Here is a 144,179-nt window from a genome sequence, read left to right as displayed (position 1 = left end):
GGGCTGACAGCCAGGATAAGTGGTGAGTGCCAGATTGCAATGCTTTTCCCTCAGGCAACAACCAGTCAACCCAGAGTAAAACGGGTGAGAAAGTTGGGGCTGGGCTGAGGATGATTGCGGTTTTGGGTTGTTTATATTTTGACTCATAGAATAAGCTAGAATCTCTAAAAAGGAATAAGGACATGTTATCAAGCAGGAGAGTCTGCAGCTTGTAGGGTATGCCCAGGAAAACCCTATTCCAGGTCACCCAAGGGATGTGGTAAGGAATAATATGGGAGAGGATGGGGGAGGAAATAGCTTGGAGGATCCTGTGTGTCTTTCAGATAGGGAATGCCACCAGGTGATGGCCAGAGAAGCTTGGACTTGCTCCTGCTTCCCAGACCTGCTGCTCTATCTGCTCCAGCAGTTTCCAAGCACTGCCAGTGCCACATTGGTTTTCAGAGCTGCCTTGGTGGTAGGTGAATCCGTCTCTTAAGAATATTTGCTATCAGCTACAATGTGATGTGCTGCCAATACCTTTTCTTTAGCAATTCCTCCAGGAGTCGGCAAATGGCAAATTTTCAATCATTTCTATTATGGCAACACCTGAAGAGAAATTCACAGAAGAAAAATGAGGTATTTTCTGTGCTGATCACTTGCTTCCTGCCAAATTTCAAAGCTGCCAGATTTTTATTCTCAGCATGAAAACAATTACCGAAAGAATGAGGGTGACACAATTAACAAACATGAAACAATTAATAAACATGAAACAATTAATGAAGCTGTTAGAACTTCTCAAAAGAGGTATCAGGAATCTTTCACTATGTGAAGTGCCAGTGAAAGGCATCACAGTGCATTGTCTAGCTCTATAAAACGGCAGGTGTATTCAGCCCATGTGGATTACACAGACTTACAGAAGGTGAAAAAGGAAATTCAACCCTAGATAAACAAAATAAAGATGCAAATCTCTCAAAACCAAACTAACTTTTGTGAGAAAAACCACCTATCACAACAGTAATCTCAGTCTTCCTCTCCTCCCCCTGTCCCAGGGAGGTGTCTGTGGAAAGACCTGGGGAGCTGCTCTATTTCTGTGACACCCTCTTTCCTACAGATAAAGCTCACGGGAGCTGACAATGCATCAGAATTTTATTTGCAATTTTCCATTGCATCACACCAGGCAACTACAAACACAATACCCAATGTTAGCTGAGGTGGCGTGACATGGGTTTTGTTCTAACTCAAAAGTGTGTCTAAACCTGTTCCATCAACACTTTTTGTCGGGTATGAGACATGCAATGATTAATGGAGAGAGACTTCACCAAGCAAAGCAGGGCCATTCCACGCCCTCATCCACGTGTTACCAATTCCCACCTATAGAAAACATGTCTGGGCAAGACTCCACTGTATTTGCTAGGTGAGATGTTTTCTCAGGAAAATAATGAGATTATTCATCCAGAGATTAGGGAGCTTGATTTAACCTTCCCTTTGAAGGAGCAGACTCCTTAATGACACAGTGCTCTCCTGGCAATACCACACAGCTGTATTTCCCATGTTGGACTTAGACATTACTCGGGCATGTGGTTTGTGCTAACTGTGTCATAACTCCTAAGAACTGTGTAAATTGGAGTCCTGGGATTTTTTTAATTTTATTTTTTCCTTAAATTGAATAATTAGGCATAATCACTGCTGCAGATGCTTCTTACCAGGGAATAAGCCATATGCTGTGGAAATGCTTCAGTATTACAGTTGCTTTTTATTGGTCTATTTGTTTCACTCTTTCAGTTTTACTGAAGTAGTTCAAGCATTTTCATATGGACAAAGGTTTTAGGATTTGATGGCTAGTTCACTGAAGCTGCTATCGCACGTTTATAAATTCTGGTTTAGACATTTGTAAACATTTATTTCCTGGATGCCATCAGTTATCTCAGCCCAAACTCTAGCAGGGAGATATTTTTATAATGAGAATATAGCTATTTTCACTATATGTTTTTATTATGACAATTCTCCATGTGCCCTTGCCCAACTTCTCACTTGGGGGCACTTTCACAAGCATTTTTGTGTAAGTGGTTGAAGTCCAAGCACAAAAAGCAGGGCAGTATGCTTTTAGTTGGAATTTTACAGAAACAAGCACATATTTGTTAGGTATTTTTGCCCGTTAATTGTCTATAATTTGTAATTTTGTTTAGCTTTGTGTTTTTTTGAGAATTGTGACTAGAGAACAGCAAATAAATAAAATGTACTGTGGTTTGAAGCAGATTGACTGCCAACTAGATTTTTTAAAAAAGCTGTAATAAATCAGTGAGTCATCTGACATTCACAGAAAAAATGTGGGATGTGCAGTAGGAAGGGAAACTATAGAATGGAAAGGGTTGCTGCCCTATTCTCCTGCTGTGCCTGTGTTACTGACTGCTGGACAGTGGATCTTAACCAGCATGGCCATATCAGAAAGAACTTGCCTCACAAGCACTTCACAGGAACAAGGGCAAGAGTTGAGTTCATACCTTGCATCAAGGGAATTGCCAGAAAGAAAAGGGCAAGAAAGAAAAAAAATACAATTTATATCTGGATATTTTTAAGCATGGGATAGGTTGATAGAGAGCAGAAAACCTTTCAGAAAGCCAAATGAAAGTCATTAGTGTCTGAGACTATGGGGAGATTGTAGGGCAGGAAGAAAAAATGTATTTTGTATTAATTACACTGTAGAGTTTTTCCCTTGGGTTCTCTCCCAGTTGGAGTATTAATGCTTTGTAGTTAATTAGCTCTTCCTTCCTTCAAAATGATTTTATGGTATTAATTAGTATAGTATTGTGAACCAATTAATCCTGCCAATTGGCTTGAGGTATTGCACAAATGGTTAAAAACAAACAGCTAAACTAAAAACACAGACATTATTAATCAAAGTTTTTTAAACTTGAATTGAACTGCTCAGCCCTATAACACAGAGATTCCAGGATCTCTGCATGTAGGAAATTTTAGGCAGACACACTAAAGGCCCTATAGAAATGCAGGTTCCAATTCTGAGATGCCGTCCCAGGTAAAACCATAAGTCCTAACCCAAGATGGCTTTTCAACTCATACTTGTGTACATGTGAAGGTGTGAACAGTCTAACGGAAATTTTAAAATTTTCAAAGAATTAAGTGGTGCATTAAAACCCCAGTGGAGCTGGTCCCCATAGTCAAGATTCATTTCAGGGAGAGATTCACAGGGGTGTGGAGCTGCAGCATGAAGACCAGTTACAGCAGCAGTTGCCAAAATACTTTGACATTTTTGAAGCCAAGCTGCAGATGTCATTATAAATCTCTTTAGAGAAGATGTGAGAGATAGTCAAGGAGGAGGAAGGGTTGCTTTTGAGACGAGCAGTAATTTAATGTCTTGTAAAGGGTCATCAGTGAAATACAGTGAGTACTGAGACTGAGTTTAGACAGCACTTGTTCTGAGCTATACTCATATAGCTCATATATATATATATATATATATGGATATGTGTATTATATATATAATATATAATATATAATATATAATATATAATATATAATATATAATATATAATATATTATATATTATATATTATATATTATATATTATATATTATATATTATATATTATATATAACATATTATATATTATATATTCTACACACACACACACACACACATATATATGTATATATATATATATATATATGTGTGTGTGTATAACACATTGGCACCTCTCATGAGCTGCTATTTTATTTCCCAGAATTCCACATTTCTTTAAAAGAAATTGAGAAAGGAAAAAAAGTGGATATAAATAAAAATGCATACAGGCAGGGTGGAGATCAGAGCAGAGCCTGCACAGAGCTTGGAACTCAGCCACAGGGAGGTCAGAGGAGTTAAATCATCATGAATATCAACATTTTAACTGCTGGTTTGCTTGTGTAGGGGCTGGATGCATGGACTGGGAACACCCTGCAATCACACCCTCGGCTGATGAGGGACAAAAGATCTCCGGTAGCTTTTGACCAGGCACACACAGTGGCAAAGCTCTCCTTTTTGTAACAAAATCCAAGAGAGAGGGGTAGCTGGAGCCATGGCATCAGCACATTTTCATCACACAAAAGAGGTGGCACAGGGTCACAAATCTACCCTCTCACTGCAGTTTGTCATCTCGTAGAAATGTGCTTTGGGGTTTTTTTCCTTCCTGTAAAGATGCGACCATTCCTTCAAGACCTACCAAAGTTCCCAGATCAGATGGATTTGATATATGATGCAGAAGCATAATTCTCCCTTCCTAAGTCTTCCTTCCTCCCAGGTGAGCATAAGCCAGGAAAAATTGTGGGAGTTATTTGGATGGGTCAGTTCCAAGTGGAATTTTATTTGGAAGAAAAGCATGACTCTCACAGAATACCAGCAGCATTATTTCTTGTATTATTAGACAATAAACGATAATGCATTGCATCCCATCTTTAACAGAGAAGCTTCACGGTCATATCATAAACAGGAACATTAGGAGTTTTATCATCTTGTTCCAGGTAATCATCTTGTTCCATATAATTATTTAGCTTTTGCTTCTTGGATTAAGCAATCTTTGAAAATCTGCTCATATTTAATTAGGCACATTCCCTACTGACTGCCACAGGCATCTCCTGTGCAGGTGTAGTCTTGAAGCTGTAAATTCATTTTCAAGAGTGATTCCAGGAAGGAAATGCTCAGGGTGGAATCTGCAGCAAAAACCTTCTTCAGCATTCGAACTTACCATGTAAGAGAAGAAGACAACCTGCTCTGAGGCTCACTTCTGAGCAAGAAACAAACTGAGCAATGAGACTTGGTCAGGGGTAGGTTTTCTTATTATTGTTTTGTGCTCAATGCTTGGAAACCTTACTCTTAGCTTCCTTGAAGTTACCTGGAGTTTAGATGTACTCAGAATCATGCAAAAGTAGGTTCTAATTAACTGATCCAAAGGCAGGACATCGAATGACTGGGATGGGCTTTGTGTTCCCACTGACTGAGGGATAAATATTGTGATTGTGCATGCACATTCCTACCCTGCCCTCAACCTGTGATGATAAGCTCCATGTGATCCCAAGCTTTAATGCCAATGAAAAGTACTAAAGCTGACAGCAGCATATGGCCACTCCCAGCACTTCAGTCTGCTTCATACTGACTGGGGATTTCTCTTTAGGCCAAAAATAATGGCAGCTCTGATTGTTGTGGAAAGAAGCTGGGAAAATAAATAAAGGGAAAGAAAAAAATGGGGCTTCAATATATTCCACAGTAAACCAATCAGTGTCTGAGCACCTCTGTCACACTACACGGCACAATCAAAACAGGTTGACTGTGCCGTAGCCTCGTGACTAGCAACAGCAAAGAATGAAAGTTTCTATCCTTCTTTCCTTTGCAAACCACAACTGTGTCGACCTGTCTGGGACACAACGATTGTACAAGCTTAGAACATCTCTACTAAAAGGTATGTGCTGAGATCTACTAGCTTTGAGGGTCCAGCAGCCTCCTGCATTCAGTGAAATGAGGGACTGGAGAGAAAAAAGGAATAAAGATACTCTATTGAGGCTGGACCCCTTGAGGAAGTTCTGATGGCAATGGTAGTGTCCTCACATGGAACACCATCTTGAGGAATTTCCAATTTGTTGCCCCAATACAACTGCACATATTCTAGAGCACCCATACCAACATTTTAGGAAGAGGAAAGTTCAGTGTTTAACTCTCCTGCCTGATCTTGAGATGATGTCTGACTCAGAGAAAGTAATAACCATCTGCTGAGAAATAGAAATCATTTTTAAAAAGGAAAGGTTGGGACTTTCAAAAGAGCGGATGGGGTGTTTGCATCAGACCAGAAACTTCAGAGAAACAAAACAAACAAAAAAAAATCCGCTTTTTTAATGCTCAGTGTATCTGTTAATTTTTTTAAAATAGCTCTCTCTAGTCTGGTCTCAGAGTTTCACATGATGTTTGGGAAATCAGTTTCTGGCTTCTCTCTCCTGGTGCAGCTTCTATAGGAGCACAAATTTCCCCTGACATTGGCCCATCAGTTTCCCTTTACAGTGTTACACAATGTGCTTTGGGTAGTGGCAAATTCAGCTCTAATCTTTTCATCTCCAGAAGCAGCTGATTTTCTTTAGGTGCTGTGAGAAGAGACTTTAGGGAGCCTCTGGAAGGGACAGACTGGTAAGTCCAATTCTGCACTGCGTTCACAATTAGAACAAATAGCCTGAGGTAAAGGGAATCCTCCTCTGCTTCAGAAGATTTATTCCCCTGGCTCCAGGCCATAGTAATAAAGAAGTCCTTTGAAATTATTCCCCAGTCCATGATAACCTTTGTAAATCCCACATCAGGAGAGGATTTGGCAGAGTTATAGCTGCTGGTGTTGCCATTATTTTTTCTTTGTCCATCATCCAAAGCATATATGTGTTGCAGAAGACAGTGAGTTTTTTCTTGAGTGCCTGTGCCTGGACAGGGAAAAGCTAAGGGTCTCGGTCTCCTCTATACTCTCTTTTCTCCATGATGCTGTGCTGGGCTCTGGTAAGGGTAAAAGCCAGCCTTCATGTGATAGTATCATAATTATTATTAGTCTTGGATAATATCCCGATGTGACATCAAACTCACTAGAACATATAATAAGTGATTATGAGGATTAAAATGATCTTAAGCTTTTGCTTGCTGTCAACATGTATTGCCTACCTTATAGCACCTGAAACTGAGGAGTCTCTGTCAGTCAGAGCCCATTTTTCATTTTCACTGAAGGAATTTCACAGAGGCAAGTCCATCAGTTTTAGAATAGGTGCTCTTGGTTTGATGAGTAAAAAAAAAAGACTGAGAATCAAGCTCCTACTATTAATATTTTAACCTTCTGCTTGGCTGCCCACCATCATTCCTTATCCCTGCTGTAAAGACACGGATGCTGGTGTGATTTCTGGATATATTTAAACAGGACCGTACAGAAGAGATTTTTTTGGGGGGAATTGATAGCTCTGTGCCTGCAGTCAGTGCTACTGAGGGCTCATCATACCCTACTCTGCTTTTTCCATGTGTGGTCTTTGATGGGCACCCGAGAGTCTCCAAGCACTTCCAAAGCCTCAAAGTGGCCTGGTGTGATGGGCCAGCATCCCAGTTCACAGGGAATTACATATTCACTCTGCCAATCTTTAAGCTTCTGACTTGGCACATAGGAGCCTTAGGCTCCTTATAGAGTCAGGTAAGTCCCCTGCCACCTAAATTAGGTATTCTGAATTATCACAAGAGATTAAAAACCTGACTTTCAAGCATGGCTTCTAATTTGGGAATATGTCACTCCTGGTTGCTCTGGGAGCACCTTGACCTTGATTAACACATGGCAAAAACTGCAGGTCCCACTGACTTCTCATTGAGCTAGAGGCATTAAAGGCCAGAATTCCAACTGGACAAGCAAAACCAAACACAACAAAAATCAGAAGCCAGTTTTGAAAACAAGCCTTATATCTCTCTGCCAAAGGAGGACTGGAATAACTTTTAGGGGATTGCTTCCCTACATTTTGAGTCCAAACACAATACCTTAACTACAGTACTATCCTTTACTCTTAATTATAGAAGTTACAGAAAAATCTAGAAGCTACAGGTCAAGCCAAAGGGTTTCTTTTGGGTTTTTAAAGGAAAATAATTTATGCGAAGGTACTGGCTCTTTAAAGAGGGGAAAAATAATTTATTGGGAGGTGGAGACTATGTTTTACTCATGATCTGCTTTGTTTACTCAGAACACAAGGAAAACAGGGCTCAGAGAATAAAATGCCACATAACTGCAGTCATCAATAGTACCGGACCCATAGGCCATGGGTCTGAGCCCATAGGCTCAGAAATAAGCCCTAACTAAGATGCAGATGAAGCACCATAAAAAGTGAGAAACAAAAGGCTATGTAATATGCTCAGACAAAGTTAAGAGAAATGGTCCTTCTTTGTTGTTGTTCTACTCTCTCTGTGTTACTTTATTCTCAGACTATGCTACGTAAAACAAAAACAAAACCAGTGGGGAAATCTGAAGTTACAGCCAGAATTACTCAACAGTGTAGAAACAAAAGTCTTTTGAAAAGACTTCTACAAATCCTCAGTAAGTCCCTATATCTTAGGCAATCCGCAGTTGACTGACTGAATGATAAAAATGCAAACTTTCATATTTGGGGTCAAAGATAAAGAAGTCTCCCAATGAGCCTCAAGTTTTCTTGTGAATCAGGTCCAATTTTCTTAATCTGTGCTTCCTGACCAAGCAGAAAATTACAGAGATTTCATACAAATCTATGAACAGAAGATTTCACAAGCCCCAAATCAGCAGGTTTCTTCTCTCTATTTTTAAGGGTATCTGTCTCGAAAGAAATACTTTTAAACAGAGTTGTTCTTTCTCTCTCTCTCTTGCCCTCTCTATGGTGTTGAAAGTCATCCTAAGTAGACTAAACCTCTAAAAAATATTGCCTTTGCTTTCCTTTCACCTTATATCATCTGGATTGCCAGTTCTAGGTCTTCACTATTTTTGCATGAGCATCTGCTGGCATCCTGTAAGGATGTGTGTCGTAAGTCTCAGGAGCTGGTTGAAATCACCAGGAGGTGGTAAAGTGAAGGGAAAGACACTTAGTGCTGGATAGTTTTGGAACAGAGATTTCCTTCTTCCAGCACATTAATTAATTTAAAATCCAAACATCCAAGTGCTTTCTGGGAGAATATATGGATGGAAACACAGAGCTATCACTTCCTGACTCCTTGTAAGCTACCACTGGTGAGTGAATGATGTCATGTCATCAAAGGATGCAGGGTAAACCCAGACACCTTCTTTATACTCGGGCTACATCCAGGCCTGGATTAGGGCAAAATGTTAGAAAGCACATTTTGGGCATACACAAATCAGAAATCTAACTTTTAAAGTTTAGTTTTTGTTTCTATGTGGCAGGTCATTTTCAGCTGTTATTCCATGAGCAACACAGTAACCTGTCTTGCATGCTCACCTTTAAGCATATTTGGACTTTCTGAAGAAAGCTGTGCTGCTTGTGTCTGTCAACACTTGTTGTTGGCACAACTTTTTAATTAAAAACTGACAAGACCAAGAAGACTGACTGTGCAGTTGTCAGTGATTGATTTACAAGAAGTTTCTTGAAAGATCCCTTTATGAGCAGAGGTTCTTTGTTATTCAAACCAAAGAGGAGCATGCAGGCCATGGACATGTTCTTGGAATCTGAGAAGGCTTTTGTCATGACTGAGTGAGAGCATTCATTTGAAGTTCTTAGGAAATTTGGCACGAGAGGTCCCATTTAAAATCAATCCATTTTCTCAGCCTTGGGGGCACAAAGTGAGACATAGAGGAGAAATCTGACATCATCCAGTTGTCTGACAAATCAGATGACTGGTAGAGTTGTTATTCTAACAAAACATTGGGATGGGCAAATGATTCACCACACTATCCAGGGAATGATCTGTGTGGACTCTCTGGAATGTGAAGTCAGCCAGTGTCATATTTAAAAGACTAATATGTTGCTCACCTCTATCAGTAGCTGCTTATATTTGTCTTAATTTCTTAGGTTGCATTCTGCAACGGTGCTAAGGAGTAAAGCTTAATTGTGTAATGATGTCTTTGAAATCAATTTGTATTAAAATGAAAACCAGTAGAATAGCAAGCAGATGTAGCATGCGAGGTTTCCAAGACGGTTACTGTCAGGAGCAACTTAGCAAAAGAAAGGAAATCTTAATGGTCTTGCAGAATTTTGGTACTTAAAACCACATTCTGCATATCTCTGCTTCCTGCAACTCTTGCTGCAGCTTGAGGGCTCACATACAGGCCATGGTCCCTGCCAACTCATGCCATGCAGCTCTGTGCTGTGTGTTGGCAAGCTGAGCTTAGTGCTGGGACTTGCCAAGGTTCCCAGGCTAGGCTTAGATTAGGAGCCAGAAGGTTCAGGGTCAGCACCTCATATGAGGCTAGTTTTGGGGTCTATGAAGACCCCAGGCTGGAACATTATGCGTGAACTTGCTATTACTCAAAATTTTAAAGAGGAGTAGATACCTGCACTGTGTGCTTTTTCTGAGAGAGAAATTTTCACTGGCACTCATACAGACCTTGTAGTCTCTCCCAGAAGAAGCCCCAGACACCTTTAGAGAACATTTTCAAGACAAATAGGGAATAAGAAACACACCACACTGGCTCCCCTACCAAGGCAAAGCTGGAGAGTTCCAGGTGAATTAATTAGCAAAGGACTAGCTGGACCACCTTATTGCAAGTATTGCAGGCAGAGGCTCTGAATGTTTCATGGTGGTTGTGTATTTGCAAAGTGCCCAAGGCTGCAGCACAGGCACTGAAGACAACCGAACAAACAGCATAAACCCCTCTGCAAGCTCCTTTGATCTTGTGTATGAATTAGGATTCAGTCAGGAGATTTATGAGAGCAGCCAGTGCTGCACAAACCAGCAAGGCTGAAAATTGCACAAGAACCCAGCACAGAGAGGAATACTGAAGAACCCACTGGGCCACTGTTGTGACAAAGTCCTTTCTCTTGCACAGGACTCTTACAAAGCTCCTTCCGATCCCCGAGGCTGTAATACCCTCCTGTGCAAGCAGAACTGGGGGTACAGTGGGATTGCCAACCTCCCAACTGATGTACTCTATTTATATGTGACATCACAGCCCCCCACCAGCCCCCAGCTAATTTCCCCCTGTCTTGCCATGCTTCAGAGCATCTCATGATTGCTACATGAAGACTGACAGCAAGCAAAAGCAATTTGGATTACACTCTGCTGCCTCACCTAGACTCCAGAGCATGAACTGAAATGGGCCAGTGTTGAGGGAGCAGTTTTGTTTCATTTAGCATGGGGACTGATTTTAAGAAAGTATAACTTGAAACCCTTTCCTCTTTTCTAAAATCTGTTTTAGGCTTTCTGATTCCACAACTCCCCTGGAGCAGTAAGTTGTGCACATAGAGAGAATGACCAACATGTACTTCAAAAAGAAAAAGGAGCAAGAGAGGGATCTGTTCCAGCAACTTCTGGACCTAATCCAAGAGAAGGCCCTAAAGCATTTCCTGAAGAATCCTCAGACGACTGAAATGGAGCTCATTGCCCTGGAAACAGCCCTGACACAGGCATTGCAGGGAGGAATATCATGAACTTCCTTTGTGATTGGCTCTAATGACTACACCCCGGAGAACTGCACTCTGGAGAAGATACACATTCGGGGGTGATTTGGAGGGCCACCCCACAGCAAGCAGTGTGCAATCCCAACACCAGAAGATGGATGAGTACAAAGGCATTACTTATACTGATCATTCTTAACTGTGGTGTGTGCTTTGCAGATCTATAGCACTTTTCCAGTGGAGGTCCTGATTTGTATCCAATTACCTTCCAATCTCCTTGCTTTGTTGCTTACCTGCCTCATTACCGAAAGGTCAGTTCATGAGGGGCTTGCTATTCAGGAAACAGTGTGATCCCTCTGGTTTTGCATTTATTTTCTGTTATTGCTTATCACAAAATAAACTTATTCTAATGCCACCCAGCTGCCAATTTCATTGGAGTACCACCTATTGAAAGCACAATATCCTTCCATGCTGTTAACTCCAAGTGTGAGTAAATGCAACGATATATTCTTGGTTACAGGACATTCCTTCCCCCCAACTATTTTCTGGTCTCTAAATGGGAGCATAATGCCTCCCTGATCCTGTGTCCCTGACCACAAGAGGCAGCCTGCCAGTGTATCCTCTTTGGCTTACACATGTCCAGAGGATCTCTTGACCTCCTGATCCCCATAGTCCTTCAGCATTTTTCTCATACACTCACAAATGTGCAAAAGCCATCAGACACTTAGCATGAAAAACTGACAATGCTAAGAACCATCAGCTTTTACACAGGGATAGCTACTGAGTTCAGCTATTCTGGAGAATATTCACAGAACTCTGCATACCCGTAGTTCAGAATTAGACCACTGTTTTCTTCTGTACAATTAACATGATGAAAGGTTTTAGAAAGCAGAAAAACATCAGGCAAGGTGTTTTTTCCTATTATGGTATGAAGCTCTGAACTGACATATGTCACAATCCACTCAGAGTAACCATTCTCGCTGGTGATGTCCTTGCATGAAGGGCATGAAAGGAATTTCGGTTTGCATAAATTATCTCTGCACCAAAGCAGGAACCTGTGACTTGGGTAATGTGATTTAATTTTGTGGTCATCTTATTTTTTATGCTATTGTAAGTAATCAAAGCATTAATGTGTCAGCTGGTGCAGATACCTGAGAAAGCCCATTTGTCAGAAGGGATCTTTTCTAAACTGAAATGCAGTGCAACTAATAAACCCCTTTGCATTGCTGTGTCCTATTAAGTGATACAGCAGCATGACAAAAATCACAAATGCCTGTGGCACAGCATCCTCCACAGCTGAACAGTCATTGCAAAACTGGATCTGGAGAGAAGCTCTGTGTGTGAACCTGATACTGATGTAGATAGGAGTGGAACCTCTGGCAACAGAGGTTGGTGGTCCCAGGATGGCATCTGCTTCCTGATGCACCCACCACTGCACCCAAAGTGCTGCTGCACTGGTCAGAGCTGTGACAGATTAATGTTCTGCTGAAGTACTCACTCAGTTTCCTCATCATCATCAATACCCAAGAAGAAGCAGGGATGTTGATTTCCAAGCACTCTGTACTTTGTGGTGGCCATCCCAAGGTGTACTGCCAGAGAAACCGCCAGGTGCAAAATGAATGGGCACAGAAGGGGCAGAGCATCACAAGAGGGGCTGTCTTCCCAAAATACCACACCATCCCATCAGACAAGGTCATAGCTACATCAACACAGCAGTCAACAAGGAGGGTACCACAAACCAGCATGGCTTGGTGTATTTAAATGCCACACAGTTTGATGATGTTTTGGCAAACAAAGCAACAAAGGACAATATCTATGTGTGAACTCACAGCTGTCATAGAAAATAATACAATGTTAGTTCTGCAGAGGGGATCTCTCTGCTTTATGTGCTTCCAGAGGGGATTCTGAGCCAGTCAGCAGCTCTCCTGCAAATCCTCCTCCCATCAGAAAGAGCTGTGTGAATGCAGAGGCAACATGCATTAGAACACAGCCCATGGAGACAGCTCAGAAGCCATTTGGCTGAGGTCCAGCCTCAAGTCAGCTGAACATCTGCGGGGATGCTGGGCTCCTCACTGCAGGCATTGTCTCTGGGCTGACAGCAGCACAGCTGTGAGAAAGCACACTGAGGAGCCTTGGCAGAACCCTTCACTCAGTGCAAAATATTGGTGTAACATGCTACATTTGGAGTAACTATAGGAGCTATGATTAAAACCCTATAAATGTGATGTTCTCCCAGTGCCTGAGGCTTACAGAGCCATCAGCTTATCAGATATGAATGCAAGAGACCGGATCACACTCAAGAAAGTTTTCATGTTTTCCCAGTATAGGCTGCCTTAAAAAAAAAAAAAAAAAATAAAAACAGAGAAAGAAATTGAAAAGGAAATTCCTGAATAAAGGCAAGAAATTCATACCATATATGGCTAGGAATATTTGAGGAAGATGTCCTGATTATAGAAAAAAAAAAAAAAAGTAGAATATTATAGCTAAACAGAAGATTATTGCCAATTTGTTCTGACAAACAATTTTGGCATGTCTTGTCTGATGGTGTCCAGTACTTCTCAGGCACTAAAAAGAACTGATGTAGAGACAATTAAAATAAATGGAATCTGTTTTGTGACCCCATTGGGAACTGGAATTTAAGTGCCAGAAAGCTATCAGCATTTTATGCTTATTTACTTCCTAGGGGTCTTTCTGTCTCTTAGATTTGAAGATCATACCCCTTGGCTGGATCACAGAACTGCAGAAAGGCAGGCAGGGAAATATTTATAAATATGTAGTGAGGGAAATTGATAGATCCAGTAAACTAAAAGCATGACAAGCATGCACATGAATAAAGATGATAAAATTACTGTATGGGCAGAATTAGAGCTGTTGTAGGATGTTTTTTCTGTAGTTGACCTCTAAAATACAAGGGATGACAATCTTGCCCTACTAAAACCAGTGGGATTTGTGCCATTGACTTCAAGACAGCTAGGATTTTACTCCATTTAATGAGCTATGGAAACTAAGCCAAAAGAATCCCAAGTGTTCCTTGAACTCTGATGAATTGGAAACCCAGTTTCAAACAGCACAGCCCATGTTCAGCTCTGTAAGTAACAGATGGAAAGCAGCGGCTGTCGTCTTCAGAAATACATCTGCAGCGGAGCTAGTCCCACAGACAATTTTGTGAAAAAAGAAAACCAAAGCCCCCAAAAATCTGTTTTTCATGTTGCTCTATCTACTGCAGCTGTGTTCCAGTCAGTGTGCCTCTCCAGTCCAGGATTTTTCCTCCTTTCTTTTGAAGGAAAGCATTTGGTGCATGAAAAGCTATTGCTAAAATTTTGCCTGTTAATGTCCCAAACTAAACAGGTAGATTATTATTAACAAAATGGAAAATATTCATTATGACTCTATTTAGAAGATAACCAGGTTCATTATCACTTTATGGCATATGGTAATTATTTATGGCATATAGAAAATTTTCCCATATCCAAGTCCCTGTTCAACAGAAGAAAGATTCCTCTGTTGGTGATTTGGTAACACAGAAGAACTTGGGGTTTAAAGATCACATTTACAATAGGCCATGTGTGGCTTTATCTGCCAGGGTAGTAGCTCATTGTACATGACGAAAGGGCTGCATTGCCTCATTGGCAATATACAATAAATTATTGACAGAAAGAGCATGTGCCCAGTGGCTGCAAATTCCTTTCTAGAGGGATCCTGGAAGGACCTTAGTTTCTAGAGGCAAATCCCCAAGTGCAATAGCGAATAGGCTGTTTTCACTGTCCTCTCCCTGTCCTATCATGAATGTGTCCTCTCATGGCCACATTTGTTGGATATTGATCTCAGTGGACTTAGAACTCAAAGAGCTGAGAGTGGCACGGTGACACTCTGTCATGGGGAAAGGAGAAAAATATGCTGCAATCAGAAACTAATATTGGATTTGGGGGCTTGCCTTGCTCTGTTTCCTCCCCCTGCCTCCTGTACAAGAGAGTTTTTATGTCTCCCCTGAGCATAAAAATTAGCAGCATGGAGAATATCTGCCTCAGAGCATCCGATGTGTGGAAAAATAAGCCAGAGCTGGCCCTGAGGGTAGTTGAGGTGATGTGAGGTGGCTGCCCACTGCACAGACTTGTCCCTCTTTCTAAGTGACTAACTGCAGAACTGACAGCACAAGGAACAGTCTGAAATCAGGGATGCATCCTGGATGCATTTCCTGATTGAGAATGTTGATAAATGCAGGCAGCCAGGGAGGAGAAGACTTGCAGAAGGCTCTTCACCTGGTTTGCTGAGTGAAGTTAGAAAACCTTGTTATAGTCAGGCCTCAACAGCAACATCCTGAAAACACTGAACAATAACATCTCCATTATATACACAATATATTCTAAGATAGCTATCCACACACTATTGGCCATTAGGAGCATGAGATTATGAATATCCTTTCCTACATGTACAAGATCAGAAACAGCAACTTCCACCTAAATGCCAGTCCAGTAGGTTTTTAGCAGCTGGATGTTTCTGTTTAGCCTTTTTCTGTATTTTATTAAAATCACTGTGGTAAAAGAGCTCAGTAAAATTTATATTCTGTACTATACAGCTTGAAAAATATTTTGCAAGCAGGAAAATACAAGTGAGATTTTAATGGAAGCAAAAAGCTGTATCCTGGATACAGTATGGTCCATTTACCTGTATCAAGGAGAAATGTCACACTGCAATGTGTGTGTGTGTGTGTTACCATGAGATAACACATGTCATCTGGGAATTAGGAAACATTTCACCTTGCTTGAGCCTTCAGCAGATCGGCAGGAATTATCTCATGGTAATAAGTAACCCAAAATGTCTAATTCTTGCAAGAAAATGGCAAGGAGAAAACAAACAATTACTTCTTTGTTATGAAAGATCATGTTCCTTCCCACTGACAAAAAAACTTAGTGATTGAAGATGCCTTGGAAATCTGAACTATCTATACGCATCTACCTAATGAACATATGGGTCTGTAGTTTATTATGCATATAGGTATAATATATGTAGGGATAGACACCATTTTCAGATGTACATAGACATTTGAAAAAGACCTTTATGCCTATACTTAATAAATTGTTCACATATGTTTAACTTTATACCTGTTTAACCTGATGATACTCTTTAATTGGAACTTGGACTTGCTTTGAACATGTGGCACTAGTACACCTTTCTAAATGATCTAAATGCTAATGCTACAGGATGAAAATGGAGCTTTTAATACAAGGATTTATGTACAGCTTCATAAATCAGTTTTAGAAACATCTAACTATATTCAATTTCAAAAATAACTGTGTGCATATCTAGAAGTATTATTTTTATAGCAATTAGTTTTCAATAGACTTTTAGAAAGAAGCAGCTGCAGTCCAGAGAAGAATACCTTTTGTCCCTAAAATTCATTGTTTTATAGGTATTGAAGCTTCACTTAATTAGAGTTAACTGCAAGATTATGACACATTATAAAGCACTTCTCTGCATACTTAACTTTTGAGATTACTGCAGATTTACACGCCTGAAATCTGCCACAGACAGGCAGGCACATGGCTGTTTCTTTATTTTCATCATCTCTGGGCAAAATTCTACCACTCTCAGCCTTGGGTTCTTTAGGAATTTGCCAGAACTCACCCCCTCAAAAACCTCAAAAAAAAAAAAGAAAAATAAGAAAATAAAAAGGTAAGGGAGGAAGTTAATATTTGACTTTAGGATTAGAAGGGGTTTATGTTAATTATTGATATGTCTCCTATAATGTATATGACATGTCCCTGGAGACTGATGAGATAGCTACAGAATATTAGTGACCTTTCCCTAGACTAACGTTAAGCAAAATATTAACAACAAAGATTGCATTCCTTTAGCCTTATTGTTGGGAAGAGATCAAAGAACAAAATTTGTAGCTCCATAAACACGGGCCTCAAGACAATATTCCTCATACCAAGGTGAGGGAGTCAGCCCTGTTCATTCATTTGCAGAATCTACTGTTCAGTGCTCATTATTATTTGATACATGACCAATACCAACATATTGCAGCCAATGGCTCATTCATGAACTGTGCATTAGGACAACTGCTTAGACCAGCTGCCTGAAGCTTGGCCTGGTTTGCTAGATGGCACTGTTCCTGACCCCTGTCTGTGCAGCTCTCTAACCCATAGGAGGATTTCAGCATGGTTAATTCATGCAGTATATGAACTAGGTGAACACTTCCACAAATATTTGCAAAACTTTCTTGCTACCTAGATATGATTGCAAGGGAAATTCTGTTTATCAGCATTGTCAGAAGAAGCAAAACTGCATTTTTATTTAATTTGGAGGACCCAAAAATGTGAGAAAAGGGAGAGAAGCATGAGTTAACTTGTAAAAAATATGGCTCCACAAAAAGAAATTAGCCAGGGTAACAGACTACATGTGAGATTAATTTTTGGGGACCTCTCCCTACTGTAGACTTTCTGGGTAGACTAATTTATTCTTTCCATGCTTCTGTTGCCATTAGTATGAAGGGCATAAGATTACCAAAGAATCCCAAGATAGATGGGTAAAAGTGAATTTCGTAGTTATACTAAACAAGTCTGAAGGGAGGAAGACTGGTAAGATCTGTGAAATAGAAATGAAGATAGGAAGAGTAATAATTTGCTTTTTTCCCCTCTCCCAAAAGCAACAGCTCTCTCCTTTCCTCTGAGAAGAAGCAGTCCCAACCTTCTCTCCTGCATCTCACAGGCTGCTGGGAATAGAGGGGAAGAAGATTGACATAGTAGTACAGACGTGCTGCAGGAAAACCAAGAGCAAGGGTGAAGAGAAGGATGGGATGGGATGGGATGGGATGGGATGGGATGGGATGGGATGGGATGGGATGGGATGGGATGGGATGGGATGGGATGGGATGGGATGGGACGGGACGGGACGGGATGGGGAAGGCTTGGAGAGCTACTGCTAGGTGGTGGTGCTAGCAGCTGTGCCATCAGGAGGTAGGGCTCAGGTACTCAGGCTAGGACAGCCCATGCTGGCTGTACCATTCCCGAAGACTGCTACCCTCCCAGGGATGCCAGCTGCTGAGAGCCTGCTCCAAAGCTTCCCAATTGCAGGGGATATGAGGACTGTAATGAGAAAGATGCTCAGGTGCCATGATAAAACAAGTTTTGTAATTAACAGAGATAGAAATATCACAGAAACATAGAATGGTTTGGGTTGGAAGGGACCTCAAAGATCATGTCATTCCAACCCCTCTACAGTGGGCAGGGAAACTTTCCACTAGACCAGGTTGCCCAGGGTCCCATCAAACCTGACCTTGCCAGTACCCCATGACCCTCACAGTCAAGAATTTCTTCCTAATATCTCACCTAAACCTACTCTCTATCAGTTTGAAGCCATGGCCCCTTGTCCTATCACTACACACCCTTGTAAAAAGTCCTTCTTCAACTTTCTTACAGGCCCCTTTATGTACTGGAAGGTGCTCTAAGGTGTCCTTCTCTTCTCCAAGCTGAACAACCTCAATTCCCAGCCTTTTTGTCTTGTCAAGGAATTCCCATTTCCATTGGTGGCATAGATTTAAATCTGTCTTAAGTGTCCCAGTCTGTATATTTCTGTAGTCATTCGTTGGTGGTTTTCTTATTGCTGTCACAATAAATTACTCTACAGTGAGTATGTGATTGTTAAATATTATTTAATTTTGTTGGATCATCTTCCCTAAACGGAACAATATTTTATTAGTTCTGTCTCTTGATATTCCATTCTCACCCTGCTATTTACTATGCTCATTTATTGATTAATTTGAATTTTAGTCTGCTCTGTCATTTGTCCTCCACATTTCAGCATGCTATGTACTGGTAATAATAATAACCAAGATCCATATTCTGAGCTTATTAATGGAAGAATAAATTTGAAACTTCTGTGTAGGCTTCACCAGAGGTCTAGAGAGCTTACAAGCACCATGATCTTTACACTGAAATTGCACATATATGCATTGTTTTTGGCGCAGATCATATTGTAACATCAAGGCTTTTGTATGAAGCCTTAAATTCATTAACCTCGTGATTTCTCTCAGAGTGCTAAAACAAATGAGTCTTACAAAGAGTGAGTAGCACTTGTAATTAGTAACACAATTACAACAAGAGTAGAATCTATCACCATGCACTATTTTAATATAATTACTAAGCATTAGCATTTGCTTTGGCCCACAAGATGAGTCACTGTCTGCATGAATGATGATGGGGACCAGCTTGTCTGCTGGTATATACCGGGATAGCCCCAGCAGGGTCACCAGAGAGGAGCTGTCTTACAGCCCTGGGGATTATGGCTCTGATAGCTCCACCACGAGCCTCACTGAGAGTCAGATCCAGTCTCTAGCACATTTTCTATAGGAGGTAAATAAAATTAATAACTAACTAGGAATGAAAATGAGGGAAAGAAAAAATACTTGTGCAAATGTGTGGTTCCCTCTCAGTGATTCAAGTTTACTGCACATGCTACATCGAAACAAATCTTTGCAATTACGTTTTTCTTGGGGGAAGGGAGGTGTTTTGTTTTTTTTTCTGAACTCCTACACCCTGGTTAAAAGCTTAAAGCAGGCTGAGTTGTGCAAGGCTGCATTGAGACTGATTAGACAGGAAAGCGCGCTGTGACACTCCCATCCGTGTGAAAGAAGAATGAAGCAGCTCCTGAAGTCCGTCCTTGCCGGAGCTTGATCTTTCTCCCACTTGTTCATGTCAGCAGTCCTGACACAAGAGCAGGAGGTGCATCCAGTTCTTACTCAGCAACAACTGCTATGGAAATCAGAGGGAAAGGTGTGGGCCCAGCTGTTTTTTATCCATCAGGATTTGAACTACTGCGAGTTCTTTTCTAGTAAAAGCTCAATAAAAAGCTGAGCAGAAGACCTTAAGATTTGTTCCAGTGGGTTTTTATACACTTCTTCAGGGTAAATAGTGGGAATACAGGAGCAGTGCCAAAAGTAAGGCTTGAGACACAAATCTAAACTAAAGAATTTATATACATACATACACACACACACACACACACACACACACACATATATATTTAGTTTTGCAATGGAAATAAACTTTGTCGTTGTCAAAGACAGACTTGCAAACCATACTGGAAAGTGTTCTTTGATCCCAGTGAGGTCTTCTGTCTAATACTTCATTGCATACACATCAGACCCGCACAAAAAATGAAACTGTTCTAAGCAAACCATTAGCTTACTGAACTTGTTGCCAGATATTTTACTTAGATTTTTAGTAGTCCTTAAAGATGCTGGACTTCAGTGTTTCAGCTAAATGTCCTTAATTCATTTTACATCACTATCAACAACACCGAGTTATGAATATCCCAGAATAAAGTCTGGCATTTTCTTCCATCCCTGTAAGCACTGGCACCATCACAGAGCATTTTTGCTAACTTTAAACTAAGCTGATGAGTTACAGAGGGGAACAACTTTCCGTGTAGCACCAGAGGGGCAGATAGGAATGACTGGCCATGGTTAATTCCTGACAGATTTGAACAGTGACCTAGATATCAGAAGCAGCCCAGCACCTAACAACATGAAATAGAAACAAAATCCATAACCTTTATTAAAAATAGTGTTGCATTTCATCCCACTGCAGAGATGTCATTATCATGCTGTGGGCAAAGATGAAAATAGGATGCCTGATACTATGCATTTATATAATGCATAATAATGCTTAGCAGACATAGAGCACTGTTCATTCTCAAAACACAATAATTTAAACCTCAATAAAACTGTGAAGTAGAGCAGTGTGTTGCTTCTTTTTTACTTTTTTAATCATTATTTTCCCCCTAAAACCTATTGAATAAGTGCATCATATCAAGGAACATCATATCTATGGCTAAATTCTGATCAAATTACTTTGGTGAAACTACTAATTATCTTTGAAGCCAATGGAAAACTTCCAGCAATATAACCAAAATCAGAATCTGGATCCTATTTGTACATGCCATAAAGCTGAATTGTTATTGGATAGCTGGGTACATCTAAAAATAACCCCTTTGGTTTATTTTTATCTCATTTTGGAAATCAGGTTCACATTGTTTCATACTTCTCCGGCTAACCTAAAAATTAGAATCTGACAACGTGCTTATTTTCTTGTTTGCCATGTTCTCCTATCTGTTTCCAGACATCCTCCTTTCCCAGCTGGAAAGCAAGATGATGTGGTTTTTCAAGGGAATGGTTCTGGTGGCAGACTAAGGCCCTGTATAGCCAGTTATCCCACCTGAGAGGTGGCCATGTAATTCAGAGTAAGGTTCCCCTCCCTCTCCCTGCACCTGACTTCGGGGTGCTGCTTTTGTGCAGAGATTGATTCAATTAAAAGTGAACCCCTATCATTCTCATCTGGTTGTTTTACTTCCTTCTTGGGATCTTTAAAGAAGACTTCTAGAATCTGTCCTCTTTTAAATCCATGGCTGAAGCTATTGCAGTCAAAGTTACTGCCAGCTCTGTCTCAGCAGCTGTTACAGGAGGCCCAGATGGCCTTCCTATGCTCTTGATAACCTTGGAGAAGGTGAGATAGATCTCAGCTTAACCTTCAGTCTACTGTAAGACATGGTCAGGACAACTCATGGCAGTCAGCAGCTGTTGGCCATTTTGTTCCATATGCAAATTCTGGGAGGGATAAAATTTACTTTCTCTTGTGGAAGCAATGAATTCATTTGAACAGGCCATTGTGGTTGAACTGTTAAAAAGTTCAGGAATGCCTGTGTCAGTTCTTTCCTTCCAACATTTTATTCTATCCTGTCATTTTGTCAGTTAAGGCTATTCTGCCAGTTCAGTGCAGTCAGCAGAAAACAAAACAAGGCAACTGCTTTTTTTGGGGGGGTGGAGGAGGGGCTAGGGGAAAAAAGTACCACACAACCCAAATCATTTTAAGCCTCTAAAGTGGTAGAGTGACTCAATAAAAAATGAAACCTAGTACACTCAACAAACCTTATTTTAACCAAATAAGGTATTACAAAAATAAGTTAAAAAATACACAGAGACACATATGCAGACACGCTAAATGCTGTATCAGGGGTTTAGCTCAAATATTTCTCTTCTTGGTCACCTTAAAATGGGCAGAGGAAAGACTTCAGACTGACCCCATGCTCCCTGGGGAATACATAGAGTCTTTGCCACAGAGACCTTCCTTTTACAGAATCATTGGATCAACTCATAACAAATCCTGCAGTTGTCCCTGGATCAAAAGCTGTTCTTCCTTAGATCAGAATATGCAATACTGCTGCAGGATAACTCTGCACCTTTCTGCATCAAGGAGTTCTTGCTGTGCTACTGTAGAATACATCTTTGGAAAAATTAGATCCTGACAGGGATAGCAGCTCCATTTAGTACAGAGTTTCTGTTTCCACAGAAACCACACCATTGAAGTCTACAGAGGGCAGATGTGGAGTGAGAACATCTGTGACCACTTAGGTTAATTGCCTTTCCCAACTCTTCCCCCACTTCTGGTCTCTGGTGGCCCTCTGAAGATCAATGGCAGATCACCAGGCGTCTTGTTGCAGGCTTTCTGCCATCCTGCCCCATCTCCTGGGGTTATCTAAAGCTGGGTTTAAAACTGCATCCAGAGGGTCCCTGAGGACTACTTCTAGTGAGTCTGCTGTCTCCTTTGTCCCTGGTTTTCTCTCTTCTCCTGGACAGACCATTTAGACCCTCTTCTCCTCAGACCTACAGCTTACCAACAGTTTAGGAAGCTTCCCAGCTCAAATGTAGAGATGCATTGTTTTATTTGATAGCTCAGATACAACTATGATAGGAATTATGAAGATTTAAATAGTTCTTTTACTCTTTAACATGCTTTCATAACAAATAAATATTTTCAGATAAAAGGAATGCCAAGATATTGCATATTCATTACAGATACTTCCAACATACTACATGGTTTTCATTATTACTCTCTGATAGTCTTTTCTAAGAATGCTAATGTTTCCCAAAAATGCAAAAAAGATGTTGTCAGTGCTGATGTATGAAAATTATTCAAGCTTTACCTCCTCTGCCAAGATACTAATCAAAATTCAAGCTACAAAAAAAAAGGAAAGAAAAAATATGAAACTTTTTTAAAAGTAAGTTTGAAACCACTACTAAAAGCCACAACAGACAAAAAATGCTGCAGCAAAAGAAAACAAGGGGTGAAACTCACAGAGTTGTCATTGCCCCAGGTTTCATTGTGGTCCTACCTCAATGCTATGGTGACTTGCTGGTTTCCTTTTGAAACTCTTCAGATGTGGGAAGAAGTTGGCTGTATGGCTGAAGAGACTGGGGGCATCAAAAGAAAGGTGAGATATCAAAGCCGAAGGAAACAATCAGAACTAGCTATTTTTAGCTATGGTTATTAAGAGACAGGACAGAGATCTTGAACATAGTGGGATCTTCTGGTTTTTTAGGCCATCAGAGACATACTCAGGGACAGAGCAATTGCCTTTACAAGCTTCTTCAGACCACCAGCAACCCACATGTTTAAGAGGTAATTCTCTCTTCTCTGGAGTAGATTTTCTGATACCATTTTAGAGGCTTCGGGGATGTGCAAGAAATTTCTGCAACAACAATGCTGTGCTGTGATTTTATTATCCTTCTCCCAGACGTCCAGGCTAATCAGTGTCAAATGCTGCTTTTATTTACTGCTTTAATATAAAGTTCTTACATGCTTATTCTTAGGGAAGTTCTTTGTAATGGCATTGAAACAATAAAAAACTTCAGTCGCCCAGAAAAATGAAGATACAACGTTAACTACTAAATTTAAGTACAACTGACCTTGAGACAAATTCTGATCTGTAAAATATATTTAACATTTTGGGGAGGTTTTTTGCACATACATGATAAGAGTATTCCCAAAAGGTATGGCTTGCTATTAAGAAAAAAAAAAAAACCCTCGTTTGTTTGCAGGTTTAAAGTATTAGGACAAATGATAAGTTATTTAACTTTCCACTAAGATTGTACTTCCTAATGATTCTTACAGCAAAATCAGAATCTTGACTGTAACTATTAACATATTTACAAAATCTACATATATTCAGAGAACATGTAATTTTTTTCCAGTGTCCCTTATGAAAGTAAACAATCCATGGAGCCCTGTACCTGTAGTTTGTAATGACCTCAGGATTCCTTAATGCTATTGCATCCTTACTACATGCAGATAGAGGTACTTTACTCTTTCATATTTGCAAGGTCTTTAATTTAGTTTTCCACACTACAGTAGATGTCCTGGTGCAATGAAAGGCAATAAAGAACATGATTTTGCTCTGTTATATTCACATCTCAGTGGTCACCTGTTCCCATGTTATTTCTGAACCTCTCACCCTTCTGTTGTTGAGAACTGAATTTGAAAATTGTGAGAAAAGGTTTCATTCAAGCCAATGCCTGAAATCATTACTACAGTAGTGGATGGGATTTGGGTCCAGGTAAGGTGGTGGAATATCCATGTTTTCAGTGCCAAAATTGAAGTCACTCACTAAATATACATCATTCCTGCTGGGCACCTAGAGGACTTAATGCTACTTGAAGCAGAAATAACTTTTGGCATATTTTAGTTGCAGGTCTCAGACAGTTTGAAGCTTTCTCCTTCCGGGCTATTTTTGCACTCAGCCTAGTGCCTTTCTCCTGCTTTGTCTCTTTAGAGAGTGATTGAGTTATGGCAGGACCATCTCTGTGGTCACCGTCTCTTCAGTCATTGTCCCTGCATTTTCCCATCTGGGGGAAACATGAAGCCTGCAGTAATAACACAATAAAATTAAACAGTGCTATTAAATGAATGACTGACCTTGATAACATGAAAGAAGATGACAACAGTAACAACCATGGGCAGAACAACTGCAAAGCAGATCTTCAGATAGCAAGAATTACTACATTATTACACTTTTAATTTCTGATGAAGTTTTCCTATGAAATACTGACCAAAGCTTATTCAAATTGTAAGGCAGGAAGTCTCTCTAAGCTTTGCCTTAGTTAGCGGTGCCATTAAACACATTTACAAGACATTGGAGCTTACACTTCTTTCTTCCCTGACCGCAGGTGCATACCCAAATCCATACCAGGATGGGTTTGCATCAGTGGGAGTTTTGACCAAGTAAGGATTGCAAAGTCAGGCCCCACACAGAGCCCTAGACATAGTCTTGTTCGTACTTGGGATAAAAGTGAGTGCATTTTGATGAGCTAAGCAACTAAACTGGGTTAATATCCAGTTTGTCAACAAACTTGTTTGGGCATGCTGGCTAGACCATGGCTGCTTACCTCGAATAAACCCGATCTTGGATTATTTTGTTCCCAGTAAAATGAAGGACCCTAAAATTTCCTTTGTAGTTGGTAGTTCCAGCTATGTGAGGAGACAGCTAGGAATTCACAGAAGCCCTTGCCAGGGTTTGGGAGGCTTTGGTCCGAGGATGAGCTGGGAACATCTATAATTTCCAGACTGACAAATCATGCATGCTCAGAGCAACACAATGCTGAATGTGCAAAGAGCGAGTCCAGTTACACTGCTCCTACAACAAGGGGATGATTTCTGCCTGTACCTGCATCAGCTGTTATCCCAAATATGTGGAAATCTCCACTGTGGACTGACCAATGCTGAGGAGCTGGGGGTACCTCTTGAATGACACCATAATATAGCCAGAATTAAACATACACTACTAGTGTGTTGACCTATACATAGAGATGCATATATATGTGTTATAAATAAGTAATGTATAACAGTCAGTGCCCTTTCACGAGCACATAAGAGCTTCCTGAAGATACATACACAACTCATGAAGTGCCTTCCCAAGTGTTTTCCAAAGGAAGCTTTTCCAGAACAAGGATTGTGTTTACAGAATTTATGAAGATGTTTATAGCCTCGGCTACACAAATTTGTCAAAATATTGCAATGGAACTTCAGGCCCACTATTTTGCTTCTGGTGCAGGGGAAGTTGGGGGATTTCTTGCTTTTTTTTTTTTTTTGCAGATTGTTTTTAGAATTTGGTGGAGGATTTGGCTGATTTTCTGGCAAAAGCTGCTGTTGTGTAAACATTTGTAACTTCTCAAAGACAAAAATGCGTGTATGGTTCTAGTTTTAAGCACATGAGGTCATTGGTTAAGTGTTCAAGGACTGTGAGCTGGTCAGACATGAGCGGAGGGATGCACTGCACGGTCTTGTTGATCCCATTTCAGCTTCAAGTGGGTAAAGAAGGCTGGCGGGCTGGCTGAGGTGCACAAATAAACGGTTTGATTTACACAGACGCTCTGACGCTGACACAGGGTTTTACAAGCCTCTAGAGAAAGCATGAATTGCGGACTTGAAGCTGTGCTAGAGGCAGAAGGGCTGCCCCACTGCCCTTCCTCATACTGCTGGTTACCAGAGACAAAGGAGAGCCAAGGAGGGACAGCTGCTGGCAACGCATTAGCCAATATCAGCGGCCCCAGCACCCGAAGGTCTCTGTCCCACAGTCCACAGGCAGGGTGTTTGGAGCTCCCCAGGCCACAGACTCGGCGAGCCGCGCTGGCTCTCTCTCGGGGGCCCCTCCATCCTGCCAGGCTGAGGGACACGCCCGGTCCCCCGGCGGGCCCTGGCTCCGGAGCACTGGCGACACGCCCTCCCTTGGCGGAGCATCACACCTCTCCCGCAGAAGCACAGGCCTTACCGAGTTGGAAGGGACCCACAAGGACCATCGAGGCCCACTCCTGGGTCTGCACACGGCAGTCCTAAGAACCACACCATGTGCCTAAAAGTGCTGTCCTAAAGCTTTTTAACGCTCTCAGGCTGGTGCTGTGACCACTTCGCTGGGGAACCCGTTCCAGTGCCCAACCGTTTCCTGATATCCAACCTAAACCTCCCCTGACTGAGCTCCAGGCCATTCTCTCGGGTCCTGTCACTGGTCGCCACAGAGAAGAGATTAGTCCTGCCTCTTGTTGACTATGAGATCCCACTTCACTTCAGCCCAGGGCGCGCTCCCGCCCGGCCCCCACCCAGGCTGGGCTCGTGACGGATCCGCGGCCACCCCAGCGCTGGCGCCACAGCAGCGCCCGCCCGCGCTTGCCGCGCCCGCCCGTACCGCCCGGCACTTCCTGCGGCGGGGCCGGCGGGGCGGGGGCGGGCAGGGGGAGGAGGCGGAGGAGGGGAGAAGCGGGGACGGGAGCGAGGCGGAGTTGGTACCGCCGCCGGATGCTGCAAGGAGGCGCCGCGGCCCCCCTGCGCTGCTGGTCGCTCACCTGAGCGGGCGGGAGGGCGGGGAAGGAGGAGGAGCCGTCGGCCGAGCTGCGCGGAGCCTGGCGGCTGCGAGGCGGGTGGAGGGGCAGCCAGGCGGTCGGGCGAGGTGATGGCGCCGGGTGCGTAGCGGGCAGGAGGCCCCGCGTCCCGCCGTGTGCGCCCGGCTGCCGGCGGGGGTGGCCGGCGGGCTTTGCCGAGGCCTAGGAGCGGCCTCTCCCCTCGGAGCGCCGGGCGCGGCTCTGCCGCGGCCCGCACGATGTCCACCCGCACGCCGCTGCCCACCGTCAATGAGCGGGACACGGAGAACGTGAGTGTCGCGCCGGGACCCCTCTCCCTCCCTGGCTTCCTTCGCCTCTCCCCGGTACGCGGTGGTGGCCCGGCCCTTCGTGCCGCCCAGGCCGAGTGCCCCAGGGGCGGGCGGGCCGCGGCCGTGCCGAGCGCCGGGCCAGCACCGCCGCCTGCCCGCGCCCCAGGTTCCTCCATGCGGCGCTGCCGGGGCGGGTCCGGCCCGCCGCGCTCCACGTCGCCCCAGCCCGCCCGCGGCGCTGGGCCTCCCGCGGGGAACCCTCCAGCAGCCCTTCCAGCCCTGTTGGGCCGGGCCGGGCCGGGCTGCGCTGCCCTTATATGTCCTCGGCTGTCGGCGCACACGGGCTGCTGGCCGCGGGCCCCCGCTGGCGAGAGGCCTGTAGCCCCTGCGGGCGGCAGCCGGGGTGCCCCGCCTTAGGGCGGCCCCCACACACGGCACCTCCGCGCCTGCCTTGGGATTGCCACTTGTGGGCTGTGTGACGGCCTGGCACTTGGCCTTGCCTTTTCTTTTGGGGTTCAGCGGTACTTGCTCTTTGTTCGGTTTGCACCTCCAAGACGGTCCCTGGTGTTGTTGTATCCCTTCCTCTGCTTTGCTTTGTGTTGCCTCTGAGGGGGGGCTGTGGTCGTGTCCTTGGTTCTTCCCGAGTTCATTGTATCTTCCTTTGTGCTCAGTTTAAATATTTTTGCGGGGTCTCTGCTCCGCCCGGACTCTATGGAGTGGTGTTCTCTGCTGTAGTGGTCTTTCATAGAAAATAATCAGAATTGGCTATGATGGACGGTGTACCTGAGGAATGCTGGACCACGGTCCTGGTCTGGTCCTGTCCGTCAGTGGTGACTACATAGGTGGTAGTGTGGCAGTTGTGAAATTTTCCTCTTGGGTGAGGGGACGGGTGTTGAAAGCACTATTGTTTGAAGTATGTCTACTTAATTGCTTTTGGGGGGGGGTGGCAGAAAGGAGGGGGAAAAGGAGTCATAGGAAATATAACATATGCAGTCATACCCACCTTCTATTTGTGTGAAAGGTGATTGGTAAGAAACGAAGGAAGATGGCCTAGTGGGCTGAAATGGGTTGAAGAAGGTGTTTGTTTGTAGTGCATCAATCTATTCTATAGATATTCTGGCTAGTAGTGGGAGCTCCTAAGGTTTCTTACTGTACAAGCCCAAGCAGTAGTACCTCCTGAATAGGTTACTGACCGATATGAAATGAAAAGTGAATGTAAGAAGATGATTTGGAAAAGAAAGGTAACAGAAAGAGATAATATAGCTAGAGAAGTGAAACCCAAGTGTAGTGAATTATTATAATGAGCTTTTAGTATCAGTCACTCTGTGGAAGTTTAATTGATAGAGCAATATCAGACTTACTATTAGTAAAGCAAATAGATGTGTTTGCTCTCTCCTTACTCTTCATGGACTGATGGGTTCTGTGTTATTCTAAGAACAAAAGCAAGTCCTTGGGATAAAAATTTTGATTTAATTAAATGATAAAGTCCAGGTTTGCATGATACATGTTACCCATGAGTCTCTATTTCAAATGTATATAGGAATATAGATGACAGGAAAGGATAAGAAGTATTTATGCATATATCCAGTAATACAGTCCATAAGACTTGCAAGATTTACACAAGGCAAATGGAAATATTTTCAAATATCATCATCTTTTATGGAATGAAAACTTGAAAGTGTTGGTCATTAATTTAGACAATGTTATGCTACTCATGAGTGCTCAGTTTTGAAACCTAAGGAATACTACGTGTTAGGTTTTTATTGTAATTTCAGAGAGTACATTGGGCATCTGAAACACCTAGGTTTGTACCGAGTATCAGAATACTTAAAGTTGCACATTTGCTTCTGCAAACCTTGGTGTAAGTATGAAACCTTATACTAATGAGTATAATCTTCTAGCCAGATAAACGCCAAAGATCTGTGCAGTTGAAAGCTCCCTGGTCTGCACAGAGTTACTCCAGTGCTGTCATTAGTGGGTGTCCCTAGGATTTTGGAGCAGAGACCTTGAGCTCTGCCTGTTGGACAGCCAGTGGTGTCTCTTACATCAGACCTTTGGCTAAAGTGGCAAATGGAGGATGGAGGAGGAGTAGGTGGTCCATTGCTGACTTCCTGATCAGCAACATTCCTTGATTTAAAATGGATTCTGTGAGGGTGAGGTGAGACTCCTAAATTACTTTTAATGTGCTTCCTTCTGCTAATAAACTCTAATGGACTGGGGAACTGTTTATGCTGGTGGCTCATGATGGACAAAGTCAAGCTAGTAAGCTCTGAGTAACTGAGGTGGTGAGAAGTAGTAACTAAAAGGAGAAGTAATTGGGAAGAGGAATTTAGGAGCTGGTAAAACGTCCATCTTTGTAGTGCATATTTCTAGTTCTCTGGTATGTATATTAGCAAAGCTCTCCTGAGCAGCTCATGGTGATCTTCAGGAGAGGCTCTTTTCTTCCACATGGTGCTCGTGGCCATCTCGCAGTGTTGCTCCATTGTGTGACTCCCTAGGGGCAGACTGGAGCTCTGTGTCTGGAGAGAGCTGATTGATGCTTCTGAGTCCAACCCTATGTGTGTGTCCAGCTGTGCTCTGCACATGGGGTGAGGTTGTTGCATGAAATCATGGGGAGCTACCCTGCCACCACCACCCCCTTTCTCTTGGCAGCTGCTTTAGGTACTTTGAAAGAGAAAACAAATAAAATTTTAATGTGTGCTTTTCTCAGTGCGTGAGCAAGCATTTGTGTTATCATTTGAAAAAAGAAATTATAATACTGGGTATAGCACCTATACATTCCTTGAGGAATTACAGGAGTTCCTGGTAGGATGGGTGAAAAACTTGCTTGTTTCCATAACGCTTTTTGCCTCTTGTCCCACAGTGCCCTTTGAAAATATTTTAGAAGGGATAAGATCAGGCAGCATATTACTTTATCAAGTTTTATCAGAAAGCTGGAGTGAAAAGAACAGGAACCAGCAGCAAGGGACCAGCAACAGGTGGAGGGAGCCAGGGCCTGGGAAGCATCAGTGTGTATGTAACTGATAGGTCTGCCCTGTGGAGCTCTACACTCCTTTTCTTTGCCTTTTTTGCTATTCCTGACATCTCCCAGTGCTATGCTTAGTTTCCCTAGCATATGTCTGTAAATACTTTTCACTGGAATTGTTATTTCTCATGAAAGCTGTGTTTAAGGAAGCAAAGTAGATGATGATTATCAAACACTTATTCTTACTAACAGTTTATTTGGAATCTTAGGGAAATTATTGGGTGGAGGAAGTACTGTATTTTCATATGTATTACTGGATTTATTTTTTCAAGTGAGGGGTAAGAGCAGTATGCAAAATAATAATTTTCTCTATGATTTGATTTTGTACATGTAACTATTTACAGCCGCCTCTTGATACAATTTTTGTAGACTGTGACAGGTAGTGTATCACTGCATCCAAACAATTGCACTTGGAGTTAGTTTGGGTGAACTGAGATTCCCATCTCTGCTGTTGATGGAAAAAGAGAGGGACAGGAATCAAAAGTTTTGAGCTAGAGTATCTCTTCTGTTTTCATTGTTGGTATTAATTGAGGAGTTGGTATTAATTGAGGAAAGAGGGGCTGTTATGTTTTTCCCTTTGTAATATGTTGCCTTGTATTGTGTCATTTAATTGAGGAGCAGTTTTCCTGAATCAAGGCAAAAGAGAAGAAATACATAGGTAATATGTTCTCTTAGATGTTTTTGGAGAGCTCTGTTTAAGAAAGGAGATTGAACAGTTGGCTCTATACTACTTGCTGTATAGTACTTTAGGTTAATAAGAATGAGAATGCTGAAAGTAGTTTGCTTTTTCTGACATATGGACCTCGTAGTCTGACAAGAATACTTTTTTTTTCCTTGTATAGTTAAGTGTAAACTTTTGAAGGTATTACTAGTATGTATGAAGGTATTACTGTTTACTTGTGCTGTGGTTTCACCTCTCTAGCTAAGTTTTAAGGTATTATTTTGTTTTGGTTTTTTTCGAATACCTCAAAGTTGTTTAATTCTGCTGGAGCAATCTGGCATGTTTACAGTGGAAGAAGAAATGAATAAGTTCAGGACTGCTGGATGATAACTCTGGCCAGAGTCATGGTGCAATGTGGGAATTGTGGTTTGTTTTACCTAGGCAGTGCTGTGTGAGAATGATTGAGATGTCATGGCAGGGGAAATTTTAAGAAGGATAAACCAGTGACATATGACCATGTGATTTGCTTCATTATCATACAAATAATTATAACTTTGACACATTCACACCCATTTGTGGGTTAGCTACCAGACAGTGACATCTCAGATGCGAGCTCAAGGGGTGTGGTTAAGGATGCCCTTCCGACAAGGGAGCCTACGAGACAGCTGCATTTTAAAGAGGAAAGAAGTTGAAGAGGGCAAGAGATAAGAGGGTAGAATGAAATAGTCAAGTTGGGATGATAATGATTATACAATGTTTAATTTCTTTCTGATTTTTTTTTTTCCTTTCTGGATTTGCTTTTGCACAATAAGAACGCATGGTTTTGATTTGGACAGAGGGGGCGTGGGAGAAAGTATTTGACAAGAATTCTTTCCTCCAGTGCCTTAAGCATAAGAGTGGCCTAATTTCCAAGCCTTTTGGGTTCAAGAGTACAGCTGTATCTTTCTTATCCACAAGAGATGGATTTGAGCAAAGTGAAGAATGCCTGAGTTTTTTCCTTGAGAGTTTATTTTCCTTGATCATAAATACACCATTAGATTCTATGTTTGTTGAAACGGTAAGAAGAGAGTATGTCTTCCTAATCTTGTTTTGAAGGTTCTTGTGTTTTCTCTATGCAGATGTTCTCTTGTTGTTGTTATTTTGCTTCACATAAGGGCTGAGCTCTTATGTTGTGGGGGGAAAACGTGCTGAGCTAGAGCACTATGCATGGAGAGAGCAAGGTTCATTTGAAGTTAACCTTCTGTGTGGATCAGAGAGAATAATGAGACAGGCAATACACATGGTTACTTTCTTTATGTAAAGAGGAAAATTTTGGTACAAAGCACTGAAAATGTTCATGATTCAGTGTTCTTTCTAAGCATCGTGAATGAGTATACAGTGTTGAGGTTCAGAAAGAGTTAATGCAGTTTGCTTGTAGTACTTGTTTCATTTCATACTTCATGGGGTTTTGAGGTTCATAGGTAAACATAAAGTTGGATTGTTTGTGGTTGATGTTCTGAAAACTGTACTTACATGGTCAGTGCACTTAAACACTGAGCTAGAACAAGGAGAATATGTTCTAGGAAAACTGACCAGTGGGGTCTTTTCCATTGTATATTTCTGATCCTATGGACTCACTGTTTATATTAAGAGAGATTTAAATGGTTTTTTTATCTCTGCATTTTAAATGTTTCAATCATCATTAAAGATAGGAAATTTTTTCCCCATGATACCTGATTACATTTGCAAACTAATGTTTCTGCTATAAGCGTGTTAAGTTTCTACCATCACAATTGCCGTTGCTCAGCAGAGGAATCTCCTGCCAGCTTTTAATTGTTATCAGTAGTTTAAATACAGAAAAAATAGTCACTAAATTTTTAAGTGCAAATACTGTGATTTCTCTAAAATTACATTCTCAATCAGTGATTCGTAGTTGTACTTGTAGAGTTTTTCTTGTTCTCAGAATTTAGATAGACCTGACTGTACAATCTTACTGATGCTTGAGAGAACTTTAAACAGTGTTCCAGTACAGCAGATTCATTAAGAAACTATCCGGTAAGGAGATGATTTTACGGTTAATGTGGAGCTAAAAAACTATAGTGTGTCTGAAGCCCTAAGACAGGTTTCTTACAGATTGGCCTACTCATGGCTTGAGAGTTGGAGCAAACTTTTAATATATTGCAATATCAGAGAGAAAGCATTTTATCACTTCTTTTCAGATTTTATCTTTTAGTAACTTCAGCCTGTCCTTTAATTTTAAAATACATGTTTACAGTCTATGCTGGCCTCCAGGTTAAACATACTACTTATAAGCTGCTGCCGACAGTGACAAGTTTCAAATTCAGCTTATTTATGTTGTGGTCATGACACCATCTATTTTTTTGTTGTTGTTGGAAACACAATGATTGCTTTTTGTGGTTGGGTTTGTTGTTGTGTTTTTTTTAATCTTTCTGGAATTTCAGAATAGGCAAAAAATTGTTGTTAGGATTTCACAATTTTTTTCTGGCTCTTGGTTCTTGAATGTTTACTCTGCTCTAGACAGTGGTAAATTAGGAAGAAATGTTTTCCTCAGTTGACTGTTTGTGAAAACAGCCATGAAAACAGGAAAGTTTCATCAAAATATTCACATTGTACAGTGCAATGAATATAATGCATCTCCATCTGAGTTTTAATAAGAAGCTCTTTCTCCACATCAGCTAGCAAACGTGGTTAATTGTTAGCATTTCTCAACTTCCTTCACATTGTCAATTAGCTTTTCTTTGGTGTGTTCTCCATGCTTAGTGCTAAACTGAGCTTTAAATTGGGCCAGTTGTATTTCGCTAAGAATGAATCATCTTTGTTTTTCTGTGAATAACTTAGTAAAATAGCAAAATCAAAGGCTTGTTGAGGTCTCACGGTCAGTTTGAGACTTCATAGCTGTATGTGATGATTCAGCTTAGATTGTTCTGGTGAGCATCCTAGTGAATCTAAGGTTAAAAATTCCAAGATGATAAGATGGCCCTTGTTTTTAAAGTACATTTCCCTGTGACTGTTTCAACTTTTATTTCCTAAGTAGTGACCAATCATGCTGTAGCTATTGTAGGAAAATAGTTGAAGCCAAGAGCATTTGAAACCACACTCTGTGCTTGTCATAATCCTGCTTCTTTTTGATCTGGGACGGCAGTTGAAAAAAAAGTTTGGTTGGTTGGTTTTGGTGGTGGGGTTTGGTTTGTTGGGGTTTCTTTTGTTTTTTTTTAACATAAGCATTTTTTTCAGGGATTTCTTTTTTTGTATGCTTTCAAAGAAAACAGCAACTTCTGCTGAGAGACATATATTCACAGCTGTAGGAGGGTGCTTGCACAGTTAAATTCAGCTGGGCTGCAGTTAACCTTAAAAGTAATGAGCCAGACATACTCACGGAACACTTCCACAGCTTAGTGTCTAATGACTGATCAATAGTTGTATTTATGTGAAACCCAAAAGCACAGGTTTTTTTGGCATCTCTGTCAAGTGAAAAATCATTATGTTATGCTACAATTCTCCATCGTATCAGGACAGCTGATAAACAGTCACTTCACATTGTTTAAATCCTTGTGGAAAGCAGGCTGTCTTGCTGGAGTGAATGTGTTTGTGGGTTTTCAAGCTCTCCTGTTTCGCTGTTGCATATGGTTTCAGGAAAAAGTAATTTTCCTTTTTTTATCTTGCTGTTCCTATGCTTGTGGGACACCTTAGATATAGGCTGTGATGTCAGAATGAGAAGTGGTCTGCACTCCACTTGTTTGGTTGGCATGAATGTACCATACCATTAAGATGACTTTTGTAGAGAACCCTTCATGGCTGTTCAAGATTTAAGTGTTCAGTACCAATGGCTTCCGTCCATTTGTGTGTAAACTATTTCAGTTAGCAATATTTTATAAAAGTGTATGCTCGTTACAGAGATCTAAATATAAATACAGCAACACAATGTGTTGTGAAGATAAGGGTTCTTTTTCTTCACATTTGCCTTCTTCAGAAAGAGGACTCTTACAGTAAGCTTTAGCCAAAGTAATTGTTTATATGTCCAAGATGTATACCCAACCTAAAAGAGCATTGAATGGCCACACACTGATATGTGTATCACAGCCATAATGATTTCTGAAGTGAGGGTTGTTGCACATAATGGAGTTTTACTGAGGTCACAATGAATCGGGTTTGTGACTTCAGAACAGCTTCTGCCTTTTTTCACTGTGGCCCTCCTGGTGTGCTAGGAAGAGGCAGAATAATTATCTTGGTTTTTGTTTAAACACCTCTAGAATTCACAAAAGTAGCAGAATTTTAATCAAAGTAGAGAATGATGTCTGAACTTAATGTGTTTCAAGTGATCAATCATAAGGAGTTTTGTCCAGCTGAATTGCAGAATGGTATTTTAAACATGTACAGTTTTGATATGTTGACTAATAAGACAGAACTTTACTTCACCTCTGATGAAAGCACTTGTGTAAAACATTAGTGTTCATGTAGCTGAACATACAGAGTTGCTGGATAGCCCATGGCAGTCTTGCAAAAGCAGATAATGATAATATTACTGGTGACAAAGTCTAATTGCTTTTGTATTATAAAGTAAAGTAGTGCATGATAACTTTTAAAATCTTAAGCAGGCACAGAATTAGGCAAGGTTGTTAGAGAGAAGTGATATCTTTCATTAGACAGATGTGGTTTAAGAAAATAGATAAGGTTTGGATAGTAGCAGAGCTTGCTGGAAAGGCTCTTGCCTAAGGTGAGACTTGTGGTAAAACCTGTAGTGCCTCTGCTGTGCTTCTGTAGGAGGCCCACACCTCACTCATTGTGCAGTAAAACACACACCTCCTTGTAAGCAGAGGCTCAGCCTTAGTCACTGGGGAAGAGTACTATTTTAATCGCTCCTGGAAGGTTTCCTCCTGGAGTCCTCCCTTCCCCACTGTTGGTTCTTATCTTTTTCAGCTTAACTCAATGCTCAAGAAGAAAGTAATAGAAAAATAAAGTAAAACATCTTTTACTTGTCTTCAAGCAGCCCTTTTTTTTTCAGAAGGGAGAAGGCCATTTTTTTTTAATCTTAAGGTGGTCACATAAATAATTTCTCTTATTTAGTCCCTCAAAAATGTGACCAATTTAATTTTAAACCTGGTGCTAATCTATAACTTGCCATCACATCAGCTTTATCCTTACATATCCAAAATTTGTCTTTGCAAGATTCGAATTGACTTTGTTGATTAATTTGCTGGCCATTAAATCCCTGCAATTTACTATAATCTCACATTCTGGCTCCCCCCACCCCCCCTTGTTTTCTCCCCCATTTTGCTTACTAATGTGCTTTGTGCTGGAACTTGGCATACTCATTGCCAGCTTCCTTATGCTTCTCACTCTTTCTGGGACCTTTTCCAATTTTGCTCATTTAATGACATAAGCAAACCCAATACAAAGCTTTATAAAAGCCATGTAGTTGTAGCGCCTGTTTATCCTTCAAGTAATACCCTTCTGTAGGAATCCCAAGGAGCATTTTAATGTGGGAATAATTTGAATTGTAAAGCTAATGGGAGTGAGAACATTTTTTGCTGTTGGTGGACTGGGAAGACCTGTTTCTGTGTTGGGGGCTCTTTCAAATATTAGCAAAAATTATTATTACAACTTGAAATATTCATCAGTTAGACCATATTTTCCTCATTCCACCTTTCCTTCCCTCCACCCTGGTAAAGTTACTGGGCTGGGCTTTCTTCTCTCAAGTAACAGCAGAGAGTAACCAAAGCTTCATAGTGATTACTTACACAGGACATACAATTTTATCATGTTTTCCTAGAGATTCTCTCCCTACACTCAGATACGTGAGGAATTTTTAATGGGCGAGCGTTGAGGAGCTGGAGAAGGGGAGGGTAGGGTGTACTGCAGGCTGTGTAGCAGCAGTGTAAATTACTTGTGCTTAAACAGTAAATATCTGAAATTCCTTTTGAGAGTGCATGCTTGGCTTCAATCATATGTAAGTATCTTTCTACTTAGATGTTTGTCTTCACTTAAAATAAGTAGAGGCATAGCTCAGAAATTCAGAGAATCTTATGTGTTAAGAGGAGTCTTGTTTTTGCCATGGAAATTACCTTAGTCTATAAAATGCTACATTGAGCTGTTAGAGAGGATATGGCTGTTTTCCACAAATGGATTACATGTGTAATGTATTTACTTGTATATTGTTCCAGATAATATTATTGATTCGAGGTAATATAATTCTTTAAAGCATTTGGGGTTTTATTTAGTAATTTTTTTCCAACAGTAATCTGATTTTCTTCCCCCTGCCATTGTAGTCGGGACAGTCTACTGGTGGTTAAAAAAAATCAAAGAATGTCTTTACTTGTTGGAGGACTAAAATAGTATTTTTTCCTCAAGATCAGACTCCCAAAGGAATAGCATTTTTAATCATTCAATGCAATGAAATGGATACAGAAAATATTAATAATACTGTTCTGAGTAGTCTTTAGCAGACATATGTATGTGTAATAGCTTTTCAAACTTGTTTTTCTTCATTTGATATTAAATGAAAAAGAGTGGCTGCTTTTTAGACTTCTTTCTTACAGTGATAATCACAAGATGCACATGAACAAAGAAAATTTATGAGAGCCTTTTACAGTGTAACTCTTGCTCCATCTACTGCAGAGTCCAGTGAAATCTTATCCTCAAACCTGGTATGAGAAATGAGGGTTGAGCTAATATAGATGCTAGAATTAGTCAGTGGAAGACATTATTATTACCAGAGAATGTATGCCTCCAGCAGTGTTTGTAGTCAGGCTAAGGGAAATCTAATCCCGCAGCCTATGCAAAGTAGACTGATAAAATTGCATTTAAAGGTCCTTTTTAGGAAAGATATTCTTGCTCATCCAGTGATTGAAGTATGCTGAGGTATAGCACTCATATAAAAGTCAAGTTCAATGTTTCTGAAATAGTACAAGATAACATTATTATTGCTGCTGCTATTATTACTGTTGTTATTATTAGTTTTTTGTGTGACCTTTTGCAAAACTTTGTATTTTGGTATTGTGTACAAACCTTTTCTTTGTTACTCATTAAATTAATTTCCTAGTGGTGTGTAACATTAAGTTTCAATAGAATTATTTTCAAGTGAGAGGCGTCAAGCCTTCTGGAGTGGTGTAGAACAGACAAAGTGGACTCCTGTATCCATCTGTTTGTTTTCATTACATTCAGGAAATAATTTCTAACCTGAAGAAGCTGAATTAAATACAGCACTTGAGTATTGGATTGGAATTACAATCAAGTGAAGTGTTAATGGTGCATCAGCCATTTTCCTAATATTGTCTTGATTTAATTGAAGATTAAACTCAGCAAGTGACGGACAGAGGAAAAGAAGAAAGCAGACTGAGGACTGTCAAGTTTATGGCCTGGGGTTATACACACACACACATATATGTATTGGAATTAAGTATACCTCCAGATGTCTTCCTGCCATTTCTCCAAAACTACCTGATTTCAGGTCACCTGTTGGGTCATAGGATGGCAGTTGAAAATTAGCAGATTCTTTAACTGTTGAAAAGAGAAAAATACTATCTTAACACAATAGTTGTCATCCCCAGAGGTTGGGAGCATTCTAGTTAGTTTGGTAAATTTAAAGAAAAAAATAAAGTTCCTAGCGAGCCTGTGATAATTCAGGGATTGCAGTGCTGCATAAAGGGATATGTGATCATCTTTTCTCCCATGGTGTGGCTTTCCTCATCTTCTAAGAGGCGAGGAGCATTCTGGCACTGTGGGTGGGAAAAGGACCTTTGGCACATTGGTGGTGGAAGAGAGAACAAAACATTGCTGGTGGCTCATCCTAAGATCTGAAAAAATTCAGTTGTGTCCATTGGAAATCTGCTTAGAGATGATTTTCCTTTAAGGTTTGGGGTCAAATTCCCAGTTTCCAGTAGGGAGGTTTGTATAATCCCTGTCACCTGTGACATCGCCCTCAGGTCCCCCTGACTTCCTCTTCTTTTATGACTTTCCCTTCCTTGGGACTGAATCAAATTAGTTCCTGTTTTAATATGAGACAGCATCTGATTTGGTAAGGCACTTCAGCTGGGAATTTCTAGGCATGCTGCTCTTGTATTCAAACTGGTTTGGTGTCCAACTCAGGACAGAATTGAGAGCTGCCCCTACTAATGGTGGGCTTGAAGGCTGCTGTTGCTGCTACTGGTAATTTGATGTCTCACCATTTAGATGAAGGAGTCTGAAAGGCTCAATTTTTACAGCCTGCAGGCTGGGCTCCTGTGTAAAGACAATAGCTGGGGATCTGGGGTTCCTCACCCACAAATTGTCAAGGACTCTAGAGAAGGTCATACATCTTTTTTCTTACTGTTGGATTGGCTGCTTATTTTAATGACTGTATTCATTTTGAATACATACTAGATTTGTTCAAACCTCTAATCACAGATTGTCTGGCTTGTTTTATTAAGATTTACCTATATATGTGTGTACGTTATTTCTTCCACATTTTCCTAACTTTTTATTTTAGTGGTCTGGGTAAATGCAGTATCTGCTGGTTTTAGTATTTTCTTTGCATCTTGTGATGTTTTTTTCTTTTACTTCCTTAGCCAAATTATGTTACATGGTCTATTAAATTTGTTTTGTTCATTCCTTTTCTTGTGCTTGGTTTTTGCATCTCAGTTACACTCATGTGTGGTTTCTGTCCATGGTTTGAATTCAGCACATTGACATCTGTGTGCTGTATGTGTGTGCTTATCAGTATTCATTATCTACTGTATCACTGCGTCTTTCAGTGTAAAACAGCTAAAGAAATGTGTTCTTTTTTCCTAGTTCTATTACATCCTTTGCAAAGTCTTTGAGTAATATTGCTGCTGTTTGCTTTTTTTCCATATATCAATTTAGCTTCCTAGTTGCATGCATTTCTGGAATGCTACATTGCAGTTTGTGATCATGAATAATTGAAGCCCAAAGGTTAAAACAGAGTGGTTGCACGAGTTTAGGAACAAGGGGCGCTGTGGATATTGTCATCTGAGCTCTGTGAGAAACACACTCTTTGATCATAAGATAGGTCCAAGGGCCAGATGCTGTTTGGACAGCTTAAAGTTAAGCATAAATCTGTGCAAGGCTGTAAATAGATTTGCTAAGTTGAAATGTGGTATAGCATTATCCAGATAAAGGTAAATAATTACTACCACTCAACTGAGGCCATTTTATTTGATCTGTTAATTAACACTTAAGTTAAAAACAAAGTAGAGAGCACTCAGCAGAAGACACTCTTCATTTTGCTGTTTGAGTTCGCCATGTCTCAGCCAGTTGACTTGGATACATTGTCTTAATCTTGCTCTGCTGTAAAACATAGTTGGTCTTCTGAAAGCATAAGCTAAGTTTAGTGGTGTCCTTATAACTTTATCTGCATCTCCCACCATCAGGTCATGCTCTGCTAGCCTGTTCTCAAGACACAAAACTCTTGTAACTGAATGCTTCTTGAGTGCAGGCTTGCTGTCCATGCCAGCTAAGGTGCTTCCTTCTCTTAGGAAGGTGCTCTGGTTTTCCTGTGAGAAAGTATGTGTTACTCCTCAGAGTCAACCTTGTGTTTATGAAAAAAAAAAAAGTCTGCAGAATGCTGGGTCTGATGAGATTCTGGCTTAAATATGAAAACTATATGTTTGTGATAGATGAGGTCCATTAGACCCTCTGCAGCTCAGTCTTCTGAGGCAAGACTTGTTACTGACACCAGAAGTCCTTGGCTGCAGGGTGGTGCACCAGCACATATTATCAAGCCTTGGAGATGGAGAAACTAAACTGGTCTGCTCTAGTGCAAGAAACCATGAAAGTGCTCTTCAGGTCAGGAAGGATTCCCTGCCCTCCCTTGAAGGCTCTGTGGAAGGGCTTGAGATAAGCCTTGTTAATCTGCTGTAGATCCATGCTTTCTATTCCCTGCTTCTGTCTAGGCAACAAGTTGATTTTGAGAATTACTTATATTTACATTTATTTTGAATGTATGGTATCATATGAAGGGAATTGTTAAGATCCCTAAAAGGACAATGTCAAGAGAAAATGGGAAAATCATGCTGAACATTGGGTAATGGCATTTGATACAGAGCTTGATGTGATCCTCAAACATTCCACGTAGAAGCCCCCATTGCCAGCTCCATGCTGCTAGCAGCCCTGCTCCTAAAACTTGGAGGCTACGGTATTATACGAGTCACAGGCCTCGTAAACCCAACATCAAACAATCTCCACTACCCTTCATTACTTTAGCCCTAGGAGGAGCACAAATGACCAGCGCTATCTGCCTATGCCAAATCGTCCTGCATTGCCTGAGACAGTTTCTTTTCTAGGACATGTGTGCATCAATTAGTATGTACTGCTATCAGGTTAGATATTTTAATTGGGCATCTCTTCACTTTTGAGAAGCTGGCTTTACTTCAGAAAGTTAATAGGACCATGAGGTAAGATAGTCTTCAAAATGAGATGGTGATCTCTCTTGATGAATTCGTCATTGGATCTACTGGATGAATCCAGTAATGGGTATATGAAGACTTGAGAAATAGTGTCCAGCTTGCTGGAGGAGGAACTTTTTTGTGTAGCAAAATGTTGGGATGCTGCTTTGCCACTCATGTCATCCCTAAAGGGGAGCTTCTTGAGCTCACATTGTGTGCTTTTCTGAGGGTAAACAACAGGAGTAAGCAAGCCTTGTTTTTGTTTGTTTGAGGCTTTTTGTGTTTTGGGGGATTTTTGTTGTGTTGGTTTTGGCTCTTTTCTGAGTCCTTGTGTGTTTTTACTTTGTTGTGGAATTGGAATAAGTATCTCCTAGCTAAAGTTTCACTACTGGTGTCAATTTGCCTTTGGATTATCAAGAAAAGTAGTGTGATCAATTTTCTTTTCCATGTTCCTGTCCTGATAGCACAGTTCCACAACAGTTTAACATAGAGCTGATGTGATCCTGTCTTCCCAGTGCTGGGTGGTGCCTTTTGTCCTTGTGCCTGTGCTGCTGCTGGGGGGGGGGGGGGGGGGGGGAGGGCTGGCTGTGCTCAGCTGGAGGTGACCCTGGCAACAGAATTGCAAGGGTTTCTCTGTCTCCGCTGCCTGTTCTGTCCACGTGTCCTGCTGCCCTGGCAGTAGTGAGGTTGTTGGTGTGTGTGTGGGCATGGGAGCAGTGTTGGATCAGCTTCAGTAGCCATTGTGCCACATGGGGATTCATCCAGAGTTGTTGTAGGTATGCAGTGGATAAGGAAAAAATGCCCATTTCATAAACTTTGAGAGGAAGAATGAGTTGCAATTCAGAGCTTGGTCCCAATTAGCTGTTGTATCCTTTCCTTCTGTAGGAAAACCTTAGCTGACCCAGAAGAGCGCTTGTTTGATCCTGAGTGTCAGACATGCTTCACACTCTAATCTGGTCGCTGTTTTGTGAGTAAACCTTGCCTCCTGCTGCTGTTTTCCTCGACTGGAGGCAAGCCTCAGGTTTCAGGATTGCAGTCTCTAGACTGTAGAAACAGCTCTTTCCTCTCAGTTTTGAAGGTGGATATTAAAGCATTTTTTACTTCTTGAGCCCTGCAAATGTTTGAGGAGCTCCATGAGCTTGACGTGATCCTGAACTGTAGGTTGTTTCATATCTCCCTTCTTTTGCCTTTCATCAGGCCGATTGAAAAGTGACCTGGCTGCATCATTTCTAAGTGCAATGAAAACTTCTGCCAGTTTCCTTTGCCGGAAGTTTCGCTCTCTGGGTGTGTTCCTGTTCTTGTTTGGTTGGTTCAATTAACAACCAACATTTGGATTTAGTTTTCTTTTTGTTTCACAGGGGATTTTTCAGTAAACTGTGGGTGCTGTGGCATTCAGAATCAGTAGTGCCCTGCAGCTGCCTGTGCCTCCAAGTGCTGGCAGGATGTCCTGGGAGAGATGGGAATGCTCACTGGGAACTCTCTGTTGGCAGGTTTGAAGATCTCATGAAATAAGTCAAAAAAGACTGGCGTGGTAAACTGTTCACCTCCTGAGGAAAGAGTAATGGCTGGCAAGAAATGTTGAAAGAACTCTTGTCTGTGAAGGGCTGTGTTTAGATGTGTCCAGGAGGATGCAGGAATAGTTTCGTTCCTTCCTTCCTGTAAGTGCTTTCCTTCAAAAAAACAGTTTTGTGTTAGGTTTCATGGGTGAGGGACATTTAACATTTTATTTTGACAAGATAGGAAACATTTTACTCTTTTGCTTGATAGGGCACATAGTGATTTTTAGTACTGTACCAAATAACAAAAATGAGTAAACAGGAGGATTTTACAAAAACTTTATCCTTTTCCTCCCCCTCATGTTGGTTCCACCTGTGGTTTACTGCAGCAGCTTTTAGCTGGCTTCTCTCAGTTTTCATGGGGCTACAGGGAGGGTTTCATTTTGTCCTAGCAATTAATGGAGATGATATGGTCTGGCTGTCCTGAATTAGCCCTGGAAAATCTTGTTTATGTGTTTGGGATGAGTCAGGAAGGAAAGTGCCAGGTTGAAATAACTGTGCCAATTCTGAGTGAAATAGAACAAAGGCAGGAAGGTCCTGTTCTGCTGCACCTGCATGCCTGGCCAGGCTGAGGGCTTCAGGCCTAGGGAGTGAAGGAAACATGTAAGCTGAGTTCAGGTTACAAGACCTGATTTCATGCTATGGAGGTATTTGTTTTTCTGAAATGCTTTGGCTGTCATCTTGGGGATGGACCAGCACATTTCTAAGGTTTTTATCTATCAAATAAAAAGGATCTGTAAATTCATGTGATAATGAACTTCACCTTTCCATATGATGTTACTGCAGTGTTTTTTAAAAAAAAGTAATGAGCATACTGTATCATGCACAAGATTAATACAGGTTGGTGTAACCACATGAAAATGAGAATTATTCCAAAGATCCTTTAGTATGAACTTCTGAAACTCCTATTAGCTGTATCTCGTTCTGCACTGGTAGATCATGGTATGTTTTCTTTCCTGGATTCCTTCAAGTATGGAACTGTAAACATTGCATCCTTTGTAGCTTGAGGTGAAAAAACCAATTCTGTCTCAAAGTTGGCAAACTTATTTCTGTATGTCTCACATAGATTCGCATATGTTGAGCACTTAAAAGACAAACAACAAAACCCAAAAAAAAACCACCAACAAAACTTCCATGGGGTTTAGTTACCATAGTAACAAGCATAGATTAAGATTTACTCAATGCTCAGCATAAATTTACCTGTCACCTGTGCACATGTCTGCTGTTGGGAAGGGAACACTATTTGTCTATTGGCTTTGGGGGATTTTATTTCACCTTGTAGTAGAAATGTTTTCCTGTTACCATTGGAGTTGTTTTTGTGAGGTACACAATAGTACAACTGGGAAGAAAAAGGAAGAGATACGAAAATAAAATGAGAAAGTTATTTTGTTTATTTTGTCTCTTGGTGCTGTATAGTTGGAGTTATTAAAGTTTTATAAAATGCTTTTCAGAATTGCAGCATCAATTAATGAAATGTTTGTGTATGCTTGACTCAGGCCAGCTTTCAACAAGTTTTTTTATCTTATAGCTGATAGGCTCAAGAATATCATGCCTGGCATTTTTATGTATTTATATAAGTGAGCTAAAGAGACGAATGTTCCTGCACATGTTTGATTGTTTTCTTTTCGCACTTTTGAAAAGTGTGCAGGAGCAGGCACAGGAGATGGGTGCATTTTACATTTTATCACAGTTTTGTCTGATTCTTTTGTCTGCCATACTGAACTTGGTATCTGATATACAAACTGTAACTACTTCTTTCCTCACTCTGCCATTGTTGCTTTGGTTTTTCTGAGCTTAGTCCTGCATATTATCCTCCTCTTTCAGTGGGGAACATTGGTTGCTTTGCATTTTGGTGATTTTTTTAATAGGAAAGTTTTTATCATGCATTCACAATCTAGTATGCATTTAATTGCTGTTAAGCAACTTTAAAAATCATGTGTACATACATTCAATCTTTTAAATTGGCCCTTCCAAAACACTTCTTCACATGTCTGAGAAGAAAAATTAGATAGTGCTCTATTAGAGCAGAGGTGCTTTAGGAATTGTAGTATGATGTGATAGATATGTGTGGCAGGAGCAAGGTGTGGTTTTGTGCAGATGTGAGGCTTACCTGGAAGAGGAGGGAATCCCCATCTTCTTCTGCCCCTAACTGGGGAATCAGGTACTATAATTGTGTGCAGTTTGTATCATACCTGTACCACCTGCAAGCTCTTGACACATGATGCAGAACAAGCTCATCCGAGCATCTCTGATGGTTTCTACTTCGAGATTCACCAAGAGCTTTCAAAAAATTGGACTCTTTCAGTTCAGTTTGATGCTTCAGCAAAAATCTTTCTTGAGGTGTCTTGCTATAAGCTCCTAGGTCCTAATGACTAGTGACAGAAGGCAACATGACAGCAGCTGGACATCCAGGACAGTATTTCAAACCTTTGTTCCCTTTCCTTTCCTGGCACTGTATTTTAAGAAACATTTAATTTTAATGTGTTTATTTCTGGAGACTTTATTTAATACTGACTGAAACTGAATATATCAGGAGTCCTGTTATGTTGTACTAGTAAAGGAATGTTTCCCCCTACAATATACATATATTAAGAGAAAAACTGTTGCAGATCAGAGCTATTTAGAAGACTATCTTCTCAACCCTTCAGATACCCTTTGTCTGGGCTAGCTATTCGGAAAAATATTTGCATATTTGAAAAATATGACAGCTGTTATAAATGCTCATGTGTATGGCACATACTTGGAAACGGTAGGAGTTATGAATATAAAAATTGGCTGTGAGATACTCATGTCCAGGACAGGATAGAAAATATTGAGTGAGAAAATGTGATAATTTGACATTTGTATGTAGAACTGTATGTGAGACTTTGCTTGTGTGGGCTGGGTCTACCAAGGAATTTGCCTTGTGATAAATCAAGATGGGGAAAATTCAGGACTAAGAGGCTTGTTTAATCAAGTGAGGTGTGTTTGTAGGCAGATTGATGTGTGGAAATTACCCTCTTACTATGAAGGACTATAGAGGCCTTCAGTGTTGTTTGATTGAGAAAGACTTTGTGAATTGGTGACTGGAATGGTTTGGGGGAATTTTTAAGACCAAGCTGTAGGAGCACTTAATATAGGTGATGTTGTAAGTTTGATTACAGTGTATAATCCCTGAGAGTACCACTCCAGTGGCTAGTAAGTGGCTAAAGGATGCTGAATAATATGTATAGTGAAACCCACACATTGTACCTACTTGGTAGGGTTAGTTCTTCTGCACTTTTTTAAAGATGATGTGGCCATCGGGTCATCTTGCTTTGGCAAAGTTACCTTGGGTAAACAAAGAAAATTATAACTTTGAGAAGCAATGGGTCAGATTAACTCTCTTGTGGTCTTACTGCCCTTGGCTTTCTGTAACAACCCTGGTGGAATATGTGAGAAGCAGACCTAGTATGGAGCAATAAGTGTTAATTGAGCTCTCTTCAGTTGCAATTTAAAATTGAATGTTAGAAATACTTTTTTGGGATTTCTGAAAAGGTGGATTTTGTTTTGCATGAGTTTTCTTCTTTTAAAGTACCTGACTAATGTGCAAAATACCTAAACACTCTAATAAACTGTTTCAGCTTCACCCTATTTCTGTTTAAAATTGCATTTTATTTTAAGAAACATCTAATTTTGTGTTTATTTCTAGAGACTTGATTTTACACTGCCATAAATTGTGAATATATTGAGTCATGTTTATGGTGTACTAGTAAGGTAGTGTTTCCCACTACATTTTATATACATACCCTGATTTTATATATACACATATATATATATGTATCTAGTGAAATAACAGAATCTCTAATTGAGATCCTGTGTGGAAAATGCAGCTAGTTGACTGGAATTGTTTTTGGATGACAATGAACTTCCAAGGAGAGAGTTGGTTTTTACAACCCCCGTGTTTCCAGCACCCTGAAAAATTTCTCAGAATTTAGGGATTGGTCTACTGAAATGGCATTTTAAATAGCCACATAGTAGCTGATGCATAATGAATGAATGTATTGTAACGGACCAGAAGAATCTGAAAACTATGTAGCCTGCCCTTCTAGACAGTGTGGATGTTGCATAATTCTGTGAAATTCAGCTTTAGTATATTTTGGAAATAATCTCTGAGATACTGTTACTTGACCTTGATTTTAATTTTTTTTTTCAGCTTCTTAATCTTTTGTTTCAATTTCACTGAATGTTGATTTCTAGAAGTTGATAAGTTTCTACTTTAAATTCCTCTTTACCTTCCAACAATAGCAAGCTGTTGCTGTGCAGAAACGAGGCCTGTTACAAGAATAATTTGAATTTCATTTAGTGCTGTTCAAATTCAGAAATTGTATATATTTAGTTATGTGTGCCTCACAAACCAGGAAATTTGACCTTCTTTATGCATGATTTCTGTCATCCTCGGGCATAGCTGGAGAGAATGGTTGGTTGACTCTGAAGAGAATCTGTTTGAGAAGGAATAATTAGGAACCATCCAGAATGGCTTAGTTTTTCTGTCACAAAAAGACCAAAATCCAGAATCATCATGACCATGAACCTTGTTACTCTTTTTTCCTCTTCAGATTTGGTACTCTTATACTGTCATTTTGATTAAATAATGCTTTCCCTGTTCAGTCTGCATTGAAATGATCTATTCTGTGAAGGCATCTTCCTGTTTGCCCATGGCATTGGTTAAGTCTATCCAACTGTTTCTTGAAGAGATCCCTTCAGGTATCTGCTGGGAGTAGTCTAATCCTGTGAAGCATATGAATGGCAATTGATGTTAGGATTGCTAATGCTTCTGGTAGGCATTGTATTTCCTGTAGTGAAGATCTAATTTGGTGAGTAAAGAGGCTCAAAGACTTCTAAAACTTGTTTGTGTAACACAGTGCTGTAGGCCTGGATGAGGTTCTAAGTACAGCTGAAGTATTTGTCGTTAGCACCACACACATACTGATTTTGTAGGTTGTATTTTTAGGGGAGACTTTTTTAGGGCTGTGGTTTTTCACATGGGGGGCTGGTGTCCAGTGCTGAAAGAATGTTTCAAAGCCTTTTTTGCCTGGAGCTGCCCTTCTGATCTTCTTTTTCGAAGTCCACAAAAAGTATTTTAATGATGTGCTTCTAAAGAATAAATACTATTACTAGCGTGTTATTTCACAGCTGAATAAATTTGTCTAATATACAGAATCTAAACATGCCTGGCTTGCTTGGTTCTCCAGTAATTTGGAAAACAGTTTAGCAGTGGGAGTACAGTAGTATTTTGCAGAAGGACTCATGCAAAGAAAAGACAAACAAAATTATATTTAGGATTGTTCTCTTGGCTATAGTGAATAATTAATAATGCTGGAGGTGATGTAAGCTGGGTTGTGCTACATTTGGGAAGAACATTCTGGTTGTGGTATACTCCTTGTTTTTTCCGGTTGCAGCTGTTTGCTACCTTTCCCAATTCCACTACTGCTTATGTCCTGAAATAATCTTGCCTGGTTCAGTGGGACTGCCTGTCACCCTGAGTGTTTACAGGAGGGGGTTGGCTTCTGTCTCCAACAAATGGAGACTGAAGCTGGAAGTACTTCTTTAAATTCTGGTTGTATATGAAAATAATTCCATAAGGAATGATGGATGAGATCAGCACAGCCCAGCATTAGGATGGGTATTGGGAGAAGCAATAAAACTCCAGCTACCCTCAGACTACTTTCAGCTTAAGGTCATGGATCTAGGAACAGGCTTGTTAGTGCTCTGTACAAAGATGCCCACTTTTTAATTGAGGCAATCAGTAATGGGAATATATTCAGGTAATATTCAGGTGTCTGTTGGTGCTTTATGCTTAGCTGAGAGTAAGCATGACTTTCTGCTACAAAACTAAAAATTGCTCTGGGAAGACATTCTTTCTGCCTCCAGTATTTGCCAGCTTTCAAAGTCTGTAACTTAAAAGATTAGAAGCTAAATTTTACCTGTTAAGCATTTGTACCCATCTGCCACTCTTAGAAAGTATTTGAAATACTGAAACACTTAGCACTCCTTTGACATTTTTCATTACTTTGGTTTCTCCTTGGAACAATTCCAAGCCCCATCTGTAACTTGCCCCTTATATACTTGGAAGTTAGAGTACAGAAGCAGATTTCAGTGACTAACATTTAATGTGGGATGATGTGTTGGCATGCATTAAAAATAACTTCCTTTTAGTTCTTCAGACTTTTGAGGTTTAAAATATTTTATGCAATCTCACGGAGTTTTAAAAAATAATTATTTTAAAATAAAGATGTAGATAGTTTGCTACTTGAACAAGAACTTTAAAAGATGCAAACGTGTTTGGGGAATGAAGTTTACTTGACAAAAAAAGTAATTTCATTTGACTGAAGAAAGTTAACAAAAAAAGAGTGAAACCTTGTTTCCAAATATGCCAAGGTACGAATATATTTTGCATAGTGTATTTTTAAAAGACTAAATTTGATTATAATTAGACAGATTTATCTGCAGCATACAGCTATACTGTGTGGTTTGGCATGTTTAAAGAGTCTGCAATGGATTGTAGATTACTGCCTAGGTATCTAGTTTTGCTTTTAGAGCTGGTAAAATCTTTCTGCAGACTTTTTTATGAGACATGTATTGAACTCTGCCCAAAGGCAGCATTTTCTCCTTAGGCTGCCATCTAGAGTTATCAGTTATATTGTAGAAGTTAAATAAATTACTCCCCTTTACATCTTTTTATACTTGTGGTCTATTCTGTTTCAATTGTCTAAAATTCAAGTAGCTAAATTCCCAACTATTTTGTCTGCCTTGCAGCACACCTCTGTGGATGGATACACTGAACCACACATTCAGCCTATCAAGTCAAGTAGCAGACAAAACATCCCCCGATGTAGGAACTCCATAACATCCACAAATGAGGAGCATCCTCACATTGGAAATTATCGCTTACTGAAAACAATAGGAAAAGGAAATTTTGCCAAAGTGAAGCTGGCAAGGCATGTGCTTACTGGAAGAGAGGTAAGCCTTGGAAAAAAAAGACATAGTCTGATTTGTTTTCTTTGGCTATCTTTATAATAAATGTTCCTTCTAGAGGATGTTTCAGCATATAGAAGAAGTTACCTGACATGCCTCAGTTACCACCTAACCAGCTACCCACCCACCCCCTTTTTAAAATGTAGCTTCTTGGTGAAAGGATCAAAATGTTTGTTCTGCATCAAACGGTATTTTGCGGCTGGGAAGGTGTCCATTCATCCCCAAGCATTTCTAAAACTGAAGAGAAACATACTGATAGGCAGATTTCATTGATAGTGGTGATCTGTTAATAGATAAATCTGATGTTTAGAGGGCCTGGACAAGATAATGTTGTTCAGTCCAAACACAGACAGATGTATAAAACTGATTCCTAGGTGGCAAAGTTCCAAGTTCCTGCTGGTAAATCTTAATAGGTTTGAGAATTTTGCTTGATGAAATGTGTAGAAGTAGACACACATGCATGTTTTAGAGGTGCATCTATGCTCTTGTTCACAGAGGTGCAGCATGTTTTTGTTCAAAACTTCTTCTAAGTTTAGTAATTCATAGCTGTTTGTTTTTTTCCCCAGGTTGCTGTGAAAATAATAGATAAAACCCAGTTAAATCCTACTAGCCTGCAAAAGGTAAGAATAGACCATAACATCTGAAATTCTGTCAACAGTTGAGCCATGATCCTTTATTTACTTGACAGAAATATTTGATCCCCTTATCTTGCTAAACAACATTTTTGTGTGTGACCTTGGGAGAGCATAGTCTCTCTGCTATAATGTGCACATTCATTTGTCTGGGGGCAGTGGCTCCATGTGGTTCCTATATGAGCTTTGTTGTTTTGCTCTTACTTCCTCCTCTAGCTTTCCTCTTTGTCAACAGTAACATTTCTTTCCAATTAGATATACAAACAGTTTGTCTACATGCTAAACCAAGATTTAATGCTGTAAAGAATGGTATTCTTGGATTTTTTTTTTTAATTTACTGATTGGTTTTTTTGTGGACTTAAGAGTACCAACTTCTGTTGCTTTAATGGGCTTTTCTACATTTGTCTTCATAGTCTTTCAACTTTAATGAAATATTTGCTGAACTCAGGGGACCTATGGCAATTACTTTTTGTGCACAGAATTGACAAATGAGTGAATATAATCAAAACAGTGTTGTTTATGCCTGTAGATAGAAATTCAGAAGTCTTTCATAGTCATTGTGATCAAGGTTTTATCAAAACCCTGGGGATTTTAGTTTGCTTTGGATTTTTACTGTTTAACTCTGTGTATGTTTTGTTGTGGCTAAACCACAGAAATGTTGTATTGTCCTACTGGGGGATGCCCATTATAAAATTTTGGGGTATTTTTTGTTTACAAATACTAGACTGCTGTTGTCTGTTGCTGTAGAAGTGAGAGAGGCCAGGGCTTACTGCTGTTCTTTTAACTCTGGCTGCTGCTACAATTTATTTTATTGTGTAACTTTGATTATGGGGAGTTGTAAACAGCTTTGCTTTAATTTCTTTTTTTCTTTTATCTCTTTTATACTTTATTTGCTTTAATGTCTCTTTTGTAGTACTTGAGTGTGAGTTCTTCTGGATTTTTTTTTAATTCAACCTGCTGTGCAGTCCATGCAGAGGCTTTGCTATTAAGTCCTATATCCTTTATTAAGCAAATCTCTTTGCTAATATTTGAGCTAGAGAAGAGAGACCCACAGGGGCAGTGTGTGACAGAGCATATTGTGGAAATCCTGTGCTGCTCACATAGCTTATTTCCTAGCTAGCTTGCTGTTCACACTTGTAGGGCTGGGTATGTCTCATAGTTGAGCAATGAGAAGGTAAAATATGTTAAAACTTTCCAGAAAACTAAGTGAGAAAAACTCAGCTTTGGGAGAATAGTTTTAATGTTAAGTTGTATTTCATACAAAAATACTCAATAATAATTCAATAAACCATTCCAAGTATAAATAAGACTTCCATAGCATACAAAAGATGCTGTCACGCTGCACAAATAGTACATAAAATACTCATGCAATAGGACATTGGTACTGTTATTTGGTTTTTTTGAGTGGGAAGCTGGCAACAAGACAAACAGTGTTAGGTACTGTTAAAAGCTGCTTGTAGTAGAACTAAGGATAGACATTTAAATTTAGTGATCTAACTGGAATTTCATTCTTCAGTAACTTGTAAATATATTGATGCATCTTCTGCTCACACTGAAAAACTGGGTAATTTGTTGGGATCATGTTTTCATTTGTAAAATACTGATTATGGTTTTCAGAAAAAATAATCTTTGTTTTGAAGCGTTATATGTCTTTAGCTGTGACTGAGTAAATGAATACTGGTTGCCCGAAAAAGTAAACTTAAACACAATTTTTCACAGTTACCGAAGCAATTGTAAATACAAGGCAAATAAGGATGAGAGGGTGGTTCATTAGCATGGTTAAGATAATTTCTGTTAATGTTTTAGTGGGTCATTTGTGGATTGTTAGTCAAATAATAAAATATCTTGTTCTGTTTTATGAAATCAGTCACTCTTTTCTTTCTTTCTGCACTGAACTATTACATTTTGTTTGTAGTTCTCTTTGTACTATTTAGTATCTCTGCAGTGTGAAGTTTTATAGTTTTGTCATCAGGCTTATGCTGTACAAAGGTCTGTTAAGTGGTGGGTTTTTTTCTTCAGGAGGCAGTGTTGGGAATGGGAAGCAGTGATAGTAGTATTGTGTTGATAGGAACATACGCTTATGTAATGAAGGTCTATAGAGGATATTGGAGTATGTTACTGGCACAAAAATACCACTCATGAGTTTGAACCCTTCTAAATTCTCATGGTTGAGAGGATGGTCTCTAGAACTTCAAAACTGATAAGTTTTGCAGTTCAGCAAAACTTTTAGACTTTCAATCACTACTGATCACTATTAATCAAACAAGACAAATTTCTGGTTATTTTGGGTGTAGGGTCATTTACAAAACCATCCCCTTTCCATTCACCAAAGTATGAAGGATACTGAGTGCAAGTCAGTTTTGCTACAGTACTTGCTACTGACCTAATTAAGTGAAATGAGTCATCATGTCTTCACATGCACCATTCTGTTTTGTAAACAGAAATATTTGAGCACATACTTCACTTGCTGGAAGTGTTACACAAGCTGGGTCTGTAGTTAGTCACAGGTATAAAAGCAAAGAGTGTTTCATTTCTTCCTAGCTGCTCACCAGTGATTTTCATGCCCTGTTGTATGCACAGGGTTCTCCAGACAGAGTTATTTTAGTTTGTGTCATGGCCTTATATTTGATGGCTTAAGTTAGCTGACCTTGTGAATTTTTAATTTTGCTTTCTTGTCCATGCAATGTGATAGCTTATGTTAATGTCTTAACTTACATTCTATTTCTCGCTCGAGGACCTCTACCTTTTTAAATAGAAATCCTATGTTGAATTAAGGGTCCTGCCTTTCTACTTTGTTTTCAGTTTGCTCAGTATATGGTTACCATGGTACTTAGTGAGCATCTGTTTAGAGCAGAGCTGGCTTTATTGTTGACTTGCGATCTTGATAATAACTTACTCTACTGACTTAGCTTTTTCCACTGTTACTATTGTAATTTGTTTCCAAATGTGAGTATTTGGCTTTTGTCATAACACAAGTTTGTATCAAAATAGCTGGTCTATTTTTCATGTCTGCTACATTGAAAATTTTGTCTTCTACTGGCTTCACCAGAGATGTTTTTGAAACAGCATTCTGTTGCTCTTCTGCAAACTGCTAGTAGACCAGAAGGTGCCCTTTTTTTTTTTTCATTAATAGGTTTAATTAGGAAATGGTTATTTCAGATATAACCCTTCTAGGGGTCAACAAGCTTTTATTCTTTAGATGTGTTTGGAGCCTCTAACTTAAGTTCCTTCTGTTGCTGAGAAAAGCAGAACAGAAGTAAAGTAGTGTGGAAGATTTGGAACAATTTCAATGTGTTACCTATTGAGAGTTGTGCTCCTTTTGCCACATCCTTTCTCAGTAACAGTTTAGAAAGTAGAGCAGCTTTCAAGCATGTTTTTCAAAGAAGATAGAGCCTTGGTTAACTGAATATTTTCAGTTTGTAGTAACTTTAAAAAGTAAAACTTAAACATAGGTATCAATCTGACAGCAAGTAGAAATGTTATTAATGGTGTGGCAGATCTTTGCTTTCTGCAGTTTGTGCCTTGAAAAATTAAGCTGGAAATACAGGAAGCAATTTTTCAAGTCTTGTGGCTTTTTCCTAACTAGAAATTTTAGAAAAATTTAGTACAGTGTAAAGTACAGTGCTGGCTGTCTCTTTTTATAAGTGAAGCTTTTGAGGCTGCAGCACCTTTCCAACAAGGAGATGCTTGTTCAAGAGCTTTTTTGAATGGTAGCGTTTTTTAAGAATGAAGAGTGGTCCTATAAATATGTTGTGGGGTGATGAGAGATAAGTCAGGGAGATAAGTGACTTACACCTTCTGAGAGAGAAGGACACTGCTGCTCAGGAAAATACAGATGTGTCTGAATTCTGAAAATGCTATTTTTCATCAATAAAATAGAACATAATCCTGCAGCAGATTGCCTTGTCTTCAGAGAACAAACATCGCTGTTCTGTCCTGATTTTTGTAAGTTTAACCAACTTGGCTTTGTAGGAAATAACTGTGCTCTTTTTGCTTAAATACCTCTATATGCCAAGAGGTGTATCCTGAGTGTTATTGAGGGGTGTAGTGGCTATTGTTCAAAGGTGTTTATATTTGTAAATACATGGTTATTGGCATTGTAGGTGTTAATGACCAGTGTGCTTCTGCATGGGGAAAGTGTCGGGGAGGAGATTAATGTCAAAGTAGTGCTTCATGGAATGCAGAGTTGCAATATAAAATCATGTCCTTGAATACTGTTAAGGCTTTTATTCAGAAATACTTGTGGAACAAAATTTCTTTTCACTGTAAAATCAAATTGAATCTTGAACCTGTGGTGGTTTGACAAGAAATATGTTTTCTGGGATGCTGTGGTCAGGCCAATGCATGCTCAGATTTTAATATTGGCACCTAATGTGGCCATTGGGACATTGGATCCGCTTCTGAGAACACGGGGTCAAAAGCAGGGCTCTCCCCGTGAGATCCGTGAGATGCTCTTTTGGGTTCCGGAGGGGAAAGAGCAGGTCAGACCTCTCCCCTGCCCAGCTGCTGCGGCTGGGCGGGGGAGGGAAAGCCATGCGGCCGGGTGAGGAAGGCCTGGGCCCTGCGGATGGAAGGGTGGAGGAGTGCCAGGAGACATCGGGCAGCCGCCCTCCCCCAGGAGAGAGAGAGGGAGAGCCGGTGCTAGTGCCTGTGCCACCTTGAAATTTGATAGGGGTGGGGGGGGGGGGGGGGGGTGCGGCGAGAAGGTGCCCAGCAGGGCAGCCGTGGGCGTTCTGGACAGGCAGAGACTGAAATTTTTAACCCTTTTCTTAGATGATAGAAACCTTACAAATGCTGATCCTCCTGGAGCTAAATGAGAAGAGAGATAGAGATGAGATAAGAGGAAATGGGCCACGAGAGAAGAATCTTAAGTGGGAGGAGGTGATGGAGTGGCCTTTAGCTGGACTTTTCTTGTATAGCCATAGACAGAACCATTTTTCTTTCCTGTGACACAGAGACTGCATTTAGGGGGGCGGCAATGGCTTGGAGCCAAGGGAGTGCAGTGATGTTAGAGGAGTGTATGAACAGAGAGAATGGGTGAGGAAGATGGTTGGTGCCCTTGATCTTCAGTGGAAGAGAAGATCTCTGTTCTTGAGACCCCTCGGCCCCAGGGGGTGAATTTGGGGTGGACAGGTGTCCTGAAAATGAGAGACTGTGCTCGTTTTTTAGAACTGGACAAAATACCCTTAAAAGGAAAACCATAGAAGCAGCTCTGGTCCATAGGCAGTGGTAAGAGCATTGAGCATAGAAGGAAGATGTCATGATGGCAAATGATCTCCAGGTGGTGCCACATGTGACAGGAAACACAAGAAGTCTCAACGGTGTTTCCTGGGGAAGCCTATGGCACAAGAGGGACTCCTCACTCCTTGATTAACTGAGAATTGATTATCTAAAGAGTAGTGATAGACTGAGAGTTAGTGATCTGAGAGATGGATGTATTAGAAATTCGGTGGGGAGGAGGAAGAGATGTATTTGTGAAGTTTTCATTTTCCTTGTGTGTTTCTTTTATTCCCTTTCCTTTGTAGTTTAGTTAATATTTTTTTTTATTTCTAAGTAGGAGCCTGCTTTGCTTATTCCTGGTCACATCTCACAGCAGAAACCAAAGAGAAAGTATTCTCATAAGAGCACTGGCATTGTACCAGTGTCAAACCATGACAGAGTCTTAAACCAATTAGTAAACTTCTAAATCTTCTGAGAATATTGAATAGAATAATGCACATCTTTTTTTTTCTCAATTCCCATGTACTTTACATTCAATATAATAATGTGAGGGTTGAAATTATTTTCTGTAGAAGTCTCATTTTAATCCAGTTTATGAAGGCTCACTTCTGTACCTCTTATACCAGCATTAAATTATGATATATACCTCATAGGCCAGTCTTAAGTTATGAAATATCTTTCCAATCTTTAGGAGAGGAACTGATTTTCCACATACCTGCTTAGAAGCTCTACTGATGCTGTACCATCCATTGGATTAGATTTGTTAGCTTCTGATTAGTTTATATTGATTTAGCTGAGAAAGTTATTCTTGTGCAACAAATTACAGTACTTAAAAAAACAACAAATTCACAGTGAACATCCTGGTGTGGTGTTTTTCCTTAACAATGGCTGATTTTATGAGGAAAACAAATTTGCTGAAGTTAATTCTGGTGCGTAATATTACATACCCTTGTTTTCTGTTTTGGACGTAAGCAAACCGCGTCTTTTCATATTTGTTCAGAGAAATGCTTTTGTAGTTTTTGCTTCCCTCTGAAATTGTTTTAAGGGCAGTTATAAGGCAAATGCATAGTAACTAGTGTGAAATACTTAAATAATGCAAGTATACATCTGTAATATTATTACTTGAGCTGTAGCAATTGTACATGACCAAAAGCTGAGTGTCAATTAGATGTTGCTCTGTAGTCTTAACTTGTAGAATAAATGCAGAATTTTAGAAACATAAAATACCCTAAAGTGCTACTCTTTAGGGAGCTGTTCAGTCTCTGCCTTGCATCACTGTACCCTTTTGCAGTGGTTGCATCTGATCAAATGGGACTAATTTTGAAAATGGAAGGGGTGAGATGTCTCTGCAACATGAGAGAAGCAAAACAGCAGCAGCACACTTAATGTGTTGAGCCCAGTTTCTCTCTAAGGAGGACTGTAAGATGTTTCCAAAAGGTCTAAGCATTACACTGAAGAGTGAGCATTTCTTAATTTGTTTCAGCATCCTGAGTTAGCCCAATAAGGGACCAAAGAGTGTGCAGCACATTAAATAGGGGCTATGCTGTTGAATTAAACAGGGCAAACCTATCAGTATTGCCAACCTCAAGTACACAGCACCAAACTACATAGGCATTTTTTATTTCTTTTATTTGCCTTCTTTCCTTTGAGCCCCTAGGTTAATCTTGATGCACCTCTAATTAATAAAGCCATGAATGGTAGAAATTTAAGAAGTGTATATACTAAGGGCTTTAAGTTTGTCCAGTTGTTTACAATTATGTGATTCAGTGTCATACAGCAGACTTTCAGCAATGATAAATCTTCAGGACTTGCAGGGGGCGAGAGGGGGCATCACTGCTGCTTGTGACCAGTGTAAAATTTGGTAGTTGTGGGGAAAGCAAACTTGCCTGCTTCACCTCTGTGGAGCAGCAGGACTTGGAGGATGTCAGAATTCCTGGTAGCTTATTCCATTTGAACATCTATGTGTGACTTCTGTCTAAAGCTGCACCTTGTACTTGCACCTATAGTTTCGATGTGTTCGGGGTATTGGCTGAGCTTGCCAGTCACCAAAGAGATCAGAGAAAGAGAGTGTGAATGCTTGTGTGAACAATATGTGGGGTTTGGTCAATGTGGAACTCCAGAAAGAGCTGTGCAACTTACTGTGTCTGTTTGCATAATGCTTAAAAATTAGCTTGGTTTTGGTATGTAGATATTTGAGGTCGTTATATTTATTTTAATGCATAAGATATAGATTATATTTTCTGGAGTTCACTGCACTATATTTGTCTGTATTTTATGTTAATGCTACTTTCTATGGCCTTTTCTGTCTTCTTGCCATTTAAAATTGCATATCTTGTGTAATTTTTCCCTAATAAACACATTCTAAGGAAATTGTCCTGCTTCCTTGACAGTTGTTTCGAGAAGTACGAATAATGAAGATTCTGAATCATCCCAATATTGGTAGGAGCCCTGCATTTCTGCTGACTTTTTTTCTGTTATACTGTTTACATTTTATTCTATTTGGCTATATTTGAATGTACTGCTGTTAAACTTTTTCTGGAGCTAATAGGGACAGTAAGCATCCAGTAAATGCTTCATTGTCTCCCCTCTTTTATTGACTCTGCTTGCATCAAGAATTTTGCTCAGAGGAGGTAAACTGCTCAGTCCAGGAAAGCCTTACACAGAGTAGATGTGAGCTCTCCAGTCTATCAAGTATCCCAATTCCCCTCTTCTATTGAGATTATTCTTCAGACCCAAAAGCATGAGTTTCTTAGGTGAGAGTAGCAGAACTCCATTAGTTCAGTCTAGGAAAGACTCCTGCTGACTGATATTTCCAAAAAATTAGAATTACCAAGTATGTAATTTTCCCTTTCTGCTTTAGTTCTTTCACCTACCCCACAGCTTCAGGGCCCTACTTTGTGATGACAATTCTTCTGGCTGAGGAGGGCTGGACAGTCTTGTTCCAGAGACAGTTAATGGTCTTGAATTGGCCAGAGGGCTTGTTGCATACAAGGTATGGATGAGATGTACAAGTTATTACATGCTAGGCACTCCCTTCTCATCCCTTAAATTGTTTGTTGCTTTTCAGCATTCATAGCTTCTGCCGTTTTTTGTTTTCTTGGGGGTGGTGGTGGGAGTGTGTTTGTTTTAAATGAGTGGTTATATTGCAATCTGAGGAAAGTCAGACTTAATATTTCTGGTATCCACTTGGTTTTTAGTTGGTCAGAATTTTGGATTTCTGACTGTGAGCAGTTTGCTAGCAAAACAGGAGGTTTGTATGATCTTTAATTTAAGCCTGTGTCAAATGAAACTAATTTCAGCATGAACTCGTTTGTACAGTGCACATAAACTTCTGTGAAAACTGTGAATTAATATGCTTTATTATCAACTGTGATTTAGAAATTAATTTTTGGTCTTTTTCCCTCTCAAAAGAATGCTTGCCTAAAGGATATAAAGTTTCTGTATGATTTAGTGTTATCACTGGCCATAAATTATACTCATTTCATGAGTATAATTGTTTGTTTGTGCTATGCTTTTACTCCTGGCTGCAATCTCTCTCATTCATTTTTCTTGCAGTAAAATTATTTGAAGTTATTGAGACTGAAAAGACGTTGTATTTGGTAATGGAATATGCCAGTGGGGGTAAGTAGATTCTGAAATGTGCGTTAAGGATAAACTGAAATGCCAGTTACATGCCTAGAAACGCTTTAAGGATTTAATGGGTTATTTCAATCTGGCCTTCAGAGCAGTCCCAGCAGACCTCTCAGGGCAGGATTTCTTGATTCTGTTAAGCAACCTCTTAGGTTTGTGCTCAAGGGTAGTCCTCATTCTGAGGCTCCTGCTGCAGTATCAGGAGATAATCTGGCACAGATTCTGGCAAAAACTCTCCACTCGTATTTATCAGCTATATTTAGGCAAGCACTGGTGCCTCATTTTATCTTGCAAATGTGTGCCAAAGCTCTTGAAGAGGCAGATCCGGGGATGGGAATCAGTAACACAGGAAGGGGAACCAGCAGGCTCATAGTGAGAGGGATAGTGAGTGCCTGCTTGAGAAGCTGCTTAGCATCTGAATGGGAAATGTTTGAATGTGAGAAGAGAATCCAGCACAGCGCCAGTGACCAGCTAGGAAAGGCTGCTGTGAGACAGTGCAAAGATGAGGATCTGAAAGGCATTTGAGCAGCTTTATTAGGAAAAGAATGAGAGAGAATAAACAGAAATCATATAAATAGCATTAAGTGATGCCACTAGAGATGTTCAAAACAAATCTGGTGCATAAGTTGCCTGATTCCCAATGTGTCTTACACACAACGTGACTAATTTTCATGATTGATTCTGTTTGTTTCACAGTGATTAAGTAAATTTATGTTAAAAATTGAAGAAGTCCTAGTATGAAGGCTTCCTTCATACTACTTAGTTTTTACTTCTTAGTTATTATTTGTCTGTATGAAATCCAGTACAAAAAGTCAGAACGAATTTTTCCTGGTTGCTTCTATTTGCTTTCCCTTCAAGAAGGGGAGCACTATGAAGTGTGTGTTATTTTCAAGCATGTTTTGATTGTGTGTGATAGTAAAAAAAATTAATACTGATGTTTTGTCCTTGTCATGCTCAGGAGAAGTGTTTGACTACCTAGTTGCACATGGAAGAATGAAAGAGAAAGAGGCTCGTTCAAAATTCAGGCAGGTATGAAGTTAGTGTGTCCATTCTTTTTTGTTGTTTCTATTTATGTTGCTTTCAGGTAGACATGAGTGTGAGCAAACTTCTTTTACTTAACAAATTTTTTTTATAATGTTTATTAAAGCTGCAGTGGAAAAAAAATCCCAGAAGAGAAAAATATCTGCTTCCTGTATAGTGTCTAAAGATAGTAAAATTGTTTTACATTTTCTTTTAGTCAGTTTTCCCAAGAGTCACTTTTTTATTGTGACTCACTTGAGGTTTAAATCATTTTCTGGATATTTTAGAATTTTACAGCTGTTCTATCTAGAGATGTTGATACGATGACAGGTACTGCTGTATCATGTCACTGTTTCGTATGAAGGCTATTCTGTAATAGGCTTTTATATTCTTACTACAGACTTTCTCATCTTAACCCTTTTCTTACTCTGGTTTTAGTGATTGTTTTGGAAAAGCTTTAATCAGATAAATATATCAAGTTTGGTGTTTTTCAGCATTAAGTTATATAATTAACATTTAAAGAAACTGCTCTTAGCTTTCTGTTTCTGACTTGTTTTTTGTTGTATATGTGAAAGATGTGAAAATGTCAAATGAATTGTTCTGCTAGGGATGAATTGCAAAGATACACAGTTGATATTTTAGAAAATAAATTCTGAGCTGATGTATCTGGCTACTGTCTTGAAGGGTGGATTAATTTCCTTTCAATAGTTATTACCATTGAGTGATTTGCATTTTAAAATATGGTTCTCCAGTTATCTTGAATGGTATGTATAAAACTTTTTAGTAGGAAAATGAGCTGCTTATAGGAACTTTCTGGTTTTACTATCTAAGCTTTAATGAAAGAAACTTAGATGAATATTTTTTAAAATAAACACTTTATTCATTTCTTATGTTCTAATGAATCATATCAGGAAACAAAATTACTAAATTATATGCAAAAACTTTAGTGAAGTTGAAATAAAATATTTCACTGATCATCTTGGTGTTTCAGATTGTATCTGCTGTACAGTATTGTCATCAAAAATGCATAGTTCATCGTGATCTTAAGGTAGGTTGTTATTTCTTTTATTTTTGCTGCCTATCATACAGACTTAATTTCATTCAATGTATTAGTCCTTGCTACTGCGTGTGAATGCTTCAAACATGTGAATGAAGGAACTCTATCACTTATATTTCATTCTCAATTTCCTGAAGCGCAAAAATATTGTAGCTTGCCTCTTGGAACAGGGAAGAGACAAGAATAGAACATGTGTTACTTTCATTCTAGTTTTGGCTTTAAGAAAAAGACATACTCTCCAAAGAATTATACCTGCTGTGATGCTGGTATCTACACAGTGAAGCTGCAGAAGATCAATTGATACCAGCAATCACTACTTATTTAAAATATTTCCAGTTAAGGTATATTGCAAGGATATATAAAACACTCTTTCCTCAGTGATTTATAAGAAATACATTAAGTTTTTAATCTCTTTGAGCTCTTGGTGTGTATTCTAGTGTTTAATTTGGACAGGAAAATCAATTAAAGATAAACAGAAATTAGTTGGGGTTTTTAAAATTATTTTTGTTAATGTATCTGTGTAAACCACCAGACCATATTAAGAGTTAAGCAAATTCAGGTACAACCTAAGCCTTGCCTGAAGTTGTCTTCATGTCAAGTTTAGGTATCATGAGACTTGGACATCATCTTCACCCACTTAAAAGCTGTCTTGTGCTGTTGCTTTGATGTCTTGGAACATTTACAAAGAAAACACTGGTGTTGATTCTTTCTTACTAATGTATCTGGATACTTGTGAAAAGCTGAGTTGAATAATTCCTAAGGGTTTTTCTTCACCAGTATCTTTACTGCAGCACTCTTTGAACCTCATTCATATAAATCTGTTCCCTGATACCCACAAATCTCCCAGCTCCTGCATGTGCACATGAGGATGGATAACAAATAAATACATCCATTTCTGCTGAGTTGTCCCTGCCCCAGGAGTGTTGTCATCTGATGGTGGAGATGCCTGCCCAGCACTCTGAAGTCGGAATGCAAGGAAGAAAAAAAGAATTGAATCTCACCGAAATCTTGATTAAAAAAAATTCCTCTATATCTTGCCTGATGGTTTGGAGCCTGTGAATGTTTTGTCAAGCTCCCTGGAGAATACTGCAGCCACTTCCGTTGAGCTTTGCAGAAGACTGCACCCAGGGACCTCTTGGCCAGCCAGGACAAGCCCTTCCCAGGTTCTCTAGGTTGGCTGGGAGTAGGGAGCCAGCCATTTCCTCATGCTTATCTAGCTCTGGCTCCTTCAGCCCAGCTATTGACTGAATCTTGCCTCATTAACCCCTGCAGTTACTCAGCATTCTGTGTCTTGCTCTTTCTCCCAGAGCCCCTTAGAGCCTCCACCTCTCTTCCATTTCTTAGTTCCATAGCACACACAGCTCACAGGCTGTGCTCTCAAGCCTATGCAAAACAGCTTTGCAATATTCACACAGGAACTACCTGCAACAAGGAGTCTGCTGCTGATCTCTTTCCTAATTGCAAGGCAGCCAGGCAGGCTCCAAAATAACTTTTGTTTTATTTTTTCTGTGTCTTCTCTTGGCTGGAGTTATGCTAGACTCATTTGAAAAGTTCAGAGTAGAGTGTGATTGAGAGCCAGTCAGCCTAGCCGATGAAAAATATATTTTCCAGAGGGAAAAAAGGCTAAATGTGTGGCTTTGAGGAGGTGTTTCTGCTTCATCTCTTCTTTCCAAGTGATATGACATCTCTGTCTCATTTAAAACTCTTCTCATAGAGCTGTGGAGAAGGAAAAGCAACTTTACAGTGGTGTCTGCCTTCTCATCTGCTTCTGTTGACTCTCTACAGTATCAGTACATTGAGCAATTGATACTGCAGCACAACAAGACAGAGATCTAGCACCACTTTGGATATTTTTGATAAGACTTTTTGGTTTTAATAACCAGGTAAACTCTATTATTTACAAGATTTTTCAGACTAAACTGGAGAGATGTGGAAGAAAATATGTGAGTTTATCCGGGCTATTCTGGTTGAAAAATTGTCTCCTTTTTACTTTGTAGTTATAAACAATTTGTTCTGAGAGGGCTGTAACCAATTCCAGTTTTGCTCATCCTATGATGCACAGAACTTACCTTTTCAGGTCCTAGTTTTTACTCTGAACATGTAATCAACAAGAGCATCGTCTTTCTATTTGGCATATTAAAAAGGTCTTTCGGTATTTTTGTTTGAAGTAAGAAACCTGTAAGCATGGGGCACTTGGGTAGCAGAATACTGTTGAACTAGAAGGACAATTGTAATCACAGAGCAGCTGCACTGACAGTACTGTTTTCACCACAAGGAAAATGAAGTGTTTGTGAAGTAGTGTAGAAAGCTGTCAGATCTGGAAAACAGCTCTGTGAGTCTGTCTGCTGGAACCAGCTGGGATTACATGTCATGAATTGGAAAAATAAAATATTTTCCAGGATAGAGTTTGTAAAAATGGGCTGTATTTTACTCCTGATAAAGGCTAAATTCTGTTGTGCAGCTATTGGCTTGATATATTAGTAGTTAATAGTCTGCTGTTCTGTTCAGAGAGTGTAAGTGAAATTATTAGAAATAAGCTCAAACAAACCCAGACAAAATCATGTTTACCCTTTTAATCAAATCTGCTGACAATTAGATTGCTGCTTCTCTGATTGTGAGCCAAAACATTTTTGTATTTTCTGGGCTCAATTCTGGGCACAGCATCTGATGAGAGATGTCTCTTTGCTGTAAAGCTATTGTTTGGCATAAGGTGAACCCTCTAGTCTGGTTAACATCTGGCCTCCTGTTGAAAAAGTATGATTCCTGCTCTGCTTGGTGCTGTCTTGTGTTGCTGGCACGCAGATCAGGAGCTGAGACCCAGTTCGATAAATAAACATTGCCCAGTTCTGCTGCACTCCTTGCACAGCAGTCTTGCATTTTGAAATCAATATATTCCCCCAATAATGTATTAGTATTTCTGTAACTTCACCCTTTTAATCTTATCTACCTGTGATGCTAAATATAAGATACTGTTTACTGACTCTGCAGGTACCTGTACACTTGCATCTATGTATAATGATGCATTGCATTCACGTGATTGCTGCACAGGCATTAATCTTAGATGTATAGAATATGTTCTGTGTGAAAATAATTAAATCCTTGAGTCCTGACACCTTGGTGTTGCTATTGCTGAAGCAAACACTAATAATAAGAGGGAGAGGATTTTTTTGTACAGAATGCTAAAGTACAGCATGTAGCTTGAAGTGTTTCATCTTACAAGCAGAAGGTATCTTTTTCTTAAGTCTTAAATTCCTTCTAACATTTACTCTGCCATAATGGGTAGATGATGTCTAGGATTCAATTTACTCTCCTTGGCATCAGAAATTGGTATGAACCTGTCAAAAGCTTCAACTGCTATTCTGAGATGTCTAGATACTTCACTCTAAAGCTGAACTAAGTTATTTCTTCCAGAGTATAAAATGTTCATATTTGATTGACCAGCTGACTTTTAATTTTGTTTAACTGCTTTTAATAGTTATATTTTCTTGAGTAAGCATTCCTGATTTTCAGTCCTTGTAACATGTATGGGGCATTAGTTTCTTTTATTCTGCAAGAAAGAGGCAGATGGTGAACTGTTTTAGAAAAAACATTTTTGTATTTATTGATAAATTATATATTGCACTATATATATATATTTATACTTAATCTGATATAGAAATTGTCCTCTTCCTCTTTATTTTCCTCTTAGGCAGAAAACCTTCTACTTGATTCAGATATGAACATTAAAATTGCAGACTTTGGGTTCAGTAACGAGTTCACGGTTGGTAATAAACTGGACACGTTTTGTGGCAGCCCACCTTACGCCGCTCCTGAACTTTTCCAAGGAAAGAAATACGATGGCCCTGAAGTGGATGTGTGGAGCCTTGGGGTGATTTTGTACACACTAGTGAGTGGATCACTGCCATTTGATGGTCAGAATCTAAAGGTACAGTTACAGTATGAAAGCTTGGCTTCTGCTGGTTTTAATTTTTTGTGTCATCAGGAGCTCATCTTTTAAAACTCTGATTTTACAGGAACTGAGGGAGCGCGTACTGAGAGGGAAGTACCGCATTCCATTCTATATGTCCACAGACTGTGAAAATCTGCTGAAGAAGCTACTAGTACTGAATCCAATAAAACGAGGCAGCTTGGAAGTGAGTAATTTTGTCTTGGAAAAAAGGGGACTCAAATTAAGAATAAAATACATACAACAGTTGCTTGAGAATTCTTAATTTTTCAGGATAGATACTTTGTTCTTGTTTTAAGGGCCCGAAACTCTTGTTAAAAAAAAAAGGCAATGTTCCAGAAACAGCGCAGCTTGAAAATAGAAAGTGTTAATGAAAATCTAACCTTAATTGCAGCTGATTAACAACTAAAATAAGAGCATTTCAAAGTGCGAACTGTTCCCACTTGTTTCAGTCAGATAACGGAGCTAGTTCAAAATGTGTGGAAAGCAGGACAAGATTGTAAATATCTTCATAAATATATATATATATACACACACACACACACACACATATATATATATATATATATATATATACACAAGACTAGCAACCAGCAGCAGGTAATAGCATTAGCTTTTTCATGACTTTTTAAAAAGCATAGGTGGGAGAAGAATAACTAGCTGATGGAAAAGAGTGTGGAGTTTGTTTTAGTGCTGTAATACATGTAAACACTACAAATTCTGAATGGTAAGCTAATGATGGCTAGTTATTTCTGTTTGAGCCTTTCTTCTCCCTCTTCTGGTAGTTTTGTTTCTGAGTAGCTGGAAATTTTATATATATAATAATTCCTGCTGTGTCCCTCAGGTAAAATCTGTTTTGAGGATTTCTAATGAGTTATGATTGTCATTGTTAGTAAATTAGGTTTTCTTTTCATGTGATGCGGAAAAGAACTGTGCACAACTTGTAAGTTGTGTAAAAGCTTCAGTGTTTTTTAAGGTGCTGTTTTGTTCAAGATTGATGTCTTGGATAATACTTGATGCATAGCTGATATTTAACAAATAATTGGTGTAGAGTTCACTCCAAAAGCTGCCTGGTTCTGTTGTATGAATTCTTTAACAGAGAGGGATTTTTTAAAATAACATCTACTTACCATAGAGATGAAAGTAGAGCAGAAGATAAATAGAATACTTTTTAAATGGTATTGGCATGAGTTAATCACTAGTGACTTTTGTTTCATCTTTCTACACTTGTGCAGCAATGGATGTGTTCCAGAGAATAAATCCGATTTAAGCAGCTTTTTGTTTGTAGTAACATGACTTATACTTCCTGGCATGGAGGCTACCTGTGCAAGGAAGCGTGCCCTCACTGAGCTCTGTCTGCATGCAACTCATTCTGAGCTGTTGCTGGTTTATGGCTTTTTATAAATACTTTCAAGTTGAATAAAATCTCTGCTGAAGAGACTAGTGAATGATAGCATCTGCTTTACTGATATGTGCTCATTATGTTCTGTGATTACTGTCTAAAGAACATAATAGTAAGAGTGTAGTCACTTCAAAGATCACAGTTTACGTGTGTCATATTTAGATTTTAGGGAAATAGTTTTTTCTTTTATTGGATTTTCTTCTGGATTTTCAGCAGTTTCTCTTCAAATCTATTTTCACTTTCATTCTAGATTTTGTAGTGTTACCTGGTTTTTGTAAAATTCCTTCCTGGCCCAGGAGAAAGGTGTTGGATAGCAGTCTCACTGAAAGGACAAGGCAGTCAGATTGTGTGGAATAGAGAAAGTAAATGTTATGTGTGACCAAGGTCTTGAGCCAGTTCCAAAATACTGATATCAGGCATTGATCAGTATGCTAACCTGAGGGGGAGACAGGCATCACAACCTTTTTTTATTGGAGGAATATTTCTGAAATCACATTTGCTGAATTAAAAAGTGTGGTATGTGGTTTGGAAAGAAATTTCTGTCTGAACACTTCTAAAAATACATGTTTAGAATGAAAGTATAAATGCTTTGGAAACTTCTACAAGTGGAAAAATAATGTCATCTTAGATGAGGGGGGATTTTTTCGTGCTTTGCCTTCTGATTATTTGCTCAGTCCCAGCCGTACAGCTTCTCAATTCCCATGCATGTTTTTGGGAGACCATCCAAAAGGATGTTTGTCAGTGATATCAGCATCAAACCTGAGATCCACAGAGGACCAGCACCATATGGGTTAGGTTTAGCACTTGTCCTCTGGTAAGGACCAGGCAAATCTTTATTAAAATGCTTCCTCTCAACTTTTTCATGGTTGCAGCCGAGAAGAAACATTTTTGAAACAAGAGAATGTTGTTATAAACCAGTAAATCTTCCCAGGAAGCGATGGGAAAAATGTACTGTCAGAAAATACTTCTTAACTGTCAGGTTTTCAACAAATTCCTCTTTCCCTCTGCCCCAGTCATTAATTCTTTTGCATAGTGTTGCTCTGAAATTTCTCCAGAGTAGATTTATGCTAACAGAGTGTAATAAAGCAAAATAATTTTGACACAGACAGGACTTGAGCCCGACCAGATTTTTATTAGGTAGTTTTCCCAAAAATTGAGAGAAAACTTATCAATAATATCTAATTGGTTGAAATTTAGTTTGGATTGATGTTTAAGAAGTACAGTTTGAGTCAGATTTCTAAATACCCTCACCAAGGCTGCTGCTCTTTAATCAGCTGACTGAAAGCCCAGCAGAACTTACACAAATGTAGTATTGATCCTGGAATTGGATTGTTTGTGTTGGTTCAAAATGCTTAATTGTAAGAGCCTGTTGAAGAGTTGTACAATAACTCAATGTGCCTCTGAGATCATGTATTTAAAAGGCAGAAGCCAGCAGAAATGTAGATGGAAACAGAGAGCAGATTACATTGAACTCCAGATCCACCTACTGAGGAGACATGAAGAACTGTTAGTGGGAATTTCCAGGCTTGCTGGTTAATTCAAGAAAGATAAAGAAAAGGGAGGTAGAATTTGAGCAGTGGTTTCTGTCATCCACTTCATCGTGCTTAAACTTCAGATTTACTTAACAGTATCTTTACAAAATTATGATTGCAGAGAGTGCATAGTACACTTTGGGGAGTATCTTCTGTTCCTGCAAGGCTACAAATACATAACCCAAGTGTGTTGTCAAGTAGACTTATGTTCTGTATGTCAGAAATACAGTATAGCAGTATGTGTTCACCATCCCTCCCTCTTTATCCCCTCAACAGCAAAAAAATCAGTTCCATGATAGAAAAAATCTTTAAGTGTTATTGTCAGCAAAATGTTAATTGGCACAAAGTTCTGTATTGTTCTTGTAAGGGTACAGCTGTTGGGGTCTGTAATTTGACAGCAGCACTACATACAAAGAATTAGGTTATATCAATGGACAATTGAGTCTTCGGCTCTTTGTGAGAAATAACTTAATTTAGTGTTTGCGAGGCAGATTTGGAGCCTGTGGGGAACTTGACTTGCTGGCATTTGTTTTGTTCTTGTATCCATGTAGTGAGCAGTATTAGCATCTGCCCCTGAAGAGACACGCGTGCCTGTTGCTGTAGGAGGAAAAATTACTTCGGCTGTTTGAAGATGAATATGCTCTTAAAGGAAAAATTGTGATGGTTAGGGATTCCGGACAATCAATCTTGAAGGCCTTCAAAAAGATCCAGGCCACAACAGAAGGAAATTTTCCAAAGAAGGCAGGAGAAATTGTTGAAGTAAATAACTGCATGTTATAGAGTTAAGAGGCATTTGTCCCTCCAGTCAAACTTGGAAACATATTTAGGTCAAGTGCAGTGAGCAGATCCATAGGAAAAAATGACCAGTTGGCATCATGATGTTGAAACTAATGACTGTAGGAAGCATCAGCACTTTTCTGAATTATACCTTAGTTTCTAAACACTTCCTTTGCTATTATTCAAAGGAGCTCTTTATCATGATAGAGCTGGTATTGCATTAGCATCTTAGGATGTTAACCAAGAAGAGCACATGGAAGCGAAGAAACAAAATGAACGATTTTGTTTTTCAGTGTTTTTTCTGGTATTTTAGGCAGGGTGATTGTATAGGGAATGGTAAATAGGAGGAATGAATTTATGGGAGCATAAGGATGTGAAAGATAAAAGAAAAATAAGACGTGAGGAGAAAAGGTATGAGGGAAAGAGCAGCATTCAGATTATTATGAACTTTGCTTTTCCTATGAAATTGCTTTTCATCAGACAAGCTAGCACAAGTGTAATGGGGTATGGTAAAGAGCATGTTGGCCTAAAGCTCTCTTATTTTCTTAGCAAATCATGAAGGATCGGTGGATGAATGTTGGCCATGAAGAAGAAGAACTAAAGCCATATACTGAGCCTGAACCAGATTTCAATGACACCAAAAGAATAGGTAAGACTTTCAGAAGGATGTTACATCTGGTGCACACAGGCAGTTTTATCTTGGAAGGCAAACTAAGCTCTTACGAATTTCACCTACAATCCCATCATACAGGTAAAATGCATTCTTTTTGTTTAAATGAGAAATTCCATTACAATGGCCTCCTTATAACTACTTCTGTGACTTCACTGAGCTGACATCAATCTTGAAATTTAGTTTGAAGCACAGCAAAAGACAAATAAGACTACAGAATTTAACAGACAGAAAGAGGCAGATTTTCTTATGAAGGCAATACTTCTTGCCCACTGTGGTTAGACAAAGTTACTGTTTTGGCCCAGTAGCTATTCACAGTTTGTATTTGCCAGTGCTTTATTTGTTGTTGAATAACATTGAATGTTTTATAAATTAGTTAAGAGTTGTATAATGTAGCTGGGAGTTTTTAAGACAAAAATAACACAAAAGAGAGGAGTTAGTAGCATGTTCTATTTTTGCACAGCAAGAAAACCTCACTGGGTTGATTTGAATCTTAGTTACTTGTAAATTATAAGGCTGTTTTTCTATTTTCACTGTTCTTAAGTTGTCAGTAAACCCAAACGCATTCTGCTGATATATCTGGCTCTTTTTACTTTTAGACATTATGGTCACAATGGGCTTTTCAAGAGAAGAAATCCATGAATCTTTAGTAAACCAAAAGTACGATGAAGTCATGGCCACTTACCTGCTTCTAGGTAGAAAACCACCTGAAGTGAGTGCTGTTTACATTTTCTGGTTTGGCCTTTATATGTTGCTGGGTTGAATGCTGTTTTTTTTTTCATATCCTCTTGGATATCTTGCTAGTTCCCATATGAATAAATAAATTACATCCTCCAGTATGTTCATGTTTGCTTGTAAATGTGTTGAATTGCTTTTTTAAAAAGCTGGCTGTTAATCTGAAGTGTCATGGCTTTAAGTGCTGAATTTTCTTCTTGTCATGTGTGTTTTCAGTTAAAATATGAAATAGTTAATAACAATTATTTTTCTGGCTACTCAGATGTGACATCCTTTATTTCTCAGAAATGTGCTCATCCTTTCTCATTCATATACTGTTTTATAGTATATTGAATTATTCAGTAAGTTATTGCGTTGTAGTAATTAATAGATTTGTGGCAGAAAATCTTGTGATTGTTTTTGGAGCTAGAAGGATCCGTACATCTTGTAGACCACATGGATTTTTCAAGAAATCAAAGATCAATTCTTTCTTTTTGAAGTTTTTTTTCCCTGCTGCTTCATTGGCCTTCCTTCAGTTCCAAGAAAGTGTAGATCTGATATGTGCATCCTTGAGTGCATTTTCTCACATTTTTGAGCCAGAATTCCCTTCTGATGGCAGAGCATGGAGGGAATTGGTCTAAAATCATTTTGGCTCAAATTGCTTGAAAGAGGGTATTTGTCTTCTCCTCTGCATTTACATAGAACTTAGTCTTCTTAAAGATGAACAACTCAGTGGCTGAGATACAGACCTTATAAAGATGTTTTGAAAGCCATAAAGGATCCTTTAGTCAGTACTTGCTTTTTTAGTCTTCCTGACTCAGTCCAGTGCATTTTAAAATTGTTCTGGAGCTATGAATGCTCTTAGGATTAAAAATAAAATTTAAAAAGTCAGGGAAAACCACTCTGTGGCTTTGGTTTTAAAATAGCACCATTTTTGTTTCTGTCATGATCCTTCTAATTTTGTTTTGAGCATTCATTAACTGTGCAGCTTTAGCTATGTGTTTTTAAAGCACATTAAACAGAGATGAAGTGATAAAATTAATCTTGAAGAATATTCAACTCTGGATACAATGTTAATTTTTTTTTAAGTGCCTTTGGGACTTTTTGCTTTATAATGCTATGGAAGTACCAGTAGTGTTGAATTTTGTTTATGCTTTGAAAACCTGTTTTCCTTGCAGTTTGAAGCAGGTGATTCCTTGTCCAGCAGCAGCTTGGGTCAAAGGTCTCGCCCCAGCAGTGACCTCAACAACAGCTCAGTGCAGTCCCCTGCTCACCTGAAGGTCCAGCGGAGCATCTCCACCAACCAGAAACAGCGTCGGTTCAGCGACCACGGTGGGGATGACATTCCAACAAGTGAAGTTACAGACTCAGCTTAGTGGGAATGGGCAGGGTTTTGTAAGCCTAGCAAGGCCCCCACTCTGTAAATTTGTTGTGTACCTGATCGTGATGTGTGTCTATATGAAGGTTTCTGCGGTAAATCTGGATCCGCGCACCTCATAGATTTAATTCTTTGGACTTGTTACTTGGTTGACTCACTAAATGAGACACTGAGGGTGTTTTGTGTTTAGCAACTAATGGCAGTTATTGCTCTGGATAACCCCAAGGGCAGCAAACCAATTATTTTATCATTAGATTTGGCTATGGGGCCAAATTGTTTGCTTCCAAGAGACAACAAATTTGTTAAGTATTCAGGAAACATTTTCAGGTGAAAATTATTCTATCAAAAAAGAATACATATTTAAAACATTAAATGAAAGTTTTTTTTTCCTCAGCTGTCAAATTGCTATAAATATTTCTAAAATGTTTTGCCCTTTTCTCTGCCTAATTCGCATTACTGTTTTCTGCATTTTGTTAGCTGATATGATTTTATTTCAAAGGAATGTAAAAGTCTGCTGATGGAGGAGTTTTCCCAAAACATTTTAAAGAATGATGAGGGGAAAATAATTGTGATATTTTTCAAGTATAAACATGCTTGTAAACAAAGTAGGCCTAGGGTTTTCGGGGAAAATAATATTTTATAGTATTTAGAGGAAAAGATATACAGAAAAAAGTACTAAGAACAATTTGAAAAATATATTTTAATTCCTTTTTTCATAGTACTGTACAAAATGCATGGATTTAAAATGAGAATTAAAATGCTCTTCTTTTACATATTGATGTGAAATGGGAAGTAATTCTGAACTGCAAATTGGAAGTGAAGAGAGAGTAGGGAAAAAGAGCACAGGCTGTCACAGCTCGATTTAGTAGGTTGGTCTGTGTGCTGAGTTTGCCGTCAGAGTTGTTCAAATGCTTTTTTTGGACTCAGGGAATTATATTTAGGCTACTTTGGCCAAGAAAAATGCAGTGATTATTTTTAGGTATTTATTAATTCTATTTTTATTTGGCAGTTGGCCCCTCAATTCCTCCTGCTGTGTCATACACAAAAAGGTCTCAGGCAAACAGTGTGGAAAGTGAGCAGAAAGAGGACTGGGACAAGGATGTCTCACGCAAACTTGGCAGCACTACAGTAGGATCCAAAGGAGAGATGGCTGCAAGTCCACTTGTGGGTCCAGAAAGAAAGAAGTCAAGTGCAGTTACCAGTGTGAGTTGGGTGTGCTTTTGGCTTGTTATATTTATTTTTCCCTATTTAAACAAAATGTGCAGCACAAGATTACTATAGACATAATGGGTCCTGAATAAGCCACTAAGTCTATTTCTGGTAACTTTTACTGGCAGACAGAAATAGGCTACAGTAGATGTCTTTTAAAATAAACCTTTCCCTTCCCCCTCAACTTTACTTTTTCTAACACTAACATAACAGTAAACATGAGAATGTCTGCACTTGGGCAAGCTTCAGTTTCTGTCAAGAAAAATACTGGATATTTAAGGAAAGAACATAAGAATGGAGCCAATATGGGATGCTCTTTTTCTGATTTCTAATGCTTGTCTATCTACAAAGGAAGTCAAGGGACTTCTGATTCAGGGATTTCATCTGATTAATCCTACATCATATCTCTCTTGAACTTTCTCTGTAAATTTGGTTGTTGGGTTCTCTGAAACCACTTAATTTTGGACTTCAGAAATGAAGTGAAATGAGTTGGAACAACCCACTTGTTCCCGGGTGCGTGTGCCTGCTAATATGATTTACAACCTGGCTGTTGTATTAAGGAACTGAACTAGCAAATGAATAATTTCTTAATGCTTCTGTTACAATATTCACAGTTCTGTAAACTGCTATCATATTACTGCCTCAAACACCTTTGTTCCAAATTGGAGAGTCTCTCTCTTCTACTGTGAAAGCATCTACTTTGCCTTTTGGTAATTCATGTGCAGTAGGATTGATGTTTAGGGTTCACAGTGAAAAAATTTAAACACTGCATGATGTTTAAACAGCTACTTAGGAGCAGGAGTTCATGTGAGGAGAAAAAAATAGGCATGAATCATGATTTAAGATTCAAGTATACTTTGTGCTATTAAGGAGACATGGTCTCAAAAACTCTTGCCATCTGTTAGTACACTTGACTGGAAGCAGGAATTCTCATTGTCCTTTGGGATTCGGTGTGCTTCCATCTTGAATATTCTGGAAAGATGATGTGGATTTCTATTAGGATTTTCTGAACGCAAAATAAATGCTGAAGTTCATTTAACTCCTAATGTTCTGCAGGCTGTCTCTGCTATACATCTGCACATGCTTTAATTTTTTTTTTTAATTTTAAATAGGGTTGCCTTCCCCACCCCCACAAAAATCTTTGAAATTATGGTTGTGTGGATTGCATGCATGAACTTTGAGTCTTCTAAGATTAGATTTCATATCTGAGCTTTTCCAAAATGTCTTGCCCCAAAGCTGATTAGAGTCTTGTGTGGTACAAGCTGATATGTCACAAGCATTTCTCTGCTTTGTGAGAACTAATTAAATGGAGTATCTTTGCTGTGAAGAATGAGAAATTGATTTACTTGCTAATGGCAACTTCAATATTTGTGCATTTTTAGCTCTGTTACTATACTGGGGACTTTGAAAGGCTTTGTGATCGGCATGATTAGGGAATATTGTTGTCCGATACTGCAACAGTACTTCAAGGTTGAACAGCTTACACAGATAGTGAATATTTTTGTTTAAAACTCAAACATTTAAAGTGAAAAAAGCTAATTTAATGTGGATAGTTTAAAAATATAAAAATATTTTGTGTAACTTTGGGGGTAATGTGATGTTACCTTCAGAAAGGCAGAATTTCTTGAAAACATATTTATTACCATCAGTCATATTTGTGTAACTCAAGGAAGTTGACTTTCAGAAACAGTTATTGCAATTGTCAATCTTCCTTACAATTGGCCTTAGAACAGTTTATTAAGTGATCTTTGTGGGTTCATATTAATGCTGAAAAACTGTAGGTGAGAGAGACCTAAACATAGTAAATCTTGCAGAGTTCATGATGTCCTACAGTACCTGAGTCTAGGGTATTTGAAATTGTTTGCCAGCAGGCATCAGAATGTAATGTTGGCACAGTGCAACTTCTCCCACCCCAAATTCAGTATGTAGTGTATTGAAAAGTGAGAATTGTATGTCATGTACTAAAGCTAAGCCTTCAGTAACTAACCTGTGCTTGGTAGGGATGGGAGAGTATGTTTGTGCTTATTTTAGGAAGTCTGTCCAAATGGAAATTAGCAACAGAAAAAAATACCATCAGTATTTTTGCAACAAGAAGTGTTTGCCATTTTATTTGCATCATAATTTCTGGGTTGACTGACATAGATTCATAGTATTTCCATTTTCCTCTTGAAAGCTCTTTTGACAGGGGCAACAAACCGGAGTGCTTGTTGGAAAATTATGCTGTGCAGGAAAACCTTTCAGTCAGCTATAGGTGTGTTCTCTAGGATCCCAGTTTATTTGATCCCAGGGACAAATAATACAGGAATACAGTATGTGGGAATTGCATAATAATACTTAGTAAAGTATGTGTCAGCAAAATTAAACTTCCTTGTGTTCTCTCAGTGTGTTCTCAGTGGGGAAGTAATGAGATGGTGAATGAGCTATTGGAAAAAACAGCTGATGATATAAGTGATTTGTGTTGACAGATTGACTTAGTACATTTGAATGCATTAACAACACACATAAGTAGCTGAAACACTGTTTTGATTTGCTTCTTCCAATGCTTAGATTTTTGTCCAATATAGATACAGTAGAAAGTATTTAACTTTATTCTTAATCTTCTAGAATAATGTGTTTTCTGGTAGTGGAATGACAAGGAGGAACACTTACGTTTGTGAACGTTCTTCAGATCGCTATTCTGCAATACAGAATGGGAAGGACAACAGGTATTGTTCAACTTTCCTTGTTTATTATTTTAGGTATAAGAACTTAATCACAATGTGAAATACATAAAGTCCAAGTGTATGTTTTTATCTTCCACTGCTGCTTCTTTGTTTGCAATGAATTTTTAAGCTAAATGTGTCAGTCAGCCTTTGCTTCTTTTTATGGACACATTAATTACTGAGGGTTGTCTTCCAACACAGGAGGAAGTAATTGTGCTAACAACTAATTGCTAGGTGGGCAGTTGTGCTGTGGAGAGCTTCAGATGGATTACTCTGACAGCGTAGCCTGATCCTTTTTAATTTCTGCCCTAACCACTCAAAAAGCTGAAATGGTTAAAATTTATCAATTGCTTTCAGTATAAGTTTTTGGCCTAAATAGTATTTTCATAGTGATGGTAACCAGTTTGTGTCCGTTTGTGGGATGACAATGAAGCTCAGTTTAGTATGTTTTGTTGAGTAGTATTGTGTTTAACACTGCCAGTTAGTCTTTTTTAAAAATCTTTTATTCATCCTTAGTGTTATTTAACCCCTGTACTTGACTGAAAAATAAAATACTGGCTTTAATGGAGTGTAATAAAAACTGGATTTTTAAAATTGAGACTCAAATAACAGCTCTTACTCTGATGCTTTTCAAGCTATTCAAATACAACAGTTACTGTAAAATAAATAAAAAGCTCATAGCATGAAGTAGTGTAACCTAGTAAACTAGTTTTCTTTTGTTTTCCATCATGATGTTTGAATTTTTTAATGATGCATAAAATTTTGGAAATAAGAAGTACAGGGTTGTTCATTTACAGTAAAATTATGAGCTGTGGAACACGTGAAAGATAACTATTTAATTAAACACTTAAAATTAGTTTTCTGCTTTTTAATGTACTTCCTTAAAGCATTTTAATTTCAAATTATTGGATGGGTGCTTTCAAAAGTGTTTTCCCAAACACTTTTGGCTTTTTTGTGTATAGTTTCAAGTATTTGAACAAAGGTAGTAAAAATCCTTCTCTGAAAAAAAAAAACCAAACAGATAACAGATGTTTCTTAGATAGACCATTATAATATGTATTACAATACTTTTCTGATCTGACAGAGATATTTTTCTTTCAAGAGATTTAATACATAAAATACTATAAACAGAAGGGACTTTTCCCAAAGTTTTTAATTTTACAGTTGATTTTTTTTATATAGTATTGAAAGATCCTTAATCCTTGTTCTTTTCATGATTGCAGTGAATATTGTGCTCAGTTCTTGGAGCGTATTCTGAAAAATTAGGAAGAATTTTCTCTTGAGTTTTATTATTTGCCCTTCCTACAAGAATGGCAAATATGTTGCAGTTGAATTTGGATTTGGTGCAGCTGAATGTCTTGTGTCATCGAATTATTCATCTGAAGTCTTTACCTCTTTGCTACTGATATTTAGTTGTGGGACTCCAGTTGCTAATACATTATTAATGCAATTTCACTTATGCTTGTAGAGGCAAAGCTGTGTTTTGCCTTAATTCATTTGACTTTTGTTTTAAAAATTAATGGCATAATACTTTCGCCACTACTTTCATCTTTCTTGCCACTTAAGGAAGGAAAAATAAAAGTACTGATAGAAGGAACGGTACATTGAAAGGGTTGACCCAGCCCAGCAGCATCTGGAGGACACTGTCCAGAGGATGACAAGTTGGTCCTTTAAAAACCAGTCACTTCCAAGTGATAATGTGACAGCAGTTCGAGTTGTTTCATGTTTTAGATGTTTAACTACAAATAAGAGTATTCACAAAAGGAAAATCTGTTTAATCAATCTATTTAAGTCTTTGTGAATTTCTTTTTCAGTATTTTTTAATTACATCCTGGTATTCATTGCAGTCTTTCTCCGTTTCTTTGAATAATGTGTGTGTAAGCTTTAATTGTGGGAGCAAAGAAAAGGCCTAACTTAACATATATGGAGAATTCATTTATGGATTAACATAATTTTTTTAGAATTTTGTATTCTTTACTTTAGCTGACTCAGGCAGCCTGGTCATCTAGTCTTCTGTTTAATTAAGCAGTACTGCTCATTCTAAAAGAATAAATTCTTTTCTCTCTTCTTTTTTACACTAACCTTTCTTTTCCCATTTGTCCATCCCTGCTGCCTTGCTGCCATGGAAAAGCCTGACAGAAATGTCTGCAAGCAGCACATCCTCTGCAGGCTCTGCAGTGGCCTCTGTCTCTACACGCCCTCGGCATCAAAAGTCTATGTCTGCCTCTGGTCACCCTATCAAAGTCACACTGCCAACCATCAAAGATGGTACTGAAGCTTACCGACCAAGGTAACAGATTGGTGGGATTTCTTTTTTGCTCTTGTTCAGTTTGTGACAGACATCAAAGTGTTTGTAATCCAGTCAAAACTGCCGCATCGCATTCTGGTTTTAAAAAGGAGCTTGCTCAAGTATTGTGGGTATTAAATGATGATTTAAACTTGATGTTGTGCATGGCGCATGTTTGTATACAGTTAAAGAAATTCCTTGACTGCCTCCCTCCAGAGACTTCTCAGAAAGTTAAGTAGTTAAAAATTTGACTACTTTAGGTGGGATTGTAGAACACAGGCCACCATAAATTGAAATTAGATACTGGAATGTAAACCTTTCTGATTTGTAGGTTGCTAAACTCGTTGTTGTCTAAAAGCACCATGGTATAGTTGTTCTTTCTATTAACTGCCTGAATAGCTTTAGACACTTATTTCTGTCAGGTTATGACTTAAGCAATATCCATGAAGTTTTTTGGGAGTGCATTAAGGGTATTAATGAACACATTTTTCCAGAAGAATGCTGGGGGCACTTTCAGATCTTGCTACACACTTTTTTAACCTTTTTCCTTTTGTCCTATTATCTGTGTATACTTTTTTTAACAGCTCTAATACCTGAGATAGAAATAAGAGATATTTTTATTGTAAAATCAAACCAAATATGAATCCTAAGAGCAAATCAGTAGCACATTCAGTTGTTTAAAAGAATCAAGAGCGGGATTTCTTTCCCATCTTTGAGAAACAGTTGTCATGTAGGAGGGCTTTTAGCCTGGTCTTTCTCGTTATTTATGCTTCTGTTTTCCCAGCAGTGCAACTCAGAGAGTGCCTGCTGCCTCCCCATCTGCTCATAGCATTAGCACCACCACTCCAGACCGGACCCGCTTTCCCCGGGGCAGCTCCAGCCGCAGCACTTTCCACGGGGAGCAGCTGCGGGAGCGGCGCAACGCCACCTACAACGGCCCGCCCGCCTCGCCCTCCCACGAGACCGGCGCCTTCGCGCACGCCAGGAGAGGGACGTCCACAGGCATCATCAGCAAGATCACCTCCAAGTTCGTTCGCAGGTTGGTACCTCGAGTTTCAAGAGAAAAAAGAATTACCAAAGCCCAGCCTGTAAACAGGACTTTAAAAGGAAGTCTGACAATTTCCAGTTTAACTCTGAAGTAAATATAAATTTAGTTAGAATGCTGCTTTGTTTGTGTGTTCCTTCCAGAATCTGCCTTGTTTCACTTCTGTGTATATATTGTAACCATTGTTTGACCAGCTGTTCTTCTTTACCTTAAAGGAACAAGAGAATGCTGGTCAAAAGGGGCTTTTACCCCTGTTTCACAGCTGTGATACAATTAAAGTAAATTCATTTAAATACTGAAAAGAGTGACTTCAAAATAAGTCATTATTTAATGTTAACAATATTTTACTTTTTTAATTGGATGCAGTTTGTTGCAAGGATGATATTTACAATCACTTTATTGCTGTGCTTAAAAGGAGTAGGTGTTCACAAGTTATTTCAGGTAATTCTAAAATCTGTGAATAAATGAGAAGTTAGAAGCAGGCAGAAATCTGGAGGTGCAGAAATAACAGTATTTCAGTATCATACAGCCTGTTTTATTATGTCAGCAGCTTCTTCAAATGTAAGTTCAGGTTTCTGAAAGAAGAAAACCCACACATCCTGGATCTGCATTCATTCCTGTGATGATGCTATCAGTAATAATCCTGTGAGGAGAGGTGCTGAGAAAGGTTTACAAATACACTGTTCAAGATCAAATGACTGTTGACTTAGCAGTCACAAGAGGTTTCCCAAAAGGGGACATAATTTTCATTTTGCCTCTTTCTACCCGTGATTTATCTATGAATTTCACCTGGTGAGCTGATAGTGCATCAGTGTGTGTCTAAGTAATACCTCCTATGAAGACCTAAAAAGAAAAAAAGTGTATGAATTATTTTCTTTTTCCAGAAACCTGAACATACAGGACTGTGATCTTCCATTATTGGTATCTCCAGCACTTACATATTTGTAAGGAGAGACTTGTTCTCTGATTTTAAAAAGCAAAAAAGTATTACAGTAAAGCTAGTCAACTGTTGACAGTGTAGATGTCTAAAGAGGAAGAAAGGTATTTTCTGTTGAGTAACTAATCAACTTCAACAGTACAGGCTGCTTTTTTGTGTTATAGCTCCTTGTTTTTTTGCAAGGAATGGTATCTTGACTTTGTTTTTAAGAGTTAGATCAAAGAAATAATGTTTACATTATCTTAAAATATTAAAATTATATTTTAAATGATGTGTTTAGAATTAAGAGATCCTAAATTTATATATTTTAAGTTTATTTTTATTATAGAAGATTCTAGTATGTTTTATAATGTTAAAAATATATTTTGTCACGGCCTTGCAGGGTGTCTGTTTGTTTTGTTACTGGTGATGGTAGAGTTTTTTTGTTTTTTGGTTTTTTTTTTTAATTTTTTATTTTTAATTTGGTGTGTTTAAGACTTAGTGGCTGGGATTACCTGGGTGGAGGTCCAGGGGGTTATTTTTTTGCTGTTCTTTGAGTTGGATCACATAACTTCTGTATTGTTCAGAAAATAATGGTTTAAAACATATTTTTACTAGAAGGTGTCATGAAAGACTTTTTTTACTAACTTTTGACAAGGGTAAATGCCTATTCTGGTAAGTATATAAATAAATGCCTAATGAGAATGCTTAGTGAATAGGGTATTGAAGTATTTTGAATCAATGGTTTATGTCAAATGATACTTCCCTGGTGTTAGTTACTAAAGTATTAGTGTTTTGAAGGTATTACATTAATCAGGTAATTGAAATTAGGAGCTAAGTATTGGTACAGCAGCACTAGGTACATGCCTACGTGGCTTACACAATCTGGGAATTTATTTTAAGTTGCTTCATACTAAAAAAACGTAATATAAAACAGCTCCTTGCAAAGCACATCTCTAATGCAACAAGTTAAAGATACATTTAATCTCAAGTTCTCCGGTAATCTCATTGAATTAGTCAGTGTAACAGCTGATTTGCTTAAAGTTAAGCAGACATTGAAGTAACCTTCCTGAACTGGGCTGCAAGCATTTGGTCTCTCAAACTCTTAGGCACATCTTATTGTTAATTGCTTGAGTGTGCTTAAGCATGGGCTTGTCTCAAAGGGCTTTCAGGGATACAAAAGGCCTGACCCACAAGGGTGCAGAGTGGAGCCCCCCCTGGACCACCTTGACCAACTGCTCCTCGGTGCTTGCTGGAGTTACATGTGGCCATTGCTCTGTCTGCAGTAGGTTCAGAACAACGTGTTAATTTTGACATCAGCTGGGGAAAAAAATTTAAACAATTACATGTCAGAGCCAGAAAACACTAAGGTGTCATAAAGGGAGACTAAAATTACAGCTGTGAAAAAATTCTTTTAAATAGTATTAGGCTTAACATTATTATACTGATTCTTTTTTTTCGTCAGTAGCTATTTAACATTGTTCTAGGTGTAGGTTTTCTTAACTTTTATTTTTCACCTTTATCATTGAATCTCAACCTTAACTTTGTTTTGAGGGATCCAAGTGAAGGCGAAGCCAGTGGCAGAACTGACACCTCAAGGTGAGGAGTCACTATTAATACTTCGCTCCTAGGTCTTTCAAATCAAGTGATTTCTTAAAGCCTTTTAAATCAGGATGTAAAAGAGAATAGTGCTTAAGTATTCTGTATTTCAAAAATGTTTTCTATTTGGGGATTTGGGGGGAGGGGGTCTTGTTGAGGTCCTTTTTATCCCTCATTTCTGCTTTCTTGCGAAGTATTTAATACAAAACTTTATGTAAGCATATTCCTTTGAATAATAAAACCCCCCTGTAGGAGTTAACCAATCCTTTAGGCACTTAAAATCATTATTTGACTTACAAATATTTAATGTGTTTACTTTTGGTTTCAGTGGACAGTGTAAATACTTTGTGTGTCTGTCTATATATGCATCTATTAAATTTCTCTTATAGTTACATACTGTGCTCATTACTAAAGCTGCTGCTTGCCATAAGTAAACACCTTATAGTCCCTGAGAAATGAACGTCACTTGCTCTAAGAAATAAAGCAAGTGACATTCAGACAGAAGGGTTGGTGACTGCCAAATATTGAATTTCTGTGGCAACCACTGTACACAAATGTATAGATGCTTTGTTAACAATAAAACATTCTTCATATGCTCATTTTCCAGTATATCTGCTATTTTGCCATGTTTCTGCTTTTGGTGTGCTTAAGCACAGTACATACCTCTTTATTTTTCTGCTTTCTAATGAACAGGCATTGTGGTTTGCATTCATTCTAAACTGGTCACTTACAGAAAGTATTGATTTAGTTTTCAAAACAGAAAGCCTTTATTAAAAAAAATAAACAGTACATTCTTACCCAGATACACTGTATATAATGCACAATGCATTTATCTAAGTTAGCCCTTTTCAATTCAGAGTCTCTTAGCTGTCAAATTCTTGGTTATGGAAAGGGAAAAGAGACTGAGTGTTCAAATTAAATGTAAAGTTGCTTTCAGCTCTTGCTTTCATTCTCTAGCTTTCTCTGCTTTTTGTCATCCTACAGTGTCTGTTTTGGGCTAAAAAGTCATTTGAGATCTTATCCCTGCTCTATCCCTTAATATCAATGTGGTTCTCTGGGGGTCACACAAAGTTGAATTAAAAAGGCTTATTTTGACTCCTCTCTGAATAATGATGACAGTTTATAAACTTGAAATGAGAGCAGCACCTTTCCCCAGTGATGGATGGGGAGGCCTCAGCGTCAGGAGTACCTTGGGGCAAGAGCAGATAACAGCTGACTGTGGAATTACTTTAAAATAATTAGTGCTGGTTCTCAAAATGTTTTCTGCAGTGAAACAAGTAATCTATTTGATAAGGAAGCATCAGACTAAGAGCATTAATTGGAAATTGCTCCCTTGCAATTTTGTCCTTTATCAAATAAAATAGTTTGTCTGTATTTGTAAAATACATATTGCTGTTTCTTACTTGTAAAAGCTCCTGGCCATGTACTCAAATGGTGACCAACAGACTGTTCACAACCAAATTACAGTCCAAAATCTGCCTCATCAGTTAAAATAAAACATGTTATTATAAGGTCTTTTGACACAGAGAGAGGTCAAAAATCTAAACAAATACAAAAGGGTTTGGGGGGGGGGAGGCAGAAAAGAAGGGAGGGAATTAACTAAAGACTTGTGAATTGCAGGGTGGGATTTCTTCCTCTGCTGCTTTTACCGTATGATTTCTGCTTCAGGATTGTGTCCCTCAACTTCAGTTTTGTTGGTGTATGGCATGCTCCAGATCATGAAATCAGCAGAACTTCAGTCATGCTTTTACATAGATTCCACTTTCTTTGGAGCAGTATGGAGTGACGTGTGTCTGCTGCAGTTCCCATTGCATATGTTGTCATCAGAACATTGTAGAGCAGGGGTTTCCAAACTTGCTTTGCTGCGTGCCACTACAGTGGCACAGTGCTGTGCTGAGCACACACACGCAGCACGTGGGGCAGGGCTGTTCCAGCAGTTTTCATCCCACTCTCTGAATTAGCTTTCCTGTGACTCGTGGCATCTCAATGGCAGTTTAGAAACCCCTGTTCAAGAACTGTATTTCTCTTCTCTCTCTCAGCTACACTGCTCTGGTTTTGACTTTGCTCTGTGTCACTTGTTCCAGGAGTGTTTCTGGGGAGCCTAAAGACAGAGAGAAGGAGGATAGCAAAGATTCAAAGCCACGCTCCTTGCGCTTCACGTGGAGTATGAAGACTACAAGTTCCATGGACCCGAACGATATGATGAGAGAGATTCGGAAGGTGTTAGATGCCAATAACTGTGATTATGAACAAAAAGAGAGGTTTTTGCTCTTCTGTGTCCACGGTGATGCACGACAAGACAGCCTTGTTCAGTGGGAGATGGAAGTCTGCAAACTGCCACGATTGTCACTCAATGGAGTTCGCTTCAAGAGAATATCTGGGACTTCTATTGCATTTAAGAACATTGCATCCAAGATAGCAAACGAGCTTAAGCTGTAAAGAGAACCTAAATTCTTTGGGATCAGGGAAGATTCATACATGATCTACACTTTGAATGTACTGGTTTTGCCTAATGTGATTGGCCTGTGAAACTCCCCATGTAGAAATTGCCCTTATTGCAATAAGGTTATACATAGTTATTCAGAATTGTAAAGTTAAATCCAGTATGACCTATATTAAATAACTGTAGCTAAAGAAGTTATGTTCACATGTACAGGTAAGTATATAGAGCATTCTGTTCATTTTATGTTCATAGAGTTGTATAATAAAAAGATGACTGCTTAAATTCAGATCTTGTATAGTTGTCTAGATTTCTGCACAGAAATGTATGTTTGATGCTTTGAGTTGGAAAAGTTCTTCCCTATCATTTACATTTTTGGTGGGTTTTATAAGTCTTACCTCTACCATGCATTTTTTAAAAAACTTGTGTCCTGAGTCAAATGCACAAACTAGTTTTCACAACTGTAACATGACCATTTTTAATTATTTAAAAATAGTTCATGAGTTGAACCAAAAGTCGATGAGTAATTGGCTTTTGTTCTACATGAGACCGTTCCTGCTTATCTTTGGCTCTTATCTTTGTTATTGGATAGTGTTTAGTTGAAGAGAAGAGACAAATAAATATGTTTACAGTGTTGGCACTTACAGTTTAGAAACTTTGTTCTGCCTTTGGCCAGCTTGGAGCTGTGGGAGAACAGAAACCAGCCATAAGTGATTTCTGTCTGCAAATTCCAGTGCTTATTCCCGTGGCCCATTAACAAATGTAGCACCAAAATAAAGTACCAGAATAATTTCATTTTAATATCTTGGTGTAAAATATCACTTATTTGCTGCCTTCAGAATAATACAAATTCCATTTTATGGAACTCTCTTAAGATTGGGACTGTTTAATAGCACAAGATAATCTGAAGTGTTGACCAACTGTGTAAGTTAATAATACCACCTCAGGAATTAGCTTGGCTTTTGGAACATGTGCCCCCAAAGAATACATGCAATTCCACATAATATTTTACAGCTAAACATACATTGTTTATAATGATAAATTGTTGATTTATGCTTTTGTGGTTGTACAGTTTGTTCCCATGTAACCTGTTTGTGTTTAATATTTTACCAGATTTCTTGTATTTATTCCACATCATTATGCCTGTAATGTGCAGCTTTGTAATTAGGCACTTGCCTACAGAAAAGAAAAAAAACAGCCCCACATTTTTTTTTCCTTCATAATTAATGATTATAAACTATGTAAAACCACTAGTACTGGTACATTTTAATACTTGTTCTTTTGTACTGAATTAACCATAGAGGTTGGTTGTGCAATGTTATTTAATGTCGTAATTACTGTAATATCAACATATGGGCCCCATCTGCACACTCTTGTGAAGAATAGAAAGTTCATTAAGAAATTGTCACTTTAAAAAATAAAAATTAAAAAAAAAAGCTGTGGTAAACTCTGTAACCCTAAGTTAGAAAGCTGTAAGTGTAGTAAATGTGCCATTCTCTAATGGCTTCTTGACCAAGATGGACTTTACATACTGTACTGTGATGTAGCTTTCCTATGTAACAGTTATGTTCGGAAATGGACGTGTATTGTTGCCTTAGAAAAAGGGTGGTGTTTGGAAAGAAAGAACTGTAGCCCCTTTTCTTTTTTTTTCATCTGATGTTCATTGAACCAAATCTGATGCAAGTCATCTTGATTCACTGGTGCACTCTATTAAAACTTACTTGAACAGTTCTCATACTAAAATACTTGTTGTTTGCCCTTTATAAAAGCACAATCATTACTGCAGGTAGCAAAACAGTTTCAAGGTGCACAGGCTCCATCTTCAGCATGGTGTGAATTCTAAATTAGCATTGCATAGATTCAGTAGTCCTGCACTGTTCAGAAACTATTGGTGCTTTAGCATTGCTGAGAAATGGATGTCCAGGAGCATTTACAGGAATTCACCAAAAATCGACCTGGGGAGGGGGTTGTGTGTCTACTCAATTTACCCATAAATGTCTATAAATGTTCGATTATTCTTAAAAATACACAACTGGAATGTAACCGTGATGCTAATCTAAGGTCATGTGTGAACTTGGTCATGAAACAAAACCCTTTGCCTTTTCAGAAGGTTCAGTGAAAAAAATATAGGTCATGCTGTGAGATGGTAGATTAAGTACTTAGGAGAGCTTCCCGCTCTACAGGCGCTGTTTTTCCATGGCTAACTTTGCCCTAGATTGCCACTGGTTTTCTCTGCTCCATGTAACCAGAGATGTAGCAATGTTCCATAAAAGACACTTAGCTTCTCCAGAGGACAGAGCTGACAAATTTTAGTTCAACTTTCCCATGAAACATGGCACTGCCAATTTAATGTTTATATATCAAAGCAGCTTGCAAATGGTGTTCTGTCCAGTGGCTGCCAGCAGTGTGAAATTGCCCTGATTCCTAAACACTGTGCCCTCTTTTTGCCTTGCTGGAAGATGAGCTGTGACCCACCTCATGCTCTCCATAGCAAATACACCTGGAGCTTCCTCAAGGACACAGTCTGAGTGTAGAAGGTGTAGGTCCACACAAGTGCAGCATTTGGCTTTTCAAATCTGCTGCCCCAGCAGGAGTAAGACAGGAAGATCAAAGAAAGCAGTTCTGAAAAAGGTCTCCTGTTTTATTGGCAAGCAGAGTCGTCTTAGTCTGGGATCAGTGAGATGGTGCCTTCCCTACCTCAGTGTCTGGTTCTGGGCTCCCTCAACTGCTGCCTTATGCTGGACCTGTTTACTATCAGTTACTCCTTAGGTAAGAGTGGGATAAGCTGTATTTCAGATCCAAATGTTCCCAACTTCCATGTGGGAGGGGACTGGTGTGGCATTTTATTAGCACAGCTTTAACTTTAGAAATACAAAAGAGTTTTTAAATGCCACATCAAACTTCCCAGCTTGAGGCAAGGATGAAGATGTCTCAAATCTTCAGGGACCTCATTAATTCAATTGTAATTTGTTGGCAGCAGTATTTGGGATGGGTGGAGGGTGAGCAGTGAGGTTACTACATGGTTCAGCTAGTCAGGGTTGGGAGGTTTTTTGCATTTCTTGCTTTGAGGTATATCAACATTTCCAAAACTAGTGCATCTCTTTTCACACAGTCCAGTTTAAAAATATTAAAATGTATATAAATCCGTGAAAATACAATAAACAGTCATTCCTGGTCCACTAAATGAATGGCATTGCTGGGAACCAAGTGGGGTCATTATGCCACATGGTAGTGGATGATGCTAAAACTCCATGAACTGTTTAGACATGAGGTTTTAGTATCTGGTGTCATACACCTGAGGGTACCTTGGACCTATTCATCTCAGAACATGTTATGATTCCCCTGCCACCCTGCAAATGGAGACACTAAATCTCAGCTGAGAGATGTATTCTGTGAGGTTTTTGATAGTTGAGTTCTGGAAAGGGAAGCAAGCTTGCAAGGTACAAACCAAGTCTGTGGGGAAAGGTCTGCCTCTCTTGGGAAGATAGGGAAAAATTATCTACCTCAGAGCTTCTCATTTATTGGGATAGAGCTCTTCTCCTGTAGTGATAGTCCTGAGACTTAGCTCACACCTTCCACCCTTCAGGGACACACCCCCCTGTTCTTTACACAGCTTTCTGGAGCTGGGAAGGTGGTGAATCACCATCCTTGGGGCAGGTAAGACTGTGAAGTGCAGGATTTACTTTATGAATGTTACACACACATCTTGGGGAGATGCGGGTTCAAGGCTTTGTTTCTTAGATTTTTCTTACTAAAGGGAAAAGGTTTAGTCTGTCCCCTTGTTGCATCTGCCTGTCCAAACCTTCATATGCATAATCTTGATAAATACACCAACTGGTTTAATAAATTGTATCTATCCTCCCTGTACAATTTTGTGTTTCTTGATGTGCCCTAGCAGAGGAACACAGAGGAACACCGCTTAGGAGAGGCAGCCGTTAACACTGCAGCACCCCAGCCGCGGAGGTGGGGCTATCACAGCCTCCCCCACCATCTGGGCAAAGCTACTGAGAAACTTCATCACTTTCCCCTTGCCCAGGGGGGTATTCGAACGCAGCCCTGGACGCAGAAGAGGCTGTTCATCCGTGACTTTAGTAGGAACACCTATAACTGAGGGATGTCCAAAGAGCTTGGCCTTTTTCTCTGACGAGGAAAGAGCGTTACCTGCCCTGGGCCGGGGCAGTGCGTGCGGTGCCACGGAAGGATCTTCCAAGGGTCTCGCCGGCCCTCTCGGCGCCGAGGCCGAAGCAGCCCGGGCGCGGTGCGGGGCTGTGCCGCCCCGTCAGCGCTTGCCTGTCCCCGCTGAGCTGACGGACTCCAATCCCGGGCTCCCGCAGCAGCTCCCGGCTTCCCGCTCTAGAGCAGCGGAAGGGCCAGGGTCCGCAGCCGGAGCACCGCCAGCCCTCGCCCGTCTGCCCCAGGCCGGGGCGCCTCTTCCCGCGGCCGTCCCGCCCCGGGGAGGGGGCAGCGGCCGCCTCCGGCCACACCTGTGGCGCAGCGGCGGAGGAAGCGCCCGAAGTCGGTGCAGACGGGTCGGAGCCCGAGGGCACCATGACGGTGGGTGCGCGGCTGGGAGCCAAGGTGAGGGGCAGATTCTCCCGCCGCGGGGCCGGCGACGACCAGGTCTCCATCCTGCCCGGCGAGGAGGAGGAGGCGGCGGCGGCGGCCGGGGGCAGCGTGGGGGCCCCGCGGCCGGCGGCGCTGCAGGAGGAGGAGGAGGAGGAGGGCGCCGGGTGCAGGAAGGTGCGCTTCGCCGTCCTGCCTGGCTCCTACGAGCCGCTGCGCCCGGCGCGGGCTCCCGGCAAGCGGCCCTACGGGAAGCGCCTGAAGAAGTACGGAAAGGTGAGGACACAGCGCGCCCTGGACGGCCGGAGCGGGGACCCTCGGCATGGGGACCCCCGGCACGGGGTCTGCTGTACCGACAGTTCCACGGGACTCTCGGAATGCCCCTTATCCCGCCGGCATTTCAGAGCCAGCGCCCGGCTCCGAGGTGGGGTCAGGGCTTGCTCTGGACCTGCTCGGGAAGGAGCCGGTGCTGCTCGGGCGGGGGGGGGGAGGCGGACACCGACCGTCGCCTGGATCAAAGAGCACAAAATTTGTCTGTTCGAAGTGAAAATGACACTAAGCTGATCCATGTGACGGTGACGGGTGTTTTGTCTCGCTTGGTTCTGCGTTCCTCGGCGTCATAATTTTAAAACTATTTCTTAAAACTTCCATTTAATTGGCCTGCACTTTTTTCCCTTCTACTGAAGTGCCCGAAAGAAACGGTAAAAAGCCCTGCAGGACATTCTTTGGCCAAGGTGACCCTTAGAAATCACTACTGTGATTTACCGGGGGAAAAAAAAGCAGTTTGTTCTTCATCTGTAACAACAATTTTGGATCAAAATTGTTCTTTTGCTTTCCTGTGTGGGAAATCACAAGTCCTACAGTCTGGTGGTTTGGTTTTCCTCCCACTGGAAGATGGGTGCCTTTGGTTACAAAACTGCCATGGTGGAAGAATTCTATTGTTTTCTCTTGTTCATGTCACTTAAGTACATCTCAGGTATGTCTTGGATGTTCGTAGCAAAAAATAGTTTCTGTGTTATCAGGAGAAACCTGTCTGTTGTCAGGAATCCTTTCCTGCTGCTGAGATTACAGATGTCAGCATGAGATATGATTTTCTACTGCATTCTATGAAAAACCCCATTATTTTGGTAAAGATATGCTTGCTATGTCTGACATGCAGACAATGCCATTAAGCCTGTCAAAGTTACTTTTGAAATTCAGTTTACAGATGTCAACGTTGTCAGGAACTGCCTCTCAAATCCTACTGTTTAATAAAGAAATTAACAGAATATTTCATTCTTTCATGATGAATTTGATTCTTTGAGTTTCCAGCACTGTGTTTTCCAGGTCCCATGCAGTAGGAAGCTGTCTCAAGCCTGTAGGCCTAATCTGTACAGCGCAGTTTTGTGAGAATGGTTGCAGAAGGTCATGACTTTGCTGGTGGTGCTGTTGCTGTTGGCTTTTAATGGTGTTTAGAGCACAGGCCAGTTCTTGGGCACTGTGTATTCCCTTTTGTGTTGATCAGATAACATTCCCACAGGGAAGGGTTGCCAGTTTGGCTCTGGCATAAAGAACAACTCAACAAAGAACACATGAGGTCTGCGTAAGTGAAGGGCAGGAAGGGGGAAAGAAGACTCCAGTGTGACATAGTGAGGCAGGGGCAGGTATAGGAAGGGAAGGCCCTGCATCTCCTCCTCCAGCCTCAGGATCTGCCCCCAGCCACATTTTATTTTGGCGTCTTAATTCCTTTTGAGTAAGTTTCCATGGGAGTAAAACCAGCAAAGTTTAACTGTGTAGTTGCATCATGACAGCTGAAGGTTTTTATGTGCCAGAACCTCTGTAATCCAGCTTTAAGAAATCATAAGAATATAATAGATATTGACTGGATTTCACTGATTTAAAAATACTTACTCAAATTTGGTTTTTTCCATGTTATAAGAGGTCATTTTAATCTAGTCCTACGTAACCATAAGGAGTTACTGACAAATATTTCTTATATTTCTCCAAGTCTCACTACATTGTATTAATTCCCCAGTTGAGAGCAGCCACATGAGCAAAAACTATCAAAAATGAAATTAAAATTAGATTAAGGTTTTCAGTTAAATAATCCATGGCAAGTTTTATCTCTAGTGCAGTACATAGGTGACTTCCTGAATGTGTACTGATGTGGACCAAAACTTTCTTATTTTGACAAAAAAATAATATTTTGACAAAAAGCAGTGATATTTCCATAAAAGTATTCTCAGTGATTACTGCCTTCTTGTTTAGCTCCAGTTTTGGCACATTATGAACTTCTAGGATTGCTAACATAGTTAGAACATGTAATGTGGGAATTATGTACTTCTAGAAACTAGGGTGAATTTAAACTAATTTTATTCTTAAATAGAATCACATGTAAAAGCCTGGCTTCCTGTGGAGGCTGCATCTGTTCAGTTTAACTATACCCTGTGGGTGTGTAGGCCGATGTAAAAATAGGTGGTAAAATGTTTTTCCACTCTCTAGCCCTTGTTAGCTATGGGAGAATTTAATTTTCTGGGGCTGTGACATTGGCTGTTGGAATGATTTTATGTGAAGGTATTTTCTTTCACCTTGTCCTTTTTTTATCCCGTTTTCTCATCTCTCCCCAGAATGTCGGGAAGGTTCTGCAGAAGGGTTGTCACTACTTGGTGGTTGGCCTGCAAGGATTAGCAGCAGCCTATTCTGCTCCCTTTGGAGTGTCAGCACATGTGGCATCCTTCGTCCGCTAGCGCAGCTCCCTGTGCCCCATGGGAGAGGACACAAGGCCATTGCTGCCTTCTCAGGATTAAATTTGAGACTTGGATCTGAAAAACCTCTTGGACCAACAGCCCTGAGCCCCTGCACCAGGCCCTTTCCAAGACTGAGTGCTCTTCTCTGAAAAAAATTCTGGTTCTTTGTAAAATCAGATCAAGTCAAAGAAGTATAAGGATGAGAAAATAATCTTTGAATAATTGAACTGAAGTTTGTTTTCAGGCTTGAGTTGGTTTTCCAGAGCTTCCTGCTGTGTGGAAGGGAGCCAAGGATGGATGGAAAAGCAAGTAGATGAGGGAGAGAGAAATGAAGGACAACAGAGGACGGCAGAGCTGCTGGAGAGGTGGAGATGAGTTTGATAGTGAGAGAAATTGTCAGAGCAGTGGAGGAAAGAGATAACAGAGGATTAGGAAAAGATAGTCTTTGGTTTTCTGAGATTCTGAGTTTGTTGTGTTTTTTTACCTGAGAGGGTTAAGATTATGAGTGTACTTAAAAATATACTTGGACATAAATGGAATGTGGCCTGAGACACGGAGGGCTTTGCTGCATCATGGTTGTTCATTTCAAACCCTGGACATAACAAGCCTTTAAATAATCATAAGATGTAAAAATACAGAAAGAAAACCAGGTGTGTATTTGTGATTTTGGGGTATTAAAGGCTCACTGTGATTAACATTTTAAACTCTTCCTCTGCTACTATGAAATCTGCATGTATTTTTTTACTGGGAATGGAGTTTATATGTGATATACTTGATTCTGGAAGCTGGGGCATTTTACACCTAATTCTGTGGTGTTCACCAGGGCAAAAACAAATGTTTGCCAGCTGCATCTGAGAAAAAAAATAAACATACAGCATTTGGTATAAGAATGTACAGGTGTGATGTATGAGAATGGGGCCAAATAACCTGCCAGCTCCATCATCATTTCTGCACCTCGAAGCTGTGAGCAGAGGATGTCAATACCAGATAGCTCAGCTCAGTGCTGCAGATGCAGCAGCTTCCATGTCACACCTCCAGGGACATAAACCATATATTGATGACACAGGAACAAGGTGGTTTATGGGCCTTAAAAATTTTGTGGGGTTTTTTTGTTTGTTTCTGTCAGTCTTTTGTGGTAGTCCTAACTGACTTCCCTGGTAGCACTTTCTCTGTGTATTATATATCTTTCTAGTTTTGATGGTGTTTTTGTAATCAAGGAGTTGACTTAACTGGAAAAAAATGCTGTTCACTTGCTTTCTTTGCCTTTTCAGAACAAAGGAGTTTGTATGTCTTGGCAAACCACACTGTATTTCTTTTAAATGTAGCAAATGAATCCGATGGGAGGGGGGGGGGAGGGGGCAGGGTGTTATGCTCTTTTCTAACTGGACTGTAAATAAAAGCTGTGAGATCCATGTCTGTTTTTACCTACACACCTAAGTAAGCGCACAAAGGAGGAGTTTCTCAGCAGCAACCCAGCCAGCGAGGGGAAGCTGCAGTGTAAACTTCCCCATGTTGCTTTGCCTGTGGCCTCAGGACCCTGGTAGGACATGATTGTAGCCCAGACCATGTGGAAATGCTCAGGAACAGCAAGGTGTGGAGATGAGGCTGCAGAGGATCTAAGGCTGCAGAAGCTGGGGTAGGAACCGCCACAAAGGGATTTTGCTCATTGATTTCATACCTTCAGTTGTTTTTCTTGAGCTTTTTTGTGGGGACAGACTGTAGTAATCACATAATCTCTGAACAGAGAGACATAGCTGTGCCAGGATTTTCCTGGGAAGCTGTGAGAAGCTGTGGGAAACTTAGAGAAAAGAATTAAAACAATTATTATCTCTCTTTCTGTAACCATTGTTTATAGATACAATTCTCCAGAGCACGCTATTCATAGTTCACCAATAGTGTGAGAGGTTTTTACTTTGAGACCAATCAAGTCTCACCTTAGCAAGTCACATTACAAAAGGACCTGCTACTTTCATTAAGCTGGCGTTCAGCCTTCTGATTCACTTTCTGAAGAATGGAGTCTTTCATTCCGTCTCTGACTCGACAGCGTCAGATGGACCTGTCCCTCTTATCTGCCCCACCAGCATGCCATGGGGCTGTTGATAATGCAATAAGAACAGGGCTGTCCTAACACCCACATGCCCCACCAGCCTGCAGAGTTTAGGATTAACTTTAGATTTTGTTACATCCCTCCATGTTTTACAGTGCTCTTACAGCATAAATCATTAGACCTTTTTTCAAATTACTTAAGCCATGCAGGAAGAGATTTGTGTCTCCATTTTTCTGTGTGGAGTGAGTGTCCCATCTATTTGTCTCAATGTCCCCTGACTAATAATGCTGCTCCCTCATTGCAACACACACAGTCCAGCCCATTCAGACTTTCCACAAAGGTAAACATGAACCTTAGCTCCTGAACTGCTCAGCACAGTGGACTTTTGCCTGCTGACATCCAGTCTCTGCTCACCTGGTGCAACTTTAAGGGAATAACCTGGTTGCTATCCATACAGAACCTGAATGACATGTCCCATGGTGCTTCTGTGTGAGCCTGAGAAAAGAAAAGCCTCAGGCATGTTGGTGAGTCAGCTTTGGCTGGCCAATGTTTCTAAAATAGACCAAAAACTAAGAAAGAGGACAAAGAAAGAAAAAGTAAGTGACTAACCTATGCTGCTGCAATAAACCAGCTAATGATTCATTTTCCCCCCTCAAAATGAACTGATGGTTCTCGTTGCAGTTACCAATTAGTGCTCTTTATCAGTTCTCCTTGAGCAGTAATTCACTCCTCAGCTCCTGAAGGGAATTTGTGAGGCCAAGCCTTGGCCTCAGGGTTTGCTACTCTCTTCATTAGCCCAGCTCAGGAAGCAGTGTCTAGAAAATCTGAATCCAGAGGGTGAGGTTCATTTTTCAGCTGGGTGGATGGCAGAGGGCTGTACTTCCTGTCAGTCATGGCAGCATCTGTTGGGCCAGGTCTGGCTTGGCTATGGTACAAACAGATGGAACAGGGCAGGTCCTGCAGCTCTGTTGCTGAATGTTGTCTCGGTGACATGAGAGATGAGGAAATGTTTCTTGGCCCCCTCAACATCGGCTGGCAGGTCAGCTGCTCCACCAGCAAAATGGGCAGCCTCCATCTGAAGCAGAGCTGCCATGATGAAAGTCTGCATGTGAGATGAAGAAGAGCAAGACATTGGTGATGGGGAGGAGGCTGGGATTGGTGAGGAAGCTAGGTTCCCAGCCCTGGCAGGTGCCAAGCCATGAGGGCAGTGTGGGACTGAATCTTGGCTTTTTCACAGGTGTTATGTATTCTTGGCAAAGTGGTCCTTGGAGGAGCCACCCCAGCAGGGACAATTTTCAACCCACAGGTGCACAGAGGCTCTCTTATTAAAGCAGGCTTGTCTGCAGCTGAACTCCTGGTGCCTCTGAGGACCAAAATAGATGTTTGACTTGCTCATAAACAATGTGAGATGTGGTGGATACCATGGTGAGTACATGGGGAAGATTCAATTTGATGTTTGAGCTGGACAAAATATATTCCTCCCTTCAGCCCCTTGCATGAAACCTCTACCCATGGCTTCATTTGCCAGGTTTGTCTTCAATGGTGTGCTGCTGTCCTATCTAGTTCCCTTCAGATTCCCATACACCTTTCACTGTGCTTTAAGAAAAATAGCAGGATAAATAGGTTCGGGAAGGTGAATACATGCAAGAGTGGCAAGAAATACATAGTGAACTTGTCCATGCTTTTCTCAGAAACAAACTCCACAAACCAGACAGCCTGGCAAGTCACTTTTACTTTAAATTCCTGGCAATTCCTGGTGACTGCCCAATGAGTCACAAAGCAGAAAAAAACATATTTCTGCTGGTTTTGCCAGAGTATTTAATTACTCCTCTGGCTTACTCTAGGCTCTGAGGAAATGGCAGAGGACTCAGAGCTATTGTCCTTTGTCCTGTAACATTAGCAGCAAGGAAGCACTCTTGCACAGTTTGCTTTGGCAGTGCAGTGACTGAGGAGAGCTGTACCACACCGCAGCACTTCAGCACTTTGAGATCTTTGCCCCTCCCAGGTCATGGATCACTTCAGGGATTAATGTTCTTTCTGATCTCTGCCTGTCTGTAAGACTGGGAACGGGGAAGGTTTTGTTTTGGGGTGCAGTAAAACCAATTGTCTCTCTTTCTCTATCCCGAATTCCTTGTTTGCTGAACACTGGCCTCTTCTGAGACAAAACTGATCCTAAAATATGCACGAAGTAGCTGCAATTACCTGTACAGAGTGTGCTTTGGAAATCCTTGTTTCTTCAAGGAAAAGTAGAGAGCCTGAAGAACTTGTAGATTAATGGAGATAATTAAATTAAGAGAAGATAAAGGAATAAAATCCTTCCCTTTTTTCTCCTTTTAGGAAGTAGTATTAGGCTGCCAGGCCTGTTTTGGGGTGAAGTCTAGACCGGGCTCAGAGAGGGCGGTGCACTTTTCTGAATCCTGCAACGTGCATGAAGAGAGATGCAGGACTCTGGACTTGTTCACCTGGAGGAGGGAAGACTTAGGAGAAACTTGACAACAGCTTTTCAATACATAAGAAAGGGTTTCCAACATGATGGAGCCAGGCTCCTTACTGAAATCTGCAGCCAGACAGCAAGAGGTCATGGTCATAAACCCAAACAATGCAGTTTTCAGCCAGAAACAAGTCGGGAAAGCAGTAATATGATCATTAAGCATGAGAAGAGGTCACTTCAGGAAGCTGAAGTCTGTCTGTGGAGTGTCTCAAGGCATGACTGTACAAAGTGGGAAGCAACCCAGTGCGAATGCAGCATTCACCAGCTGTGAGTGGGATGCTGAAGGAGAAACCTCCCGGGCTTCTTCCATTCTGGATGAAGTTGTGAGTGGGATTCTGCTATGGTAAGCAAAAAGCTTTTAATTTACCTACTGTATGGAAATGTAGAAGTCTGAGTTCCTCACCCTCGCTAGAAGCACTGACGCGAAGAATAAAGCTTTGCTCCTGGTAACAAGAAGCGACTGGCAAGGATGGCAGCGCTGCCTGAGGAGCAGCTCAGCTTCCACCACTGCTTTCACTTCCCTGTGTTCTGCTGGCTGAAAGCCTGTTGTCCTTTACTGCCATCTCCTGGGAAAAAAAACCCACAGATTTCCAGCCTCGTCAGCCTTGCCGTTGTTCTGCCTCAGGGATTTCCTGCCTTTCCGTAGGCTGGCCTCCCTCTTTGTCCAGAGCCATCCTCAGGATGTGGGGTCTCTGCAGTGTAACGTCCACCTCTGTACACCGGTGTTTCTTACCCAGTGGAATCCTGAGCCTCCTCTGTCCAAGTGTTTCAAATGTAAAGCCATAGGAACATTGTTCTTGTGTCGGGGTTTTTTTTTCCTTCAACACTTAAAAATGTGTTGTACTTTGCCCCAAAGTTCTTGCTGCTTCTCAAAAAGATTCCTTAAGGAAGATTCACTGAAAGCAAGGGAATGAGCCACGGCCACTTCTTGTTTCTAAATCTCATCTTTTTCTGGAGAGATGTGTAATTTGGAACTGGAGGTTGGCAGACTGGAATGAGACACCCCCCCCCCCCCCCCCCCCCCCCCCACCCAGGAGTGCCTTGGACCCCAGCTCCAGCAAACCACAAGTGGTTGCCTCTTCATGCTTTCTGTATTCCCCTGTTTCTGCTTCCCGTAAAGGACTCCTTGCTCCTTCCTTTCCTGGGACACTGAACTAGCATCAGATTGTTTTTTCAGCTGTGTCTGAATTAGGGTGGGGACTTTCCTGTCCTTGGTGAATCCCATCCTGCCCCATGATGGCTGATAAACCAGAGCTGCAGAAGTGTTAATGTTTGTGCTGCAGAACAAATGCCCTGCTCCCCTCAAATTCTCTCCTTTGGTCCTTACCTGCTCTCCCAGGTGACACACAGCTCTACCCTGACTCCTCAGACACCTGTAGCTGCTGATGGATGTTATATTCAGATGGAAAATAGCATTTACAGAACACTGGGAGAACTCATAATGTCAACAGCCTCTGTTAATACTGGGCCAAACATTTGCCAGGAAAAACAATCTCTGTGCTGTCCTGGTGCATTTAGAGAGACTGAAGTTTAGCTTTTGACTGGAAGAAAAAGAGAATTTTCAATTCATCTTCCTATATGTCTGGAATCACAGCTGACAGCTACCAAAGTAGCCGATCAACTCACCTGGGTTTTGGGTATAAATAATTCTCCATAGAGGAAAAACCTCATCAAAACGAGAGATCCTTTTATTTCTTTGCTCTGGCTCCATTAAAAGGCATCTATTATTAATGACTCTACTTACAACTCTGTCATCGCCAATTACTCACCTGAGATTTTTCCACACATGAATTTCAATGAGCTCCTTTCTAGTGCATGATTCACTGAACTCTGATATCCTGCAAGATTTTAAGAGGAAACAGCAATGCTTTTATCCTCCCCTCCTCTCTGTGAAGGTATTTTTGAAATAATTGTCTGTTCTAACTTTGGAAAAAGGATATAAAGGATATAATTTGTGTGTGTGTGAGTATAACGTGATTTTTATCATATCGTGTTGAAATCAGTGTACTTTGCCACATTATCCCCTCATCCCTGCCTTTTGCAGAGAGTCACTGAAAAAACAATTGCAATAGCCCTGATGTGTGCATTTAATTCCTTTACTGAGACAAGCCCAGGCTACATTTAGCTCTATCCTAACACAATGACACCTAATTGAGGCCAGCATTTTGCTGTCTGTGTCACTGTTTTTTTTCCATAATGTCCATCCAAACCTCTCCCCTCAATGTGGTAATATATACCTTTCCAAAGTACAGCACTGTGTACATGTTGAAGACCTAGAAGATCCACAGCTGCTGGTCATTTTTGTAGTAGAAACAAATAAAATTGTTCAACTCTTTCTTCACCATTTATCTTAGGCCTCCAATTGAGCTGCTGCTACAAGAGTGTCTAGGTTTGTCTCTAGAATTATCTCGAATTGCCCACTACATCTGAAGGCAGATATGCCTTTTACATTCTCCATAAAATTTTTTTCTACCTGAATATTTGTCCTGTGCTACTGAGTTAACATCATGTGTGGTGTCTCAGTTTTGGATTATTCCAGTTCTCCCTTGTTCATTTAAGGTAGTTCTGCTCTGGAATTCCCCTACCCCTGACTGTTACTTGTCAATCCTCCTGCCCCTCCCTAGTTGCCCTGGTTGCATAAATGTATCTCTGGTTTCCCCACCCCAGGCTCCTTGTCCGTCACCCAGCAGCCCATCCTATTTCTCTAGAATCTTCCCACCAGGGCATTGGGTGATTGGGCAAGAGCTGAGGTCCCTCCTCAGGGCTTGCCTGGTTTGCTAGCCCGGCGTGTCAGTTTTCTATGTATCAAACTTTTTTATTCCTCAATTGGTTGTCGGCTGTATCCACCCACTCCCACCCCCCCCCCCCGTCTTTATAAGCTTGTGTCATCCCATTATTCCTTGCTCTACTGCCCTCCCTCCCCGTCGCTCCTGTTTCCTCGTTCCTGTCCTCGCCCTGGTTGGGCTGAAATAAACCCAACCCTGTTTACTGGCGCTAGAGTCCCTCCTTTATTTCTTCGCGCTCTCCTTGGCGGCCACCTGCGTGCGGTTTGGACCCACAAGCGCGGAACTGACTTCGTGTCAGGCAAGCGCTCCACACTGCGGTCTGGGCTGTGAATCCGCCGGGCTTCCACCAACTCAACAGCAGCCAGCGCAGCCGCAATCATGCTTTTTAATGACATGTCAGCATCATCACTTTCATGACTGAGGGAGCCCAGCCCCAGTTTGCTACAAGACTGACACTGTGAATTTTTCATATGATCAGACACATTTTAAGGAAACCTGAAACAAGATCCTGGTGCAGAGAATTTCAACACAACTATTCTGAACTTTGATGATGTTATCAGCAATTGAAAACATGGTCATTTGCTTTTAAGGGCAGGAATACTGTGCCTGCTCTGGCTACAACAAACATAGCTCTGTCACACAAGAGGCTCTGTTTGGATTGCAACAAAACCAGTACCTATTTTGTCTGAGTGGCTCTATTCACATTGCTTAACAGTACAAGGAGCCGACAGCTCCTAGGTAAGAACCAGTGTGCCTGGGATGGAGGATGAAACAAACCTGCTGGTCAGACTGTTTACTGGAGGCTGTTTGAGAGATACCTGGTGCATGGGGGAAGAGGGCTTTCCTCAAAGCCTGCAGACTCAGACCTGAAACGTTTAGCCACAATTGTGCTGTCCACAGCTATTTCTGATTTTATGCTCTGTGTTTCAAAGCAGAAGAGAGATTATACAGATGCTGCTGCCTTCTGTTATTTCCTTAAGCTCCTTCTCACCATACTCTTCAAGAAGAGTTAGGGCTGAATGTAACAGAAGGGCTGGTCTAAATAAAATCTCCTTAGGCTCCTTAGGTTAGTAGATCTAGGGAATGAAAGCTTAAGGTCCTTCTTGGATTTTGAAATATTTCTCTAAATTAACACCCAAATGTTAGCCAAAGTGAGTTATTTCTGAATTCAGTTAACAAGTCCTTTGAACTAAAAGAACTGCTTCTTTACATCGCTGTACTGCCCATAATGTGCAGCTAGGAAAGAGCTGTAGCTTCTCACAATCATCAAGGTCTTTACTTCTCCAAATTCTCATGCTGGTAGAGTATATACATGCTCCAGACCTATTTTCTCTGGCACCCAGACAAAGCAAGCAAGCAGTAAATCACCCAATTTTTTTTTAGAAAAAATTCTCTCAAAATTCTGTTAAATTCTGTTATTTTGATGCCTCACACACAGAAGTTCAGAGAGCAAAATCATTATGCACTTTGTAGTTCGCACAGTGGAGAATACTGTGCTCAAGAAACCACAGGAGTTAGTTCTTCATTTTTGCCTTAAGCTCGTGAAAATAAGCATTAATGTTTGTCAGGAGTGGCCAGCATAAATAGTAGTTTGTTTTTTTCATTTATTTCATGTGATGCATTGCTTTCCTAGTTAAATTCTAAAACCGGTTTTTGTTTTTCTTTCTTTAGTATTTTGTTAGTATGTTTTGGTTCCTGCTTGCAAGCACTGCTTATCAGACATTAGACAGTTGCTGCAGTTTTGTTGAACATTTGCTAACACATAAGATGCCTGGTTCCCCTTATAGCATTTTTCTGCTCATGTGGGTGCAGGTGCAGATTAAAGACCTCTGTGTGAATTCAGTTAAATTCAACAAACTATAGACTTCATGTTAAATCAGAAGATTAATGGTTACCAAAGAGTGCAAGGGCTTTCAGTCTGCTCAGCAGGGTTGGTTCCCCTCTTGTGTCTGTGGAGGAGTCAGAAAAGCAATCACAAGTAATTATTTTTGACTCAGTGGGTCAATGATTTGAAGATGCTGGGGCAGGTCTGGTTTTACCAGACCAAGCAGTTTAACACCTATGATTTACCTGGAGCAATGTGGGAATCCCAGGGATATGGAGGACAGGGTGTCCCAGTAAGGTAGCATAAGAAGGGCTTTCAAGTGTCATGGAAGGTGAGCAGGCAGCAGGCTGTCTCTGCACATCCCCCACACAATCCAACAGCAGCACAAGGCTCTGCTGATCAATACTTAACTTCCAGAACTGAGCTTGTTCAGGGGGCAAATTCAAAATAAACACAAGTTCTGTTTATCTTTAATGTTGTGGTGTACTTGTAGAAGGAGAAAGGTCCCAAAACCCATGACTGGAATCAGGGCATGGTTTGAACAGCAAAGTGGTGAACAAGAGGGCAAAGGCTCTCTTGTCTTTTTGTTTTTGTCCCTCCTTCTTGTCTTTTCACAAAGCTAATGTGACCAGGGACCTTTACCCCAACATCAATTAGTAACACGTGAATAACAAGGAGCAACTACCCAAAGTGGCTGGGAGACCACAAAAGTAATTCAGAGCATCCTGATGAGGAATGTACACATTAGTCCCTTCTGCACCACACCTACTCAGGTGGACTGTTGGTGTCCCAGCACTGCTGCCTGCCCAGCACCCCTCATCTGAAAGAAACAGGCAAAGTCATCTGCAACAAAACCAGGTTTAATTCCCTTCTCTGTGTTCAGGCAGCTGTCTGTCTCTTTGGCACTATTTATGTCATGATTTCCTACTCACAGTCATACCCTGGTCCTTTTAATAAAGGACTCCTCTGTGGACTCCCTTCTTGCCCATGAGGAAGATCAGATTTTGGGGGTCACACCAATAGGGAGAGATCTGCTGTCACTGCCTTTGCTTCTGACATCCATCACATTGTCTTCATCCACCAGCAGGTTTTCACAAGTCCCAACATACTTTTTACAATCTGTGGTGTTTCCCACTCACAGGAACATTTTCTGATCCTGGTTGTGATCAAGTGATTCTTGAGGTCATTGTGAGTAACTCTCCTGGCTTGATTGCTCACACGTACCCATTATCAAAAAGGTTCACAATAGCCTTATCTTCAACGTCCCTCTCCACCAGGATGCTGCTGATAGAGTACTTCCATTGTGGCTGGGCTGTCTGAATCTCCCCAGAAATGCCCAACACTGAGCTTCACCATCTTCTGTATTCTGGGACTTTGCTCTCAGCAGACTTATCATAAAAATTTCAGTTTGTGAGTTTGGCCATCGTATCCCAAAGCTCTTGCATTGCCTGTGAGAACAGACCTGTGGCAACAGTGACATTTGTCGCTCCAGCCCGTATTTGATGTCATATTTGCCTTGCAGCTGGGTATCCCACAAAGCAACTTCCCTGAGACCCTGCCAACAAACAGGAAGCTCTCGGAAGGGGTCTTAGGAGTTTGGTACCAGGCAGCTGGGGTGTGCAGATGTCCCAAGGCGGCCAAACAGCACTGGACACCCCATTTGCTGCCCTCCACGCCTCCATCCACCTGTTCCCCTCTTCCCCGAGACAAACCCAACGCGAATTTGACGCACTTGTGTATTCCCACACAGACCACACTTCCTGTAGCGCTGCTTTCACTAAAAGCCCGCGTATCAGACGGAACACATCATTCACCGGTACTTTGCCAAGCCGGACGCTCAGCCGTGTATTTTCCCCGCTGCGCCGCTCCCTTTCTCGCACCGAAGGTCGCGGTCCGCGCTCCGCCCAGCCTGCAGCAGCGCCGGGGCAGGGGGCAGGCCCCGAGGGCCGGGCGGGGCCGGGGCCGGGGCGGTGTGAGTGGCGGTGTGAGGGGGCCGGGCTGTGCCTCTCCCACCCACGGCCGCTCCGGGCGCGCAGCGGGGCCCAGTCGCCATGAGCGGCCTGTGGGGCGCGGCAGGATCGGCGCGGCAGAGCTGGCTCTGGGTGGCGGCGGCGCTGCTGGCCCTGGGCACCCTGCTCGGGGCCTGGCGCTGGGCCGGCCCGCGCCGCCGCCGCCGCCTGCAGCGGGTCGGGACGGTGCTCAGGCTCTTCGTGTACCCGGTGAAGTCGTGCCGGGGGGTGTCGGTGCGGCGGGCCCAGGTGACGCCGATGGGGCTGCGCAGCGGGGAGCTGCGGGACAGGTAGGCCGGCCGGGGCCTGGAGCCTCCGCGTGGCTCCGCGGCTGTCGGGTGTTTGTTTCCCTGAGGGCCTGGGAAGGAGCACCTGCCGTGCGGGTGCTGCCGAGCCCGGCATTAACGCTGTTGGGCGCCTTTGTGCCCCGTCCCCCCGCAGGTTCTGGCTCGTGATCAGGGAGGACGGGCACATGGTGACAGCTCGCCAGGAGCCGCGGCTCGTCCTTATTTCTGCCATCTGTGAAAACGGGCACTTGGTCTTGGAGGCCGGGGACATGGAGAAGATAAGCGTGCCTGTAAAGCTCTCCAAGAAAAATCCCGTCCGCAACTGCAGGTACTGAAGGAGGATTTTTCTTTCCCCCTTCCCTCTCTCTCAATGCTGTCTTTCTCATGTGCTTTTCTTTTCAGGATTGTGTATGTAATATGAAATGCTTCACATTTTCTTATGCAGAAATTGGAGTGTAAAAGTTCAGTACCTCTGTGTCTTTTCTGTGTGGGTACTTCTCACTGTCTGCTTAAGAGAGGTACACTTCAAACCAGAGCCTGTACTGGCAAGACAAGGCACAATGATGTTAGTAGATTTAGATTAGCTATTAGGAAGAAATTCTTCACTGTGTGAGTGGTGAGGCACTGGCACAGGTTGCCCAGAGGAGATGTGGATGCCCCATCCCTAGAAGTGTTCAAGGTCAGTTTGGATGGGGCTCTGAATACCTTGGTCTAGTGGAAGGTGCCTCAGCTTATGTTAGGAGAGTTGTCCTGGGTGGTGTTTAAGGTTGCTTCTAATCCAGACTGTTCTGTAATTCTGTGAAATTCTCTGCCATGTGTTACACAGGAGGCCAGGAATGGTTGTCATAACAAAAGCTCTTCTTTTAATCTGCTAAACTGGTGAAAAAAAATCTCAGGAAAAGATGACACAGTATCAAAGACCATGGGTTACACATCTGCCAAATGAACTGTGATCTTCTGTCTTCATAGAACATCATGTTTGCTTATTTGTTTTTACTTCTAGTCTTCTTGCTCATGCTTGGGTGAGCAGCTGCATCTCAGAGCCTCAGTCATGTACTTTGGTATTTCTTGATCACAACTACTATGTGCATCAGCATTTTTGCATGCACGCTGGCCATTCAGAGCTGGTGAAATGTTGGGGTTTAGACTCCTTGGTCCCTGTCTTTTGCCATTTAACTGAGGTGCCTCAGTTGGAAACTTGGTAGTCCAAGGCTCACCCTGAGGTCACAAGGGAAAGACTGGCATCCCAGGGATTTAGGGCATTCCTTGCTAGGTGCTACCCCAAAGGAGTTTCAGGTGGATGGGTTACAAACAGTGATTTAGCTTTGTGCTTAGAGTTTTGTTGTGTGACTGCAGGCCTAGTTATTTTATGTATGTATAGAAATCCATGCTGGAAAACTGCCAGCAGGACAAGGAAAACCTTTTCTCTGCTAAAATGTCCATTAATATATAAGTGTTTAGAAACTGTAAGTGGTGTAAGGCCCTACAAAGGTACTGTGAGTGTTCGTTCTTTGGATAGCAGAGATGGTTGATGCACCAGCTGCTACAATAGTAACTAAAAGAGTGCTGGCAAAGAACTGCACTGGCTTTTAGCATAAGTCTGTCGCTGTGGAAAGCCTTGATCAGCATAGCTCAGTATCTCTGTTTATACAAGGCAGATGCAAGTTCCAAGTGGTAGCATTTCTCCTGGAGAAATGGAACAGCTTTTACAAACCTGTGCATAATGCCTGTGTGTCAGCCAATGGCACACGTCCTGCAAAACCATGCAGTTTGCGAGATGTCATCTTTCTAAAATTTGTTGTGTCATTGGAAGAATATTTAAATAGCCTAATACATTGCAGTAATGAGAAGTTAGCTTGGATTTCTTGGATTATCCAATTTTAGAGCTCAGTGATATGTTCTTCTTGTTTGTTTGGGCTTTTTTTCTTTCTTTGCCTTAATAAATTTGCCTTCAGATGGGTGCTCATAGGAGCTCATGCCCTGTAAGCTGGAGCTGAAGCAGTGCCTTAGAGCCTCTGGCTGCATGCAGCTGTGCGTGTGCTGATCTTGAAAACTACTAAGTCTACTTGCAAGTTTTACATAGGTATTTAAAAATCCTGTGCTTGGGAGAGTCAAATATAGGACCAAAGCCATTGTATAGGTATGTTTTCTGCTTGTGCAAATGCTAGTGTGCTTCCCTCTGGCTAAGAAACCTCATGCTCTGTGCCCTTTGTCAGTATGTGTTGTAATGCTGAAATTGTGTGATCTATCCCCATGGATCCCTACAGCACTGAGTGCTTAGGACAGATCCACTTCCTGAGTGGAAAGCAGTAGTGTTGCAAGCTGTAAGAGCCTTGCCACTGTTGTCCTGCCAGTCAGAAAGCATGCAGGAACTGTGGGATGGAGGGAGGAGAAAGGCAGTTGAATGCTATCTGGAGCAACGACCTTTAATTCCAGCCTGTGTCACAGGATAGACACAGGAATCCCAGCAAATGGAGCAAGGATGTTGCTGCCAGCACCCTAATGATCACTCCACCACATGAGTAAAGAAGGGCTCTTAGGGCCCTTCTTTACTCATGGGCTATGATGTAAGGGCTAGATGAACTTCATGGGCATATCGATGCTTCAAGCTGCCCAGGATTTGATTGCAGATAGGAAACTGCAGTGCATTTGGGTCAAAATCCCTACTTTGAAAAGTGTAACAAAACTACTCATGACTGGTGTTAAAGTTTATTGAAAGGTTGAGTCAAGGTTTACCTGTTTTTGCCGGGAAAATGTTCCTTGCATAAACTTGTTTGTATTCTACTGGCAGTGGCTTTTTGAGCCCCATGGACTTTGTTTGCAGTAAAAATCTTTAACCTCCTTTAAGATACTGAGCTATTTTGTATGTGAAGTCTGAGCTGAAGAGTCTCGCTCATCTCTGGCTAAAGTTTGACAGCACTAAAATCTGAAGGAAAGTTTCCTTAACAGTTAGGAACACTTAATTAATAACATTTGTACATATCAGTTGTGGTAACTAATCACATAATTTCAAACTATCGTTCATTTTCTGAAATTAGTTACCTCTCAGTTGACTTCTCAGTAGAAATCATTTGGTGCAGCAGTCACGTGCAAATGCAAGAGCAGGCCCCTTTTCCCTCAAAGTAGGGGGAGCAGGTAGATTACTGTCACTGATGGGGCAGTCAGCTCTGGGCACATTAACACTATTTCAGAGCTCATTCTTTCACCAGCTGGTATTGTCTGGTCATGTCTATGTTCTTTAGCTTTCAAAACACAGTGGCCACAAGGAGGTTGCCCTTTGGGAATGATTTATTTTCTATATATTGCTACCATTATTAAAACAGGTTTTTTACCTTTGAATAAGAAGCTTCATTGAACTGTGATATTTCCAGCTAACTTGCTGATGTGTTGTGACTCTCCAGGGTGTTTGGACAGGATATCCAAGGCAGAGACTGTGGTGATGAAGTGGCTCAATGGCTCACCACCTTCCTGAACTCAGAGCCCTGTCGACTGGTGCACTTTGAGCCCTCCATGGTGCCAAGAAAGTCAAAGGACACAATAGCTCTTTTCCGAAACACAGATGAGGTAAATAAACACTTTTTCTCAGAAGTATGTCCTTTTAAGCATTTCCACCCACCCACCAGAAACTGCCTGTTTTATCTTTGGCGATTGAGCCCAGTTTAGCAAGGTGTGTAGTTGTGTAATACAGCCATGTGAGTATTCTTTTCTGTAAAGAGGTGACTTGCTTAATTTTTTACTTCAAATTGGTTTTAAACTATTGACCATTCACAGCTAAAGAGTCTGAAACTGATACTTGAAGAGGAACTATTACATTGCAGAATACAATACCCTTTTGTGTCTGAGTGAATAGAAAAAAGTTACATCTTTAATGATGTTTTGATGGTGTAATCTGTGTTGCATAGAAGGGAGTATACTGATACAAGTTGTGTTACTTTGTATTTTGTTCAAAGGAATGATGTTTAAACAGGCTGGTTACAGTTGTGGGCCTAGGAATTAAAAGGAAGTTTCAGAGGTTTTGTCTCTTTCTGTGGAAGAGGCTTGAAGGTATGGTATTAAAGCAATGTCATGGAAAGGTATGGAAAGGAGATGCTGTGCTCAGACATCCTTATATCATTTTAGCCACTGCTGCCCTTCTTTTTTTCTGAACAGTTCTCTCAGGTGAAGATACTTTGAATTGTATCAAACGTAAGGTTTTTAAACAAATTAAAATTGTGAGTACCTTGCTTTAGCAATGTTATTATTTGTAGGGCATGCTTGTTGCTGCACAAAGAGAAGAAGGTATATCCAATTATAGACTTCTATAGATATGCATTTGTTATGTAAAGGCACTGAGACCAATACAGACACAATGTTTCAGCAGTAGGGACATCAGATTAGGAGGGTTGATGTTCTGGAATCATAGCAAGAAAGAAAAGGTAGAATTTTTGGATAGTTATTTCAATGCTCATCATCTTGTGGTTGAAAGACACGTACAAGAATGGAGTAAGACTAATGTAAGAGAAAGGCAGGAGGGTTATATACTAAAATTCTTACCAAAATGTCTTTTTTTTAATGCTCCCACCTCTGTGGAACTCCACTTCTTGGAGGTTTAGAGGTTTTTAAATACTGTTCATTTACCTTATTTGCTTATATGGCCCTCCCACTGCCCAGGCATCCTAGACTGATTAATGGACAGCTGTAATTGAGCATGGGCTGTTCTGGATGTAGAACTCCCTCTGGTGTTGTGATAAGGCAGTTTGAGTGCACAAAAATTGCCATGGTGACTGAAATAGGGAAGAGCCTGTTGTTTTCCTTGTTAACTTACTTTCAGGAAAATCAAAACTTGAACAGAGCAGCCTAAAAGACCACTGGTTCCAATATCTGTCTTTCGCTGTGCACTGACTTTCCTCCCATACTCTTACAGCAACCTTAGGATTTGGCGGTGTTTGTTTCTGTAGGTTGCATATCCTGACTGCAGTCCAGTCTTGATCATCTCCGAAGCTTCAATGGATGATCTAAATACCAGGCTGGAAAAGAAAGCTAAGATACAGAACTTCAGGCCAAATATTTTTGTAACAGACTGCGGTGCTTTTGAGGAGGTAAAATAACTGTCTTAAATGTCTTTTTGAAGGCTTGCTTTTGTTTCTTTGTAACTCAGTTGCTTTGTGTGATGGTGCCAACAAGGGTGAGGAAAGCTGCTACGTGATTTTTACAACTGAGTTCCAGAGAGATAAAGCTTCAGCTCACATCAGTGCATGTGAAACATTGATGGAGGTCACAGGTCTACGAATGATTATTTCTCAAACTGAAAAAGCTCCTAAAGCCAGAATAGATTTTTATGTCCCAGGAGGATTTGCAATAGAAAGCTTGTGTAGATGACAAACAAAAACTTACTTCCCCTAAAAATTTCCTTTCTGCAAAACTGTAGATTTACCAGAGGCCACAGATCAGATTATCACCCATACAGCAAGAACAAATTGCTTTAGGCTTGGTGCTTCAGACAAATGTATGTTGGAGAGCAGGGTTCATTACTTGTGTGTCTCTCTTTTCGGATAGAATTATTAGTGTGTCCTGAATTGGATAAATGCAATGACAGTAGGGTTTTCTTTATAGTACTGTAGTGTAACTATGCATATTTTGAAGGTGCTAGTAAAGGTGATCATCTGGAATGGTGCACCTTTTTGTGAATGACTGTGCCTCTTCTGGAAAAGTAATTGCATGTGCTTGTGTCTAATATGTGCCTAATGTTTACTTCCCTCAGGACACCTGGGAGGATATTCTTATTGGTGATGTGGAAATGAAAGGGACTGTGTGTTGTGGCAGGTAAACATTGGAGACCTTTATTTTACATAGGAACAAAGAGGTTTATGATAAGAAACCCTGACTGATTTGGTACTGTCTGTCATTGCAGGTGTATTTTAACAACTGTTAATCCAGACACTGGGGTCATTGACAGGAAGGAGCCCTTGGAAACATTGAAAAGGTTATAACAATACCACTCTTTCTTAGACCGTGGGAGAGGATTTAGGCTAGACCCTGACAGATGTGAGACTAGTGTTTTAAAAGTGGTTTGAAGTGTGTGTGGGACATAATAATGCAGTGTGAAGGTCTGTGTATATTGGCTTCCCGTCTACTTCTTGCAATTCTGTGTGGTAAAAAAATTCAGGATGTTCCCTTCTTTCTTGCAAACTCCACATCCCCTATCTCTGTTATATCTGCTACAGTGAAAGCTTGGGGTAGCGGGTATTAAAGGTATCTAAAGGTCTAACTTTGCTTCTTTGACTTTTCTTTATAGAAATATTTTTGTATATATTAAACATGAAGGTGTGAATACAGTCAGGCTTTTTTCCCTCCATTTGAACTGCTTGGGTCTTTTTAGCCTAATATAATGACCAAGGCAAGGCATCATTATTTGCATGTCCTCTCTTTCATCATGAATATTTTGATGTGTAGTTTTTGCTACCACTTATTCTAAAGAAGGGCTTTCTCTTTGCAGTTACCGCTTATGTGACCCATCTGAGAAACACATTTACAAAACCAGCCCTCTCTTTGGGAAATACTTTGCTGTTGACAAAACTGGAACAATTCAAGTTGGAGACCCTGTGTACAAGATGGTCTGGGAATGAAGGAGACTTTGATCAGAAGATGCTTTTTCACTTTGATATGCAGATCTTTTTTCCATGTACACAGTCACCAGCATAACTTTTTCTTCTTCCTTGCAATATTTTTTGTGCTTTTTAAGGTGCAGGAGGTTCTTTGACACTGTGAAGTGCCAGTCGTTTCAGATCACGTAATCTTCTGGCATACCTGTAGTAACCACATCTTTAGTTTTCTTGGAGGCTGTGGTAGAAGAAACTGATCCATAACAGACTTCACAGCACTACTGAATATCACACCTCCTAAAATTTTGTGTCAACCATAATATTGGAATCCAAATTTGTGTACAAGAGTTTGCATCACATGTTAGATACATTTAGTGCCTATAAAGAGCCACAAAAACAGTCATGCCAAGCACAAAGTGTATTTGTCTTTACATACAGAGCTGTCTTTACAAGTTATCATGGAGTGCAGATGGCAGGGCTCTGGTTCCCTCATTTGGTCCTAATCATCTTGCCCTGTCTATGTCCAGAGGTACTTTTTAGCAGTGTTTCTTTCCTTGCAGTTGTTTCCTGAAGATTGCTATTGTTTCTTGAGATTGAATCAATATCAGAAAGATTGTGAGCTGACTAAATAGTCAGGTGTAGACGTGGAGGTGCCAGGTAATGATGTGTAAGGCTGTGGGAGTGTTTAGTTTGTGACCACAGCTTGACAGTTTGAACTGTCAATTTTTTATCCTGTGAACAATACAGTAACACTGAGGCTGTAGAGTAGTGATGCATTTGCTAACATAACAGTAGAATTTGCAGTTTGACTAAAAGAACTGGATGTTCATTGTGTCAGAGACTTCATGGGCATTGGAGGGGAAGAAAAGCCTTAGGGAATGATCTGATGTTGAGCCTGCCCTGTTCAAGCTGCTGTCCAGGCCAATACTGTAGGGCTCATGCACAGCTCCTCTCTGGCTCAGTGAATCCCTTTATGTAGACAGTTAGGTTGCTAAGCAGATGTTTGGGAAGCTGCAGTTTGAGCCTGTTAACATCCTTACTGGTTCTACATTTAAATCTCTGGTTGTCCCCCAGTCCAGCTCCAATACAACCAAAGTGTCAGCTGTTTGTAGGAAGCTGACAATTATATTTTCTGCTGCATAAAACAAATAAGGGAGAAAGCTAGTTGAATTACAGCAATGTTATCTTTTCTTTAAATGTTATGTGATTTTTTTTTAAGTAGCCTCCAGGACAAAAGCCAGCCATCTTTCTAATGCTTGTCTGCTCGTTTCTTTTTTATGGATTACTAAATTTGAAAAGTGTTGCCCTAGCCTAAAAGAGGAAGCAAATTAATTGTGAAGAAGGACAAATATGATCCTATCTGATGTTTAGATTCTTCATTTCTGTTGTAAGTATGAAAAGGGAATTTTGGTGCATGTTCACAACTCAGACCTGTAAAATGAAGAGCTGTTGAGCTTTGAGAAAGTGCAGGTGGATGTATGTGATAAGACTGAAGCAGTCATGTTGAGGGGGTAGGTTTCTATTATTTGTGAACTCAGAGTTGCTCTGAATGCCATTTTGTTGGCAGGGTTGCTCTGTAAATATTAAGTTTTCCTGGGACAGACAAGTGCCCAGTTTAAAGTGCATGTTACATATTTGTGTATTGTTATGCCTGATGCAGCGGCTAGTGGGAAGAAGTGAAAGAAAAATCTTTTAAAAAGAAAAAGAATTCCAAGGTTCACTCTTAAAAAGCACATGTTGGAAGTTCTTAGTGTTAGAACCTGAAAGCTTGTGGAATTCCTAATGGTATCATTAAGCACAGGCAGCCTGCTGGCCTGCCAAAGCAATTAGTTAAGAATGTGTCTCTTTATTAAGTCACAGAAGCGGAAGGAAAAAGAGCTGATTTTTTTTGCTTCTGGCCAAACATATTTTTTCCACTGTTGTTCTAGTGGCACATCATTTACATAACACAAATCATGGTATAGATCCCATTGGCCCTCATTAGGCTGCTGTTGATTGGGCTGATTTGGATATGGGGCTGTCTTCGGAAGAAGAAACTGCCATCTGCATCCCTGTTTGGGAGAGGCCATAGATCTAAACTCCTGATTTACTCCTGTTAAGCCTCTTAGCAGAATATGGCTGGAATCCTAAAACTGGTCTGTATGGGGGGGCAACATGCTTCACAGATGACACTCAAATCAATTATATGGCCATTTTGTAAAGCTGAGAGCATGAGTTAGAACATTGCACTGTAAATATCTTCATATGACTGTTGATTTGCTGTAACTGTAGGAATTGTGTTTGATTTTGTTTAAGTAATTTAGAAAGTTGACTGAAAATGTATCAATCATGAGCACTGTTTTTTAAATTGTGTACTTAAACAATTGTTAATTTTTTAACTCTAGAAGAAGAAAACAAAAGTATAAACTTCTAATGAATTCAGCTTTCTTAAGGCGTAACATTTGTTTGTGATTTTTTTTTGTTTTCTGTTTCAACATTTAATTTTGACTGTTGTTAGCAGGATCTCATAGTTAATACTGATGATTGTCTTTTTTAATCCTACCTCTGAATTCAGAAATATATGCAGTTAACCAGAGGATATGTGTAAGAGAGCAGAACCATTAGATATAAATAGTAATCAGACTCAGTTTTGCATCCCTTATGATCCTAGATAAGTGTGCTGGTTTTGCATTAATTGATATTTGGTAAGGAGGGAAGAAAAAAAGAAGATGTTTATAGACTTGCCTTTTTTTTTTTCCAGGGACATATGAAAATAGGGGAAAATGTTTAAAAGTATGAGAGTTTACTCAGGTCAATCCATGTCATATCTCAGAGTATAATACCAAAAACTTTTTATTGCAGCATTTATTGTACCAATAGTCTTGCAGAGGACTATGTATGAGAATGACAGTTGTTAAAAGCAGAAATTTCTGGGTTGCTTAAGGTCTGTGGTGGGTACATTTTCATCCAAGAAAACCTGCGAAAGATCTGCTTCTGCTTTCTGAGGAGAAAAACAGCCTTCCAAAGGCATCACTCTGCTGCTCTGTAAGAAGACAACAGATTTACAAATCTCTTGCCTCTACAAATGGCAAAAATTTCAAAAAGGGCTGCCACAGGTTGTTCATTCCTGGTCTATCCTAGCACCTTAAATTGCCTTTTTGTCTTTTAAGATCCATTAGAAATTCCCTGTGCTACGTAGCTGCAGGGCTGAGGACTGCAAAGTCTCTTTCTTTTGGGGCAGGAGATTCTAAAAAGTGATGCAGGCATAAAGCCTACATGTGTATCAGCCTTCAGCTGGAAGAGAATATATTTTATTATGTAAAATATTATATTTTACATAATTTTCATTGCGTTAATGTTAACAATCTCAATTTAGAATGTCACTGTTACTAGTAATTCTTTGCATTTTATCTGAAGAAATTGGTAAACTCAGTAAGGGTTTCACACACTGGGCCTTTTTTTTTTAAGAAATCTGCTTACTCGTCGTGACCAGAGAACAGGAATGGTTGGATGGGGAAAGGAAATGAGCAAGGCTTAGATGTGTAGAGGGTGTATGTTAGGGCTGGAGCTGCTCAAGATGGGACTGTCAACGAAGGCAGGGTGCTGGGTGCTTCCGTGTTCTCCAGGTGTTTGTGTGCAGATGGACTGAGAATGAGCCCTGGTTGTGGAATAGCATCAATACCCAGTATTCAACAATCACCTGGCCTGAGGAATGCTGTTCTCCCCAGTGGGCCACAGCTCATCACATCGACTTCTGGAAATCACAGAGAGGGTCAGGCTGGAAGGGAGCACAGTGGGTCATCTGGTCCAACCTTCCTGCTCAAGCGGGGTCACCCCAGAGCACAGGGCACAGGATTGTGTCCAGATGGTTTGTGAATATCCTCAGTGAAGGAGACTCCACAGCCTCACTGGGCAGTCTGTTCCAGTGCATGGTCACCTGCACACTAAAGAAGTTCTTCATATTCAGGGGGAACTTCTGTCCATCAGTTGCTGCCTATTGCCTCTTGTCCTATTGCTTGGCACCACCAAGAAGAGCCTGGATCCTTCTTCTTGATACCCACTTTTGGGTACTTATGGACACTGATAAAATCAAACCACAAGTAATTGTAGCCTGAGCTAAACATCAGGTAGAGACTATCTTCCACCTGTGCAGAACAAGGACATGGAGCAGCCGGTGGTACATCACAGTGAAGAGTTTGGGTGGGAACCTCTCATTTTTGCCCTTTGTCCTTTGATTGTTATGTGTGAGATACCTAGGCTGGTTGAAATTCCCCTGTCCTCCAGGAGCAGTATTGTAGAGAATTGTATCTTCTCTAGGGCACAAAATTGTTCTGACAGCTTATCACTGCTTGTTTAATGGCTGAGTGTTCTCATTTTCTGTAGTCAGTAGATAATAAGCACAGTGAAACAATTATTGTGCTTCACTGATGTGCTAACCCTCACAACATCTTTACTGTTGAGTTCCAAAAACCAGCTTCATTCACTGTTAATTGAGGCTTGTCTTTGAGAGATTATGTAGGATGACAATTCCTCAGTCATAGCAGCCACAATTACTTATAGTAAGTCATGGACAGTTATTTTTAGCAGACCTACCTAAATCCCTTTGGCATAAGTTAAAAGTGGCAGCTAAATCTCTCAGGTTTTTCAAGATTTCACACATAGACATGTAGGACTAAAAAAAATTAAAACAGATGGGTAAGAATGCAGTCTTCTCTGTCTGCAGAAAGCAAAGAAATAGACATTAAGTTTAGACTAGGAAAATACTTGCTTGATCTCTTCACATAGCATGGGCCACTGGCTCAACTTCCTGATTCCGTTGAAAACTTGTTATTTTTGGTAAAAGATCAAAAGTCACAATGATAGTTGGACTGCAAGAATATCGTGGTAGAGATAAAGAGTACCAGCAATGTCCTAGATTCTTTCAAAGGTAAAGACGTCACTCCCTGAAAAACTCCTTTGCACTGTGTTTACAGTTGTGCAGTTTGGTGGTCCGTATTCACTCTCCATTTCTTGAATTTATTTAAGATAAAGCAGAATATTGTCTTTGTCATTACCTCAAGGAACAGGTAACATGAAGTTTAATTTCCTTCAGTTGTCCTTTATTTCTGTTTAATACAGCTGTCCAATGATAGTTTTCCACATCCTGGGCTGTGTGACTTTTAGCTTAACTAAATCTCTTCCAATTCATGTTCCTGTGCTCAGAAATGTGAGTCACAAACATCCTAATTAGGGGGTGCAGGTTACTGTGTAATTAATCCTTGAAGAGAACCAGCAAGACAATTGGATCCATCACTCTAAACTTAGTTGCAAAAAGTCTGGAAAAATAAATCAATGTGTTTTATGGAATTCTGAAAGTATCTTCTCAGCCCTGGAAGTGGTGGTTTTAAGAAAAGGTTGAGTTTACTTGACATGGAAAGGCGCACACTGGAGTCCTTCAAAAGCCAATTAAAATAAGAGGAGCTCTTGGGCACTGGATCTGAAGGAGCAGAAGGTCTGAGCTGCACCTTGCTTGCAGACAACTCAGTGTATTGCTGCTCTCTAGTTGAAGAAATTGTGCTGAGCTGTGCTACCGCAACACCTGTTCAAGTGGTCAGCTGGGGTCTCCGTCAGAGCAAAACTCTTTTAAGCAGAGTGGCAGTGTTGGCTGTGTGCTCTCAGAGGACCTGTTCTGGGAGCAACTGTGCTCCAGGAAGCTGCTGGGCCTAATCAGCACCTGGGAGGATGCTGAGAGCAGATAAAATTTAAACAGCTTGCTGGGAGTTCTGTTGCACTGCTGATAACCTCACTCAGTTTATCACCTGGCCTCAGGTTGGTCTTGTGGAATCTCTCTTGGAAAGTAGTGACAGGAGTGCTGGCATCAGTGATGTGCAGCCATGAAGGGGCAAGTGACATACATACTTATTTTAAGATTGCCAAGAGCAAAATCTATCTGATTTCTTTAGTTTGAACATGCAGCTGGAGCTGAGGGAAGTCAGGCAGTGCAGCAGACAGTGGAAAGCTGCTAAAATTAAAAAAAAAAAATAGTATGCTTTTCCCCTTTTTAATTCTGTACAAAACACAGAATGATTTGGGTTGGAAGCAACTTAAAAGATGATCTATTTCCAGCCCCCTTCCATGGGCAGGGACACCTTCCACTAGACTAGGTTACTGAAAGCCACATCCAACCTGGTCTTGAACACTTCCCGGGATGGGACATCCACAGCTCTGCATCCTGTGCCAGTGCCTCACTACCTAAACAGTAAGTATTGTACTTACCAGCTGTAGAGAAACTGGAGCTATGGACGGCATGGCTAGGTAGTCTCCTTGCATGGGGAGCAGAAGAGATTAGCTCCTGCACCTGTGGAGTTTAGGGTTTGTTTGAAGCCTTAGTTAACTTTGCTTGACCACGAATGTCACTGCATTTAAAGTTGTTTTTTTTTAATCTTCTTTTCAAAAGAAAATTATCACCTTATTTGCACAGATATGTTAAAATATTATTTAATTTAATTTAAAACAAACACAAAAATACTCCCTCCCCCCATAAAGAACCTCCAAACCCTGAAAGTAAAAATTCTATCTTTTTTCTGCTGTTTATTATGAAAAAGATTCCTGATAACACAGCTTCACCCAGTAGAGAAGTCACATTGCTGATCAAAAAGGGAGTCCTTCATTTAATGCATATAATCATTATGAAGTCCTCTGCCAGCATCTCTTTAGTAAAAATGCATTCTCCTAAAAAGCCCTTTCAGGTTTAGCATCCTTACAAGAGCCTTGGAACACCACTGCTTGTCTTGTGTTCTGCTGACCATCCATCAACCCTAAAATAGCTGTTCCTACCCCACTGAACTTTCTATGTACAGAAAGACATTTGGTACCAGCTACATTTGAAGAAAATAAACTATATTTAAAGCTATTAGTCAGTATCACAGATAGTTCCTGCCCGCCCCCATCCCCCTGGGATTTTTTGCCCTTTTAAATGGAGTATGTTTGGATAGAGTACGTGTGTCTTGCATGCCTGTTCTGAAGGGGCCTCCCACAGATGCTATTTAACATATCCTCTGTTAATTAAAGGGGAGGTCAGTGTGTTTAACTGTTCATCTAGGTTGGAGCTGTCAAAGTGGATTTGGAGCTGGATTTAAAGACCATTTAAAATTTGTAAATTTGGTGGATATATGCCTGCAGGTGAGTCTGAAAGCAACCACACTTATACCAACTTCATTTATCCCTTTTAAAAAATAAAATTTGTTGTCCATTATTTAAAATAGACTTCATATAATGCTTTTGGTTTTATTTAGGGTTTATATTTATTTGTGGAAAGTCAATGTTCAGTCTGCATGTTCTCCCAAAAATTGCAAAATCTTGAAATTCACCACAAAAAAATCATGCAACACAAATGTGGTTTTGAAAAAAGCAATCCCATTCCTTCTGTCCTCTCTCACTTTTTTAATTGGGTAATTCAATATGGATGTTTTTCTTTCCATCTTAAACCCATAAAGTAGTGAGCTGTTTGTGGAGTATGTGTCTATGTGTATATATGCATGCATATATACTTATTGTTGAATGTCTAAGAAATCAACCTTGGTTTCAAAATGGTTGGTTTTTGTTTATACTCAAATACTTTGTTTTGTCACATTCCCCAAGGTTGCCCCAAACGAATGTCTGAAGTCATCTCAGAGTTAGCAACATAATCAATTTTAACCAGTTTGTTTCCATTCCTGATTGCTTACTTTTTCCCATGAGAAAATCTTTTTGGGATAGCATGTTTAACTTGTGGAAGGGAATGGAAGTTCCATTCCTGCAAAATATGAAGGTTCCCTGACTTGCTATTCTTGCTTCATACTCACCACAACCTATTATAGATGCTTGCATGGATTTTTCTGTTTTCTTTCCTGGCAGGTTTCCACTATAAAAATGGAGGCATTACTTTTGGTACATCCTCTGGACTAAAAGTCTCCTGGCATCAGTGAAATAAAGCAGGAAGGTACACAGTGTCCCAGCCCTAGATGAAGTTGGGATAACTGGCTTTTGAAGATATAAAAGTTGATTGATTTGTTGTTGGGGTTTTGGTTTGTTTTTTTTTGTTTTTTTGGGGTTTTTTTTTGTCTTTTTTCTTTCCATTATTTTTTTGGCTTAGTCTTCTTACTCCTTTCCTCATCTGTGTTTAATGACTGGTTAATGACCTGGTGTAAGGCACCTTAAAGGAAGTTTCTTCTAAGTGTTCAGCCTCAGTGCTTCCTGCTCCACTTTAAGTCCCTCAGTGTCATACATCTCTTAGTGCCTTTGTGCATCTCTTAGTGCCTTTGAGTGCTCAGTCTCCTTTTCTGCAAGTTGAACATCTTTCCTAGACCTTTCAGTGGCTCTTAGTCCAATTGACCATGTAGCCATTCAGGGTGTAGTACAGCCAGATGGGAAGGGAGTGTTGGGGTTTCACTGGGACTCTGCTCACCTTAATGTGTGGTGAGGTCAGGGAAAGGAAAGGGAGAACATCTATCATAATTCCATTAAAATGGAAGATCGTTTGAGTTTTTTGTTTGCCAAAGCCCAGTGAAAAATGGGTTTCTACTGGATAAGGGCAAGTTCTACTGGGAGCATAGAAACCTCATGGTTCTTCCTGGAGTTCTGTTTTACCCCAGTATGTCAGGCAGGTTTTTGGAGGTCAGGGAAAGGAAAGGGAGAACATCTATCATAATTCCATTAAAATGGAAGATCGTTTGAGTTTTTTGTTTGCCAAAGCCCAGTGAAAAATGGGTTTCTACTGGATAAGGGCAAGTTCTACTGGGAGCATAGAAACCTCATGGTTCTTCCTGGAGTTCTGTTTTACCCCAGTATGTCAGGCAGGTTTTTGGAGAGTGTATGGTCATAAATGGGGTCCCTTCTTGAAAATGCCAACCCTTGGTGCCTGGTGGGCTGTACTGTATCAAAGGGCTATGCACCTTGGAGGTGTCCCAATGGCACTTGGGGGGATACTGTGCACAGAGGTGACAAGCTGACCCAGCAGCGTCCCACTGCTCCAATGTGTGCACATCTCTAGAGCCTGGTAAAAGAGGCCTCCACATGCTGGATGGTGCCACGTGGCGTACCCAGTGGAACTGGAGAGCAGCTTTGTGTGTGCCAATGACCAGCTGCAGCCTGCTTTAGCTTTTGCTGTGACACTTCTGTTGAGGGCTGGCTGCTGGCCTTCTCTGGAAAATAATGTTACTTATTTTGGTTTTGAAACTCCAGTAAATCTGTTGCTGTCTTTTGCACTGTACTGGGACATGTGGGGTTTTCCAGTTAGTTGTGCCTGTACTGTCACAGAAGCTTTGGATTAATGCATCAGCTGCATGCCAAATATCTACCTTTTGAAGATGATATACTGAGAAATAAAGAAAGATGCAAAATCAATTTGGGATATAGGATGCCCCAGGCTGATTTGGTTAGAGTGAATTTATTTATGTCTAATCCCATTGGTTTTAGAAGTTCTGCGTTCAGTCTTCACCCCATAAGGAAATTAAAAGTCTTGGCACTCATCAGTGCCAAGAAATAAATAACTGACCAAGATTCTCTCTTCAGAGCTGTCCCAAGTGAAATTTTGTGCCTAATTTTGTTTTGTTTGTTTCATTTATATGTGACTGGAACCAGTCCCTGCTAGTGGTATGGCTGAATAGCAGGGAGCCTTACACAGATTGCATGGAATAAGCTCATGTCAGGCAGGGACACAAGGGTGACATGAAGGTTTGACATACATCAGCTTCTTGAAAACACTGTGTATGCTGTCAGTCACTGAGAAAGAATAACTATGCTAAACAAAACCTTTCAAGCTGTTCTTCTCTGCTTTAAGATGCTCTGGCAAATTCTGCAACAGGGTCTAAACAAGTTGGAAAAACAATTACCTGGAAAAGAAATCTCTGGGAAGCTTTTGAGGTGGCATTGTGGTTTAGGAATGGTATTCCTCAATTCAGTGCTCTCATCCCCAAAGCACACACTGCTGTCTCTCACTCCCCATTTTCCCTTTCGTTTTGGCCAAAATTAGGTATTTTTAACAACATTCTTTTAATGTCCTTTTGATGGATCAGAACAAATGGAAGAAAGCACTCTTCACGTATTACAAAAAAGCCAGATACATTTCCACTACATTTTGGAAGAGCACTGGGGAAATCCCTCCTCTGAGCACTGGACTGCTGTGATTCAGCCCAAGGAACCTGCTTCACATTGATGCTCAACACTGCTGCACCAGCTCTGTGCAAAGGAGGTAGCACCCATGGGTGGTGGAGGGCACCAAGAATCTCCAAACCCTCTTTCACAAGTTTGTGAAAACATGATTGAATATTGCTTCTGCAGCCAACAGGAGCAGGAAACCACGTCTGAATTAGAGCCAGAAGTCACTTGTAAAATACTTCTTTGGTCACCTCGTGAAGGGCTTGCAGCACCTCAGGTATGTTAATTCACCTGGTTCCTTACAAACCCCAAGGGAGATGGATAATCATCCTCTCTTTCTTGGAGAAAGCAGAGTGAAACATGAGAGGTACAACACTTTGATAATGACAGTCAGGCCCTGGCAGCATTTTGCAGTTAGAAAGTGCTGGCTCCTGGAGGGCTGCCAGGCATTTCTCAGAGACAGGCAGGAGCCTGTGTGTGCTGTGCAGAGCATGTGCAGTGAGCTGGCAGCATCCAGGAGCCTTTGGTGTGCCAGCAGGCAGACTGCACATTAGCTGGGTCTGGAAGCCCATGGTGGTGCAGGCCAAGGAACTTTGAGCCAGCTAGCAGGGCTTTGCTAGGTTGAATCCATAATGGAGGTAACACATGAATTTTGCTTGAGGGCTATCTCTGCTTGCTGCTCCACTGTGCTGCGAGGAGCTTGGGTTGCTGCTTACAGGGGTGATTATTTGTCTTGTCCTTTGCTTTTTGGGTACAGAGCCTTTAGTTCCTCTTCCCTTGCAGTACAGGTGGTAGTTATCTCCCTTTCTGAAGCAAAGCCTGGTGATAACCATGTGTTACCACCACAGATAGTCAGTGTTGATCCACAGTCGCAGTGGTGGCAAAACTGCATTTCATTCCTATGAGGGGAAGGGCAAAAGGCTCACTGAGGATTTAATGTTGCCTGCTGGAACAGAAACCAGAATGGCTTCTCTGCAGGGCATCCTGTCTCGCTAACTTTACTGCTGCCCAAACAGTCTGCCCTCATAAACAGATAGGATTTAAGAGTCATGAATGTATGGTAGCCCTCAGTTTGTGTATAGCTGAGCAGCTGGCTTGTCCAGGTTAGGCATTAGGAAAACCTTTCTGGGTGATAAAGAGGGAATGATAAAAACATTTATGTTAAAAAAAAATCTCTGAGATTGAATCCAGCCTGTGACCAAACACCACCTTGTCAAGTAGACTATGGTATCGAATGCCACATCCAGTTGTTTCGTGAATGTCTCCGGGGACAGTGACTCCACCACTTCCCTGGATAATCATTCAAGTGTTTAACAACCCTTTCTGTGAAGAAGTCCTTCCTAATGTCCAACCTGAACCTCCCCTGGCACAGCTTGAGGTCATTTCCTCGTGTCTTGTCACTTGTTACCTGGGAGAAGAGACCAGCCCCCACTTGGCTACAACCTCCTTTCAGGAAGTTGTAGAGAGCAATGAGGTCACCCCTGAGCCTCCTTTTCAAGAGAAAGAGAAGGTAGACAAGGCCATGCAGACATGAGGAGAGGCTTTGCTGGTTGAGATTTTTAAGAACAAGTTGGACAAACCTTGTGTAATAGAGTAGTGATTCCTGCCTTAGAGCAGGGATTTAAATTGAATGGTTAATCTCAGTCTTTTCCAGCCCCTTGTTATGTTGTTTTGGTGGTTTTTTTGGTTGGTTGAGTTTTTTTGGTTTTTGGGTTTGTTTTTTTTTGTTTTTTTTTTTTTTTTTTGTATTGGTACTTTACTCTGTAAATTCTTTCTAGAAGTGTAAGTACAGAAAAGTGTTCTGAACATTTTAGCCCTTGGGTTCAGGCACTTGCATAATAGATATGGCATTTTAAATCATTAACAACAAATGCTAATTCCTGCTTGTTGTGCAGTAGATAACTTTGGATAGAAAAAATAGGCAGGCTAAAGAAATTTAGATTGTTCTTGAACTCTCCCTGCACCTTCTGGGAAAAACAACAACAACAAAAAAGTAAACAAAATCTAGATTGTATGCAATCTGTGGGCACATTGACAAACTGAATTTGCCTCACATATCCAGTGAGAACAACAAACCTGTGTGGCTTCTCTTCAGTTATTATTTATACTTGTCAAAGCTCACAGTGCAATATGGTGTATTTTTACCCTCAATTTCCACTGAAAAGTGCTTTTAGGGTGGCTTATTTGGTCCTTTTTTTGATTACTGACATGTTCCACATTTCAGTAGCTCTTGTTTGAATACACATAGCCTTAATCACTGGCCTTTTTTATCTCCTTTAAACTGTGAAAGTTAAGGGTTTGTAAGCCCTAAAAATCCATATATCCAGCATCTCCAAGGCCTAGAGCTGAAACTGAAAAATCATTTCTCCTGAGTAAGGTGAGTAGGATTTGACTTGAGATCTCAGTGTGCTACAGATGATGTTTGTCTTTTCCTTCCTTCAAGATGTTTTTGTGGAACTGCAGGGGTTAGTTTTGCATCCTTCAGAGCTCTGCTTTTTTTTTTTTTGTCTGAGCTGATGAGCCTGATAAATTTACCACACAGGACCATTCCTGTTTGTGTTACTATGTTATTTATATATAAAAATGCAGCACTGGCAACAGCACTTCTGCTGTGAGACCTGTTCCAGCTGAAGTCTGCATCCAAGAAGTCCTGATGTGGTCTGCTGCCATGTACCTACTCACTAAGATGGCTGTAAGATTAAGTGAGAACTCTGTCTATAAAGGGCCTCAATGCAACTAAACCAAACTTTCTATTTTTGATCATCTAACAAAACTCATAAGCTTCTTCCAGATAAAAGAATTCATCATGACCTCTAGTCTGTCTTAGGACTGTGCATGACCTTTAGGCTCCCATAGTCACAATAAACTGTAGGTTTCCAGGAAAGGGAATCATTAATTTGAAAGACTGACATCCGTTGCATCCCAAAGGACAGATCCAGCTGAGGATCCTTTGCTCATGCCTGAAGGAGCTTTGCATTTGGCAGCACAATGTCCTAAATCTGTGCTAGCTCTACAGTTGTCAGCAAACTGTTCTCCTACTCCTATCCTTTTCCAGATGTTTAAGAAGTAAAGCTGTATTTTACTCTTACTGTCAGCTGTTTGAGAATGCTGCTGCTTTTTAAATAAATACAAAAGTTAGGATCTTAAATCATAGATAAAGTATAAATACTCTTTAAACTCACATTTGAATAGAGTTTCTGTTGCTCACCTGTCAGGGCTCTGTTGCTGTTACAGGAGCTCAGATCACCCCTGGCTGAATGTTTCAGGGAACTTTGCTCCCCTTGCTGTTTAGGTGATTTGGTAATACTGGAAAATGCAATTCTTTTGGCTGGGATCTTAAGAAAGCTTCTCTCTCTCACTCCCATACCCCTTCTGAGTTGTGTTTTGCATCATGTTGACCACTGGAAAAATATTACTCATACAGAGATTCTGTGACTGGCCAAACTTTATTTATTCTTTCCTCTCATGCCACCAAGTGATATATTAATGTTTGATCTTCAGGTTTTCTTACAATGTATGCTTACTCTGTCTAATAGAACAACAGTCCTGAAATTATTGTCAATTATATTTTAGACCATATGTTTTATCTGGTTGGCAGAGTAAGGAAACAGAAGGAATGTGACAGGGAAGGCAGTTTTTGTTTACTGTACTTTCTCTAATAGACCAATGTAACTAGAACACACTTAGATTAGATGAGAGGGATGGGATGGTTTTGCTTTCTTCTCTGTGCAATTATAGCTTGGACAGTGACCTGAAAAACTTTTATCAAGCAGAAGGAATGCTGTAAAACAGCTGTTGCAAGTCACTTAGCCATGAGCACCATTATCTGTATTGGGATAGTCTTCATTCATTTGCTTTCTCACCACCTGTCTGCTCTCCCTTTGCTACTCTGTCCTTGTGAGTTTACTTTGTCTTTACTCAGCAGTGTTCATGAGGTGGTTCCTTGCCCTGGCTCTCTTTCCTAATAACACTCATTATTTGCTTTCTTAACCTATTAGAATTGTATAGAATAATATTGTCCTGACATTTTTACCATTGAAAACTATTAATATATTGCATCAGTTTTCCAAATAACTTCATAAAATGGTATACTATTTGGAAACAGGACTGTAACTCAGATATTCAAATTCTCATTTTTCATAGTCTTTTTATACTTTTTAGACTTTGTAATGACAGCTTCATTCTTTGATCTGAATAAGCAGCTCAGACCTTGTGCAAATGAATAGTGTTTCCAATAAGTGTTTGTATTTACAATGTATTTCATGTATAAGAGCTCCAACCAACTGAAATGCTGAAAAGTTTGTTTAAATGAGATTTTTTTATGGTGTCTAGTTATACATGATTTAAGGTTATGGGCTTTCATTTCATTTCAGCCTCTGGTCTTTATATTGTATGTGTCCTGTATAACTCCATCCTCCAATTCATGTGTGCAGCCACAAAAAGAAAAACCCAGACAAAGCAAAACAATTCTGAGACAAGTGTAACACACTTAAAAGAAAAGATGATTAAAGGTATGTCTATCAAAGGCAACAATTACCAGATTCCTTCTATGCGGGTTTTTGTATTAGATGGTTAAGTATCTTGAAAAGTCTGTGATAATAGAGATAGTTGTATTGGAAGAGTGGTAGTGCACATTGTATCTATCTCTTTTCTTGCTGTAGCTGCATGATGGAAATTAGGATTTCCCTAAATTCTCCTGAATTTCCTCTTTGCAGTGTCTAATGCAGAAAAGCCAATTCTCTCATTTGCTCTTTGTTTTGGTAATGGTTATCTCTTCATTTATCTGTTAGTGAAAGTAGACAGGGAATATTTTATGTGCAGGCACTCATAGCTCACAGGAGTGGCATAGTCATTTAGAGGAGAGTGGTGGGGTGAAATGGATAAGACTTTTGTTTAGACAAGGATTCTGTTCCTAGCTCTGCCTAACGTGACCCTGCTCAACTTTTCTGAGCCTTCTGTATTTTATCTCTGATATGGGTGGACTGATACTTGCTTTCCTCATAAAGCTGGAAGATGGAACTGTGCTTAGTAATTATCTATCTGAAGTGTCAGCATCATTAGGCATGGTCAGGGGAAGAAGTAAAAACAGGACTCTTGGGTCTCCTCCAAGCTTTCTCTGGTTGGCAAGGCACTCACTCCACTTATCCCAGCTGTTCTTCCTGTAAGCACCAGTTTTACTCAGCTGTTCTTATAAATGATGGAGGAGGGACAGTGGGTTCAAGAAAAATGCATGGGATGATGGGTAGGTAAAAAATCTCTAGAAATGCTAAAAGAATGTATGAAAAGTGAGACCCTTCTTTCTTCTGCAAGTGGATCTCACAGTAGTGCCACACCACTTCTTAAATCCTGATGGACTCTCTTCTTGCCAAAATCTGAATTATTTCTACAACTTATTTCTACAAATTATTTCTACAGAAATATTACAGGCTTTTTAAAGAATCATAGGATCATTTAGCTTGAAAAAGGTATTTAAGACCGAGTCCAGCCATAAGTTACACTGTTAAAACTGTCATTTTTACTGCCCTTGATTCTAGAAGAAGATGCAGGCCGATGTAAAGGGTGATATTTCTCCTAAAATATGCACACATTTTTTGCTTTTACTCTGGAAAAGAGCACTGAATTAAACTGAGGCTGACTGATCAAGATAAATACCATAAGTTCAAAGGAGGAATTTTTTTATTTACTGGCAATTTAGAAAAGAACAAAATCTCCAATTCCATAGTTGCTTTTTTTTGTATCACAGATAGCAAGCATCTTGAGAATTCAGCCTGAACACAAAGGGAATGTCAGCATGAAGGATATTACTATTTCAGGTCTTTATCAACTTGGCTTAATCCAAAATATTCACAGAGTTAAGATGTAATTTGGTGGAAATATACATGGAGTCCCATGTATAAACATTTTTGTGCTGTCTGCAGAAATGCAGTCTGCATTTATCCTAAGCTTTAGTGTTCCTCATTGGTTTTAGCATGTAGGGGAAACTGTAAAAAAAACCAAATTAACAAACCCAAGCAACATTTTTGTCTCTCTCAGATTAGCTCTTTTTATGAGCTTGCTTTGAATTTCATTGCACTTTTGGACATTGTTTATGTCCAAATTTTCTCATTTCTGTTTGTGTGGCAGTTTTCCCTGGTTTGGATGGGTCTTTCATACCAAAAAAGGCAAAAACAGCATAGATTAAAGAGAGTTGAAGGTGTGATATTTAAACCTCTTTAAATCATAATCATTTGTTGTTGAATTTTTTTTCAATCTAACAGCTTTGTTAGGGTCTGGGGTAAAGAATCACTAAGAAATGAGAAAAATATAATTCAGAGCAGATTAATTGCATGCATTATTACCACAAAGATATGTATATGTATCCTCAATATGCCATGCACAGGAAAGCTTACTTGGGAATTCATGTACTGCATTTGGAGCAAGAGCTCCATTTTGATTGCTTGAAGGTCCTCTTTCCTGCCCTGTCTTACATCTTATCATCCACCCAGACATGGGTCTCTGATATTCTGGCACCTGCTGGATCTCAGGTTGAACCCAGTTAATTAACCAATATGTTGCTGTTTATTTCAATAAAAATACCAGATTACTTACTAAGAAATTAAGCAATTTTCACCCTCTGAGCACAGCCTCGTGGGACAGGCAAGGACAGCTGTAAAGTTCTTCTTTTTTAAGAAGTTCTGGTTGATGTCAGCTGAGAAAGCTCTCAGTAAACAAATGAATAATTGATTGCTCAGCTTTCACATAGCTACTGCGTTTCTGGGCTCACATGACTCATTTGTGAAACATTCCTGTCATCCTAATGCCATAACATTGGAGAAATGATGATTGTTTCTTAGAGGATTCTTCTGTGGACATAGTTGCCAAGACTAAAGCTGTAATGGTTTGTTATTATGACCTTTGTTATTCCATTAGGCTCAATAGCTTTAAAAAAATGATGTGTGCATACTTTAGGAAAGTTTTTACCCTTTACATTGACCTGACATCATAGTTTATGCTACAAAATGTATTAATGACAAAGTAGTGTTTTCATGTCAGGAGGACAAATTTTAACAACTATAATCTGCCCTTAGTCATCATAAATACAAATGTATTGGTAAAACAGACCTTGTTAATGCAGCCAAGACAAATTCTAGGCCATATTTCAAATGAATTTGAAGCACTAGTCCATACACTCCACGATTTTTTTTATGTGTCTTCAAATACGTTATTGTCAAAGCACTGTTAACATGGTTTTCCAGGAGGTATTGTAGAGCAGTAATGGCCCATCTGATGCAAACAATCTAGGCTGTTTTTTCTTGATTACTTGAAGATGTGTAAATGTCTTTGAGGATATGGAAGGGCATAGGGAGCATTCAATTAATATTGTTTTGATGTTTTTTTCAATACTTGAAAAATCAGCTGTAAAAAGACTTGTGATCTGACAGTACTTGCAAATGGCCATGTACAGCAAAGAGTTTAATTTATAATAATTCTACACATTATAATTGACTGAAGTATACCCTATCCAGTACCCACTGCAGTGATAGGTTTGCTGTTGCTCTAGAACCTCGAGACTAATACAGTGACCACAAGTGCTCTGTTCTGGTTTTGCTTCCATAAATTAATTAACTGTATGTAAAAAGGTTGGCTTTGTTCCTTGGCTTACACCGTTTCTTCGATTCGTAGGTCTCTCAGGGCAGAATGGAACTCTAGAAGAAGCGGCAAAGCAGAAAGTCTCCCTGTTTTCTTCCAGCTCCCTTTCATATTTCCTAGCTGGTGTTTGAATAGCTGCATAGGCCTGCCCTGAGAGGTCCCAAGGAAATGTATAAGAATCTATTGGCCTTTGTTTTTCCAATGCCTTTGTGGAGAACCGCCTGTCACTGTACTCTGACACCAGCATGCTACCAACATCATGGAAACTTCCCTCGTGGACACTTTGCTGTCAGGCTTTCGTGCAGAGAAAGGAAATAGTGAATTTTCAAAACTCTTCCATAGATTTGCAAGGAAGCAGAATTGAGTCAAATTTGGTTATGTGTGGGTTCAGATAAAGGGAAGTTTCTCCACACTGCTTCGGTTTACAGGAGAAATGCACCAGAAGGTCTCCACCCTTTTTAACTCCTCTTTACAGTGGTACTGGAGAAACGTTTCTTTCACTCAAAATGACACTGCACTGAGGCAAGTTTGCAAATATCTATCCTATTCACATAGTAAGCTGAGGAACAGATATTTACTGCTACAAAAAGTGATGAAGAATTTTTGATGTCAGGGAGCAAGAAGAGACTTAGCATAGCATGTCTCTGCAAGATGGAAACATCCATTGCATATTATCCTATGCATATGGATAACTACATATTTAAAGATTCAGCTCTCTGGTTTTAGACCTAATTCCTTATGGAAAGTGGTATGTGTCTTATGAATCTTGGGTGCAAAATTATCATGCTTCTGCTCAGTGCTGTTTAACTGCTGAATTAATCAAGTGCAATTGCTTAAGGCCCTGAAGGGAAGGATGTAATAAATCCTGGGAATATTTGTTCTGGTTTATGACTGGGAGAAACTGTGTAACATTAAATCAGATGTTATAAACATTTGCAATGGCACATTTTACTTACTCGGGGCATTGTGACATGAATCTTGAGAAACTAAAGAGGGTATGTCCTGAGGACTGGATGCATTTATTCTAATTTTTTATAGCTGACAGCATTGCTTTGCACGGGGTGGGAAGGGGCCGGCTGCTGAGGAGCTGCACGTTGTGCGTCCCATACTTTCAGGTAGAGGGCAGTCGGGTACCACACACGGAGCTGGGAGCCCAGCTCCAGGCTGAGCCTGCTGCCCTGGCCTTTCGATGGAGAGCATCCCCCATCCCCAGATAAACTTTCCTGAAGTGGAGAAAAAGAGAGATGGATTAATGTACCCAGACTCTGATATTGCTATGGAGTTGGACGATTTGCTGACAGGACATGGAGCTTCTCTGCACTGGGAGCAGGAGCTGCAGAGACATCCAACAACAGTTGAAAAAACTATCCTGGCTGAAATAGGAATCTTCTTAAGTTTAAAATGGAGCTGCCTTGAGCTATTTTCCTCCCTGCAGTGGGGGACAGTCCCAGTGCACTGAGCAGAGTGTGCTGTTCTCATGCACAGCATGTCCTGCCCATGGGACATCGATTACTGGAAGCAAAGCAAGGAGGCAGAGCCTCTTTCCCTGGAAAAGATAAGTGCCTGCCATTCCAGCTAAAGAAGCTTTTCTCACTTTAGGATACAATATCCTGAGGCATTTGTGGGCATTTTTCCATCTAAATTTCAAGTACCTGAACAGGGTGGTTGTACCATGCTTGTTCACTGAATGCTTTGCTCTGAATCCTTCAGAGCTGCTTAGAACCTTTGGAAGGTCTAAATGGTGTCAGCCTGGATAAGGAGCCAAAGCTGGACTCCACTTGTGCTAGGGAATGAAGGGTGAGCTGAAGTTTCTGGGTTTGAGCCCTGAAGAAGAGTCAGCCCTACTCTTTGTTCTAGCCAGGGATGGGTGAGAAGCTGCTGCTTCTGCCTCTTGTGCACCAGCCTTCCAGTGCAGGAGCTGCTTGGTGATTTGCTGGGTGAAGCAGTTGGAGGGGTTGTTGATTACTGCATCATCCCAGTACTTAGTGGCCCTAGACTGGGCATGAGAGCTGGGATATCCCACAGGGAATAATAAGCCCCTGTGGTATCAGGTCTTCTTCTTCACAGGTTTTCTCTTCATTTGAGAGCCTCTGGGTGAAGGGAGGATGCAGCTGCTTGAGTTGCTCAAAAGGGTCTCTTGGGAAATGACTCCAGAAGCTGCACGGCAGAATTGGAGCTTTTGGAGTTGTTCAACTGGCTCAAAGGAAGGCAGAAGACAAAAGGCAACCCAGGAGCAAATGTCTGCTGCCAAGGCTGAGCATCTAGTGTTCATTCATCCCCTTGGACTGTAAAAACCCAGCAGGGGCCCAGTGTGACCACCTTGCTTGCACCAGTATTAAATCTGGTCCCATGTCACTCAGCTTCTGTGGGTTTCTCAGACCTTCCCAGCAGAACCTGCGCAGCTGCTGGGCAGTGTGTCACAGCCAAATCAGAACCTGCTTTAAGAATGCACCTGAAAGCATAAAGGACACAGGATGGAACTGTGTCTGCAGAGGGGGCTAAGTGTCTTCTCCTTCACATTTTGCAGTGACTGCACTGTAAAGTACATCCCCAGAGCTGCGCAGGGCAGGAGCCACCTGCCACAGCAGCCTTGCAGACACCCTGAACAGCTTCCTGCTTCCCAGCTGGTGTTGGAAGTCTCTTTAGGAAAGTGCTCCCTGCTGAGGGGCTTTTACTCATCCAAGGGATATTTTTGTCATTTTCCGTTGAGTTAAAGAAAGCACAACTTGTGAGAATGAGAACATGCTTGGGCAGTTAGGGACCTTCCCCTCTCTGGGGGCAGTGTCTGGGTGGGAGCTGCAATGGTGGAATGCTTCAGGGTTTGCCTGTCATGGCCTTAAATCCAAACAAATTCCCAGCTGTGATGCTGGCAGTGCTGGGGATGTTGCTGGGGCTGGTGCCCATGAGCACAGTGCCTCCATTTCTCTGCTCCCTGGCTTCTGCCCTTCCCATGCCAGTGCACCACACCTGGGCCTCTGTCCCAGCAGCCCAACATCATCCGCCTTTGTTTGCAACAGCTGTAGAGAGCAGCAAGGCCACACCATAAAATATGACCAGTTTTTATCAGAACAATTTCCTGGGAAGCTTTTTTCTTTCTTTTCTGTTATTTTTGTTTTTCTCCTTCCGTAACATAACTTTAGGTTTTAAGAAGGGAAGGAAAATAATAGTCTAGAGAAAATAGATTAGTCGGGCAGATTACTGGAACAAAGGGGCATTCAATGAAATTAGAAGGTGGTAAATTCAGATCAGAGGAAGTTTTTTTATATGAGGTGGTGTCAGGCTAAGGATCTCATTGCCTCCGGAGACAGCAAAGGCCAGCTGTGTGGTGGGCTTTGAAAGGGCTGAAATTTGGACCAGTAACAGGAATGCTGAGAGTTACCGAAGTCAAGAGAGGGTGCATGGTGTTAATTGGGTAGAAATACTAAGCTTTTAGGCAAAAGGTGACCTCAGTTTATCACAAGCTAGTACCTGCAGTGGAACAGGTTATTTCAGTGCTTGGTGGGACTCCAGAAGCAGACCTGAACATCCCCAGCACAAAACAGTGATGCAGAGAAGCTCATTCAGGGAGCCTGTGGCAGTACCAGATTATGACCTCAGAATATGCCACAGAGCCACCCTTCCTCTCACAGGCTCAGGCTTTCAGAGCTTCTCATGTGAGCAGAGCTTGGACACAGACACTCTGGACTTGTTTCTAGTAAGAAATTGTGAATGTCAAGAAACTTGGGTTTTATTCCTCTGCTTCAATGCTGTTGTAAAAATAAATGTCTTTAGAGATACTCATAAAAGTTAATGGAAGTCTTGAATAGAGCTTTTTTCCCTTCCTACCTACCTAATAAAATGTATTGCTTTTTCTCCCAAGTATTTTTATATTAACAGGCAGCGGCTGCTGCTGGAGGAGGGCTGTGCTAGTGCTATAAAATGACTCCAGATGGAGACCCTCTTGCTGTTCACTGACTTCAGGCTCAAGCAAAGCTGAAACGTAATGCTTGTCCTGATGGTCACCATCCTCAGCCAGGAAATATGGGAATCTGTTTGGCTCAGGGAGCAGTGGTGATCTCCCCTTACAATGTCTGATTTATCGGATGTCTGCTAAAACAATAGTTTTGGAATAATTTTTAGATTTTCTTTAAGAAAAGGAAGAAAATGAATGAAACGGGACTGATGCTCTAGGCTTGACAGGCATAGCACAGAAATCAGTCCCCACAGATCTGGCATTAACAGTCATACTGAATGCCTGGATCCAGTGCTCATGGCAGATCATTTTTCCATCTGCTTGGGGAAGTCATGGCTGCTCTCTCCCAACAGCTCACACAGAGATGCAGTCAAAGCTTCTTACTGGCAGGCTAAGCCAGCAAGAGCTGTGGGTGCCCACCACCATCAGGACCAAATGCTATAAAAAAGAATTAAAAATAGAAGACTTGTGTGGTGCTCACTGTGCAGGGAAGGGAAAAAAACCTGTTTTTTTTCCAGTGTGCAGAGGTACATCACTGCTGTGGGGGCAGTGAGGTGACAGGCTGAGCAAATCCAGGGTGAGCTTGGTCCTGCTCAGGACATCTCTGCAGAACACCTGGTATCCAGACATGCTGCTGCAGCAGCAGGAGGGCATGCAGTCTGGAAAGATTATATGCAGCAGCAGTAGTGGAATAAGGATTTTCTGTGCCTTAGTGCTGAAATGCTTCAGGATTTATCTATCAAGCTCTGAAATCCAAGCAAAGAAAATCCTGGCTCTGGTGAAACACTGAACAGATGCTCCCTCTTGTTCCTTCTGGTATGAAAGAGGCAAAGGAAATTATCTATTAGCTTATCTAAGCTAAGATGTATAGTAAGAGTCTTTGCATCATGCCCCCCTTTTGTTCTTGCAGAGAACCCACCCTTTCTCACCTATGAGAAATAGTTGCACATTTCAAACTTTCTTTGGAAATGGCTTGCACTAAGCTAAACTTTTATTCCCTTTCTCTGTAGTCTGCCAGGTTTTCTGCTCTTTTCTAAGTGACCCACAGTCTAACAGCTTGTCCTGGCTGCTGTGCAATTGTTCCACACACATGTGCTATAACTGCTATTGCTGCTAGGCTGTTTGTCTTTTGATTGCAAATGGCTGGAAGATTAAGCCTCAATGAGCCCTGTTACTTTCTCATGGGTTTTCCTCTCCTCCAGCAGCTCAGCCTGGCAGGTGACTTTGCCATTGTTGTGCTGTCTGGGGCTATGTACGCACGTAGGAAGTTCACAGGGGAGATTTTCTGCGTTTTCCTTTCCTTACATGGATCCGAAAACACTCTGTCAAAGCCAAGCACTTGACTTTTCTGTTGTCCTCACGGCAGCACGCTGAGGGTCAGCTGTACACCATGGTTTTCCCCAAGAAACTTGGAGATTTCAAGGTGGGGAATTATAATCCATTGTTGGATATTGGTTCAGTTGGGTTTCCTTCTCCACTGAAAACAGCCGACAGGAAAGCAGTTATAGGACCGGATGTGACTTGTGACGTAAATGTTAGTTCTGGCCCTTTTGTGCCTTTTTTTTTTTTAATTAATCCAATAGGGTGATTCCAAAGCAAGTCAGCTGGTACGTGAGACACATGGGCCTATGGTGGTCATTTCAAGCTTTTCCTTGGCTCAGTCAGATCCAGGGACAATTTTCAATACCTTAGCAACCATTTTTTAAAATAAGATTAGCAAGTAAGAGGAATTTTTGAAACAACCTGTGTAATATGTGCATCCTGTGTAATTGACTTCATGAATCCCACTGCTCTGTCCGGTGACTGATGTCTCTGTTGTGAGCAAGGTATTGAAGTGTTGCTCGTAATCCCTTTGTAGTAATAAATCTGTGTTTTCCAGCTCATATTTCTTCTCAAGACAAATTAAATCCATAGCCTGAAATCTGGAAATAAAGCTGGCTTTAACTATTTAGGTCTTTTAAATCACCTCATTTTTAAGGACATCACGTAATTTCTGCTGTATCAGATGGAGCTGTTACAGAGTGTTTGCAATCATTCTAGATGCTCACTTGTCTGGGTGTTTTGTGAGGATAAGCCCAGTGGGCCATCAAGTTTGATCTCCTTCTGGGTCCATAGTAAGGCCAGCAGTCTGGCTATTGGCACACCAGTCCCTTGGCACAAGCCTCTTCCCTGAGCAGCCTGGTGTCCATATCATCCTAGTGCTGTGAATTGTCTCCCCAGACAGCTGCAGCTTAAGAGCTTGTGTCTCCCTGCACCAAAAGCTAGATGTGTCCTTGAGCTTCCTTGATGCCAGCGCAGCAGTGCCTTGGTGCTGTCCTTGAGCTAACGTGCCAGCCTTGGAGTCCCAAAGGGAGTGGTAACTGTTGGAGCCCTGGCAGTCAGACCCTGAGATTGCTCATCTCTTTATGCACAGAACCTTAATGCTTCTCAAACTCACCTGGCATTGTCTGCCCAAAGTTCATGTGTCAGCTGGAAACTGAACACACAGGCTGTTACTGACTAGTGGCAGATCCAGGCACACATCTGGTACACAACTGGTTCAGTGGGTACACATCTGGGGGCAGAGAACATGTCTGCTGTTCGCCTTGCTGCTGCCCAGCACTGCAGGGGCTCCTCTCCCTGTGCACAGCACTGAGCGCTGCAGCCGTGTGGAGACAGCATGAGTAGTGATGGACATTATGCCTGCTCATGAAGTAGGGCACTGTAAAGCTGAATTTGCTCCATACCCTTCACTGGGAAAGGTTTTGGATTCGTGTTCTGTAGGAGAATCAGAGGAAGGGAAGTTGGCAGCCACAGCTGGCAGGAGTGGCCACCAGCAGGCTGCAGCTCCAAGTGGCACCTGCTAATGCAAGGGTTGACTCTGTCTCACATTAAGTTATTCACACGCTCATATTTCTGGCCAGAGAAAACTCTTCCAAAATGTGCCCTGCTTCATTAGCAGTCCCCACCCAGGGACCTCCTTTCAACTTCTCCAAGCTTCCCAGCACCTTGCCACAAGGACCCGTCAGGGACACAATAGCTCCAGCCTGTTTATTTCATTTCACTTTTCCTCTTCTCTTGGCTGGCAGCCAGCAGAGATGTTCTTTGCAAAGATAATAGTTTCAACTTAATCATTCACCTCTTATGTGTCTAAAAGGAGTTAAGGAGACTGGAAGTTTCCAAGAAAAATAAATGAACTGAACTCTTTTGAGGGGGCCTCTTAAAGGCTGGTCTATTGATTTAAAAAAAAAAAAAAGCAAAGAAGCAAGCTGTTCCTGCACATCACCCTTCCCCTAATTTTTTTAAATGCATGTTTAAATTTGGAGGCACAGTCATGAATAGGAGGATTATGAAGTGTTTTTCTTAGTGAGGATATTTGTGTTTAGAGAGATGCTTTCAGTGTGATATTCTAGTTGTTTTCGTTCTGTAAAGCTGGATCTGATCTCAGAGGACTCTTCCTCAGCCTGCATGTGGATGACAGGCAAAAACTTACCCATTCATCTGGTTTTGGTTGGTTGGTTTTTTTGAGGGGATTGTGATTCTGTGTGGTTCATTTTGGGATAGTTATTTTTGTCATGCCCTGAAGCTCTGATGTTTCAGGAAGCAGGAGGACCCAGTCCTTTGATGATAGATCCCTTTGGGTTGCCTCTAGCTAAGCAGCCACTATCACCAGCTCCTTTTGGAAATAAGATCTTTGTATAAGCCACAGAAAACACATCTTCCTTCCACCTGGCATGGGTGAGGGACAGTGATTAAAACGCATATCTTTCCCACTGGAATATCCTGTCCATGAAGCTGTTGAGAAAATACATGTCCTTGGGAACCGTTGATAAAAATAAAAGGTTTTCCTTTGACAACATTTAACAAAGGGATTTTTTTTTTAACTGAAAACCTGAAAAATTGAATGGTTTTGATAAAGAAGCTCACTTGTAGAGGGGGGTGGATTAAGACACCAGCAGTAAGTCTGAACCTGAGGAATGAGCTCCTAAATCATACAACTTTGGCGGAATCCATATTTTCGTGTAACCCTCAAACCAAAAGCTATGCTATGGTGGACCCTAAACCATAGGAAGAACCAAATGCCATCTGGAAAGCCTGGAAGGACCAACAGGCTGCCCTGAGCTCAGGCAGCTTTCCCTTGGCTCTCTGGGATGGGGCTGTGAGTTGTGATTCTGTGATTCTATGATTCTTTCTGTTGTTTTCCTACCTTCAAAGAAGCCTCTTTCCAGAAAAGAGTGAAGTATCTGAATCCTCTCATCCTCTCCCATGGTTCTAGCTCCATCCTCTGACCAAAGTGACTGCGTGGTGCTCTAGTTCTCTGTTGTGGTGCTGCCTTTTGCTCATGCTTGAGTATGTGCATGTGTGTGTACTTAACACCCTCTCCCTGCAGCTGTGGAGGGTCTCTGCCTGATCCCACCTTTGGAAAACAGGTTTCCTTGTGGGTACAGATTGTAGGACTCATGTAAGTGTCAATAAAATAGTGGGCAAGGGAATAAAGTTTTAACTGTCATTCACTATTCATAAAAATTCCTGCAGTGCAGACAGTCATTTTCCAGACTTTGACGACTAGGGGGAAAATTGTCCTGCCAGGCAGAGTGGGATTTCCAGTTCTTCTTTTCAGCAAATGAAGGGCTGAATTTAGCAAGCTTGTAGTGAGATGGAATCAAAACATCCATTCTTCTCCCCCTCTTTTTCCCTTTCCCCTGGGCTTGCAGCACCCTCCTCCTTAGAGAACACAGTCATGTTAAGTTTCACGAGGCTGTGATGAGGCTCTGGGCTGGCCGTGTGTTTCCCTCCCCCCTCACTGAGCACTCCAGTAACCACACATTACCCAAGCCCAGTGCTTTCTGCATGACTCAGATTTTTTTTTAAGAACTAGAATCCAATGGACATTTTCTTTGCTGATACCGCTGGGACTAGAGGTCTTTTTTTTCCCACCAACCTTAAAAACATGCTGATATACTGCAATTTTTTTTTTCCTTTGCAATATTTTGTTGTTATTAAAACAGCACCAAGTCCCAGAGCACCAAAGGATGGGATCTCTCTTGCTCTTTTCTCCCTTCCTCAACAGCTAATTTAAAAAAAAAAGGATAATTAGACATTAGACAAGACAATTTAAAAAAAAAAGGATAGATTAGATAATTAGATAATAAAAGAAAACACTGAGGGATGCTTGGACCATCCTTGATGGCTGGACTGAGCTGGGAGCACTGTCAGTGCAGGATGGAGACATGGCACAGGTTGCAGCACCCTGGGGTGCAAACAAGAGAAGGGGAAACAGCTGCCATCCTGACAATGGATCAGGCTGCAAAAAAATGGCACTTTTCTTAGACCTGAGGCATCCAGCTGATCCTGGCATGAATCAACCAATGCCAGGTGAAGAGCAGAAAATGCCTTTGTGAAGGCAAAGGTAATGACCTGCAGTCCCTCTGTCACCCAGGGTCCAGGTCCTAAGAGTTCCCACTCAAAGCTCTCTGAAGGCAAGGAAAGAGGTTTTGGAAGGGCTGGCACCAGCTTTGGTTGCAACATAATGTGGCACAGATAACTGGCATGCTCTTCCATGTTGGAATTGTAGATTTGTGGTGGGTGTCTGGGTAGATCTGTGTTCCTGCTGGCTCGGTGCAGGGAAGGCCCAGTGATCTTCCTCGGGAAGCACAAGCAACATGTGGAGCCAATGTGTGATTCCTCATGTGAATCCCAAGGAGTTCAAATGGACATGTTTGGGGGCCACAGTCCCCATCTGACGTTGCCTGCCTGATGTGCTTATTCAAGCCTGAATTCCTTCAATTGACAGCCGTGCTATTTCCAGTCTCTTAGTCAGCATATACCACTCCGCTTCCCAGTCTGATGAGACCTGGATTTTCCCACACTCCTCCTTAAATGGAAACACATTGTTCATCTTCATTTTATTTATTTATTTGGTACAAAAAACCAAGATACTGCTATAACTTTGAAGTGCTGGCTTCTACAATGGTTGGTTCCTTTTTTGAGCAATGGGCTTTCCTAAAAGCTGCTCTCAGCAAGATCCTTATCAAACTTTCCTTAACGGGAGACAATGAACATTTCACAGCATGAAGAGAAAAAAAAAGGTTGGTGAGAGGACAAATGCACTAAGTGAAGAGATAGCCAAGGTGAAGATGAGATCCCCCAGCCTTGTAAACACAGATTATTTTCTGTCTGACTACAGCTTCCAGACATTTCACTCATTGAGTCAGTTCCAGAGTTAATTGAGGGGTGAAAATGGGGACCTGCACAATGTCTGGACACTTCCATTTGGAGCCCATGAACTTCACACTCATGTGCCAAAATACCAAGAACCTCACTTCCAGTAGTTGCCAGGGGTGACAATTATGAAGGGATCTGGCAGGGAGAAGTGTCTCTGCAAGCCACCAGGGGTGGCTTTCCTCAACAGGTCACACTGGGACCAGTTTGTTCCCTGCTGGGCTGCAAAACCAGAGTCTGACCTGAGTGGTGGCACTTGGAGCTGTAGGGAGAGAAACCTCCTGCAGGACAGAAACCTCCTCCTCCTCCAGCTGCCAAGCTTTGTGGGGAAGGGGCAACATCTCCCAGAGCCTGCCCAAAACCTCTCCTGTGTCAGACCAATGCCAAAGGATGCTCTGGGCAAGGACAACCTGGGGTCAGCTTCAGACTTCTCCTAAAAATGCCAGTGCCCCTGGACAGCTGGTGTGGGAGATGAGCAAGCACAGAAATGGATCATCCTAGCCCAGCATCTGCCAAATCTGAACAGCACCTGCCAGCTCAGCTCCACTAGAGCCTCCATGGGGGCAGGCCCTGCGGGTGGCCAATGCCCTGGGTCAAGGCAGGGGCCTGGGAATTGGTTCAGCTGGGGACAATCACTGCTGTGCTCTGGCTGAGTCCGAGCAGCTCCACACAGGTGGGTGGCAGCTCTGTGTGGAGGAAATGTATCAGCTGGCATCTGCCGTGGGTTTTTTTTTTCCTTTTAGCCCAATTGTATTTTTAATTATTTGTCAGATGGTTTTGAGCCAAGACTATGCAATCAGTCAATGTTTGTTGGTTAAAACAGAAGTAAACACTAGGTTATATAAACAAAGGAGTGCTCTGGTTTATTGCCCAGGGATAACACCGACATTGTTGCATGGATCCTCATCTGAAGGCTTTGAAGATTTCTCGCTCTATTTATTTTTCTAAAGATGGATAACTTTGTTCTATTTGCACAGCTTCATAAGGGCTTGAATAGACAAGGGGTTAAGTGCTGCAAAGGTGGGTCTGGCTCTGAAGGGGCCTGGCAGGAAAATGTGGTTTTGGATTCTGATCTCATCCCAAAAGTGTCTTGCATTTTGGTACCTTTAGAGAGCTTACACATTGGAAATGCCAAGGAACCAGAAACCTTCACTCCAAAGTCAACTCTGCTTTCATTAATAAGATGGCACTGAGAGAACAAAACAGTACTATGTGGAGCAGAAATAAGCCCATGAGGAATTCTGGGCTGAGACAGAGTTCAGCCCCCATCCCCACTCTCACACTGGATGTTAAGGATCAGCATCCTGAGATGCAGGAGAGGTGTTCACACGAGGTGGTGGTGAGGGGTGTGACACAGGGGAGAAAAAAGAGCTGCCCTCCAAGCAATAGCAGTAACAGCAGACCCTGGCCACGGCTGGAGAGATGCAGGCAGTGGGATGGGCAGAGCTGTGCCCCTGGGGCTGGAGAGAGGCTGAGCCTGGCTCAGATGACCTCCAGCACCCACAAAGGCAACATTCAGGGACCACATGTTTTTCTAATTTCTTCCTGTGGGAGAGATGTTGACCCCATTTTACAGATGGGAAAACCGAGCCGCAGAGCACAAGGACTCACATTTCTTGCCTATTGTGGGACTTGACTTCTTCCTTTGGGCCTGACCTGGTATCATCCCTCACCTTGTTTTCTTGTCATAAAGTTGCTGCCTGTGCCTGTGATCTGCTTCTACAAGTGCTGGAGATCATTACAAATAATATTAGATTTATCACTTCTCTGTGTAACATGCCAATCCTGGCAGCATGTTGTGAAAGCACAACAGCAACAAGAAGCATATGTTCTGTAAGTCAAGTTAGTGGGATTTTTTTTTTCACTGCCAAGGACAATAATTTTTTTCCTTTTTTTTTTTTTTTTTTTCAAAATAAACATCATGCTGGAATGTGCTGCAGCAAATGGCTTGGGCTCTATTATATTTCATGCAGCTTTCTAAACAATTTTCAACCCTGCTGGCCCAGTGTCAAACAGAAGGCAACCAACAATAGCAAAATCCCATTAAAGCTGAGAAGGTTCCTTCCTGAGGTGAACATGGCCAGAAATAGTAATCTTGGCTCTCTTTCCAATTTGGCATTGGGGACTAATAATGCCTGTTCTCCTAATGGAAATTATCTAATTTCATCCAAGTGCAGCTCCAGAGAGAGCTGGGCTGACGCACAGTCAATATAACAACATTCTTCTTGAAGAGCTGAACAATGGGGCTTTGGTGGGACCGTGATTAACAACGTCAAACTAAGAACAAACAGAAGGTGTAAAAATAGGCATCTGAGGAGTTGACACAACGGACTATTTTTCATCTGTAAGGCCAGAGGAGAATAGCTTGTTAAATTGTGTGCTTGGAGCACTTCATCAGATGTTGTGTGGAATGACGAAAAAAAAAATCCATTTCCCATCTGGATCTGAATGTACTAAGGAACTGCACATGCCTTATTAATATAAATCACGCTAGGAGTATAATTCCCATTAGCATTAAAGAACCATTTTTCAATGAAATACTCTTACACCAGGAACACCTAATGGGAAATAATGATGTTTGCTTCATTTGGAGAGAATAGTAACATACAGTGTGGAGACAGAGAAGGTAGAGAAGCATTTCTTCCCTCCAGTGCAATGGGTTTTTGTGTCTGCTGTAGGATATCCCCTTCCTAGCCTAGCAGAACTGTATCCAGCCTCTATACAGAAGCCCCCAGAGGTGGTAGGGAATGGTGATGAGGGGAAGATCTTCTCCAGAAAACTGGAACAGTGCTACAGTGCTATGGCCCAGGGTCAAAGCGCTGCTGTCCTGTTTCTCGCAGGCCCCCACCCAGGCTGGGCAAGAGAAGAGGTCCAGCCTCCCTCCCTCCACCCCTGCTTCCCTTCTTCCCTCCACCCCTGCTTCCTCCCCAGGGAAGCCTCATATTTGGAGAGAGCTGAGATGGCTTCAGGCCACCTCCACCCCCTTACCCACATGGTTCAACCTCACCCTGTGGAACTCCTTGTCGTCAGCCTAAAAATAGCCCTCCCCAAAACCAAATCACCACTCTGGACATTATTTCTCACATCTCAAGAAAAAGCAGCAGTTCCTACATTTCTCCCTAACACTGAAGCCACAGCTGGTCTCAGAGTGGTATATTAGGAAAGCAGAAGCATTAGAACTGGGTGAAACCACCATACAACTCATTAGCTCTGGTGCCTTGCCTGCTTTCCCAGGGCTCTGGCTCTGGTATTCACTCTGTAAGGACTGCATGTGCCTGGGGTGAATGCCAACCCCTGTGTTTGTGCAGGCACACAGTGGCTCCCAAACCTCAGCATCACCTTGCTTTGACACTGAGGGATTTACTCTCCTTCCCTGCCTTAAGCACTTCAGCTTCCTTCTAGCTCCTAATGAAAGGAAAGTTTAGCCTTGAAATGTTGGACAAAATTCCCACCTCTGGTGAAGCAGGTACGGTTTCTTTTAATTTTTACAAAATCTCAAGTAGCCATTTACTTGGTATTATTTTTAGAGTGTGAGAGGGGAGGTCTGTGTTTTCGTAAAACCCCCAGCTATGCGTTGGAGCAGTGGGATTTTGTGCGGGACACAACACAGTTCACTTGACTCTGTGTTGTGGCCGATGGCATCCAGGAATGACCTTGCTCCCCCTCGCTCACCCCACAGGTCACCCCCTGCTCAGGGTCTGCCAAAATTGTGTCATTTTCTTGTTCTCTTTCCTCCTGACAACAATAAAACTGATGAAACGTATGGAAATTGCTAGTAATGAAAGCAAATTGCACCAGAAGTAATACAACACCATGTTGCCCTCAGCCTCAGCTTTCACACCTGGTTATTCCCCAGAGCTTCCAGAAACCAGTGCCTTTCTCCATGTGAAAGTCCAAGTTCCCCTCTCCACACCCAGCCCTGCTTCCTGCAGCCCAACCCTCAGCTCAGCCCCCTCCCTGCATCAGCTGACTTCTTTTCACCTTCACTTTGGCTTCTGGTCCTTTCAAATCAGGTAGGAAACCTCTTACAAATCTCAAAACACCCAAGATGGGAGACAGATTCCTCACAAGGAGTATTTCTCTACTTCCAGACTTTGGTGGGTAGCAGTATCCCACAGAAATGAAAGCAGCTTGACACGATAGCCATCCCTGCCTCCTGGCTGCAGGCAATGCTGCTGCCTGGGTATGCCAGAGCCCTGGAGAACATTCAACATCAAACGGATGCCCAAAGCATCCTAGGGTTCTAGGGAGGAAATCTGAGAAATTTTCAGAGAGAAGAGTAAAGCCTTGTGGCTGAGCTCACTCCCAGCAGTTCCAGTGGCCATGCACCCAGACCAAATGTGACCCAGGAGGGCTGTTGTGAATAAGGATTTTATTGTTAGCTTGCACTAGAGGGTGCTGCTTCATTAGGCTTTGAGAAAGATCGAAGTAATGGGACCACCTCCGATGTCTTTATTCCTTGCAAAGTTAGGCTGAGACCTGAAACGTGTTGCGGTTCATATTACCATTCAGAGTGGCCTCAAAATGAAATGGATTGCTTAGCTGGGAAAACGAGAATGTCTTGGCTTAGAAAGGAGTTTATACATCTGGGGGGCAAGAGTAAACATTTGGGTTAGACACTGTGACAAATGAAATGAAATGAAAAACTGGTCAACCTTGCCTTTTTTCTCTCCATTTCACAATTCTGAGATGAATGGATGCCTCAAGGAGCTGAGAAATCAGGAAAAAAAAATTAAGAACAGGACAGTGAAGGCAGATGTGGGAGATAATGAGACTTTGGAATTCACTGCTACAGGACAGATAAATCAAAATCTCATGATAATATTTTTTAGAAGAAATAAAAGCAAAATACCTTTTATGACCGCTAGTCTTTTGGCTAAGATAAAGGTAACCAAATCCCAGGCACTGAGATATAAAATGATGCGTTAGAGGTATCAGTAGGAAATTACTTCCCCTGTGTGCTGCATTGTTGTGTTGACTGCGCCTCCTCTGTTTTTGTTTCCATTTGCTGAAGGCGTGGAGGAGCAGCTATTGCCGTTGGCAGCATCCCAGACCCACAGCTGGGAAGGGGATAGCTTACACCATCCTGCTCAGCTTCCAGAACATCTGCCCACCCTCCTGGGTGTCTCACAGGGAGGTGACCTGGTGGAGCCTGGCACAGGGAATCTGTGAGCTGTCCAAGCAATGGCTGGACTTTATTTAGAGCAGATTCAGTTCCAGTGAGGGAAGCAGCTCTGGAGAGTGCTATATACATGCTGTATAGTCTGGCACGTTTGTTTATGGGCCCATAAAACTCCTCTGGCTGGCACTCCCATTTGGCATCCACCAGGAAGCATCTCCCTTGGGCTAAAAAAGATTAAAATGGGACTTTTTGTAAGGGCCTTGATGACATTATTTTCCTGGTGTTTTATACATGCTATTAGCAAGGAAAGACCTGGTTTTAAAGTTGGGCTGATACGTACCTACTGTGTTTAAATCCACTTTGAACATGAAAAGAGGGGCAGAAGAAAAACAATAAATATTCTCAAATCCAGATGAGTTTTACAGAGTAATTTTCTTCTAGAAACTTGCCTTCCTTATGGGGTTGATTTTGCCTTTTATGTGTCTACCTTCTGATATCTTTATTTCCAGCTTCCCCACATTTTTTACCACTGTTGGTAAAAAGAAGGAAACTGTTTCTTACTACGACTTTTATTAGGCAGTTATTAGTATTTCCTTCTTCAATATTGAATGGCTTTTCTGTGCTGTAACTTTAATCTACTGCTACTGGAGAAGCAAAGGGCCAAAGGCATCAGCCAGCTTTTGTGGAAATAGACTGGGATTGTTCTGGCAAAACCATAGAGATGATGATCCAATATGGGAATTAAAAAAAAATCCAACATTAATTTTCATCTATACTGGTATCTAAATATTCAGTTTGAACTGAGGTACCCTGAGCCTGTCCTCAACAGCAGTAGTTTACCTCAGTTAAGGAGCTGCCTATTCAGGTCTCTGCTGAAAACAGGTGTAGTTACACTCTCCTGTCAGATTTAGGAAATACCTGTGGATGGTCTTTTCTCACTGAGAGTCAAATCACCTTCATTTTACGCAGTGGTGCTTGTTTTCAGTCATTGTGCACTGTGCCAACTCAATCCAGCATGTGCAAGCAAATGCTTACCTGATGGGCGGTTACACATGAGTGCAGGGGGTCAGCTCTTCTGCACATCCTGTCACCTTTAATCAGCCAGCAGAGGGTTAATTGCACACCAGCTCTCTGTAAAACTCTCTGTTGGTGGGCCCTGGGAAATCGAAACTAGCCCATGATAAGTCCCCCTGCAAGCAGATCATGGTCTGACTGGAAGGTGGAGTAAGCTATGAAATCAGCATGATTGGATGGTGTGAATGATATGATGCTGATGGAAAGGAAAACAAACTCAGGGGCTCTCCATGCATGAAGGACCCATTTTAGATTGCAGAAAGCAGATACAAGAAGCAGCATTTAAATTAATGGGTGACCTGATGAGAGGTTAGAGCAGACTAGAATATGGTCACAGCAGTCCTGCCAGCCTGTCCCCCAAATGCACCCTCACCTTGGCTGGCCACATGATAAAAAAGCTAGTTTGGGGTAATATGGCAGTATAAAACTTTTCTCACTGGCAGAGTTAATTTGATATCCCCAGGGGTA

General features: G+C 41.0%; 3 protein-coding genes across 8 annotated transcripts; all 3 read left to right on the top strand.

Moving 5' to 3' along the window:
* The first annotated feature begins 27,295 nt into the window (after positions 1–27,295).
* MARK1 (microtubule affinity regulating kinase 1) lies at positions 27,296–86,066 on the top strand. 6 transcript variants are annotated; one of them, XM_036404603.2, is made up of 18 exons: positions 27,312–27,530; positions 49,929–50,132; positions 50,714–50,767; positions 58,390–58,438; positions 59,555–59,620; positions 60,588–60,658; positions 61,641–61,697; positions 65,395–65,631; positions 65,720–65,839; positions 69,913–70,012; positions 70,633–70,745; positions 71,926–72,079; positions 73,135–73,328; positions 75,939–76,039; positions 78,168–78,326; positions 79,108–79,362; positions 81,839–81,883; positions 83,968–86,066. In XM_036404603.2, exons 1-18 carry the CDS (start codon positions 27,480–27,482, stop codon positions 84,320–84,322), a joined length of 2,385 nt encoding a protein of 794 aa, XP_036260496.1. In that variant the 5' UTR covers positions 27,312–27,479; the 3' UTR covers positions 84,323–86,066. The 6 variants fall into 6 exon arrangements, with proteins under 6 accessions (XP_036260501.1, XP_036260496.1, XP_036260498.1 ...); XM_036404604.2 differs by having other exon boundaries at positions 27,314–27,530; positions 79,111–79,362; XM_036404605.2 differs by lacking the exon at positions 81,839–81,883.
* Positions 86,067–88,538: 2,472 nt separating this feature from the next.
* C3H1orf115 (chromosome 3 C1orf115 homolog) lies at positions 88,539–92,950 on the top strand. The gene is made up of 2 exons (XM_036404587.2): positions 88,539–89,162; positions 91,493–92,950. Exons 1-2 carry the CDS (start codon positions 88,872–88,874, stop codon positions 91,610–91,612), a joined length of 411 nt encoding a protein of 136 aa, XP_036260480.1. The 5' UTR covers positions 88,539–88,871; the 3' UTR covers positions 91,613–92,950.
* Positions 92,951–102,563: 9,613 nt separating this feature from the next.
* On the top strand, positions 102,564–112,076 carry MTARC2 (mitochondrial amidoxime reducing component 2). The gene is made up of 7 exons (XM_036404618.2): positions 102,564–103,060; positions 103,212–103,385; positions 106,459–106,621; positions 107,995–108,135; positions 108,798–108,859; positions 108,948–109,019; positions 109,533–112,076. The coding sequence occupies exons 1-7, from the start codon at positions 102,813–102,815 to the stop codon at positions 109,660–109,662; spliced, it is 990 nt and encodes a 329-aa protein (XP_036260511.1). The 5' UTR covers positions 102,564–102,812; the 3' UTR covers positions 109,663–112,076.
* Positions 112,077–144,179: the final 32,103 nt, after the last annotated feature.

The sequence above is a fragment of the Molothrus ater genome, chromosome 3 (genome assembly GCF_012460135.2).
Source record: "Molothrus ater isolate BHLD 08-10-18 breed brown headed cowbird chromosome 3, BPBGC_Mater_1.1, whole genome shotgun sequence".
Lineage (NCBI taxonomy): Eukaryota > Metazoa > Chordata > Aves > Passeriformes > Icteridae > Molothrus > Molothrus ater.
Note: the sequence above shows the minus strand (reverse complement) of the source record. Positions and strands in the feature narration are given on the sequence as shown.

Excerpts from the sequence above, each read along its gene's own strand:
- MARK1 (XM_036404603.2), top strand. The coding sequence starts at position 27,480 with ATGTCCACCCGCACGCCGCTGCCCACCGTCAATGAGCGGGACACGGAG. Across the intron at positions 60,659-61,640 it reads CTCGTTCAAAATTCAGGCAG|ATTGTATCTGCTGTACAGTA; the intron begins GTATGAAGTTAG and ends TTGGTGTTTCAG. Across the intron at positions 79,363-81,838 it reads ACCTCCAAGTTCGTTCGCAG|GGATCCAAGTGAAGGCGAAG; the intron begins GTTGGTACCTCG and ends CTTTGTTTTGAG.
- C3H1orf115 (XM_036404587.2), top strand. The coding sequence starts at position 88,872 with ATGACGGTGGGTGCGCGGCTGGGAGCCAAGGTGAGGGGCAGATTCTCC. Across the intron at positions 89,163-91,492 it reads GCCTGAAGAAGTACGGAAAG|AATGTCGGGAAGGTTCTGCA; the intron begins GTGAGGACACAG and ends ATCTCTCCCCAG.
- MTARC2 (XM_036404618.2), top strand. The coding sequence starts at position 102,813 with ATGAGCGGCCTGTGGGGCGCGGCAGGATCGGCGCGGCAGAGCTGGCTC. Across the intron at positions 103,061-103,211 it reads AGCGGGGAGCTGCGGGACAG|GTTCTGGCTCGTGATCAGGG; the intron begins GTAGGCCGGCCG and ends GTCCCCCCGCAG. Across the intron at positions 109,020-109,532 it reads CCCTTGGAAACATTGAAAAG|TTACCGCTTATGTGACCCAT; the intron begins GTTATAACAATA and ends TTCTCTTTGCAG.